At 42.1% G+C, this 144179-nt stretch overlaps 1 protein-coding gene across 1 annotated transcript; it reads left to right on the top strand.

Moving 5' to 3' along the window:
• Positions 1-40648: 40648 nt before the first annotated feature.
• On the top strand, positions 40649-131521 carry LOC132822075 (caM kinase-like vesicle-associated protein). Its single transcript, XM_060835091.1, has 10 exons — positions 40649-40743; positions 51344-51475; positions 62060-62134; positions 100757-100895; positions 103030-103150; positions 115593-115668; positions 121529-121665; positions 124798-124876; positions 126830-126917; positions 131261-131521. Exons 1-10 carry the CDS (start codon positions 40649-40651, stop codon positions 131519-131521), a joined length of 1203 nt encoding a protein of 400 aa, XP_060691074.1.
• The last annotated feature ends 12658 nt before the right edge of the window (positions 131522-144179 follow it).

Here is a 144179-nt window from a genome sequence, read left to right as displayed (position 1 = left end):
CCCAACCCTTTAATCTCTTTTAGTGCTGTTCTAAATTTAATATAGAGTCTGAGGGGGCTAAAGCTTCACAACTTCAAATATATGGAAAGAAAGCCTCAATTTCTCTATTCCCCATTTTACTCCAGAGAGGGAGAATCAGGACACTTTCCCTATCGCACAGAAAACACATTTATAACAATGAAGAAGAAATTAGGTATTAACGTAAAGAACTTCCTTGGTGTCCACATCTCATCAACTGTCTAGATACAGGGTTACATCTGAAGATGGTAACATTGGGTGACATGTAAAGGCCAGTGGTGCAGCAGTAGTGTCCCTATACCCTGGACCAGGAGGCCCGATTACAAGTCCCACCTACTCCGGAGATGTGTAATTAAATCCCTGAACAGGTTGATTAGAAAATAAATTAAAATAAAAAATAAGGTCAGTAGTGCAGTGGTAGTATTCCTACCTCTGGATTAAAAAGTGAGGTCTGCAGATGCTGGAGATCAGAGCTGAAAATGTGTTGCTGGTCAAAGCACAGCAGGTCAGGCAGCACCCGAGGAACAGGAAATTCGAAGTCTCGGGCCAGAGCCCTTCATCAGGCTACCTCTGGATTAGGCAGCCTGGGTTCAACTCTCATCTGCTCTAGAGGTGTGAAGTAAAATGTCTGAACATGCTGATTAAATAAAATCTATAAAAGCCAATGGCATGGTGGTAGTGTCCCTATTTCTAGGTAAGAAGATCCAGGTTTAAATCTCACCTGCTCCAGGGTGCTTAATAACATCACTGAACAGATTGCCTTCATATAGATGTTTTCTAATCAACATGAAGAAAATTCTTACATTAACACAGCATCTTTTGCTTCTTCATGACAGCCTGAAATACTTTACAATCAATTAAGTGCTTTCTAAGTCGTTGCCACTGTTGTAATATTAGTTGGAACCAAATTGTGCACAGCAAACTTGCACAGCCAAAACTAAAGTGTGACAATGACCAGATAATGGTTTGTTTTGGTATTGGTTGACGGACTAATATTGATCAAGGCAACAGGGACAACTCCCCTGCTTCCTATTGTGCAAAAGAACTTTATACTTCTACCTGAGAGAATGGATTTGGTTTTACAACATATCAGAGAAATAGTATTTTCTGCAATCGTACAGCAGTACAGCAGTGCTGCATCAGTGTTTGCCTGAATTCTGTCTGTCCTCAGGTCTATGGAATGGAAATTGAATATACAGTCTTCAGAATCAGAGCAGCTGGGTGAGCACATGCCAAACCATAATGCAGAAAATCAATTCATTGCTGAACTCACAAGCAAATGAATGGGGTAGAGCAGTTTAACTCTGCTTTTATGTTTTTACATCCTAATTCTCCTGATTAGACAATGATTTAATCCTTAATTATTTTTGTATATAACCATTGGTTGGCTCTGTATATCTTTTATTGGATGACTAATTCAGCGCATACAAAGAGGAACTTACTAACACAGGAATGGATATACCCCTGCAATGTTTCACTCTGTGAATGAATCTACTTCATGAAAATAAAACTGGCCCCTTCATCTATCATTTCACTTTTATATGTTATAAAATTAAGAACTTTTTCAATTAACATAACTTGTGGGGATTTGGGTAACGCAATAGACTGGACGGTGTTTTTTAAATCCAGCCTTCTATTCACTTGGTCTGTGATAATGAGCTTTCTTTCTCCTCTCTGAAAGATTATTTTGTGTAGTTTCAGCCTATGATTTATGGCAAAACTGAGTTACCAAGAGTGGAATCTGATGCAGAAAACTAAGGAAAAGAAAATGTTGAGTCATTGAGACAAGTATATTACTTGAAGTGTTCATGGAGTTTAATTTTATATGTAAAATCGCACTGTACCTAACATGGGTGTGCAAGCTCTAAAGCTGGGGCAAAAATATGAGAACATTATGTACTCAACAAACCAGCATTGAGGACCTTCTCAATGTAAGCAAACTATTGTTAACCTTTTACAGATGGATATTCCGTCAGATGTAACGTAATACATTTACTCATCATATTGGCGCTTAACTGACTTACTGTCAGGTACAGAACAAGACGAGAATGATAATGCGTGCATGAATTCTTCTTGAAGATCAGTGACAGATCCTGAGGGAATACAATTGACTACAGATCTATTCTTTTTTAAATGATTGCAGCAAGCCTCATAAAAAAAATCAGCTGAGTTGTGTAATATTGTGATAAGCAATAAATCTGTTCCATTAATCATCAAGACTGAGCTGAATAGGATGTAAAATTGCCGTACAATTCTGGATTAGCTATTTAAATTCACAAACTGCTGCTGATTCTGGCATGGAGTTACATTAAAGGAATCAAACATGATTTTGGCTGATATGTCACATTCACTATGTATGACAGTAAAAGCAAATCCCAACTAGAATGACCTGATTATAATTGGTTACGATGATGTGACTATCAGCTTTGATCTGTGTTAGCGTTTGAATGTGAGGAATCTGTAACTAAGATCCCATTCCAAGACTGGAACACACAATCTAAGTTGGCAATATGTTGCGCATGATGTCAGGTGTTCTCTTTCAGATGGAATATTAAAGCCAAACTCTCTCTGCCTATTCAGTTGGACATTAAGGATCTTTTTGAAAATCAAGGAAGTTCTTCCAATGCCTAGGCATCATCCAACACATGCCCATTCTCTTAAGGCCCTTTCTACTTTTTATAATCTTGTTAGTGAAGGAGGAAACCAGGGCCAGTTTTAATTTTATGAAATGGGTTCACTCAGAGTGAAACTTTGCAGGCATATGTCTCCTGACTCCTGTGTTAGTAAGTTGCTTTTTATATGTCAGAAAGAAATGTGGATGTTGTAAATCAGAGACAAAAATAGAAATTGCTGGAAAAAGTCAGCAGGTCTGGCAGCATCTGTGAAGAGAAATCAGAGTTAATGTTTAGGGTCTGAGGAAGGGTCATTCCACCCAAAACATTCACCCTGATTTCTCTCCACAGATGCTGCCAGTCCTGCTGAGCTTTTCCAGCAATTTTTCTTTATGTCTCCTCTTTATATGTGCTTAACTAACCATCCAAACAATGCCTTCCACCAATATGTATTTAATTTCAATGAATATAATTAACACCACCCTGGTGGGAGAAAGTTCTGAAAGCCTCTATTTTAAATGTATTGTCCTGAACTCACCATTTATAGTGGCCCATCGTTCTACTTTTTCTGTTATGAATGAAATGAAGGCAGAAACTGGTAGAAATGTTTGGCAGGATAGCTGGAACTTGTGGAGAGACAAAACAGATTCTGACATTCTGGTGTAACTAGAGAAGATGGGCACAGAAATGTAATCATTTACATTTTCTCTTGTCAGATAATCTCATGGCTAATAATTCCTTCAAGTCCGCAAAAATGTACTGAATATGTATTCCTCAGGATATGTCGAAAGTTCTCAGCCATCTGATTAAATATTATATCAAATGATTCTCAAGGCAATTGTCCAGTACACAATGTCTGTTGAATTATGGAAATGTATTGGGTTATAATGTTCTTCTCTAAATAGTTGTAGGTCTTTGGAACTCCTTACCATAGAGAGCTATAGGGCAGAGTCCTTGTGTATACTTAAGGGATCGATAGGATAGATAGTTAGTTAGATAACTCAGGATTTATGGGGAAAGAGTAGGCAAGTGGTTGCAAGGAATGCTGGATTAGCCATGATCCTATTGAATGGTGGTGCAGGCTTGAGGATCTGAATAGTCTACTCCTATTCCTAATTCTTATAAATGCATTCAACCTTAATAAACCATCTCTGCTCAATGTCACATTTGAAAACCAGTGGATTACTTGCAGTGCTTTGCAACACAAGAGCAATACAGTCGGTGTTGAGTACCAAAGTTCTCGGCCAGTGTTGGCATTTTAATCAGAATATCCCAAAATTAAATAATATCTGGGAAAAGTCGCGTGTCATAGAATCAGTCTCAAATTAGCATAATCGACGGAATTTTTCACAATGAAGTCTACCAGAATGCCAGGCTGATGACATAACATAGCCTATGAGATAGCATGAGAATAGAATCACTGGTGAACACAGTTCAGCCACACAATGTTAGGGTAACATCAGATGGGAAAAGGTTAATTGAGAGCGCAATTGAAGAGGGTGAGTAGTCAGACAGAGAGAGCAGTCAACAGAGAGAGAGATACAAAGGGCATCAATATTGACAGAGAGATGCAGTGGCATAAATAATTCATAAGCAAAAAGGTATGAGTGTCCAGAACATATAATGAGAGAAACTGAGAGTTGAAGTTGTTTTAACGGTCTGAACCACTGCCTGTGCGTTTATCTTTGTCTCGTCCTCAGTCTGTTTTGGAGGAAGTTCCTTTCCCTTATTACAGAATAACGAAATAAACTAATGTGGTCATTTACTGAAGAAGGGTCACTGGACCTGAAACATTATCTCTACACAGATGCTGCCAAACCTGCTGAGATTTTCCAGCAATTTCTGTTTCTGATGTAACAGAATCATTATTCACTGAGGATAATTCATTACTGAAAATCAGTGTTTTGATATCCATGTCTCTGCTGAATTCAATAATGAGGGAAGGGTCACTGGACCTGAAATGTTAACTCTAATTTCTCTTCACAGATGCTTCCAGGCTTGCTGAGCTTTTCCAACAACTTCTTCTGTTCCTGTGTCAATAAAGAGTAAGGCTGATTTCACCAACAGTTTTAAATTCTCCTCATTGGCAATGACATAATAGTAAATGTTAAATTAAAGGGATATTGTTGACCAAAGGTAAAGGTATCTAGAGTGTAGTGCTGGAAAAGTGCAGCAAGTGCAGCAAGTATCCGAGGGGCAGGAGAATCGACGTTTTGGGCATAAACTCTTCATCAGGAATGAGGCTTAGGGGTCGGGGCTGAGAGATAAATGGGAGGGAGGGTGGGGTTTGCGGGGGAAGGTAGCTGGGAAAGTGATAGGTGGATGAAGGTGAAGAAGAAGGTGATAGGTCAGAGGGGGCAGTGATGGACATGTCTGGAGGGCGGTGCCAAGTTGGAGGCTTGGGTCTAGGATAATGTAGGGGTAGGGAAATGAGGAAGCTGTTGAAATCCACATTTATCATGTGTAGTTTCGGGGTCCCAAGGTGTAATATGAGGCGATCCTCCTCCAGGCATCGGATGGTAACAGTTTGGCGGTGGAGGAGGCCCAGGACCTGCATATTCTTGACGGAGTGGAAGGGGGAGTTGAAGTGTTCAGCCACGGGGCAGTGGGGTTGGTGGGTGCAGGTGTCCCAGAGATGTTCTCTGAAACAATCCGCAAGAAGGTGTCCTATCTCCCTGAGGTAGAGAAGACCACACCAGGTGTAACAGATGCAGGAGATGACATTGGTGAAGGTACAGGTAGATCTCTGACAGACGTGGAAGGATCCCTCAGGGCCTTGGACGGATGTGAGGGGAGTGGTGTGGGTGCAGGTTTTGCGCTTCCTGCGGTGGCAGGGGAAGGTGCCAGGAGTGGAGTGTGGGCTGGCTAGAGGTGTGAACCTGACTAGGGAGTCGCGTAGGAAATGGTCTTTTCAGAATTCTGATAGGGGTAGGGAGGAAAATATACATCTGGTGGTGGGGTCCATTTGGAGGTGGGGAATGTGGTAGATGATGCATTGTATGCAGAAGTTGTTGGGCTGGAAGGTGAGGACCTGGGGGTTCTGTCCTTGTTGCGTTGGGAGTGGTGGGGTTCAAGGGCGGTGGTGCGTGAAGTAGAGGAGAGGCACTGGACGGCATCGTCAACCATGTGGGATCGTGGAAGAAGGAGGCCATCTGGGACTTTCTGAGGTGGAATTGGTCATTCCTGGGAACAGGTGCAGTGGAGGTGGAGGAATTGGGAACAAGAGATGGTGTTTTTTCCAGAGATGTAGTTTCAGTAACTGTGGGAGTCGGTGGGATTTTAGTATGTGTCTGTGGTTAGTCGGTCAGCAGTCCAGTCAGTGGTGGAGAGGTCCAGGAAGGGGAAGGAGGTGTCCAAGATAGTCCGGGTGTATTTGAGGTCGTGGTGGAAAGTGTTGGTAAAATTGATGAACTGTTCAACCACCTCATGGGAGCACAAGACGGTGCAGAAACAGTCATTGATGTAGTGGAGGAACAGATGGGGGTTGGTACCAGTGTAACTGCAGAAGATGGACTGTTCCACATATCCAACAAACAGACAGGCATAGCTAGATCCCATGCAGGTGCCTCTGGCTACCCCTTTGGTTGGAGAAAGTGGGAGGATTGGGAAAGGTTGTTGAGGGTGAGGACCAGTTCAGCCAGGCAGATGAGGGTGTCGGTGGAAGGGTACCAGTTGGGACAGTGTGAGATGAAGATCTTGGAGACCTTCATCATGGCAGATTGATGTGTACAGGGCCTGGATGTCCACAGTGAAGATGGGGCATTGGGGGCTGTGGAAACGAAAATATTGGAGAAGGCGAAGGGCTTGGGTAGTGTCCCGAATGTAGTTGGGGTGTTCCTGGACTAAGGGGGACGGGACAGTGTTGAGGTAGGAAGGGAAGAGTTCAGTGGGACAGGCGCAGACTGAGACAATGGGTCGACTGGGACAGTCAGGCATGTGAATCTTCGGCAGGAGATAGAATCAGGCAATACGGGGTTCAAGGACAATGAGGTTGGAGGCTATAAATGGGAAATCCCCAGAGGTGATGAGGTTGTGGATGGTCTGAGAGATGATGGTTTGATGATGGGAGGTGAGGTCATAATCAAGGGGGCAGTGGTGTAGAGTTGGCTGCTCCTTCCATGACCACTAAGGCAATCAATGATGTCACTTCCGTCCCACCACCACTGCACAGCCCGCAGGCACTGTCGACCACACCTCCTCCATGATCACCATTCACCCAACCACCTCAACAACTGTCGAGAAGACTACCATCGCAGGATCCACCAGCGCCGCTCAATCACCAGCACCGACACGATACCTACCTTGCACATCGCTCCCGCTCCCGTAGTTGCTGCTACGGCAGCCACTTCCACCCAGCTGGAACATTCTATCGTCGACGTCAGTTTTGCTGCCAACTGGATGAAGTGGGAAAGCTAGCAGTGCTGAAAGAAGGTCAATGATCTTCTACTTTCCACAAGGAAATATGCTACTATCTTCTCTCTGCTACCTCATACTTAGTGTACCTCTGTGCCTGTTCACACATCTCACCAAGGATCATAGGCTAAAGTCTTAAAATTGTGGGCCTCATTTCTGCTCAAGCACTTTCACCCACCTCATCCTCCCAAATTCATAACCTTCCCTGTCCTTTGTGCTTCCTACACACTTACCTCTCCTTCTCCTGCTCCTAAATCACCACGAGCCACTCAACAATCCTTTCCATTAGTCAATTGCTCCTTTTGTCTCATTACATACAAAATTGGAATGCAACTCTGTCAAGAGGATCAAGTGGCACAGCAGCTCAGTGGTTAGCACTGCTGCCTCACAGCACCAAGGACCTGGGTTCAATTCCAGCTTCGGGTGACTGTCTGTGTGGAGTTTGCACATTCTCCCTGTGACTGCGGGAGTTTCCTCCAAATGCTTTGGTTTCCTCCCAAGTCAAAGATGTACAGGTCAGGTGAATTAGCCATGCTATACTGCCCACAGTGTTAGGGGCATTAGTCAGAGGGAAATGGGTCTGGGTGGATTAGTCTTCAGAGGGTTGGTGTGGACCTAGAACATAGAAAAGTACAGCTCAGAACAGGCCCTTTGGCCCACAATGTTGTGCCAAGATTTAATCCTAATGTAAAATATAGTAACTTAACCTACGCAGCCCTCAACTCACTGCTATCCATGCGCATGTCCAGCTGTCGCTTAAATGTCCGCAATGACTCTGCTTCCACCACCACCGCTGGCAATGCATTCCATGCAGTCACAACTCTCTGTGTAAAGAACCTACCTCTAACGTCCCCTTTATACCTTCCTCCTAATATCTTCAAACTATGACTTCTTGTACCAGTCAATCCTGCCCTGGGGAAAAGTCTCTGACTATTGACTCTATCTATTCCTCTTATTATTGTGTACACCTCGATCAGGTCTCCTTTCTTCTTCCTTCTCTCCAGAGAGAAAAGTCCGAGCTTATTCAATCTTTCTTCATAAGGCAAGCCCTCCAGTCCTGTCTTTAATCCTACATTCAGCATTCGAGTTCGACCTTCCAAAATGCATCACTTCACATTTATCCTGGTTGAACTCCATCTGCCATTTCTCAGCCCAGCTCTGCAAAAGATTCTCTTGCACTATCAAAGCGTCTGCTCTAATGTAATCCTTGCTGTCAAAGCTGGTTAAGTTATACCCACATGAGAAATCAGACATTTTAGATGGCCCAGGGATGAAAGAAGTCCCAAATTCTAATTGTAGTTCTGCATAAAGTGAGCCAAATCCAACAACTGACTAGTACTAAATCTCAAAGGGATAAAGCCATCGGGTATAAGAGACAAAATGTCACTTTCACAAGCTGCAGCCTGCAGTAGCCCTCTATACTATCGATGACACCTCCAACCTTTGTGTCATCTGCAAATTTACTAACCCACCCCTCAACCTCCTCATCCAAGTCATTTATAAAAACCACAAAGAGCAGAGACCCAAGAACAGAACCCTCCTGGACCCCACTCAACACTGTCCTCCAGGCAGAATACTTTCAATCTACAACCACTCTCTGCCTTCTGTCAGACAGCCAATTCTGAATCCAGATAGCCAAATCTCCCTGTATCCCATAATTCCTGACTTTATGAATGAGCATACCATGGGGAACCCTGTCAAGTGCCTTGCTGAAGTCCATATACACCATATCCACTGCTCGACCGTTGTTGACCTGTCTTGACACCTCCTCAAAGAACTCAGTAAGATTTGTGAGGCATGACCTGCCCCTTACAAAGCCATGCTGACTGCCTTTAATCACACTATGCTTTGCCAAATAGTCATAAATCCTATCCCTCAGAATTCTTTCCAAAACTTTGCTGACCACAGACGTAAGACTGGTCTGTAATTGCCAGGGATTTCCCTATTACCCTTCTTGAAAAGAGGAACAACATTCATCTCCTTCCAATCTTCCGGTACGACTCCTGTGAAGAGTGAGGAGGCAAATATCCTCGCAACCTCCTTTCTCGCTTCCCGGAGCAGCCTAGGATAAATCTGGTCTGGCCCTGGAGGCTTATCAATTTTAACGTTTTTCAAACTTTCCAGCACATCAACATCATCAATCTTGATCTGGTCAAGACTGTATCCCAGCTCTTCTAAGTTTTCATTTACAACAAGAAGACCCGTTGGGCTAAATGACCTGTTTCCACACTGTACGGCGTCTGATCTAAGACTCGGTGGTGGGGGGTAGGCATATAGCAAATATCAGCCTCTACACTCTCTCTGATGAAAAACTAGCCAGTAAAGAATACAGCTGCTTGTGTGTCTCCATGGACAGTTTGGTGACTACCTTGAAGACCCAGATCTGTAACGCTGTGTATCTGCTGGGTATGCTTTGGGACCCGCACTCCATTGCTTTAACCATAGTTGATGACCATCAATGTCAGGCCTCTCTCCTCAGTTCAGGTCCAAAGATACTAGGGAATGACTCCACATCCTCCACACCAAAAGGACCAACCACATGATGGGCTCCTTCCAACCTTGCTACACTTGGACCTATGGAGAGACAGAGGGAGAAGAAAACTTACTGAGGGTGCCGAGGAGACATGGGTGGAACATGGTTGGAAATAATCTTTCCCTTTTTGTAGCAAAAGGTTCTCTTGCACTATCAAAGCATCTGCTCTAATGTAATCCTTGCTGTCAAAGCTGGCTAAGTTATACCCACATGAGAAATCAGACATTTTAGATGGCCCAGGGATGAAAGAAGTCCCAAATTCTAATTGTAGTTCTGCATAAAGTGAGCCAAATCCAACAACTGACTAGTACTAAATCTCAAAGGGATAAAGCCATCGGGTATAAGAGACAAAATGTCACTTTCACACTCAGAAATAACTTTCTATTCACTCACAGGATGTGGTTTCTTTGGCTAGGTCAGCATTTATTACCCATCCCTAATTGCCCAGGGTGCAGTTAAGAGTCAACCACAATGCTGTGGGTCTGCAGTCACAAATATCCAGACTCAGTAAGGATGACAGATTTCCTTCCCTAAATGACATTTGTGAACCAGATAGGTTATTCCCAACAATTGACAACGGTTTCATGGTCATCAGTAGATTCTAAATTCCAGATTTTTTTCTTGGATTTAAATTCCAGCAATTGCCATGGTGGGATTTGAACTCAGGTCCCCAGAACTTACATGGGTCTCTGGATTAATAGAGTAGCAATAAGACCACTAGACTGTCCTGTGGGGAGTTTCGATGCAAAGTGCTCGACTGTTTGGTAATAGCGATTTATTTTCATCGCTTTATAAAGGGATTTGCTGAGTATCTCTCCTGAAATTCTTTAGCATGGTCTTGATGGATCAAAAGGCCTCCTTCTGTGCCCCAGTGACTCTGCTTCAATACTACCAACTTTAAATATTCTTATATTCTGAACTTCGAAAAACAGAGGAGAACCATCTATACAACATATTCAAGAAGAACGGATATTCAAAAACTACAGTCTGCAGATTCCTCAAGAATAAACCACGACAAGCAGACCAAACACAGCCAGAAACCCTAACCACCTTACCATACATCAAAGAAGTTTCAGAAATGACAGCCAGACTACTAAGCCCCCTCAGAATCCTAATAGCACACAAACCCACTAACGCTCTCAAACAAAAACTAACAAACTTAAAAGATCCAGTGCAACCCATGGACAAAACCAATGTCATCTACAAATTTCCATGCAAGGACTGCCACAAACACTACGTAGGACAAACAGGAAGAAAGTTAGCCACCAGGATACATGAACACCAGCTAGCCACAGAAAGACACAACCCTCTCTCCCTCGTAGCCCTACACACGGAGGAAAAAAAACACCATTTCGACTGGGACAACACATCTATCCTGGGACAGGCTAAGCAAAGACATGCCAGAGAATTCCTAGAGGCCTGGCACTCCAACCACAACGCCATAAACAAACACATAGATCTAGATACCATCTATCAACCCCTCAGAAAATGAACAGGAAATGACATCACAAACCCCAGGAACCCCATCCAGGACAAACATATAAATAGAAAGCAGGAGATAACAGCTTCGCTTCACGTGGAGGTCGCCACTGATGATGTTACCTAGCCAGGTAATGAAACGTCTGGATATCAAACCTACAGCTCAGCGAGCAAACCTACACCCTATTCTTTTCTCTCAACTGGCATCCAGAACAAGGTTAGAGTGGTGCTGGAAAAGCACAACAGGTCAGGCAGCATCCAAGGAGCAGGAAAATCGACATTTCGGGCAAAAGGCCTTCATCAGGAATGGCATCCAGAACAGTTGAGTGGCACTGGCCACACCAGCAAAGAAGAATGGCTTAGAGAGGCAATAGGTATTTGGTTTATTGAAAAGAAATCCAACAGTGATGTTCATGACAATACAAATAAAACAAGCAACTATAATTCATAACCTAGTTGTAGATGATTATGAAAATAAAATACAGTATAACACAAAGGAACAAATGCACAATTATGATCATTTCAGTATTCAAATATGTTACAAAATGCAGGTCTTACAAAATAAAATGCAAGGTCTCTTGCACTGTATGTTTTGCATTCACTGCATTTAGTGTCATAGAGATGTACAGCACGGAAACAGGCTCTTCAGTCCAACTCATCCAGGCTGACCAGATATCCTACATATATCTAGTCCCACTTGCCAGCATTTGACCCATATCCTTCGAAACCCTTCCTTGTCATACACCCATCCAGACGCTTTTTACAAGATGTAATTGTACCAGCCTCCACAACTTCCTTGGGCAACTCATTCTATACACACCCTCTGTGTGAAACAGTTGCCCCTTAGGTCCCTTTTAAATCTTTCCCCTCTCACCTTAATCTATGCCCTATAGTTTTGGGCTCCCAAACCCTGTGGAAAAGACCTTCGCTATTCACCCTATCCATGCCCCTCATGATTTTATAAACTTCTATAAAGTCACCCCTCATCCTTTGACATTCCAGATTGTTTTGCAAAGGATTGTAACAGCAAGACAGACTGATTGGGCTCGGCTTACAGTTCCCTTGCTATAGCATATTTAGCTCGAAGTGCTCTGATGCAGACCCATTGCTGTTACCAGCGGTTGACCTAGCAACCCACATCTTGTGCTTCCTGGTAGCATTCTCTGAGCCAGCAGTTAGACATTTCAAAGTAATGATCCCCCATGGAATTGCCTGGGGATTCTGCAGTACTATGTCTACCAGAAATTGAACCATGCTTCTTCGGGCCAGTAATTTCTAAAAAGCCAATGCTGAGCTACTCTCTTTGAGTAAGTGGTCTCAACAGACTTTGTAAAGTCAATTAAAGGCTAATTATTGACTGAAACCTCATGTTAATCCTGTTACTCGGGATGAAGCCAGTTAGTGGACTCAGAAAACCAGCAGGTCTGCTCTTTTGTCTTAACGGAGTTTTGACACTGGAGTGTATTGGATGTTCCTTATTATAGGGAGACAGGCAGACAAAAAGAATTGAATGATTGTGTTTGGTTTCCTGATCTAAGTTTGAATTGTCTGTCACAGTATGACTAGTTTTATTGTCAATTTGTTCGGAAGAAGAAGCTGTTCTTGACATTGTAATGCTGGAGAAGAGGTTCTGTGGTATCAGCTAACAGAGCAGGGGTCTGTACCGAGATACACACAGCACTGTGACACTTATATATGTCTGATAATGCCTTGTGTGGGGAAAGAAAGAACAGAAATAATTCACAAAATAAAAATGTTTCTCTGTCAGCTTCCAGCTACGGTTGATAAGTGCACCTTTGGACACGATGTTAGGAAGAAATTTCTGATGTCTGCAGATGGTTTTCTTTCAGACACGCACAACAGGCAAAAGCGTTCATGGTTAGAGTTTTATTCAACAAAATTAACAATCTTTTAGTGAAAAAAGACCCTACAGCCGGAAATGATTGATTTAGAATAGGACGGAGCACTGGTGGAGGTTGAGCATTGTACATAAGGTCTGTCTCATTAACTTGGTGTGTATGTCAGCAAGTAATGAAGGGAAAGTCATCCAGTTTTCTTCAGCACCGTTCATAAATAGTGACATTTGCATTTTATAGCAGCACCATCAGGAATACAGTCAGAAATCAGGCAGACAAGATAAAGCAAAATATTACAAAAAAAAATCTGAAATAAAAACAAAGTGCTGAAAAGTCTCAGCAGGTCTGGCAGCACCTGTGGAGAAAGAAACAAGGTTAATGTTTCAAGTCAAAAATGACTCTTTCGACTTGATATGTTAACTCGGTTTCTCTCCCCCAACAGATACTGCCAGACCTGCTGAGTTTCTCCAGCATTTTCCGTTTTTAGTTTCATGAAGAATGATTTTCACTTCCTGTTGTAAACTTTGTTTCTCAAATGATTTATTCTCAAACTGAACTTGCTCGAAAGAATCACAATACATTGTGCAGCACAGATACAGTCAGCTCCTCATTATATAGCCCCAGTAAGTTGACATTTGGACAATCATGGCTGGAAGCTAAAAAAGAAAATTCCCATTTTGTGAACTATTTGAACACAAGATAACAATATCCTCTGACACCCTTACATGTAAAAAGGCAGGGGGGGGGGGAAAGTATGATAAATAATCACCTGATGCCTGTCTATATTAGAGTCATTGAATCATTGAAATGTACAGCATGGAAACAGACCCTTCAGTCCAACTCATCCATGTGACCAGATATCCCAACTCAAGCTAGTCCCATGTGCCACCACCTGGCCCATATCCCTCCAAACCCTTCCTATTCATATACCCATCCAGATGCCTTTTAAATGTTGCAATTGTACCAGGCTCCACCATTCCCTCGGGCAGCTCATTCCGTACACGTACCACCTTCTGAGTAAAAAAGTTGCCTTTTAGGTCTCTTTTATATTTTCCCCTCTCACCTTAAACCTATGCCCTCTACTTCTGGATTCCCCCACCCCAGGGAAAAGACTTTGTCTACTTATCCTATCCATGCCTCTCAAACCTCCATAAGGTCACCTCTCAGCCTCTGACGCTCCAGGGAAAACAAACCCAGTCTATTCAACCTCTCCCTATAGCTCAAATCCTCCAACCCTGGCAACAACTTTTCTGAACCTTTCAAGTTTCACAACATCCTTCCGATAGGAAGGAGACCAGAATTGCACACAATATTCCAACAGTGGCCTAGTCAGTGTCTTGTATATCTTAGTGGAGAATGGGAAGATCAGAATAGAAAAGTAATTGTCTCTATTTTTGATGTGGAGGTGCTGGTGTTGGACTGGTCAAAAGTCACATGACACCTAATTATAGTTCAATCAGTTTATTTGAAATTACAAGCTTTGGGAGTGCTGTCCCTCCATCGAGTGAAGTGAAGATAACATCCAGGGACAGACTTCATAATCAGAAAGATCAAAAGATTATACAAATGATATGAATGGAGTATCAATAGGCTGAATAACAGATCTTTGCAGGTGATCAAGAGTGTCAGACAGTGTGAGTAAAGTGTCAACAGCTTAATAACAAGCAAAGCGATGACCTATACTCTGATTAATTGGGGCAGAGAGATAATTACAAAAAAAATTAAAAATAAGGTTGTGCTGGAGACAAGCTAAATGACTGGAAAAATGTAATAAGAATAAGAATCTCGTGCTGAGGGTCTAACTAAAGTAACAAGTAATCCAAAACTGTACAAACTAATTAAGGCAGAGAGTTCATAACAAGTTATCAAAGTGACAGTGTCAAAACAGAACAGTCAGGTAGATTTTACAGAACAGTGCAGTGGGGTCACATGTAGCACGACATGAACCCAAGATCACAGTTGAGGCCATCTTCATGGATGCATTACAAATATAGAGTATATGGTCTGAAGAATGTGCCCCAGTATTATGGGATGTTTGCTATCTTGTGACCTCACCAGACTCTGTAAGTCACTGATTATCACACTAATATCCTGCAGGGTTCTGATACCAACTGAGGCTAGACAATAGGCAATAGGTGCAGGCATAGGCCATTCAGCCCTTCGGGCCAGCACCACCATTCATTATGATCATGGCTGATCATCTACAATCAGTATCTTTTTCCTGCCTTATCCCCATAACCCTTGATTCCACTATCTCTAAGAGCTATATCCATCTCTTTCTTGAAAGTATCCAGAGACTTGGCCTCTACTGCATTCTGGGGCAGAGCATTCCATATATCCACCACTGTCTGGGTGAAGAAGTTTCTCCTCAACTCTGTTCTAAATATCCTTCTCAGAATATTCTGAAATATTCTTCTCAGATATGGGTAGCCATGTCATGCACAATACTATTATTGCCCCAACTCTGTGCCCCAAACGCACTGCATTTCCTGCAGGAAGGACCTCAGCTACACTACTTGTTCATTTAAGAGAACTTTCTTTTTATCAGAGGCAGAACCTGCTGGCCACCTTTCCGAACGTAGCCCACCAGTTAGGGCACTTCAATGAGAATTAACCATGGAGCTGTCACTTGAAGACCAGTGACATCTGAGCAGCCATTTTGTACAGGAAGCAAAGTGCTTATCAAAGCCTCATTAGGGAAGATGGGTAAAAACCATGAAAACCACAGTGTAACTTTGAATCATCACAAGACAGAGAAAGTTGGGACATGGTTTGGAAAGATTGCTACAGGCCGCTCCAAAAGTATTTCAAAGGAAAGGATTGGTGATGGCAGACTCACCAATCTAGACTGTTTCCTCCTGCCAACAAAGCTTTAAGTTATCTCAGGCTTCTTTGTAGAGTCACCAGATCCTCAAACCCCTCTGATCAGTGATTCGCTCCAAACCCACAAGCAGTTCACCGGCAGAATTTCTTTTTCTTTGCTCATTTATGGGATGAGGGCATCGTTAGCTAGGCCAGCATTCATTGCCCACCCCTAATTGCCCAAAGGGCAGTTAAGAGTCAACCATATTGCTGTGGGCCTGGAATCACATGTAGGCCTGACCAGGTAAGGATGGCAGTTTCCTTCCTTAAAGGATATTAATGAACCAGATGAGTTTTTGAAACAATTGGCCGTGGATTCATTGGCATCATTAGACTCTTCATTCGATGTAGGTACAGTTGCAACATTTAAAAGACATTCGGATAAATAGATGAGTGGGAAAGGTTTGGAGGGATATGGGCCAAGCGCAGACTGGTGGGACAAGTTTGCTTTGGGATTATGGTCGGCATAGACTGGTCGGACCGAAGGGTCTGTTTCCGTGTTGCGTAACTCTAAGTGACCACTTCCCCCTTGTCCTTTCCAAGATGTCTAATATGTCCTCAATTCTTCATCATCCTGAGATTGAAGGGAGATAATAATGTACTAACATACAGTATGTTCAGTTTCAGTGTGGGGGTGTTAATCAGTTTGACATATATGTGTTAATACCTTTCCCTAAACACTGGAGGGAGAAGTTTCAGGAAATTAAATTCAAGAACCCATTTGCTCATATCTTATAGCATAATATTAAAAACATTTTAGCATCAGTTTGAGCTCACATATTTCTGTTGCTGTGATTTTGAACAAGTTAATGCAGGATGCCTTCTGCACTTTATTCTTAACTGGAGCACAACACCTACTTTGGCATGTGTGATTGTTATTCTGATTTCTAAGCACTATGTTCCTGTCGATTTTAGATGACTCTTCTTTAAGAGAGTGTAATACTACCTGAAAGTGACTGACACATCTCGATCACCACCTTTTCAAAATACACATATCATAATAATCCCAACGTTAATGATTGAGATATGAAGAGGTCAGGAGTGGAAATGGTCCACAGAGGGTTATACAGCTCCATTTTTAACGTCGCAAAAAATACGCAGAACATGCAAAAAAAGCTGGCTAACTCCCAGATCCGAAAGTAGCAAGTAACTTTTACCTAGCACAAGTGCCAGGCAATGACCATCTCCCTCATGATAGAATCTAACCAACCCACTCTCACATTGAACAATGTTACCATCGATGAATCAACCACGATTAATATTATAATCACTAACCAAAACATGAACTGGACTGGCTGCAGAAATATTATGGTAATGAGGGCAGGATAGTGGTTGTGTATTCTGTGCTGAATAATTCACCTAAATGCCCAAAAGCTTCTCAATCACATACAAAGCACAATTCAGGAATGTAATGGAAATTCTGTGCCTACCTGAATGAGTGCAGCTCTGAGAGCACTCAAGAACCTCAATAATAACCAGAACAATTCATTGGCATCTCTCACACCACCAATGTACAGTGGTAGCAGTGTGTACCATCTGCATGATGCATTGTAGCAATTCACCTAGGCTTCATAGGCAACATGTTCCGAACCCACAGTCTCTTAAAATGCAAAAGGAAAAGAGTAGCAAATGAACAGGAACACCACCACCTGCAAGTGTCTGTTTAAATGATCAGAATCACTCTGACTTGGAACAATACCGCAGTTTCTTCATTATCACTGGGTCAAGATCCTGGAACGCCCTCTCAAATAGCACTGCATGGATACCTAGACCACAGAAACAGCGAGAGTCTGAGAATACAGTTCACCAGCCTCTTCTTACAGACAATTAGCATTGGGCACTAAATGCTGGCGTAGTCAGTGAGACCCACTGATAAACAATATTTTTTTTAAATGGCCCGCAAAGTAGATCAGTCAGCACAGTCTTGTTTAAGGGAAAACTACTCAGGACCATTAAAAATCTTAATACTGGCTAGCATTTGTTCTGACCATGACTGATAGAGAATTAAATTATAAAGCATTTAAGTTCTGTCACAGTTCGGTGTACCTCATTACAGAAAGGATACAGAAACCATGGGACATGTTGGATATAAATTCACTGGGAAGCGAAGGAAGTGATTGCTGAGCCTCTTACTAAGATATTTGTATCATCGATAGTCACAGATGAGGTGCTGGAAGACTGGAGGTTGGCAAACATGGTGCCACTGTTTATGGAAGGTGGACATCTACAGACCAGTGAGCCTGATGCTGGTTGTGGGCAAGTTATTGGAGGGAATCCTAAGGGACAGGATGTACATGTATTTGGAAAGGCAAGGACTGATTAGGGATAGTCAACATGGCTTAGTTTGTTGGAAATCATGTCTCACAAACTTGATTGAGTTTTTTGAAGAAATAACAAAGAGGATTGATGAGGGCAGAATGGTGGACGTGATCTATATGGACTTCAGTAAGGCATTCAGCAAGGTTCCCATAGGAGACTGGTTAGCAAGGTTAGATCTCATGGAATACTGGGAGAACTAGCCATTTGGATAGAGAACTGGCTCAAAGGTAGAAGACAGAGGGTGGTGGTGGAGGGCTGTTTTTCAGACTGAGGCCTGTGACCAGTGGAGTGCCAAAAGGATCAGTGCTGGGTCCATTACTTTCCATCATTTATATAAATGGTTTGGATGTGAGCATAAGAGGTATAGTTAGTAAGTTTGCAGATGATATCAAAATTGGAGGTGTCGTGGACAGCAAAGAAGGTTATCTCAGATTACAACAGGATCTTGATCAGATGGACCAATGGGCTGAGAAGTGGCAGATGGAGTTTAATTTAGATAAATGCAAGGTGCTGCATTTTGGGAATGCAAATCTTAGCAGGACTTATACACTTAATGGTAAGATCCTAGGGTGTGTTGCTGAACAAAGTGCAGGTTCATAACTCCTTGAAAGTGGAGTCGCAGCTAGATAGGATAGTGAAGAAGGCATTTAGTATGCTTTCCTTATTGGCCAGAGTATTGAGTATAGGAGTTGGGAGGTCATTTTGCAGCTGTACAGGACATTGGTTAGGCCACTGTTGGAATATTGCGTGCAATTCAGGTCTCATTCCTATCGGAAAGATGTTGTGAAACTTGAAATGGTTCAGAAAAGATTTACAAGGATGTTGCCAAGGATTGAGGATTTGAGCTATAGGGATTGGTTGAATAGGCTAGGGCTGTTTTCCCTGGAACGTCGGAAGCTGAGGCGTGACCTTATAGAGGTTTACAATCATGAGGGGCATTGATAGGATAAATAGACAAAATCTTTTCCCTGCTGTGGGGGAGTCCAGAACTAGAGGGTGTAGGTTTAGGGTGAGAGGGGAAAAATATAAAAGAGACCTAAGAGGCAACTTTTTCACGCAGAGGGTGTTGCATGTATGGAATGAGCTGCCAGAAGAAGTGGTGGAGGCTGGTACAATTGCAACATTTAAAAGGCATCTGGGTGGGCATATGAATAGGAAGGGTTTGGAGGGCTACGGGCCAGGTGCTGGCAGATGGGACTAGATTTGGTTGGGATATCACTTGGACGAGTTGGACTGAAGGGTCTGTTTCCGTGCTGTACATCTCTATGATCCTATGACATCATGTGAACATGAGAGGCAATCATTTTTTTACACAGCAAGTGGTTCATGTGTGGATTGAATTACCAGAAGAAGGTGGTGGATGCAGGTGAAGGTACAATGTTTAAAAGATACTTGGATAAGTACAGATTTGGAGGGATATGGACCAAATGCATTAAGGTGAGAAACTTGAAAACATAGGACCGTAATAACTAAAGCAGGCTAATGGGAGCATTCAGTGAAAACATGTAAATGTTGGAGATTATATCAGATGAAAAATTATTTCCATGATCAGGAAGTCAGGATCAGGGAACTATATATTTGGGATTCGTACAAAAGTAGAAATAGCTAGGTTTGAAAGCTTTTTTGTACAAAATGCATTTGCTGCTTGGAATACATTATTGTGAATGGCTCTTAAGGGAAAGTGAAAATAAATTTGTAAAGGACTGAAGTAAATACTTGAAGTAAGATGTTAAAGGGTACTTGTAAAGAACAGGAAATGGGATTAGTATACGCAAGTCCATTATGTCATGATATGTTACTGTGTTGAAGTCTTCATAATTTTAATGCAACAGTTTTACACAAGTGCAACCCTGACGATGAGCCCAACTGGGGGCTCATCACTGGTGTAAACCCCAAGTGAGATGCAGCAATGTGATGGTTATGTTAGTAGATTGGTGACCACAAAAGACCAAGCTTAAACTCTCTACTACAGTCGGGGCGTTTAAATTCAGTTAATTATTGACTCCTGAATATAATACTTGTTGCAGTAATGGTGACTATGAAATTAATGGACGGCTGTAAAAATCTATCCGCTTAATTTATGTCCTTTAGGGAAGGGCATCTGCTGTTCGTAAGGCAAAAGAGAGTCACAAAGATCCTGCTCATCTCTATGTTTAATGGGAGGCCACCTCCTTTTAGAACATAGAACATAGAACATAGAAAAATACAGTGCAGTACAGGCACTTCGGCCCTCGATGTTGCACCGATCCAAGCCCACCTAACCTACACTAGCCCACTATCCTCCATATGCCTATCCAATGCCCGTTTAAATGCCCATAAAGAGGGAGAGTCCACCACTGCTCCTGGCAGGGCATTCCATGAACTCACGACTCGCTGAGTAAAGAATCTACCCCCAACATCTGTCCTATACCTACCTCCCCTTAATTTAAAGCTATGCCCCCTCGTAATAGCTGACCTAAACTTTCTGTCCTCGTGTTAAATTCCCCTACAAGAGGAAGCATCCTTCCAGCATCTACTCTACCAAGCCCCCTCAAAGCGTTTTAAGATCACTTCCCATTTTAATGATCTCCAGTAGCTATTCTAACAGGCCTAACCTGCTCGACCTTTTCTTATTAAACAGCTCCTCCATTCCAGGAATCAGTCAGGTGAACCTTCTCTGAATTGCTTTCAATACAGTCTGGCCTCTTTAAGGGAGACAAAGGCCTAGTCATATTATCACCAGCCATTACCACAGATGGCCAGATAAGCTTCAGGGGACCAGGGTTCAAATCCTGCTGTGGCTGCTCATGGAATTTCAATTCAATGTAATTAAGAGGCTGGAAATTAAATCTGGAATTAAGAGGCTAATTATGACCATGACGTTGTTGTCTATTGTTGTGGAGAAAACCCGTCTGTTTCACTAATGTCCTTTAGGGAAGGAAACTGCCAACCTTACCTGGTCTGGCCTATGTGTGACTCCAGACCCACAGTCATGGAGTTAACCCTTAACTGTTCTCTGGGCAATTAGGGATGGGCACAAAAACACTCGTAATGCCCACATTTCATAGATGAGTTTTAAAAAAAGATGAGACTAAATGCAGGTATAGTCTCACCAATGCCCTATCTAGCTGTAACTTCCCCACTTTAATACTCCAAACCATTTCAATAAATTAATTATTCCTGCTTATTGTACATTCTAAAATTACCTGTTCCCTGGTTACTTCTAAGATATATTCTTCCAACAAACTGTCCTGAATACTTTCTTTGAACTCACCTTGCCAGCTACTTTCCCCAAATTCATTCATCCAATACCTGAATATTGCAATACCTTTTCATACAGATCCCCACTATTTTGTGATTTACTTTCATTCCTACAATGTAGCTAATGTCTTGCCACCAACGGATTCCCCTGACCAGTGACTTCCTTCTTTTGATATTTTTTATATCCACACACACTTACACCACATTTTGATTCCCCAATACAATGGCATTTCTCATGACGGTTTTCATTTTATCTTTAATTAACAGAGCTTTTGCCTTTCTTCCTGATTTTCTTAACAGCCTTGAATATGTAACATATAAATTATGAAGGGAATGGATAAGATAGAAGCAGGGAGGTTGTTTCCACCGGTGGGTGAAACTAGAACTAGGGACATAGCCTCAAAATAAGGGGGAGCAGATTTAGGACTGAGTTGAGAAGGAACTTCTTCACCCAAAGGGTTGTGAATCTGTGGAATTCCTTGCCCGGGGAAACAGTTGAGGTTATCTTGCTGATTTTTTTTAAGGCAAACATGGATTTTTAACCAGTAAAGGAATTAAGGGTTATGGTGAGTGGGCAGGTGAGTGGAGCTGAGTCCATGAAAAGATCAGCCATGATCTTATTGAATGGCGGGGCAGGCTAGAGGGGCCAGATGGCCTACTCCTGTTCCTAGTTTTTGTGTTTTTATGTTCCAAACCAGCTGAGATCACTTTGCAACCATTTCTGACCACCAGTTTGGCACACTTGTGACCCAGTTTCATAGCAATGTAGTGCCTCTTAACTCCCCTCAAGCACATCACACAGTATGGGGAATAAATGCTAGCGTTTCCTGTGCTGTGATTGACTAGACAAAATGTTCTTTGGCTGTTAACTGTCAAAGAACGTGCACCACAGCTTCATGCTGTAGGAGTTGCTTATGGCTTTTAAAATTTAAAGTGAACAACCGTGGGCACTACAGCCTTATACCAAGTCCTTAATCTTACAAATTTTTACTTCCCATTGGAAGCAAATTTCTCAAACATTTGCCCACCTCTGTATGAAATGATAGAGATACGTTCTTGCATTTGCTTGTCTGAGCAAAAAGAGTGGACCTGAATATAAAGTCAGGAGCATTGTTTTGTAAGTGTATTTTGTTTTGCCAATGTTAATGAGAATCAGTATTTGGAAGCACAGACTATTTTTATTCTTTCACCAGGATTCGGTGTTGCCCATCCCTAAGTACCCTTGAGGTGAAGGGCAGTGAAGAGTCGCCCACATTGTCGTGGATCTGGAGTCACTTATAAGCCAGACTAAGTAAGGATGGCAGATTTATTTCCCAAAAGCACATTAGTGAAGCAGTTGGCTGTTTGACAAGATAGTCACATGTCACCATTACTGACGTTCTATTGCAGATTTTCATTGGCTTTCAATTCCAATTTTTCGTGAATATTTCTAACCCTCCCATTTGAAACTAGATCTCTAGTACAGAAGCAGGAATACTACCACTGCATCACAAAATACCAGATTTTATTAATTCCAATCAGATGCCATTTGAGCCCTTGTCTTCAGAGCATTTGCCTGGTTCCCTGATTATTAGTCTATTAACATTATTGCTCTGCTACGATGGCTGATACTTCACTAGCACACTGTTTTCATAGCAACAATAATGAGGAGAAGACATTTTTAGCCACCTCCCTGTCAGTGATTCTTTGTTGGAATTGGTTCAGCTGCTCTGCACTTGTCAATATTCTTGTGTGTATTTTTGAAAAACTTTGATCACACAGAAAAATTTGTCGAGGCTACAGATCTTACTAAACCCTTCAGTTTTTTCCAAGAAAAGTCCTAATTTAACCTCTCTAAATAAAAACCAGATTGTTTTCCAGCAGGGTGCTGGCTTGCCAAGCCAACTTGACTTTAAATAGAATTTCCAAGAATGTTACCTCTGGTCGTCGACACCCCAGTACCATATACAATAATTCCCCATATCCACCACCACTAAATGAGTAAAGTTAATTCCTTGAGCGTTGCAAGTCAGAGGTTTGCTAAATCCAAATTGCAATTTCTTCTGAATTAGTTTCTCCTGGAGGCTGCTGAGATTTGATTATTGACTGCATTGTGCTGGAGCCAGTGAGGGAGAAATTCACTATCCTAATTTCACACAGCAAGTGGTTCAGATATGGAATTTATTTGCCTGGAAGTGTAATGGAGACAGGTTCAGTTGGGACACTCAAGAGGACATTGGGTGTTTTGCATTGTAATTGTGAGTGGACATATGGGGAAAAGGCAGGAGATTGGCACTAGATAATAAAGTCAAGATTAGAGTGGTGCTGGAAAAGCATAGCAGGTCAGGCAGCACTGAGGAGCAGGAAAATCAATGTTTTGGGCAGGAGCCCTTCATCACCATTTCTAATGAAGGGTTCTTGCCCGAAACATCAATTTGCCTGCTCTTCAGATGCTCCTGACCTGCTGTGCATTTTCAGCACCACTCTAATCTTGACTTTAATCTCAAGCGTCTGCAGTACCCACTTTTACCTATTAGATAACAAAGCCAGATTAGGTAATAAAGCTGAACTATTACCTAGTACAGTCATGATGGGCCAAATGGCTTCCTGTTGCACCATAATAATTCTGTTACTCTGTGATTCTAATTGTCCAGTAACCTTTGCTAGAAAGGTCATGAAAACATATGACATAACACAAAGGGAACCTACATTCACTCACTATTTAAACTCAAAGTGAATTACATAATTTGGCTGCTTTCTTCGAGAAGTGTAAGTGCAGCCGTTGCTCCTGTGTCATATTGGGGAGATTAAAAATAGCATTTCTCTTTTCCTTGCCAATAAACAAAAGGATTGACCTGTATATATGGGCAGGTAGTGTACTAATAAAATTAGTGATTAGCCTGTTCAGAGATGCGCTTCTGGCTCAGGTAGGACTTGAACCTAGGTCTCATGGGTCAGAGGTAGGGACTCTACCGCTGCACCAAAAGGTATTTAATACTGTGGCTAGAATCCTTTGATGTGTTGGGAACCACTGATTCTACTTGTAGATATTTTTAATCAACTTCTTCAGATAGTTTCTGATTCACCTCAAGAGATTTGACCCTGGGCTTTCTGGTGCAGAGGTAGGAACACTACCCACTATGCCACAAGGCACCCCCTACCCCACCTCACCTCCCAACCACCCCCCCCCCCCACCCCATGCAGGTTGTAATATTACCACAGAGAATAGTACTGTTAATAACATTGAGTGTGAGTCGTCCGCTCTAATTCAGATTGAAGTGAACCACATCACTAATTACAGGCTGTTCGCAATCCTTTTTCCTGGAACTATGGGTGGGATGGTGGCTCAGTGGTTAGCACTGCTGCCCCACAGCACCAGGGTCCCAGGTTCAATTCTAGCCTTGGCCAACTGTCTGTGTGGTGTTTGCACATTCTCCGCGTGTCTGTGTGGGTTTCCTCGGGTGCTCTGGTTTCTTCCCACAGTCCAAAGATGTGCAAGTCAGGTGAATTGGCCATGCTAAATTGCCCATAGAGTTAGATGAAGGGGAATGGGTCTGGGTGGGTTACTCTTCAGAGGGTTGGTGTGGGCTGAATGGCCTGTTTCCACACTGTAGGGAATCTAATCTTTAGTAATAAGGAATTTAATTTTGTGCTCATCAGGATAAAAATGTATTCAAAAGGAGCATTTTCTATTTTTGCATCCTTGATCTGTTTGGATTTTAAAATAGTTTTTCACGTTCAAAATAATTTTGTACACTATGTCCTGCACGATACATATGATCTCTGCTGTTAGAATATGTTAGGTCTTTGGGTAATAGCCATTTTACAGGTACAGTCAACACCACCAGGTAAAATGTGGTGCCTGTTAGCTCCATTCTCTGTCATGTTCTCTCACTGTTTCTCTGTTTATAAGGATATTGCTGGGAATTGGGGCTTTGAGTTACAAGGAGAGGCTGGATAGGCTGGGACTTTATTCACTAGAGTGTAGTAGGTGAGAGATGAGTTTTATAAAAGCATGAGGGGTATAGATAAGGTGAATGCCAGGTGTCTTTTCCCTAGTGTGGGGAACTTTCAAGACTAGGGAGCATATTTTTTTAAGGTGAGACAGGAAAGAATTAAAAAGGACATGACGGCGAATAGTTTTGCACAGAGTGGTTCGTATGAAGAATGACCTTTCTGAGGAAGTGGTGGATGCAGGTACAGTTACAACATTCAAAAGACATTTGGATAAATACATGAATAAGAAATGTTTGGAAGGATTTGGGCCAAGCGCAGACAGCTGGGACTAGTTTAGTTTGGGACTGATTGGACTGAAGGGTCTGTTTCTGTGCTGTATGACTCTTCAAACTATGGGTGTATATCTTTTGGATAATCAGAAACATATTCACACTTGATTTTTTTTAACATTAACGCCATGTTATTAATTTTCGAAAGGCTCCTAGACAATTTTGAAAATAGCATGTCAGAGTGGACCTGCATCTGGTAATCTTTATTTGCAACTTAATCTGAAACATTGCAAGCATACACAATGCCACTCAGCAAAAGGTAATATGGCTCTGCCTTCAATATTTTTCAATAAACTTAAAGCAAAGCACAGAGTTGTGCTGGAAAAGCACAGCAGGTCAGGCAGCATCCGAGGAGCAGGAAAATCAATGTTTCGGGCAAAAACCCTTCATCAGGAATGAAGGGACTTCACCAGTTTTCTCATTTCCCCTCCACGCCCCCCCCATCCTACGCCAGTTCCAACCTTCCAGCTCAGCACCATCCTCATGACCTGTCCTACCTACCAATCTTCCTTCCCACCTCTCCCCTCCACCCTCCTCTCTGGCCTATCACTTCATCCCCACCTTCATCTACCATCCCCCCCCCCCAGCCCACAACCTCCCATCTAACTCTCCACCCCAGAGGCTTATTGCCTTCATTCCTGATGAAGGGCTTTTGTCCAAAACGTCAATTTTCCTGCTCCTCGGATGCTGTGCTTTTCCAGCACCACTCTAATCTAGACTCTGATCTCCAGCATCTGCAGTCTTCACTTTTGACTAGTTGATTTTAAAGCCAAACACTGAAAAGGTTGTGAATTTGAAAGAAAAATGAAAAGAAATATTGGGAAATATTCAGCAGATCAGACAACATCTCTGGAGAGCAAAACTGGGCTAATGTTTCAGGTTGTTGCCCTTTGATACAGGTCTGAGGAAAACATCATTTGTCTACCTTAGATTTTTTCTTTACAGGAGTTGCCTGACCTACTGAAAGTTCAGAGTAAAAAGTGAGGTCTGCAGGCGCTGGAGATCAGAGCTGAAAATGTGTTGCTGGTTAAAGCACAGCAGGTCAGGCAGCATCCAAGGAACAGGAAATTCGACGTTTCGGGCCAGAGCCTTTCTGATGAAGGGCTCTGGCCCGAAACGTCGAATTTCCTGTTCCTTGGATGCTGCCTGACCTGCTGTGCTTTAACCAGCAACACATTTTCAGCTACTGAAAGTTCAGCATGTTCTTATTCCAGTATTTAATGTTATAATCATTTGGTCATACAGAACCTGAATATTGCTGATAAAACATGTATTTTATCAAAGCTTTTCATTTTGCACTGATCAGGCTAATTCACAAAAATCTCAATGTAAATGGGAACAACATCCTTACACTGTGAACCAAACATGCTGATTGGTTTAAGACTTGAGGTTGATAGATTCATGATCAACCCACCCAGACCCATATTCACTCCTGACTAATGCATCTAACACTATGGGAAATTTAGTACCGTAGGAACTGCTTTGGGCAATTCACCTGACCTACACAACTTTGGATTGTGGGAGGAAACCCACGCAGACACAGGAAAAATGTGCAAAATCCACACAGAGAATGTGCAAACTTCTGCCCGAGGCAGGAATCAAATCTGGGTCCTTGGTGCTGTGAGGCAGCAGTGCTAACCACTGAGCTACCAGATAATTCCCTGTTGAGGACTTCGGCACAAAACAGCACATGGATTTCCAAATTTGAACTGAAATGAGGAGTTTTTTAAATTAAATCTCATGAGTTGTTCGTCTATTGAATTCTCTTCGCCAGTGAGCAGTGAAGGCTGGTCCAAAATAGATGTGTTAAAGGCCCAGTTGCATATATTTTGAATGTCAGGGAGGTTCAAGGATTGTGGAGAGTGACAGGCTGGAAAGAGGAATTGAGGCCACAACCAGAGGTGCCATGATCTTTTCAAATGGTGTGTTAAACTCAAGGGGCTGAATGGCCTCCAGCTCCTACTGTTTCTTGTGTGTTCCTACATTCAGGACTGCTGAATAGAGGGCTCAAAAACATCTTCAAAATAGAGGGTTACCAAGAAATCACCTATAGAGCTCTGGTTTAATTTGTCAAATGGTTATGAAAGTATTTGACTTGTTGTGATTTCCATCTCTAACCTTCATCCCAGATCAAGGCCAAGGCTGTGTCCTAATTTATCCATGAGTAAAATAATCTCTCTAGAATATTGGAAATCAACTAACTCTAGAGTTGTATTTTAGGTTTGAGTATAAAGACCAGCATTCATTTTAATCTGAAGCTCATCTATAAAATAGTACACACATCCTGTGCACTTCTTCTGCTATAACTTCCTGTCTCCACAATTATAATGGACACTGGTTAGATATAATTGACACCCTATGGTTTCAACATCCTTCCAGTGCCATGCCAATACTGGTAGGAAGCCATTATTTTTTAAACAGTCAATTGCCATTCTGTTTTCTTTTATCCTTTCATAGATTGTGAATGTCTCCAGCTTTTCTTTTTCACTTGTGGGTGTCACTGACCGGCCTGCATTTATTGCCCATCCCTGGCTGCCATTGAACTGAGTGGCTTGTTAGTCTTGAACTGATTGGCTGGTTAGGCTTGAACTGAGTGACTTGTTTCAGAATTAACCCCACTGGCAGGAGTCTGGAGTCACATGTAGGCCAGATCAGATGAGAATGAGTTCCCTTCTCTGAAAGACATTAATGAACCAGAAGAGCTTGTCTGACAATCAACAATGGATTCATGGTCATCATTAAACTCTTAAATTCAGATTATAATTTAATTCAAAATTCACCATCTGCCATGCAGGATTCAAACCTCAGAATGTTCGCTGAGTTTCTGGATTGATAGTCTAGTGATAATACCAGTAGGCCATCACTTCCTAGTATCATTGGCTGATTACCCATCCTTAATGACTTTGAGAAGGTGGTAGTGGGACACCTTCTTGAACTGCTGCATGTGAAATGTAAGTGGATGGAGTTAATGCCCAGAGTATTTTTCAGGTGAGGAGTTCCAGGATTTCGACCCATTGAGATTGTGGTCCCAAACTTACCAACTATCTTCGAAACAGTGGTCTTGGAGAGCTGAGTATTTAAGAATATTTTATTTCTAACCTCATCTTGTGACCCTTCGGATTGGCTTTGGTCAGAGTTAAAAGTGGATTCAATTATCTGCATCAAAGTATGAATAATTATTCCTCCATTTGGAGAATATTTTAGAAACAGGTGAGGTCAGTTGATAATTATTGCAGGCAATATGGATGTCATTCATACATTCTGTATAATTTGTTTCCTCAGTTACTTTACCCATATATGTGTAGATATATCCACAAGAAAACCAAATAAATATGGATATCTACTGTCCACTGTACTCTCAAGCATCAGCAAAATGATGAAAGGCAACTTTGATTAGTGTTATACATATACATTTGTAAGTGTATTTTGCTAACCAATATTGAGCTCACCATGTCTCCAGGATCGCTCGCCCCCTGACCTCATTATCGTCTTGGTCTAAACATGTGCATGAATTCCTGAGAACTGGTGAGAGTGACATCAAGACAGCAGCACTTCAACAAGAAAGCAGCAAAGAGCCCCCATAGAACCGAACTCAATGGAAATCAGGGAGAAACCCTCCACGGGCTGGAGTCATGACTAACACAAAACACAACGGTTTCAAATGTTGGAGGTCAATTAGCTCAACCACTGGACTGTGCTGTGGTCCATGATTCACTATCGTCGGGTGGTACAACTGACCTTTCCCCTCCTCCCATCAAGAGATCAGAAGTGGTGGTTGCATTATATTCAGGTCTGTTTGCAACTCCTCGGGTACTGAAGTAGCGCAAGCTCACATGAAGCATGACCTGGAGAAAATTCCGTCTGGGTGATAAATGGTGAGTAACATTCATGCCATTTCATGCCAGGCAGGAAAGAATTTAATCATCACCTCTTGACATTCAATGGATTTGGGAAGGCGATGGCACAATGGTATTATTGCTGGACTGCTATTCTAAAGACCCAGGGAATGTTCTGGGGACTCTGGTTAAAATTCTCCCATTGTAGGTGGTGAAATTGAGATCCAGTAAAAATTTGGAGTTTTGAGTTTAATGATGACCATGAATCCATTGTTGATTATCTTCAAAATGGTTCACAAATGTCCTTTAGGGAAGGAAACTGCCTTACCTGGTCTAGTCCACATGTGACTCCAGGTCCACAGCTATGTGGTAAAGATGGGCAATAAATTCTAGCCTAGCCACATTCTTGTGAATGAATTAAAAAAATCCATCAATGCATCCTCCTTCACCTTTGTCTGGGGATCGCAACTGGCCATAAGTTTCACTTGATCAGCCACATAAATACTGGGACAGGTCAGTACCTAGCTATTCTGCAGTTAGTTGCTCACTTCCTGGCTCTCTGAAGCCCTTCCATGGTCATGAGTACATTGGAATTTGGCACACCTACACTGTCTCTGACATTGGTTCTGTATCACGGCTGCACAGTAGCAAATCACAAAGGCTTCTTTGCCAGCACTATTCAAGCCCATGACTATGATAGGTTAGAAGGACAAGGAATGCCATGACCTCAAAGACCCAAACTGCCTGTTTTATAATCAAATTGCTGCACCTTCATCACTACTTGTTCAAAGCACTACTCACCATCAATCCTCCTAGGCACCACTATGGGAGCATCTTCATTGATGGCAACAACTCATGAAGTCAATTCAGTGCCATCACCTGCTCAAGGGCAATTAGGGATTGGCAATAAATCCAAGTCTTGTCAGTGATGCCCACATCTTGTAAATGAAATTTTTTAAAAATCACCTCATGGATTAAATCCAAACTCAAGTGAGACAGATCAGAGTGCAAATTTCCACATTTCCTACATATCAACAATGCTATAATCAGGACCCGCTTATTTCAGGATGCACATTAAAAACATTCGTGAATCAAAGAATGGTTACAGCACAAATGGTGAGCATTCAGCTCATCATGTCTCATCGAATTATACAGAACAGAAGAAGCCCTTTGGCCCATCAAGTCTGTGTCACTATATCTACACTAGTCCCACTAGGCTCAAAGTCATCAACACCATATCTGTGCTGGTGCAAATCACCTAGGGCCATGACCCTGCCTTTTCCCTGAGTTTATTTGAAGAAGACCAGTTTCATTCCTGCTATATTCAGATTACTCTAAAGAGCCTCTAGTCAGTTATTTAGATTGCCTAGTTCCTTGCACCGTGAGACACTCCGTGAATAGATTAGCATTTGTCGTAAGAATTGGATGTTGATCTAAGAACTGTGAACTCATCAGAGAATTGGGAGATTAGTGTTGGCTTTTGGAATAAAAAAATGTACATCCAGGAGGTGGAATTGCAGAACACATTTTCAAAGAATAAATTGAGCCATCAACAACAAAAAAAATGCTAAAAGTACCACATTTGGGAATAGACCTGCTAAATGTTGAGACTGAGGTATTATCTCAAAGTAAACCTGCATCTGTTTGGAACATGCCTGACATATCAATGCAGCAGACAACAAGGAGTTTGCAGATTTAATTTGTGGGAGACAGGTTCACAGACTGTTACTCATAATTTTAATTGCTTCTGAAGATTATTAAACCCCAACGGAATTATACTGTTGGAAACATTTCTTTTTGTTCTGGATTTGGTGTCAATTTCCCTATTATTTGTAGTAAATTGAGTGCAAGTCACCTTTCTAAGTGTAAGACGTGTTATTTAACTATTTTAGCTGGTGTTTAAAGTGTTTCCAATGTGTACTGTGGCAGACCCATTCAAAGTGATAGTGAACATGCACACCTGAGGCCATTGTATTGGAGGTATTGACTCCTGCTCTGCATCTTGTATGGACATAGCAAATGGCCAAAAGGTTTATAAGCCCTGGGGTCCTTGATTTAACATCTTGTCTGATAAATGGCACCTCTAAAAAATGCAGCTTGTCTTTAGGACTCCACAAAATGAGTTGGGCCAAAGGACCTGTTTCTGTACTGTCTGACTCTATGACTAAGGTCTGATCAGGCTGAACATGGAGTGATTTAACTTGTTGTATTGCTCCAGCTGTGCAAATACTAGTGAATTGATCCAGATAATGGTTTTGACAGGAGTTTAGGTTTTTCATAAAATAATTTAATAATGTAGACCTTCCAGTCTGTAGATAGTTGCAAACCAGATGTATGACACAAGATGTAAGCAGGATCCCACAGAATTCCCAATGCACTCACTCCATGAGGATTGCCTGGGATGTTTGGGCATCCAATGGGCAATTGCCTTGCTCCTTGAGACCCTCCAAAAAATCTTCTAAGTCTGAATTAAAGTCAGACCATTCTGACTTATTTATCTGGTCGTTACATGTTGTCTAAGGTAATGGATCTAACAGGGTTAATGGTGGAGATTGCACCATCCAATGTGATGATGTGAAAAGGAATTGAGTTGGGAAAGGAAGAATAACTTAAGATAACAAACAGCACCCAGTAAATCCCACTCAACACCTCCCCCCCCCCCCACCCCCGACTCGACTCTGACTTCTGACTGCACTTGTATCCTTCGACCATCCATTCCTGGTCCCCTCCATCTCACCCACTCTTTGTAGGATACAATTAACCTCAATGTGACAATTCCTCCCAACCTAAACAGATTACGCACCTGCCCTCAAGCACACTTGTCACCTACCCACTTAACTCACCCACCTCAACCTCCTCCTTCCACACCGACCTGGCTTTTCGAAATTGCGCCAGAGGACTTTTTAAATCTGTCTGAGGCCGAGGGTGAGGATTTTGGTTATCATCTCAATCCAAGCACCTCGAACAGGGCGGCACATCCTCAGTACATCACTGGTGTATCAGTTTTGGATTTTGGGTTCAGTCGATGGAGTGGGACTTGAGTATGAAAATTTATGTTTCTGAGGCAAGAGCATTACCAACTAAGTCATGACTGACACTCAGAAGAAAAGTTTTTTTTAGATTAGATTACTTACAGTGTGGAAACAGGCCCTTCGGCCCAACAAGTCCACACCGACCCGCCGAAGCGCAACCCACCCATACCCCTACATTTACCCCTTACCTAACACTACGGGCAATTTAGCATGGCCAATTCACCTGATCCGCACATCTTTGGACTGTGGGAGGAAACCGGAGCACCCGGAGGAAACCCACGCAGACACGGGGAGAACGTGCAAACTCCACACAGTCAGTCGCCTGAGTCGGGAATTGAACCCGGGTCTCAGGCGCTGTGAGGCAGCAGTGCTAACCACTGTGCCACAGTGCTGCCCACTATTTTCTGATACTTCAGTGCGAGGCTCTGATAAAGCACTTCAGTATTAATAATGGCCTGAAACATAGTGAACTTCAAGTCAACCTTCTTACACTGACTGACTAAAACACTTAGAATTCTGCTTCAGGTAAGAACTGGTTGAACCCCCTTTAAAAATGTTGTTATGAAAGAAAGAGCTTGTTAATGCCCTTTGATGAGTATACCTTTGTGCAGCACTGAAAAGGTGCTGCACCCTCAGATTGTCGATCTTTTGCAAGTGTTCGCCCTCTCAGCTGGACAATAGGGCCTGTTTAAAAAGGGGCTGTGGACTTCTCACAGTGCCACGGGTGATATTTATCCCTCAATCAATATCTAAAACATCAAGTGGCCATTCACTTCATTGCTGTTTGTGGGACAATGAAAATTGGATGCAGCGTTTGGAAGGGACTACACAAGCAATGCTTCCTGGTGGCCATACAACCTCCCCGAGGGACCGTGAATGCCAATCAATGTGCTAACACATTGTCTTCTGGTTTCAAAAGCATTGGAGGTCCATACAGAAGAGAAAAAAATTAGTTGACAAGGCATTTAATTGGCTGCAAATAAATTTACTATATCCTACAGCTCACATGATAAAATTGCAAGGTCTGTAGAGCTTTTTTGATGAGAAGCTTCAAATTCCATTTTCCCCAGAAGTATGTCCTGGACAGGTTGATTAAAGTAACTATAAATGTAAGATCGTATGTTTTCTGTCATTCATGGGATGTTTTGAAAAACAAATTCCTGTTAAGTAATTACTTACAAATTAGTATAACGTGTATTTCTTCAACACAAATTGGCTATTGTGAATTGAAGAATTTAGACCATTATTTATAGAAAGCAAGCTTCCCTTACCTGGTTAAAAATCACGCGACACCAGGTTATAGTCCAACAGATTTATTTGAAAGCACTAGCTTTCGAAGCGCTGCTCCTTCATCAGGAGCAGCGCTCCAAAAGCAAGTGCTTGCAAATAAACCTGTTAGACTATAACCTGGTGTTGTGTGATTTTTTTTAAACTTTGTACACCCCAGTCCAACACCGGCACCTCCAAACCGCGATTCCCTTACATGTATTGACTATAACACGATTCCAGTCCCATCAGTTTAAATTGTGCTGCTTTTACACAATTTTCTTATAAGGCAGGGTCGCACGGGAATGGAACTATCGCGTTATATCAGAACCGACTGCAATGAAAAATGGGAGGTGTCCTTTAAAATATATTCAATCCTGAGGGGGGATAGTGGGAGGAAGTGTCTTCTTCTGGGGACGCTAGAACTGGGAGATGTAATTGAAGAAAAAGAGATGTGTTTTTTCTAAGTTCAAGGATTTTTTTTTCTCTCTGTCAGTTGTTGGTTTCTGGAATTGCCTTGCCCTGAAAACAGTAGAGTCTGAATCAGTGAAATTATTTGATACAGAATTAGTAGATTTTTGACAGAGCGGAGTTTAGGTTATGGGAGGTAGGAACTCAGGCAAGAAAGTGGGGCTAAAGCCACAGCCTTAGAGTCATAGAGATGTACAGCACGGAAACAGACCCTTCAGCCCAACTCTTCCATGCTGACCAGATATTATAAATTAATATAGTCCCATTTGCCAGCATTTGGCCCATATACCTCTAAACCCTTCCTAATCATTTACTCATCCAAATGCTTTTAACTGTTGTAATTGTACCAGCCTCCACCACTTCCTCTGGCAGCTCATTCCATACACGCACCACCCTCTGTGTGAAAAAGTTGACCCTCAGGCCCCTTTTAAATCTTTTCCCTCTCACCTTGACCCTATGCCTAGTTTTGGACACCCCTACCCTGAGGAAAAGACCATGGCTATTCTCCCTATCCATGCCCCTCATGATTTTATAGAGCTCTGTAAGGTCACCCCTCAGCCTTTGACGCTCTAAGGAAAACAGCTCCAGCCTATTCAGCCTCTCCCTATAGCTCAAACACTCCAGCCCAGCAACATCCCTGGAAGTCTTTTCTGCACCCTTTCAAGTTTAAGTTCCTATAGCAGGGAGACCAGAATTTAAAAAAAGATTAACCGAGGATATTCCAAAAGTGGCCTAACCAATGGCCGTTATAGCTGCAATACAACATCCCAACTCCTATATTTAATGTATTGACTAATAAAGGCAAGTGTAGCCAATTCTTTTTGAATGGTGGAGCAAGCTTGAAGGGCTAAATGGCTGAAAGCTCCTCCTAAATCGTAAGTTACTCTGTTCCTATGTGTACCTCCCACACCTGTGAGCATTCTGAGCTCAACTCGTGATCCGCTAAGAATTTGGAAATGAAAGACAAGCCAAACTCCATCCATCTACTTTAATTCACTAATATGTAATACAAACTGCAACATTGTGATTTGTCATGCATAATTTATAAGGGTACACTGCTCTTCTTTTAGAGCTTGGCATGAAAATGTAGAAGATATACACAGGACAGAGTTGCAGGATATGTCATTTGTTCCTGAAGTCAAAAAAGGATGATGTGATTTATGAGTTTAAATCTGCGAGGTTCTCCCCTTGAATACTTAGCAGATCTCTGTCCTCTTTATACAAGCAATATTTAAAACAAATTTCCAACATTGTGTATACAATATACCAGACTAATGTTTAGATACTCAGCCTGGCTTGAAATTTATTGCAGTACAAGTATAATTATAACGATGCAGTCAGATCCCCCAATTATGGTCTGTTTGTTAATTTGGCTTAATCCAGTCATGGCTATTATGGCGCAGTGATAGTGTCCTAAACCAAGGGTCCTGGGTTTGAGTCCCATCTACTCTAGAGGAGCATGATATCATGCCTGAATCAATTAATTAGAAAATATTGACAAAAGAATGTGACTGCTGCAGTTCATCAACATACTGCCCTTTGACCTTTGCCATTGCCAGAGTGGGACATGGGATGAATGTTTTCATGGTTTTAAAATGAATCTGAAATAGCTATCTCAAACTAATCCCAACAATACTAAGTGGACAAACTTCTCACAAAGATCATTGAATCATGCAACACAGCAAGGAGACCAGTCAGCCTATCAACTCTCTACTAGTCTATTAAGGAGCTCCAATTAGTCCAATTCCTCTGCTCTTTCTCTATGGCTCTGTACAGGTAGTTTTCATATAAAGTGTGTTTTTGGCAGTGTGATTTGGCTATAACATGGCTAAAGAATTAAGGAATGGTACTTTAGAGAATACTTACCTCTGTTCGCAATAGTGCGATTCTAGTGGTGATCATTTCACATACTTCGCTCTGTACATGTGCTAATGTCAGCTGCCATTGGAATATGAGAGGTACAGAACTATACATTAAGCAGCTTCTTCTCAAAAAACAAACAAATTAATGTTCATTGCTTTCCCTCTGAGTCAAGAATATTCTTGTATAAACTCCGAATAATTCCTGCAGGACTGCATTACTCTTATAATTGAAAAGTACAGCAGGTCAGGCAGCATCCGAAGAGCAGGCGAGTTGACGTTTTGGGCATAAGCCCTTCATCTGGAATGTGGGCGTGGGGGAGGAGGCTGAGAGATAAATAGGAGGTAGGGGGTGTGTGGAGCTGGGGACAAGGTAGCTGGGAAGGCAATAGGTAGATGCAGGTAGGGGGAGTGATTGTGATAGATTGGTTGGTAGGGTGCAGTGGATAGGTGGGAAGGAAGATGGACAGGTAGGACAGGTCAAGAGGATGGTGCTGCATTGGAGGGTTGGATCTGGGATAAGGTGGAGGCAGTGGAATGAGGAAACTGGTGAAGTGACATTGATACCATGGGGTTGGAGGGTCCCATGGCGGAAGGTGAGGTGTTTTTCCTCCAGTTGTTGGATGGCTTGGATTTGGCAATGGAGAAGGACCAGACCTTGCATGTCTTTGGTGGAGTGGGATGGGGAGTTGAAGTGGTTGGCCACATGGCATTGGGTTATTGGGTGCATGAGTCCCAGAGATGTTCACTGACACGCTCCGTGAGTTGGCATTCTGTCTCTCCAATGTAGAGGAGATGACTCTTAAATGTTCCATTTGTCTTTTTAATTTGTTCTTGTACCTGCATATCACACAATCTAAACCAACCTCTAAGAAACAGTCAGAAGACAATCAACCACAGCCATCCATTTCTGCAACCATAACTGCACCTGAAGGTGGTGATGAAGATGACCCTCTGCCACTGCGTTAACAATATTTTTTCAATGTAATGTGTTAAATTTACTATTGTTTCATTAATAAATATGATTTAAACCTTCATTCAGGCTGTGCTATACTTTGTGGTAGGCTTTTGGGTGGTTTTTGAACAATTGTGAGTAACATTTGTTGCCGGTCTGCCCTGGCCCCATTTCTCCCAATGGCCCCATTTTTCTATGAAGCGATTTTCTATTAAGTGAAGTTTCGCTGGAATGTCACTATGGCATGAGAGGAGACCTACCTGTACTTTTTATTATTCTTTTTAAACAGATATGTAATTCCATTTTGAAATTTATTAATTAATCCATTTCCATCACCCATATAGGCAATGTATCCAGATCATAATAACCCACTGTAAAACAAATCCCCTGATTAGCCCCACATCCAAGCATTATCACCAATTGCTTTAACCATGTGCCCTCTGGATATTGTCTCTCCTGGTAATACAAATAGTTTCTTCAAAGCAGCCAGAGGTGAGTGAGTGGGAGGGTGGGGGGCATTGTTGCCTTTCAGGGGCACGAAAAATGTCAATCAGAATGCTCCTTTCCCATGGCTACAGCACCAACTCGTTGGAGCAGTGCAGTGTAAACTTTACCCATTCATCAGCTTATGTATACCTTAGCTGAAAGTTCTTCACAATGCCAGTGCACACCCAAAATTGGGAAGGCTTTCATTCCCTAGCATAATCATGCCTTGGTTTTATAGCACCAGTTGTCAATCTGGGATTGTCTTGTTTCATGACTCCAAAACCAGCTTGAGTTGTCCTCAAATTGCAGGACATGCAATGTGCTTATGAAATGTTATCTTTCTGTCACAAATGTAATTTACAAATCCTCCATTAACATACAGTGTAGGTGGCAAAGTTAGATGTGTCATTTTATATTTACATAGAAAATGGAGCAGAAGTAAGCCATTCAGCCCTTTGCTCCTGCTCTGCTATTCAATATTTCATGCGATTGGGCGGCACAGTGGCTCAGTGGTTAGCACTGCTGCCTCACAGTGCCAGGGACACTAGTTTGATTTCCACCCCACTGTCTGTGTGGAGTTTGCATGTTCTCTGCGTGGGTTTCTTCTGAATGCTTTGGTTTCCTCCTACAGTCCAAAGATGTGCAGACTAGGTGGGTTAGCCAGGGCAAATGTAGGGTTACAGAATGTGGTGGGTCTGGGTGAGATGCTGTTTGGAAGGTCGGTGTAGATTCAATGGACTGAATGGCCTGCATCCACGCTGTAGGTATTCTATGAAAGTCAACAAAGTTGACTCAGATGGGACTGAGAAGAGGGATGATGATACAAGCGCACCATGACAGTCAGGCAAGTTGCACTCATCACATGGCCAAGCAAGTCAATTTTCCGTCTGTAAATGCTTCCAACATGGCAAGAGGACAGTGTGGGTGAGATTCCTGGCCCACAATCCTGCAGAAGGCAATAGCAAACCACTGCATTACTTTGGCCAAAAGTGTGCACCAACCCAATGGAAGTCTACCCTGGAAAATAGGACAGGAGCAAAGATAAATGGACAAACATTTTAGGAGGTGCTCAGCCCAGTTTTAACTCTGAATAATTGAAAAGGTTTCAAATGAGTTTAACATCTCACACCATGAGGTAGCCAATAGGTTACTGTCCAAGATCAGTGACCTTGTCATTAAAACATGATTCATTGAAAATTATTACCATATGATTATAAGCATATGTCTGAAGTCAGTTAAGGGGAATAGTGAAATTTTAGTTGAGTTGATATTTCACTTGTCTTGAAGCCGCATGGATTTCAGTTGGACATCCTATGTGCCTTATGCAAAAGGCAATGTTAGCACAGTAGGGAGCCTTGGATTTCCTGTCATATTTATTCTGCTATATTGCAAGATATATTTTTGTTACAATATTGATTTAAGTATAAAATCAAAAATTAAAAATATGCACAAAAATTCAAACTGCAACATGTCAAAGGTTTTGTAAGCTTCTTCTATTTTTCGTCAGTTAATTAACAACTAGGAAGCCAATTAAAAAATAGAAAATAAAATTCCAATTTTATCGATATCTTTTTATTGTCATACTACTGTCTCCACTGGGCAGGGCCCTCATACAGTACTCCTGGGAACTGAAATCATTTAACATGTTCACAAAGGAAGATTGAATATTATGAGAGGTTTGATAGGGTAGATCAGGAGGGTCAGTAATCAAGGAAGGTAGATATTTAGGAGCAAATTACTGCAGATGCTGAAATCTGTACTGAAAACAAAAAAATGCTAGAGATCACAGTGGGTCAGGCAGCATCCATGGAGAGAGCAAGCTAACGTTTCGAGTCCAAATGACTCTTCATCATAGCAGGCATCAAGTGTGGAGGGGGCAGCATTTATGCAATAGGGGAGGGCATGGTGTGGAGTGCTGGGGGAGAAAAGGTGCTCATACTGCACATTAACTGATCAGATATGTGTTGAAAGGAAAACGTGCAGCACTGAAAGAAAAGCAGAGGGGAGTGAGGCTGGTTAGATTGCTCGTTCAAATATCTAGTATAAATTCCATGAGTTGAATGCTCTCCTGTGTTGTATCAGTCAAAGGCTAGTTAGCAATGCTTTGCCCCTGGCCAGTTTGAGTCCCTTCAGGTGCTCTTGTACAAAGACAGCAGCCTTTCACTCATACTGGAACTTATTATCTTACCAGCATTTTTCAGCAAGTGAAAGGATCGTGCTATGATTTTCCATATTCTGTTGGATTGGTTACCACTGTAGCAATACAACCATATTTGGCAACAGAAAGAACTTCTGAACAGACTGCTGGCCATAGAATTGATGTTGTGTTCTGGCCACGTTTTGACCCATCGAGAAAAGGTGTTTCGTAAGAACGCAAAGTTAATTTCCAGATGATTGAGCTAAAATGGGTAAAATTACCATGATGTATCTGCATAGACCTTGCAAAGATAATTTGTTGATCCAATAGCTTTACATGCAATACATGTTATGGACCAGACCAAGCCCCCTCAAAATATATTAAGAAGGTCCTCTATGTTTTCTTATTTTAAAGGCAAATGCAAAGTGTTGCATTCCAGATGCAATTTGATTGATCAGACGACCAGGCTTGAAGCAAAACACACTTTATTCAAACATTATAGTTAAAATACAACAAAAGGAAGAAGAAATTTGAACAACTCTCTCATAAAATTTAACAGATTAATAGATTGTTTAATTACTAACCAGTAACTATTCCATAAACACACCTTTGGCAAAGGCAAATTCAATAAAACAGTTGTTTCATATGCAATTCTAGCAGCAGCAAGAGAACCTCCAGCTCTTCGCTGTAACAGAGAGAGAAGAAACAGCTTCCACATCCAGCTTCAAGAACCCAGCAGCAACTGCTACTGAAAAACTAAAACTAAAAATCCTGACTCTAGGGGAGTTTGACCCAACCCATTCAGGCTGCTTCTATGTTTAAAAAAACTCCAAGGCCTCATAAGCTGTTTACTCTATTGGATTCAAATAGAACAGCTCAGTACCTCTACCTTAAAACCTCTCTTCAGAAAAGTAAAGGATAAAATACACCTCTTAAAGCCATCAAATCATCGCATACACTTTCTCGCTAATTGTTTCGGTTTTGTTTTTTTTACAGACTAACAACAGCAATGCCTTTTGGCTGTATAACGCTTGGTGACAAAAAGGATTATAATAACCCTTCGGACGTCACAGACAAATATGATCTGGGACAAACAGTCAAAACGTAAGTATACACCAAAATCCCTGAGGGATCATATGTTGAGATTATAATTTCTGCCTCCCTTTCACTTATGTACAGAAAAATATGCAACTAAAGAGTAAGTTAGAAAACTTGACAGTTGGAGATAGGAAGCAGATGGATGTGAACAATATTTGGTACTGGAGCTTTAACCAGACCTAATGTGATTTTACAGAATAGTAAATCTAAAGATGAGCCACAGGGATAATGCAGGGAGATGTAGTGAATTTGGAACTTGCCCTTTGATTTCTGGGCCTTGCAATAGAATCCAATTCATTAAAATGGGAATTTCTGGGTTTTTTTGTCACGAGTAAACAGGTTTTGGGTAATTATAATTTCAGCAATTATTAGAATTAAGAACATGATTACAGAAGTACCTAGTAAGAAAAGATCATTGTTCACCAACCAGTATAGAGGGAAATAAGGTATTGGATTACTAAGGGGAAAGAGTAGCATTGAAATCTAAACATGGTTGATAGGTTGCTGCCTGTAGATTCCATGATGTTTTGGTTGCATATGGACAGGCAGAAAGTTATTTCTCTTGAGGGTTTAGGGCAACAAATTAGTTGATTCCAGGTATTATGAACATAGGTTTTGAGGGAAAGTTACGGAAAATTTGTTTTCATTGGATAAATGATTCCAATGTGACCCATTTAAAGATTTCAAGATTCAGAAGGGATCCAACAGCTTTGCACCACTGAAACTTTCATGAGATAATAATACAGCAAAGTACACAGGCTTGATCCTATATTCACAAAATATAGAGCATAACAGAACATTCAACCCAACTGAGGGCAGCACAGTGGCTTAGTGGTTAGCACTGGAACCAGTTTCAATCCCAGCCTTGGGTGACTGTCTGTATTGAGGTTGCACTTTCTTCCTGTGTCTGTGTTGGTTCCCTCCCACACTCCAGAGATGTGTAGGTTAGGTGGATTGGCCATGCTAATTTGTCCATAGTGTACAATGATGTAAAGACTAGATGGATTAGCCATGGGAAATGCAGAGCTATGGGGATAGGATAGGGGGCTGGGTTTTGATGCCCTTCGGAGGGCTGGTGTGGACTCAGTGGGCCAAATGGCCTCTTTCCACAGTGTCAGGATTCTATGCTTGTAGTCTATGTTTGTACTTATACCTGAGACATACCTTCTTCAGCTGCACCTGCCTCTCAGCCTATTTAATCTCTGTAACATAACAGTCTAATTTACTTTTTGGAAGCAATTTGCCCATGGGTGGTTCACTAGCAAGTTCCACATTGTACAGTGGTGCCTCAGAATCCGACTTTAATTCGTTCCAGGAGGCTGTTCGGATTGCAAAAAGTTTGCATTCCGAAACTGTTTTCCCCGTAAGAAATAATGGAAAGTGAATTAATCCACTTCTGGACCCAAAAATAAATTTTCAAAACACTTTTAACTGCAAATACACATGGTTAAGGTAAAATAAGATGAGTAAATGACCTAAGTATCAAGTAGTAATAATAAAAGCAAGAAATAAATGTACTAACATGAAAATAACTTCATTTGCCTTAGTGAGGAGTGCTAATGGTGAATGCACTTATTTGCTTCACTGCTCTTCTTGGGTGCCATGGTGAATTCACAAGGGTGATAATTAAAATAAAACAGCACAAATCAAGGTGAAAACACGAGGTAAACTAGTGATGGACACATGAGAGATGCTTTCACGACTACTTCCCAGGACGAACTGAACAAACAATGTGCGACCTGAACGGTACATGGTGTTTGGATTCTGAAAATGTGTTCAGATTTTAGGGCAAAATTTTCTCAAAATAATTGTTCGGATTCCAATTTGTTCGAACAATAGGGCGTTCGGATTCCGGGGTCACCACTGTAATTGTTCTTTGAATAAGGAACTTACTCCTTACTAATTATTAAAACTAATGAGGAAATTTTACATATTCTTAACATTGACTCCAGTCATTGTGAAATCTCACGGCATCAGGTCAAAGGCGGGCAAGAGGACCTCTTGCTGATTACCACCTAGTGCCCACTGCCCCTCTTCAGCTGATAAATCCATCGTTCTCCACATTGAACACAAATTGGAAGAAGCACTGAGTATTCTCTGGTTGGCAGATTTCAATGCCCATCCCCAAGAATGACCCAGTAGCACCACTTCTAATGAATGGGTTGAGTCCTAAATGACAGAACTGCTAGACTAGATGTGCATCAGTTGAGGGAAGTAACAGAGGGAACAAACTTACTTCACATTGTCCTCACTGATCACAGATGAAAGTACCCATGACAATATCAGCAGGAGTGACATTCTTGTGGAGATAATGTTCAATCTTCACATTGAAGATACCTTCCATTGTGGATAGATTTTGAATTTGTCTAGCAACTTAAAACTGGGCACCCATGAGGCACTGTGAGCCATCAGAAGCACTGAAGTGACCAGTATATCCCTCACTCTGTCATTAGTATCAAGCCAGGAGAATCAACCATGGCTCAATGGAAAGTGCAGGAGGGCATGCCAGGAGCAGCATCAAGCACACCTAAACATGAGGTGTCAACCTGGTGAAGCTTATTACAACTTATGTTCCAGTCTAGCTTGAGACCAGTAGACAATGTGGACAAAGTTTGAGACCCCAGGTACTTATGAAGAGAATAGAACCACCATATTCCACAGTTTTGATCAAATGACAGTAAAATTTGCAATACAAATTTAGAATTCTAATACAATCTAGAACATATGCAACTCATTCTAACATCAGATTTAACCTATGGGTAACAGACAAACTGTGGTTGAACACCCCACAGAGGACAAGAAATAGCAAATGCAGACAAGACAGATACCTCTTCTCAGTAGCCCCTCAGATGTTAATGACACCATGGTTCATTGAATCTCATTAAAACATTTTTATTTCTCTTCTAGCTTGCAAACTGCCTGTCATGTCAATCCAGCTGCTCACATTCTAGAAACTCACCCTCCTTTCCTGAGACGACACTGCCATGAATATTTTAAACTGTGCTACAGTGCCTACTCACAGACATAACTCCAACCTTTCACAGACTGCTCGCTTCACCAAGCCAGTACTGTTGGAGATTGTTTTCTGAACTCTACCCTTGCACCAAACAAATTTTCATCCCCCACTCTCTGCTGTGCTGAAGTATTAGTTGCTTGCTGGCTTCTTCTGAGCTACTCGCAGCTCCGGAACATTCCTGACCCTTGCTTCCAAAACTTAGCTATATCTACTGGCTCCACTGAGTTCTAGCTGCACAGAACCATCTGACCATCTTGGGACTTCTCCCTGAACCCCACTATAGAGAGCCAGGGGCCTTCTCAGCAGCACTCGTCTGCTTGGAGACTGCCAGTGACTCTAATTGACTGTAACCTTTGAATTGCTTTTCAGTGACCCATGAACTGTTTTAAGTGACCTGTTGAAAACCTTATAACCTCCTCCAATGTTGACTATAACTATTTATTTTGGAATAGTTAAATGCAGCGATCCCTTGGAAGTCTGTTACTTGAGTGTTCCACCTTCTGCCAGTTGTTGGCTTTTGCAGTTCTAATGGTTGCAGAAGTCAAGGATTCTACCTCGTGCAACAACACATGCGTGGTAAACATTGAGATTAAGCAATCCCAAAACCACTGAATCTGATCTAAACTCTTTCAACCCTCCGACATCTAGCTGTGAATGCTAGTGGATTATTGAATAACTAACTGGAGGAGGATCCTCCAATTCTCAAAGATGGGAGAGACCAACACATCAGTACAAAAGTCAAGGCTGAAGCATTGCAGGTACCTTCAAACAGGAGTGCTGAGCAGATGGAGATCGCCAATGCCACAATCACCAGTCGCCAGCCTGCTCCTTTCACTCCATGTAATATCAAAAATTGCCTAAAGGCACTGGACACTGCAAAGGCTCTGGGCTCTGATAGCATTTCAGTGAAGTACTTGCATTCCCAAACCTGCTGTGCCCATAGTCAAACCATTCCAGTATAGACACTATTCCAGAGTCCACCCAGAAATTATTCACAAAGATCAGCACAAACCCAACCTAGCCAAATACCACTCCATCAGTTTTAATCTCAATCATCAGTGATGCGATGGAAGGCATTGTTGACAGTACTATCAAGCAGTACTTGCTCAGCAGTGACCTGCTCACTGGCACCCTGTTTGGGTTTCACCACTGACACTTCACTACTGACCACATTACAGCCTTCGCACAGACATGGATAAAAGAGCTGAATTCCGGTTTCTGTCCCTTGACATCAAAGTGCCATTTGACCAACAAGTGTATCAACAATCCAAGCAAAACTGGAGTTAATGGGAAAGAGGGGCAAAGGAAGGTAAATGCATTGGTGAAAGTCAATCTTTCAGTTCCAACAAATTTCCTCAATAATTCCTCAGACTAATGTTCTAGCCTCAATCAGATGATCTTCCCTCCATCATACTGCCAGAAATTGGTAATGACTGCACAATATTCAGCACTATTTACAACTCCTCAGAGACTGAAGCACTCCGTCTCTAAACACAGCAAGAGTTGGATGATATACAAGCTTGGGCTAACAAGTAGTAAGTGACGAGTGTTAGACAAAGACCACCCTCAACAAGAGAGAACCTAATCTTTTTCTCTTGATGCTCAATGATATTATCATCACTGAATTTTCAATAACCATCATGCTGAGAGTAACCGTTGACCAGAAACTGAACTGGACTAACCATTTAAATATAAGGTCAGATGCTAAGAATTCAGCAGTGAGTCATTCATCTCCAAACTCCCCAAAGCCTACCACCATCAATTTGAGCTACAGGGAGAGGCTGGAGAGGCTGAATAGGCTGGAGCTGTTTTCAACAGAGCATCAGAGGCTAAGAGGTGACCTTATGGACATTTATAAAATTATAACAGGGTTGGGTAGGAAAAATAGATGAGATCTTTTAGCTGGGGTGAGGAAGTCCAGAACTAGAGGTCATAGGTTTGGGTGAGAGGTACAAGAGTTAAAAGGGACTTAAGGGGCAACTTTTTTCATGCTGTGTGTATAGAATGAGCTGCCAGAGGAAGTGGTGGAGGCTGGTACAATTGCAACATTTAAAAGGCATCTGAATGGGTATATGAATAGGAAGGTTTAGAGTGATATGGGCCAAGTCTTGGCAAATGGGACTAGATTAATTTAGGATATCTGGTCAGCATGAACGAGTTGGACTGAAGGCTCTGTTTCCGTGTAGTACATCTCTATGACTCTAATTCAGGAGTGTGATGGAATACTCCCCATTTGCCTAGATGAGTGCAGCTCCAACAACATTCAAGATGTTCAACACCATCCAGAACAAGGCTACCTTTTGGTTGGCATCTCATTCACCACCTTCAACAATTCACTCCCTCCACCACTGACTCACAGAAGCACCAAATGTATCACCTACAACTCATTAAGGTTCCGTCAACAATACCTCCCAAACCCGTGACCTCTACCATCTAGAAGAAGAAGGACAACAAATACATGGAGAAACTACCTACCTGCATGTTCCCCTCTGAGCCTCTCATGCCATCCTGACTTGGAGCGATGCCATCATTCATTCACTGGGTCAAAATGCTGGGATTTCCTTCCTAACAGCAGTATGGGCTTGAATACTACACAAAGACTGCAGCACTAGAGGAAGACAGCTCAGTATCACATTCTCAAAGGAAGTTAGGAATGTCCTAGCTAGCAATGCCCACATCCACCATTGTTATATTCTCTTCCAACCTCTCCCATCAGACAGAAGTAACACGCTTAAACACATTCCAACATATTCAAGAACAGTTTCTTCTATGCTGTTATTAGACTTCTGAATGGACCTCTCAAATTTTAAATTTAATGTTGCTCTCACTCTTTGTGCGTCTTCTTTGCACGAGTAAATTGTATTGTGCATTATATTCGATTATCCTACTTTGTATGGTATGGTCTGCCCATACTGCAAGCAAAACCAGACTTTTCACTGTACATAAGTACATGTAAATAAATCAAATCTAATCAAACATCCCCTGAGTGAACAAATTAAAAATGATAATGTTCCATTTGTCCAAACACCTCTATTACCAGAAGGTGGGGAAGTGAGGAGGAAACAGTTTTGGGCTCCAGGAACAACTTCCCTCACTAAATTTAACAGTAGAATCCATTTATCATTTTGTTTGTCCCCATTTCCTGGCTGTAGCCAATCAGATTGTCAGACTGACAGGAATTGCAGGTTTGGAATGGGATGGAGATTGATAAAGCCAGGAGCAGAGTTCAGAAGGAGTTCAGGTAGCCATGTGGTACAGGGCGGTGGGAGGGGATCTGACTGGGGAGGAAGTGGCCAGGAAGGTAAACTTCAAGTGGGAGTGGAGTGTGTGAGGGGAAACACTCCTGCACTTCCTGACCCACAACCAGTGCTGGGAAATCACATAGGCAAAAGTGAGGACTTTTCCTGCTCCTCGGATGCTGTTTGACCTGCTGTGCTTTTCCAGCACCACTCTAAGCTAAACTCTGGGAAATCACATGCCTGGTTATTCAGCATTCCTCACCTCCTTTCACGAGTCAAATTTCCCCAATGGCCAAAAAAACCCTGTCATTCAGAATTTAACCAAAAATAGAGAAAATAAAATGCAACGTGCAGCCTCATTAAAATAGTCAAATGATCCACATGCCCCTGGGGAGTGGGTTGGTAATCCATCCTCCACTGCCTAAAATCGGAAGTCAGCAGGTTGCCTCAGGTTGAAGATTTGTAACATTTTAAATTCCAAAGAATCCTTCCCAATTGTTGTAATCTCTCCATTTTAGAAACATCTTATAATTTTTTTTTGTCTGTGATGTGGAGTCCATTGGAGAGGCCAGAAGCGAGCAGAGTACTCAGAAATGCAGCCTGACCAGGGTCCTATATAAATTTATCTTCAGTATTTTTGAATGTTGTGCCGCAAGAAACAAGCATTTGTTATTTATTAGGAAATTTAATTGCTTTGGCGATCTACACTTCTGCTTTTAATGATTTGTTTACTTGTATCCCTGGATGCCTTTGCCTTTCTACCACATACATTTTCTTATTATCTTGAGGGACTGCATTAAATTCAGGGCAACACTCTCAACAAGGGTCAGATCTACAGAGCCAAGCTGACTGAAATCTAATGGGAGTTTAACCCAAACAAGACATATGGTCTTTCCTATGTTGTGGATCAGGCCAGCAATCCTCCCCCCCACCCACCCCCCCACCCCCAACCTTTTAAGAAGTTAGCCTAGACCCGAACATTTTCTTGTTTTAAAGGCAGATGTGAAGTGGGTGTTCCAGGTGTGATGCAGCTGGTCAAACCCACTCGACTTTAAGCAACACAGAATTTATTTAAACACTGCAGTCGAAACAAATAAAAGAAACCAGAATTTACAATAACTTAACTATTTGAAAATTCAACAGACTTGATGCTGCAGCTTAGTTAAGGAGCTGTTCCAATTCCAGTAGCATCCCATAAACACGTCCCTTGGCAAAAGATAAATTCAAACACAGGTTCTTACAGGCAACAACTTCCAAAGAGATTTCGGAGACAAAGCCAATCAGGAACCAACTGCTGAAACTGCAAATCTTTCTGCACTGCAGCAGCTTCTCACTGTTACAGCTAAACTAAACTAGAAAAAAACCTGATCTCGGGGACCTGGCCACTCCTCCACCATTGTTAAAGGAGACAATTCGGTACCTCTGCTTTTACAAACTCTCTTGAAAAAAAGATCATGGATAAAGTAACCTTCTTAAAGGGGCAGCAGCATCACATCTCTGACAATCCACTGTATTCTGCCAGTCGTTTCACCCTTATCTCTTATTCCAGGAAAACCAAGATTTGCCATTTATACAATTATTCTAATTTAGGATCATGGAATCTTACAATGCAAAGAAAGGCCATTTGGCCCATCATAGCGTACTGGCTGTTGAAAAAAGCTTGCCAAATGATCTTGCAAACAGAATTTTGCTTTATCAGTATGCAAATTTATTCTCTTCAATTGCATGCCCTTTGGATGGCCCTTTTGGATTTGACAACTTTTTCAGGAAGGGCCAGATCTTAACACGGACCTTATGAATCTGTCCATTTTTTTCCTTCAGGTCGTTGACCAATTATCTTATAGCAACAACCTCCAATCACTGTGATGAAGCAGTACTTTCTATCTATTTTATGAATATCTTTGCTGTGGGTCTAACTACGTTGTTGATATAATTTCTTTAACCTTGGCTATAGTTTTGTCTCAAATATACAAATGATTGCTTGGCAGTACAGAACTTAGATATTGTAAAAAGGAGACAAAAAGTTGAAGCTTTCTTGTTTTTCAATCCCATTGAATACAGGATGAGAATTTTTGACTCTGTCTCTTTTTCAGCAATACATAATTTTTGTACTTCCAAGCAATAATTTCTCAAAATCTCTCCCTCAATGTTCTCTCCTTCCAGAATTATCCCAACTCTCCAACCACAGCACATTTCTGAAGTACTTTAAACCAGGTATCACACTTGTAAACCACCTCTGAACACTCTACAAGGCCTTAACACTCTTCCTTAAGTGTGGTAAGGGAAATGGTATGGTTATGAGGAATACTGCCAAACAAATAGACTTTGGAGTGCAGGTGCATAGTTCCTTGAAAGTGAGTTGCAAGTCGATAGGATAGTGAAGAAGGTGTTTGGTATGCGTGCCTTTATTGGTCATTGCATTGAGTATAGGAATTGGGAAGTCATGTTATGGCTGTACAGGACATTGGTTAGGACACTTTTAGAATACTGCTTTCAATTCTGGTCTGCATGCTGCAGGAACAATGTTGTTAAGCTTGAAAGGGTCCAGCAAAGATTTACAAGGATGCTGTCAGGGTTAGAGAGTTTGAGCTATAGGGAAAGGCTGAATACACTGGGGCTGTTTTCCCTGCACATTGGAGGTTTGGGGTGACTTTACAGATGTTTATAAAATCATGTGGGGCATGTATAGGGTGAATAGCTGAGGTCTTTTCCCCAGGGTAGAGGAGTCCAAAACTAGAGGGCACAGGTTTAAGCTGAGAGGGGAAAGATTTAAAAGGAACTTAAGGATCAACTTTTTCACGCAGAAGATGGTGCGTGTATGGAATAGACTGTCATGATGAAATGGTGGAGGCTGGAACAATTACAACATTTAAAAGGCATCTGGATGGGGATATGAATAGTAAAGATTTAGAGGGATAATGGCCAAATGCTGGCAAATGGGACTAGATTAATTTAAGATATCTGGTTGACATGGGCAAGTTGGACTGAAAGGTCTGTTTCCGCATTATACATCTCTCTGACTATATGGTGCCTAGAATTATGCATATCGCTCCAATAGAAGCCTAACTAATGATTTGGAAAGGTTCACCATAACTATCTTGTTTTTGTATTCAATGTCCATCTTTACAGCCCAGACATATTTTTTAAATTCATTCAGGGGATGTGGTCTAAATTGGCTGAGTCAACATTTATTTCCCATCCCTCACTACCCTTGAGAAGATGATAATCTGCCTCATCGAGCCACAGAAAGACAGCTCACCACTACCTGCACAAGGTCAGTTAGAGATGGGCAATAAATGCTGATCCCGCATTTCCGTAACTGCTACCCAACCTAGCCACGTGCAAAAATTATGAATATTGTCCCCCCGATCCTCTGTTCTTACACTTTGCCATGATATAGTACCAAGTCGACCTTAGTACATAGAACATAGAAAAGTACAGCACAGAACAGGCCTTTCGGCCTACGATGTTGTGCTGAGGATTAATCCTAATGTAAAATAAAATAACATAGCCTATGCACCTCTCAATTCACTGCTGTCCATGTGCATGCCCAGCAGTCACTTAAATGTCACTAATGACTCGGCTTCCACCATCACCGCTGGCAACGCATTCCATTCATTCACAACTCTCTGCATAAAGAACCTACCTCTGATGTCTCCTCTATACCTTCCTCCTAACATTGTAAAACCATGACCTCTTATGCCAGTCAATCTTGCCATGGGGAAAGGTCTCTGGCTATTGACTCTATCCGTGCCTCTTATTTAATGCATGTATATCTACTTTTTTGCCAAGTTTACTTCACATTAGTTCACAACTGCATCTGCCAGTTGTCTGCCCACTTCACCAGCTTGTCTATGTCCTCCTGGGTTGAAAATGTGTTGCTGGTTAAAGCACAGCAGGTCAGGCAGCATCCAAGGAATAGGAAATTCGACGTTTCGGGCATAAGCCCTTCATCAGGAATTATTCCTGATGAAGGGCTTATGCCCGAAACGTCGAATTTCCTATTCCTTGGATGCTGCCTGACCTGCTGTGCTTTAACCAGCAACACATTTTCAACTGTGATCTCCAGCATCTGCAGACCTCATTTTTTACCCGAAGATTATGTCCTCCTGGGTCTGCTGCTATCCAACTTATTACTTTCCATATTGCCAAGTATTGTATTTTACCCAAACTTTGAAATTTGATTTTTTTTATGGCAACAGAAGACAATTGAGTGCATAGTTTCCACAGTGGATCCAATGAGATATATTTGTTTCACAAAGCCTATTCTCTCACATTATTGCAGCATGAAATTGAACAATAATGGTCTATGGAATCTCAATTATTTTCTCTCTTTCTCCACTGAAAACAGGGAGGAATTCTGCGAAATATTCCGAGCAAAAGAAAAATCTACTGGCAAAATGTACACTTGCAAGAAGTTTTTAAAGAAAGATGGAAGAAAAGTTCGGAAGGCTGCAAAGAATGAAATCATGATTTTAAACATGTAAGTCCCCAGAACTACACTTAGGCTCTGTGGTGGGCACACTTAAACCTCATTAAAACTATGTCTGTCTCTTACATTGAATCCTTTGTCAGCCAAAAACTCAACCCTAGAAATAAGAATTGCCAACATTTCGTTCTTTTCCTTGCAGTTGCTGCAGGCAGTGACCAAGAACATATACCTTTTTGTTAAAAATCGATAGAGTGAAGACTGAAGCCATTAAAAGCAATGTTTTATTCTCTTTTTATTCACAGTCTTGACCTGACATTGAGTGGTTGGAAAATAATAAAACGTGGTTGATGTGCCAATGCATATCTTCCTGTCCTGTCTTCTCCCAGAGTTGCTGGTTCTCTGTGTGAGGCCAGTACTGTGTACCCTAGGAGGTAACTGTTAGCGCAACACTAAGCTTAGCATCAAGGAAATGCCATCAGGATTGTTTTAGAACGATCATTCTTTAGATCCACTCATAACGCTCCTCACTTTGACAGTATAATCAGTCAAAATTAAAGTACGTTTTTAACGAGGTAACTGTGCAGAGATGATTTTACCAGAACTTTTGGATTAATGATTTTGCTCAAATCTTACCCTCCCTTCCCCCTCCATATTCATATATATATTTTTTTTCATATATATATATATTCATAAAATCCCCACAGCGTGGAAGAAGCCATTCAGAACATCGAGTCTGAGCCAATCCTCTGAAGAGCAGCCCACCCTGTTCCAGTATGTCCCATGACTAATCCACACATCAGGGACAACTTAGCACGGCCAGTCCACCTCACCTGCACATCTTTGGACTGTGGTAGGAAACCGGAGCACCCGGAGGAAACCCACACAATCATGGGGAGAACACGCAAACTGGAATCGAACCTGGGTCCTTGGTGCAGTGAGGCAGCAGTGCTTACCACTGAGCCACCATGCTGCCCAGGATTCTAGGAATCTCATCCCCACATTCCTCCATCATCATTGGCAGCTGTGCTTTCAGTTGTTGAGGCCATAAGCTCTGATAGTCTCTCCTTCAATCTCTACTCCCTTAAGCTGTACCTTTAATTTGCCTCTCAAGGCAAGTTTACAATCATCTGTTCTCATACCGCCTCCTTTGGCTTGACATCACCTTTTTAACTATGTAGAAGGCATTATATAAATGCAATAGACAATAGACAATAGGTGCAGGAGTAGGCCATTCTGCCCTTCGAGCCTGCATCATCATGGCTGATCATCCTCAATCAGTATCCCGTTCCTGCCTTATCTCCATAACCCTTGATTCCACTATCCTTGAGAGCTCTATCCAACTCTTTCTTAAACGAATCCAGAGACTGTGCTTCCACTGCCTTCTAGGGCAGAGCATTCCACACACCCACCACTCTCTGGGTGAAGAAGTTTCTCCTCATCTCTGTCCTAAATGGCCTACCCCTTATTTTTAAACTGTGTCCTCTGGTTTGGGACTCACCCATCAGCGGAAACATGTTTCCTGCCTCCAGAGTGTCCAATCCTTTAATAATCTTATACGTCTCAATCAGATCCCCTGTCAGTCTTCTAAACTCAAGGGTATACAAGCCCAGTCGCTCCAATCTTTCAACATAAGATAGTCCCGCCATTCCAGGAATTGACCTCGTGAACCTACACTGCACTCCCTCAATAGCCAGAATGTCTTTCCTCAAATTTGAAGACCAGAACTGCACACAATATTCCAGGTCCAGTCTCACCAGGGCCCTGTCATCTGCAGAACAACCTCTTTGCTTCTATACTCAATCCCTCTTGTTATGAAGGGCAGCATGCTATTAGCTTTCTTCACTACCTGTTGTACCTGCATGCTTACCTTCATTGACTGGTGTACAAAAACACCCAGACCTCTTTGTACTGCCCCTTTACCTAACTTGACTCCATTGAGGTAGTAATCTGCCTTCCTGTTCTTGCCACCTAAGTGGATAACCATACATTTATCCACATTAAACTGCATCTGCCATGCATTTGTCAACTCACCTAACCTGTCCAGGTCACCCTGTAATTTCCTAACATCCTCCTCACATTTCACCCTGCCACCCAGCTTTGTATCATCAACAAATTTGGTAATGTTACTATTAATACCATCTTCTATATCATTAACATATATTGTAAAAAGCTGCGGTCCCAGTACTGATCCCTGTGGTACCCCACTGGTCACCGCCTGCCATTCCGAAAGGGAGCCGTTTATCACTACTCTTTGTTTCCTGTCAGTCAACCAATTTTCAATCTAAGTCAGTACTTTGCCCCCAATACCATGCGCCCTTATTTTGCTCACTAACCTCCTATGTGGGACTTTATCAAAGGCTTTCTGAAAGTCCAGGTACACTACATCCACTGGATCTCCCTTGTCCACCTTCAGAGTTACATCCTCAAAAGATTCCAGAAGATTAGTCAAGCATGATTTCCCCTTCATAAATCCATGCTGACTCTGACCTATCCTGTTACTGCTATCCAGATGTGTCGTACTTTCATCCTTTATAATAGACTCCAGCATCTTTCCCACCACTGAGGTCAGACTAACTGGTCTTTAATTTCCTGTTTTCTCTCTCGCTCCTTTCTTAAAAAGTGGTACAACATTAGCCACTCTCCAATCCTCAGGAACCGACCCTGAATCTATCGAAGGCTGGAAAATAATCACCAACGCATCCAAGATTTCTCGAGCCACCTCCTTCAGCACTCTGGGATATAGACCATCAGGCCCCGGAGAATTATCAGCACGCAGACCTAACAGTCTCTCCAACACCCAATTCCTGGCAAATATAAATTTCCTTCATTTCAGGTCCTTCAGCCACTGTTACCTCTGGGAGATTGCTTGTGTCTTCCCCAGTGAACACAGATCTGAAGTACCAATTCAACTCTTCTGCCATTTCTTTGTCCCCCGTAATATATTCCCCTGTTTCTGTCTTTAAGGGCCCAAGTTTAGTTTTAACCATTTTTTTCCCTTTCACATACCTAAAAAAGCTTTTACTATCCTCCTTTATATTTTTGGCCTGTTTACCTTCGTATCTCATTTTTTTCTCTGCGTATTTCCTTCTTAGTAATCCTCTGTTGTTCTTTAAAAGCTTCCCAGTCCTCCATTTTCCCACTCATCTTTGCTATGTTATGCTTTTTTCCTTTTGACTTTATATGCTTCTTAACTTCCCTCGTCAGCCACGGCCACCCATGCCTCCTCCTAGGATCTTTCTTCCTTTTTGGAATGAACTGATCCTGCATCTTCTGCATTATACACAGACGTATCTGCCATTGTTCCTCCACTGTCATCCCTGCTAAGGTATTGCACCATTGAACTTTGGCCAGCTCCTCCCTCATAGGTCCATAGTTCCCTATATTCAACTGAAATATAATTGCACCTTTGAGCAGAAGTGATTCTTGGTAGTTATCCTTTAAAACAATGCAGCGGCTTTATATTCAACACAGTGAAAAACTATGATTGTGGTTTTTTCTAGATGCTTTACTGATGTCTTCGTCCTGACAGAAGTGTTCAAGCTCTGTATATGTGTACCCAATGTCTAAAATACACTCTCATTCTAATGTGCTTATGTTTTATTCAAAACCTGGAATACAAGCTAGCTGCTGGAGGATCACGTTTGGAAGCCTTGGGGAGAAGGGTTCTGAAAGGAATCTGGTGAAGAAGTAAAATTATCAGTGAAGCAAATTTAATGGTGGTTCAATAAAGCATCTAGAAAAAACCACAATCGTAGTTTTTCACTGTGTTGAATACAAAGTGGCTGCATTGTTTTAAAGGATAACTACCAAGAATCACTTCTGCTCGAAGGTGCAATTATTATTATCTTAATCATTTTGCTTTCCAGAGATAGCTGCCTTTATTTTCAAAAGTGTCGCAATGAACTAACCCATGAGAGAATGATTCCAAGACCTCTTGGATGTCCACTGCTCTGTTCTCTCACGGATCAGTGAGAATCAGTAGGAAATGGCTTTGTGATAGTGGCATGCAGAGTGGCACAGATTTGCACACAGTCAGGTCTGGCTCACAATGATGAGGTTATTGACCCATTGAACTCCTTTTGGCAGTGGTGTTGAATGGAGAATACTGACCATGACACCAGTGGTATTCTGATTTTTGTTTTGAACAATGACCCTTTTCATCGTGAACCGTGGTAATGATGAGGTGTGACTTTGATTTAATAGTTCACTTTAAAGATAGCATTTTTGATAATACAATACATTCCTTTTTGCTGCACTGGAGATCAGTTTAATTTTGTGTGCTTGAATGCTAGTGGAGGAGTTGAACCCAAGGCTCCCTCATTCTTAGCCAATAGTGTTCAGACTGGCACAGACAGATCTGAGCAGGCCTATGGATACCAAGCACCCTACATAATGGTGAAAAGACAGACAATCAGGTTTGAGGCTGCAAATTATTCTGGGTCATGCTCACCAGACCTTTGGAATAGTGTTTAAGAGCAGAAGCACATAAGATGTAGGAGTGAAGGTAGGCACTGGGCCCTTCAAATCTGTTCTGCCATTCCATACAATCATGGCTGATCATCAGCTTCAACTACACCTTCCTGTTCTGCTTCCCATACCTTTGACTCCCTGGCTGGACACAAGCCTGTCAGCTTCAACCTTAAGTATGTAGCACCTACAATCTTGTCAGGTGGAAAATTCCAAAGATTCACCACGAGTCAAGTTCAGAAATTTCTCCTCATCCCTGAGCCTTATCCTGCAATGTCCCTGCCTTCTTCAACATTTCTCAGTGAGGGAAAACAGTCTCTCAGTGTTGACTCTGTCAAGTCTCCTCAAATGCTTTCAAGGAGATCACCTGTCATTCTTCTGAGAACTCCAGAAGGTATTGGCCCAGTTTACTAAGATTCTTATCACAGGAAACCTTCCAACACAAAGCACAGTCTCTTCCTTAAATTCTCTAACATTCTTCCTTAAATATGGAAATCACAGTATTTCAGATGTGATCTCATCAAATCTCTATCCAGTTGTAGCAAGACTCCCCTATTCTTGTACTCCTAATTTCCTGCCACTAAGGCTAATATGTTCAGATCATTCTGGGGCGTTGGGGCTCAATATGTCTCTAAATACTTCAGGATTCATTGAGTCCATTCTCAAGTCTCAGATCTTCAAGTCTTGAAGATATTGGTCAAAGCAGTGACTGTATATCCAAAGCAAACTTGCACTAGCTCATTATTTAAACTACCTATTGTGGCTGAATTGCACTGTTCGGTATAGTTTAATTTTCATTCATGGGATGTAGAAGTCACTGGTTAGGCCAGCGTTTATTACCCATCCCTAGTTGCTGCCAGAGGGCGTTTAAGAAGCAACCACATTGAGTCTGGAATCACATATAGACCAGACCATGTGAGGATAGGAGTGATCCTCCCTAAAGTGAACCAGATGGTTTTGATGACAATTGCTAACAGTTACATAATCACCAGTAGACTAGCTTTTTAATTTCAGATTTTTGCTGAATTCAAATTTCACCATTCCAATTTCACCAGTGGGATTTGAACATTGCTGTGGAATACTGGATTACTAGCACAGGGACATTACCATTATGCAATCACCTCCCCGTTGAATGTGCTGCTCCATGATTCATTCTTTGAGAGTGGATAAGGCTGGACTGGCCATGTACAACTTCCAAAAGTAATTGGCTTCTCTCTTGACAGATGATTGTTGAAAGCAACATGAAGTTAGTGTTTCTGTAACAAAATTGTTCACAGTGCCTCAAAAAAGTGGATGTCTCATTTGTAAAACAACACAATTCCAATTGTTTCAGTTGTGTAAACAACTTTATAATCATTTTGATTTGGAGATGCCAGTGTTGGACTGGGGTGTACAAAGTTAAAAATCACACAACACCAGGTTATAGTCCAATAGGTTTAAATGGAAACACTAGCTTTTGGAGTGCCGCTCCTTCATCAGGTAGTTGTGGAATACACAATTGTAGGACGCAGAATTACAATCGTGTACTCCACAACCACCTGATGAAGGAGCGTCGCTCCGAAAGCTAGTGCTTCCAATTAAATCTGTTGGACTATAACCTGGTGTTCTGTGATTTTTAACTATATAATACTTTATAAGAGTGATTAGCCTTCCAGAATGAAATAATTTCTGTTGCAGCTAACGGCATAGTAAATTAAACTCCATATTAGCCAAATTACTCCCTTTTTTCAACTATTCCTGGATGGCGCTTTATTAATATATTTTGGAGAACAGATGGATTTAAAAGTATGATTATATGTACAAAGAAATTGCAGACTATAACTTGTCCTTTGATACCTCAGTATAACATCAGTCTCCAAAAACAAATTGATTTTGGACAAATTGTATTGTCTCATATGGATATGTTGTGTTTGTGTATATATCTGTACTTTTCCCAACTGCACGGTACTTTGGTGGAGCAATCTGTCCAAAATACAACCAGTCCACATGGTAACTCAGCTCGGCTGATTTTAGTAAGCTCTGCGCCAACTTCAAATGCAGGCTGCCATTACAAATATTTCAACTTGGTAAGAAGAGTTTGCCATTGCAAACTCAGTTATAAAAATTCCCAATTATTAAGCAGTGCATAATCCTTGAATTCACGCAAACATTCTCCTTTGCTTTGCAGCTCCCCCAAACATCATTCGCCATGTCTGCAAAGCAGGGTCCAGAGGGAACTTCTCGTTTTTAATGAATATGTAAATAATGCGCTGCTTTTTAAAGAACAAACTAATTATGCTGTGACGTTTTGACAGTCTTCTGTAGTAAAAAGATTGCTTCTTTTTGAAACTGAAAACACATTGATCTGAAAAAGCATTTTTTGATGTCTAATGTGAAGGTACTTGCCTGTAGATGTAATTTGGGTTGTACTGTGTATATTTCACTGGCATATAGATAGCTTACAATTTTATACCATATTCATTTCTTTTCCTAAAGGAAGGAAATCAACCTGATGAGTCGTTTAACAAGAACTGTTACATTTATCTTCAGTTTCTGATCCTAATGATTTTATTTGTATGCTCTTAAGAGTCAACTGTCACTTTCCATAGGAATTTAGAAACAGTACCAGGTCATTCAGCTTTATCACCATTCAGTGAGATCACGGCTGACCTGGATGTGAGCTCCATTTACCCACCTCAATACCCTAATGCACTGGTGGAATTTAAATTTGATTAACAAAACCCAGAATTGAAGTCTTGTCTCAGCAATGGCAACCATGAAACAATCACTGGCCGTCGTGCAAAAACCATCTGGCTCACTAACGTCATCCAATTTAATCTGCTGGCAGCACGAACAACAGGTTTTATAATATTACATAACATTAGATTTGTATGCATGGAAGGCCATGAAACAGGATTCTTTATTCACTGGCATTCATGTCTTTACAAAAACAAAGGAAAATTCAGGTTAAGCAAGGAAGTACTTACAGTAGTCACTTGAAATGAGGTCTGTGGTTCACATTGGTTTGAGAGATCTTACAACTATCTGCACCTTCTTCCAATGTGGCCTCTTTTGCATCAAAGATACCCTTTTGTCTAGAGACACTTGGTTCAACTGTTCCCACACCCCTCCAGTGCCATCACTGCCTGCTGCCAGAGCTCGGTTGTAATTAATAGCAACAGAAATGTCTGTGTTGAAACAGTGTCCCATCATAATGTCACGGCACTGCATGCAGGAACAACTTGGAGAAAGTGATGACTGTGGATGCTGGGGAGTCAGAATCGAAAAGTGTGGCACTGGAAAAGCACAGCAGATCAGGCAGCATCCGAGGAGCAGGAGAGTTGACGTTACAGGCATAAGCCCTTCATCTGGAATGTGGAGAGGGAAAGGGGTGGGGCTAGGGGCAAGGTAGGTGGGAAGGCGATAGGGTTAGAGTTGCAGTATATCCGGAGATTAGTGGGGTAGAAGGTGAGGACCAGGGGTGGGGTTTCTATCCTTGTTGCGACTGGAGGGGTGGGGTTCGAGGGCAGAGGTTCAGAAAATGGAGGAGATCCGCTGCAAGGCATTGCTGATCACGTGGGAGGGGAAATTGTTGTCCCTGAAATAGGAGGTCACCTGGGATGCCCTGGAGTAGAATTGCTCCTTCTGAGAGCAGATATGGCAGAGACAGAGGAATTGGCATTAAGGGATCGCGATTTTACAGGACGGGGCGTTGGGAGGAGGTGTAGCGAAGGTAGCTGTGGGAGTCACTGGGTTTGAAGTAGATGTCCGTGTTGAGTCGGTCGCTGAAGATGGAGACGGAGAGGTCCAGGGAAGGGGAAGAAGGTGTCGGAGGTGGTGCAGAAGGTCTGGGTTTAAGTCCTATCTGCTGCAGAGGTGTGTAATAATATCTCTGAAGTGGTTAATTAAAGAACTTACAATCTGATCTACTTTAATTCAGTGATGTCCTTATCATGAAAAATTGCCCTGCAAAGTTGCACCTTCCCAATCCCCAGGAGTGGTGGCGTGACTTTTCCAATGAATCAAAATTTATGCATCAAGTTGTCTGGGTTACTTCCAAAAAGTCAAATCTCCTGCATAGTCCCAAGGTTCTCCCTTCTATCCTTTTACATTAACCTGCAGGAAGAAAATGTCACCTCTTCTTCCAGACTCCTTCTTTAAACCTAACCGAAAGATTATGTTTACACTTTCCTTGAACAATACCCAGCCCAGCTGCTCCCTTCCAGCCTGTGTTTGCACTTTGGAGTGTTGCCGGATACCCAGGGAATCAGATGCAATTCTGATACATTGGCCAACATCCAACTCTGCCTTTTCTTATACGCCTCTATACTCATGTTCAAGAGCAGGCTTACTCTCAGCAGGATTGGTTACTCTCTGTATGGTCACCTAGCAAGAGGTCAAGTTGGTCATCCTTCATGGACAGAGTTCCTATGGACTGTTTCAAAATGCCCCTTTTGACTGTTTAAAGATCCCTAAACATCCTTCATTTATGTTAAGTGTCACTCAGATGTATTCTTCACGCAGTTTCAAGGTTCCTTGCATCCTGATGTCAACAATAACCATGAGATCAGAAGAAGCTTCAAGACTCCCTTAATGATGGTCATCCTGCTGGTATTTTGACAATCAGGAACATTGGCTCTAATGGACGGATTGTAATAAGAACCAAACTCATAACTGACCTCTTATAGTTCCAGGCTCTGATCTTTTAATTACCTCTATCCTAACTTAAGAAGGCAAATGAATTTACCAGGCTTTCCTGACAATATTTCGCTCCCTTAACTCTTGTGTTCCCACAAAGATCAAACTAGAAAATTGAACAACAGGCAATTTAATGTACCGTTCCTTTTATGCATTCTCATAACAATCATTCGTGGTAAGCTGAAAATTGCTTTGCCTTTCAATTTTTATGACACTAGCTTCATGACACCTCGAAATAAGTTTACAATTCTTTTGCTTTAAATTCATTGAATTTAATTTCCTACCAGCCACCACGGTGAGATTTGAACACAGAATTAGCCAGAGTATTAGCAACAGCATCGTGGGGTTGGTTAGCTCAGTTGTTTGGACAGCTGGCTTATGATGCCAATAGTGTAGATACAGTTCCTGCTCCAGCTCTCAGTCTCACCCCTCACCTAAGGCATTGTGACCCTTAGGTTAAGCTGTGTCCAGTTCTGGTCACCCAGTTGTTGGAAGGATATTATTAAGCTGAGGACGATTCAGAAGAGATTTACCAGGATATTGCTGGGTATGGAAGATTTGAGTTATAAAGAAAGACTGGGACTTTCTTCACTGGAGCATAGGAGGTTGAGAGATGATCTTATAAAATATAATAAAATAATGAGGGGTACAGATAGAGTTAATTGCAGTTGTCTTTTCCCTAGGATGGGGATTTCAAGACTAGGGCACATTTTTTAAGGTGAGAGGAGAGAGGTTTAAAAAAGTCTAGGGGGCATCTTTATTATGCAGAGGGTGGTTTGAGTGTGGAATGAACTTCCTCAGGAAGTGGTGGATATGGGTACAGTTACAATGTTAAAAAGACATTTAGATAAGTGCATGAATAGAAATGGTTTGGAGGGATATGGGCCAGGAGCAGCCAGGCGGGAGTGGTTTAGTGTGGGATTATGTTCGGCATGGTTGGACTGAAGAGTCTGTTTCCTTGCTGTATGACTCTGACTCTATGATTAATCATTTCTCTCTCTATGGTTCACTGGGATGATGGTGACTGTATCTTTAGTAATATCATCACTGCATCACAGTCTCTGCTTCTAACAAACTTGTGCTTAATAAAGCTGCAGTAGTTTATTTTCAGCACATTGAGGTCAAGAAACAGCCCAGCCAATTAATGTTGTTTAAATGTTATGGAGTTAAATTTTCCACATAGCAGTGGCGTGGGCAGTTTGAAATTTGCACTCCATTGGTATACATTCAAAGACACGGACATATACTTGAAGATTACCTCTTTTGAACCATCTTTTAGTAAAAACTTAAATAAATGAATGTGACAATGCAAATGAGTCTCCTAAACTAGGAGAGCGCATTTAGCTAAATTGCATTTTGAAATGTTGCTAGATTTCTCAGAGATTCGCTGATCTCACCGTTATTGGTATGTCTTGGTCTCTTTGAGTATTCTGGGAGAAGAAGCTTTTTGTTTCTACAGCCAATGCTGAAATGTCTTGTTTTCTCTCACAGGGTGAAGCATCCAAACATATTACAGCTGGTGGATGTCTTTGAAACACGCAAGGAATATTTCATTTTCCTGGAACTGTAAGTTAACATGCAACACAAAAGAATGCAAAGGTTAGGGAGGGAGAAGGGTCGACAGCTGTTTGACCAAAATGACTATATATTTCCACTGTTAAAAATCAGTTTGCAACTTCAATACTCAATTTTAGTTTTGGTCCTTGATGATTGGGGAATTTTCGACTGAGTTATGGTCTGAACCCTACTCCAGCCAACTGCACTCTTAAATAGAAACCAAAAGAATTGTGGATGCCGTAAATCAGAAACAAAAAGCAGAAATTGCTGAAAAAGCTCAGCAGGTCTGACAGCATCTGTGAAGAGAAACCAGAGTTAGTGTTTTGGGTTGAGTGACCCTTCCTCAATTCTAGGATTGGATGTTGACATCAGAACTTTTGATCATGATCAACATCACTGGGATCCTTTGAGATTCCACGCTCACTAAAAGCTGATTTGATCAGCTGGTTACAGTTTTGTTTTGACTTGGCATTATCTTTCTGGGATATATGACAGAAACATTGTCACACTGGAATCCATAATGTGCCTACAAATCTTGTAAAATGCTTCCAACAATCAGTAATCTTCTGTTCATAGACAACACATCGGAAACTCCTTCCCAAAGTTTGGCTCATTTAGCCTTAAGAGGGGTGACTTGTCTGTAGATGTTACACTTGCTTGTCGCTATTTTTGAACTATTCTGATATCCATCTGTTAATACATAATTCAACTGCTATATTAGCTGGCAAGAAGGTAGCTTACAGGTATTTTCTCAAAGCCAAGCCCCATTCCAACTCTCCCACTCGCTTTGAAGATTCTTGAAAGTTTTCCCTTTAACGTGATCAGCAGCTCCTTAAAAGTTTCTAGGGTGTGTGGTGTAAAGGACTAACTGCATGTTTACTCTAAAAATAACTCCTAAACCTGTGCAAGAGAAAATGTGTCATGCAGAAATAAGACCACATCAAACTGACCCAAGTCTGGAGGCTTTCAGAGATGTAGCCTTACCATCCCTTGTATATATTTATGCTCCATCAACCCTCAATAGTGAAAGATGGCAGAGCTGTGATTTGCAGAGGTATTTAGTGTGTAAAAGATTAGTATGCAGGGACAGCAAAGTCCGTAGAAGGTTATCATTTATTGTGCGGAGACTAAATTCAATAGCAGGGATGTTATGCATCAGATATACAGGATGTGGAGGTGCTATTGTTGGACTTGGGTGGACAAAGTCAGAAGTCACACAGCATAAGGTTATAGTCCAACAAGTTTAGTTGAAATCACAAGCTTTCGGAGCATTGCTCCTTTGTCAGTTGAAGTGGTCAGTTATGCAGGAGCACTGCTGAGAGCACGTCTTGAGTAGTGTGTACAGTATCGATTACCTTACTGAAGGAAGGATGTTAATGTGTCGGAAGCAGTTCAGAGAAGGTATAGAAGCTTAATGCCATGTTGGGTGTCTTATGAGAGAACATTGGGCAGGAAAGGCTTGTATCAGCAGGAATTTGGTAGAATAATGGATAGCTTGTTTGAAACAGATAAGATCCTGAGGGGTCTCGACGTGGTAGACGTGATGTTTCCTCTTGTGGGAGAATCTAGGGGTCACTATTTAACAGAAGAGGTCAGTATTTAAAAATAATAGAGGTTGTGTTTTTTTTTGTCCCTGTGGGTCCACGAGGCTTTGGAACTCTCTTCCTGGAAAGATGATGGAAACAGAATCTCTGAACATTTTTAAAGCAGAGATGGATAGATTCTTGGTGCGCAAGAGGGTGAAGAGTTATCTCGGGTTGGTGGGATTGTGGATTTGAAGTTAAGTCAGATCAGCCATAGAATCACAGAACGGAATCCCTACAGTGTGGAAACAGGCCCTTTAGCCCAATAAGTCCACACCAACCCTCTGAAGAGTAACCCACCCAGTCCCATTCCCCTTGCCCTACTACTGTAAATTTTTACCCCTGACTAATGCATCTAACCTACACATCCCTGAACACTATAGGCAGTTTAGCATGGCCAATTTACCTAACCTGCACATCTTTGGATTGTGGGAGGAAACTGGAGCACGTGGAGGAAACCCACTCAGACGCTGGGAGAATGTGCAAACTCCATACAGACTGTCACCTGTGTTCAAACTCAGATCCCTGGTGCAGTGAGGCAGCATTGGGAACCACAGAGCCACCATGCTGCCCATGACCTTGTTAAATGGTAGGTGAGGCTTGAGGGGGCAAATTGCCTACTTCTGCTTCATGATTGTGCTTGATATGTTGCACCACGTATCTTGTCTGCCCTAGTTCCTCATGCAGTATCTGTCCTAATGGTTAAGGAAACAGTTTTTGGTCAGTGGTCAGTTCAGTTGGATGCTGTATTCACATGGCACTTGAAAGGCAGAGGTCCTATACAAAAGCAAATCACATTATAGGAAATATTGATGATAGCGACCTTGGTCAGATATAGCTCGTATACAAAGAACAAAAAAAAATCAGAATGGATTTCAATCCTAAAGAAGGAAAGAGCATCTTGAATTTACTTAGTATCTTTCACAAAAGTCATACAGTCACCTAGGGGAAAAAAAATTAAACTTGTGAATGACATGTACTGAGTAGAACTTGTTTTGTATATCTCAGAACAGTGCTCCAGTACAATCAATAGGTTCATTTCAAAGAATTACTGTTTATTCTCCCTTAATGACCTGATTTTGGAATCTAATCATTGTGTAGCATGGTAGGAAATAGAGAGCGCAAACTCACATAAACAGGAAAAAAATAAATTGTTGATTCAGACTTAAATAAAAATCAAGACAGCGTTCAAAAGTCACCTGCACTCCTTCATACTGTCATGAGATCTTTCATTTCCAGCTGAGACAACAGAGAGAGCTTTAAACTAACACCTCTGAGAAGCAACATATCTGACAATGCCTCGTCTCAAGGTCACACGACACCAGGTTATAGTGCAACAGGTCTGTTTGAAATCACAAGTTTTTGGAGCTCTGCTCTTTCATCAGGTGAAGTCCTGAAGCTTATGATTTCAAATAAACCTGTTGGACTATAACCTGGTGTCGTATGACTTCTGATTGCACCCCCATCCCAAGTCCAAAACATAATGCCCAGTCAGCATAAATTATTGGATGCAATCTCCAAAGTAGGACATGACCCTATCAAGAACTGGCTGATGCGACTTCTGTCCTTTGTTGCTCTTTTAGCTGCCCAGACTTAACCTTATTCACTCAGTGTCTCACAAACATCCATCAAGTTGAAACATGTGTTGATCACAGCTAAGTTCCTTCCAGTGTTGGAAACAGCCCAAAAAATCCATACCAAAATCAGTGTGTCAAGATGAGAGCTAAGTCTGCTGTGCCTTGTAGTTTGTTGTTTGTTGTGTAGCTCTGTACAGACACACACTGGATGGAAATTCAGTCCCAACAATATCAAACCCCTCAGTGGGATCAGTGGCCATACAAGGTTGTGGGAAATGTTTGAAGTAATGTGTTTACTGCAGGAATCTGAAGGCAGCTTTATGTGACAAATTCTTGATGTATGATTCATTGCAGGTTCAAAGTGCCTCTGATTCAACATTTTCTGCCACTGTTTCCTCTTTTTGTTTAAGAAAACCCTTGGTTTTGAAAAAACTTTGAACGTTTACAATTCTGGAAGCATCATGTTTGTTTCTTCCCCAACTTCATTCTATGGCATCATTAACTCTTGTAAAAAATGAGTGCTTTTTTTTTGCCCCCACCAACCCTTGTAATATTCACATCACACAATTGCCATCTCCAATAAGAGACAATCTAACCACCACTCCTTGACATTCAATGGTGTTACCATCACTGAATCTCTCCACTGTCAACACCCTGGGGCTATCATTGACCAGAAACTCAACTCTACTTGCTGCAGTGGCTATAAGAGCAGGTCAGAGGCTCAGAATACTGCGGCGAATAACTCAATTGCTGACTCCCCAAAGCCTGTCCACAATCTAAAACGCACAAGCCAGGAGTATGATGAAATGCTCCCCACTTACCTGGACGGGTGCAGCTCCAAGAAGCCTGACACCATTCAGGACAAAATAACTCACTTGATTGGCACCAAATCCACTCCCTCCACACCGATGCTCAGTAGCAACAGTGTGTACTATCTACAAGATGCACTGCAACAATTCACCCAAGATCCTTCGACAGCACTTTCCAAATCCACAACCATTTCCATCTAGAAGGGCGAGGGAAGTAGATGCCTGGGAACAACACCATCTGCAAGTTCCCCTCTAACCCATTTGTGATGCTAACTTGGAAATACATCTCCGTTCCTTCAGTGTTACTTGGTCAAAATCCTGGAATTCCCTCCCTAAGAGCATTGTGGGTCAATCTACTGCACATCGACTGCAGCGATGCACATCGGGGAAGTATGGACGGGCAGTAAATGCTGGCACAACCAGTGATGCCCACATCCCAAGACAGAAGTTTTCAAATCAAAACAAAACCCGCTGCCATAATCTGTTTTTATTTTAATCCTTATTAGCATCAATTCTGGAACTACGTATGGAAAAATATTTCAGAATGGTGAGGTTTGCTGGAATTTGTGTTGCTTTTGTGATTTCTCAGGACCTCCTCGACACGTTAGAGATCGCAGGTTTTAACACCTAGAAGACCAAGGGCAGCAGGCATGTAGAAACTTCACTCTCTGTAAGTTTTCCTCCAAGTCACACGCCATCCTGACTTGGAAATAATGTCACTGTTCCCTCACTGCTGCTGGATCAGAATCCTGGAATCCTCTCCATACCTGCACTATGACTATCCCTGCATCATGCAAACCGCTATGATTCAACAAGTTAAAAAATCGCACAAAACCAGGTTATAGACCACCAGGTTTATTTGGAAGTACTAGTTTTCAGAGCACAGCTCCTTCATCAGGTAGCTAGTCATGGTTCAAGAAGACAGCTCCCTACTGCTTTATATGTCAGAATTATCAATGCAGGTCCCTTTAAATGTCAAGCAGAACAGTTCTGAATTGATTGAGATTACATAACACTCACTGGACTTCATATTTAAGCACTGGGGACTTGTTCCCTCCTCCACTCCCTCGTCTCTGATGGTTTGTATTTTGCTAAATGATCTTTGCATGTAAATTATTCAGTTGGAAACATGGGTGATTTACCAGTGGTTTAAGAAGATTTGTAGCTCAGGTTGAGGTTTTGGATGTAGGTTTGCTCGCTGAACTAGAAGGTTCATTTCCAAATGTTTCATCACCCTACTAGGTAACAGCTTCAGTGGACCTCGGGAGAAGCACTGCTGAAAATTCCTGCTTTTTATTTATATAAAGAACCAAGAAACCCAAACATATAAATACTCAGGAGAGCTCTGAGGCAGTGCTTTGTCTGAGGCCCACTGAAGAAGAAGGGCTCATGCCCGAAACGTCGATTCTCCTGCTCCTTGGATGCTGCCTCACCTGCTGCGCTTTTCCAGCAACACATTTTCACCACTGAAGATGTTTCCTAGTAGGGTGGCGAAACGTCTAGAAATGAACCTTCAAGCTCAGTGAGCAAATCTACATCCATTGCCAGTGGTTAATAGACAAAAAATACCATGGGTGGAAGAGTACTCCTGGATCTAAAAGAAAAGATGTGCAGGTCAGGTGAATTGGCCATGATAAATTGCTCATAGTGTTAGGTGCATTAGTCAGTGGTAAATATAGGGTAGGGGAGTGCATCTGGGTGATTCGGAGTGTGTGTGTGTGTGTGTGTGTGTGTGTGTGTGTGTGTAAAGAAAAGAAAGGATCTTTTAGTGATTGAGTGAAAAAAAAGACCATCCAATTGTGCCTCAGAGCTCTCCTGAGTATCGAGAAAAAGCATATGCTGGGGAGATTGGTGGTGGCTAACGGATGAAAGTTACCATGGGTGGTTTGTGGCCATTTGATTGTGTGATAACACTTCCAGATCTGACCAAAAACCAGAACTGGAGAGACCTGGCATCAAGTTCCCATATTTCAGAGGTATTTTGTATCATGACTGATATGGTTGATTTTAAAAAATATAATAATTAAAAGACTCACTATCCCAGACGGGCTGTAGGGATAGATGCTGAGAGCATGTTTCGCTGATCTGGGAGTCTAGAAGCAGAGGGCATAGTCTCAGAATAAAGAGGCACCAATTTAAGACTCAGATGAGGAGGAATTGTGTGAGTCTTTGGAAGTCCTTGCCACATTGAGCTGTGGGGGGTGGGGCAGAGTCCTTGTGTACATTTAATGCTGAGATAGATTCACAATCAGGAAAATGGGCAGGAAAGTGGACGTGAGGAATGCCAGATCAGTTATGATCCTGTTGAATGATGGAGCAGGTTCAAGGGGTTGAATGGCCTACACCTCTTCCTAGTCCTCGTGGGCTCACAGTATTTTAGTTAGAAACAAGGGCGGCACGGTGGCACAGTGGTTAGCACTGCTGCCTCACAGCGCCAGGGACCTGGGTTCAATTCCCGCCTCAGGCGACTGACTGTGTGGAGTTTGCACGTTCTCCCCGTGTCTGCGTGAGTTTCCTCCGGGTGCTCCGGTTTCCTCCCACAGTCACAAAGATGTGCGGGTCAGGTGAATTGGCCATGCTAAATTGCCCCTAGTGTTAGGTAAGGGGTAAATGTAGGGGTATGGGTGGGTTTCGCTTCGGCGGGTCGGTGTGGACTTGTTGGGCCGAAGGGCCTGTTTCCACACTGTAAGTAATCTAATCTAAAAAAAAAGGGGGGGGATTTGCAGGTGGTAAGAAAACGTTCAGAGGTGTGTAATAACATTTCTGGATAGAAATAAAAAGAAGAAAGAAAGACCTATGTTCAAGTCCTACCTTGCTCCAGAGGTGTTTCATAACATTCCTGAACAGGCTGATTAAAAATACACAGTTAGGATTTGGAATGCATCACCTGATAATGCAATGATTTATTTGTGCCTTTCAAAACAAATATCAGCAAGCATTTGAAAGAGAAAAATTTTAAGGAAATGGGAAAAGAGCAAAGGATTGGGACCAATTGCATAGCTGTTTTTAAGAGAAAGAGCTGTATTCTGAGGGAGCATAGAGTGTCTAGCAGTACACTCAATGCTTTGAGAGCGAGATGGACAGCACAAGAGCTGCAGTGCATTATCTCCTCCTCCATGATTGAGTTTTTGATTGAGTTCCCTCCCTTCTGACCCCACCTTTTCATTTTTGTTTCACTTGAGTCCAGTGTATGTTATTTGTTCATTGCTAATTAAGTAATTGGTTAACTTGGTGGTGGGTGTTCAATTTTTTTTGTTTAAAGCAAGATGGGTTCTTCCCAATGGACAGCACTTGTAATTTAGACTCATTGTACAGCACAGAAGCAGTACCCTTCAGTCCAACTCATCCATGCTGACCTGATATCCGAAATTAATCTAGTCCCATTTGCTAGCATTTGGCCCATATCCGTCAAAACCTTTCCTAATCATATACCTACCCAGATGCCTTTTAAATATAAAGCCTCCACCACCTCCTCAGGTAGCTCATTCCACACGCACACACACCATCCCTCTGTGTGAAAACGTTGCCTCTTTTAAGTCTTGTCCATCTCACCTTAAACCTATGTCCTCCACTTTTGGATTCCCCAGTCCTCGGAAAACAATTTTGGCTGTTCACCCTATCCATGCCCCTCATGATTTTATAAACCTCTATAAAGGTCACCTGGATGCTTGAATAATTGGAAAATGGTGGTGAGTTTCTAAAATAAAACAAAAACTGTTGAGTTGCCTTCTGGACAGGGAAAGGGTGCTGAAGGGAAAGGTGGAAACAGTTGCTTGTGCTAAACTATAGATTTACAATTAAACTCCTGTAAATTTCTGAAAGTCTTTTGCTGCTTAATTCAGCATTTGGATATGGGCCTGTGAAATATTACCCACAGACATTACAAATATGTTCCTCCTCACCCAACCACTTCTCTATTGTTTGTTATAAGCCACTAGTGAATCCCTGGATAAAGCTCTCTCTCTACATATAATTAAATACAAGTATATTTATGGGTGGTAGGTATAGGACTGATGTTAGGAGTAGATTCTTTACTCAGCGAGTCGTGAGTTCATGTAATGCCCTGCCAGTAACAGTGGTGGACTCTCCCTCTTTATGGGCATTTAAACGGGCATTGGATAGGCATATGGAGGAAAGTGGGCTAGTGTAGGTTAGGTGGGCTTGGATCGGCGCAACATCGAGGGCCAAAGGGCCTGTACTGCGCTGTATTTTTCTATGTTCTATGTTCTATATACATTTAACAACCACCTTCTCAAGGATTGTTAGAGATGGGTAATAAATGGTAAGAGTGTTACTAACATCATCTCATGAATAAATAAAAAATCCCTGTCTTAGATTAATCCCACTTCCCCATTACACCAAACCATGTAGACCCACAGTGGTCTTGTCCACCAGTGTCCAGTTCAAACTCATCGTCCTCAGCATTGAACAAACCGTGATTTGGCTTCATCCAAAATTATGTTTCATCCAACCGAGAATTCAATTTTGTGAATTCGAAGCTTATTTTAGAGCAAGCAGTTGCACTCTGACCCCCCTGAACCTGAAGGTGTTGTGTTCAAATCCTACTCTAGAGCCTTGTACACAAGATAGGCTTCAGATTGGTTCCACAAGTCAGTGCAACTTTGAGGGCTGAAGGGCCTGTACTGCACTGTAATGTTCTATGTTCTAAGATCTAGGCTCAACACATCAGCTGAGTACCAATGGAGAGGGGCACAGCTGGAGATGCTGAATTTTGGAGAGGGCATTAGAGCATAAGTATATGAGAGCTCCACATTCTGCCAAGGATGACGTACCAGAGCCGGGATCAAGCTACAGCATTGTCATAATGCAGCTAAGCAATAGAGAGCTGTCAACTGTTCCAACACATCTCACCTGTCTGGGCAATAGTGCACCAGAAAACTAGAAATTGACCATAAGCCTGCTCTGTTGTTCAATAAGATTGTGGCTGATATATTTGCTTTTCAAATTCCACATTCCCATCTACCCCAATAGCTTTGGTTCCTTTCCCTAACCAGAATACTTCAGGCAAAGTGTTCTAAAGCTGTACAAGTCTCTGAGAGGAAAGAATTCTCCTCATCTTTCTGTCCTCAAACAAAACTGATCACGGTGCTTGTCTTGCAATCCTTAACTCGACCAGAAAACCTACAGGGGACATTATCATTTGTGATGACAGAGATATCCCGAAGCATAGATCCAAGCTCCCCTACCGTGACAATCTAATTGCAAGGCCATAGGGCCAGATTCAGGCTGGTAGCTGGTTGCAAGAGGAGACTGTTCAGCTTAAAACAGCACGTGCCTCCCAGCAGGACTCCCAGTTGCTGCAAATGTGACTTCACACACCTCACTGTAGGACTGTGCCTCTTAAAGCAGCAATGTGCTAAAATTGGCTTCGATGAATCATACAGCTGTACAGCACAGAAACAACACAGTTTGACTTGCTCCCTTGCTCTTTTCCCAGATCCCTGCAATTTTTCCTCGATTAAGCATTTATTTAATTCCCCATGAAATATTACTGTTTGTTTTTTTCACACAGCGAATAGGGCCTGCAATGCACTTGCCTGAAAGATTGTGGAGGAGGCTGGTTTGATCAGAGCCAGGATTTGGTCCAACAGTTCTATTTAAAATCGCAAGCATTTGGAGCACTGTCCCATTGTCAGCTGAAGTTTGGAAGGTGACAAAGGAGCAATGCTCTGAAAGCTTGTGATTTCAAATAAACCTGTTGGATCGTAATCTGGTGTCGTGTGACTTCTGACTTTGTCCACCCTAGTCCAACACTGGCACCTTCACATCATGGTTTGATTAAGGCACTCAAAAAGGAGTTAGACTGTTATCTGAAAATGAAAAAATGTGTGCAGGATCATGAGGGAGAAGGAAGGAGAGTGGATCAACGTGGATGTTTATTGGAAGAGCTAGCACAGACACCATGGGTAAAATGGCCTCCTACTACATTATAGCAATTTGTAATTCTCTAAGTCTGTATCCACCACCTTATTAGGCAGGACATTCCAAATCCTAATTGTTCATTGCATAATTAAATCCTGTTTTTTCTCTTGTTACCCTCTGCCTCATTTGTTAATCGAATTAATTCTCCGTACACTGATTCTCCAAACAATGGAAGTAGTTTCTGCACATTCACTCCATCCAAAAGAAGACGTACACCACTATGTTTCAGTAATGCAGGATATTTGCTGGGTTTTTTTTTGACTAAAAACGTTTGTATCACCATCGTTATAAAAGCTAAAATGAATGAGTCATATCCTTGTTCAGCCTACCTCCCGCCTTCCCAGCACAGCCCTTTCTCACAGCACATGAGCAGTAGCCACTTTATTAGTCTATTTATGCTACTCATGTCCTTATCTTCACAAAACGTCTTCCACATTCTTCAGGGAAGAAGGTTTTATTGGACCTTCCTTCTTATTCTCAACTTATTATTTTTTTAAAACTCAAAAAGCATAAAATTCAGAACGTCAAAATTCTGAATTGGTGCAAACAAGTGCAGCAGAGGATCTGATGATGTTTGCCACGTAGGTGAGAGCACAAGTGAGTGGAACCAGGGAAATACTGCTTCTGATTTACTCAGGAATAGAAGTCTATTTTGTGTGAAAATAGGATCAGATCTGATATGGTTTAGTTACTCTATTTTCTTTGAATGTAGTCCCAGCAAAAAACAAGATGCCAACATTCTGTGACAAAAAGCCATTTGAATAGATGAGAGAAACCACACTGTCTTCCTTGGCAAGAAGATGGTTAAGAGGGGATTCGATTCAGGTGTTCAAAATCCTAAGGGGTGTGGGCAGAGTAGCTGGGGAGCTGGTAAGATAAAGAGCAAGCAGGCGTTTAGTTAAGGGCTATCTGCAAAAGGGCAACACGAGGAAAGAATATTTTTACGTGACGAGTTGTTAGGACCTATAACGCGCTAACTGAGAATATGTTGGAGGCAGAGACAAAGACAGCCTTCTCAAGAGAGTTGAGAAATTATCTGAAGAGAAACAGTTAGCAGAGCCACTGGGAAAATGCAGGAGAGTGGAATGAGTTGAGTTGCTTTTTCAGACAGCCAGCATGGACACGATGTATACCAGCACCCTGCACCTCTTCACATGTGCAAGGAGTTTAGAACAATTGTTGCAGTTGACAACTAATTACCCTTAGCTGTCAGAAGCCTGAGAAGTTCATACATGTGTAGTGAGACATCAGCTCTGGGAAGGTTATGAGAGGGAACCCCAACTGGACATACTGCTGGGGATTTTACCATATGCCAATGTTCCTCTATCCAACCTCCATATTATATTTGTCAAATGTGTTTCTCCTTGGGCAGGTAGCCTTCCTAAGTCAAATAAGAAACAGGCAAGTGCATGACTGATTCACAATCACCCCTTATTTCTATCTCCTATTTTTAAATAACGAGTTGGCCAGAGGTATTGCAAGACATTTCCATAACACATTTTTTTTAAAACCTTGAGATGATTTTGTGCTAGCTTGCAAAAGTAGCTAGAAATCAAACTTCAAAACTCACATACTATCCTGAGGGATAGCAACTCCAGTGGGATTGGAAGAAATAGTCAAACCTTTTACAAGTAGCAGTAACGTTTGGCTCTTCTCCATAATATCACCCACCTTCATCCCTGTCTCAGCACATGTGCTGCTGAAACCCTTATTCATGTCTTCATTATTCTAGAGCTGATCATTCCAGCGCATGTCTGGCTGGCATCCATGCCCTTGACCTTCCATGAACTATGTTCTTACTCAAAGCAAACCCCACTCCCTTATCACCCTTCTACTTACTGCCAAGCAAAGCACCAATTATAAAAGTCTCATATAATAGGAAAACACAAAGTGCTGGAAAAACTCAGCAGGCCTGGCAACATCTATAAAGAGAGAAACAGAGTTAACACTTCAAATCTTGACTCTTCCTTTGGAATTCTTCTTTGGGTTCTAAAGTAGAGTAATGTTGGTCAGAATGCAATGACCACCTGCTGTTAAAAAAATACACACATCAACCCAGCTCCTCAAGATGAAGAGCACCTCAAGACGCACAACTCCATAGTAGAAGAAAATCATCATTAGTCTCAAGAAACTGCTTAAGAAGGAGAAGTAAGGTATTGTACCAGAGCAAGTTCACAAAATATACATAGGATGGTAGAAGACAGGAACAGGAGTAGGCAATTCGACCCCTCAAGCTTCACCTTTCAAAATGGCTGATTATTGAGCTCAATATTGTAATCCCACCCTCCTCACCCATATTCCTTGATTCCTTTAAGCATAAGGCCTATATCTACAACAAAAACAGAAGTTGCTGGAAAATCTCAGCAGGTCTGCCAGTGACTGTGAAGAGAAATCAAACACGTTTCAGGTCCGGTGACCCTTCCTCAGAACCTTCTTCCTCCATCTACCTCCATCTTGAAAACACATAACTGTTTGGCTTTAATTACTTTCTGCCTTAGTGAATTCCACAGGCTCACCATTCTCTGAGTGACGAAGTTTCTCCTCATCTCAGTCCTAAAAGGTTTACCCTCTGTAGTTAAACTATGACCCCTACTCAGCACACACCCACCATTAGGAGCATCTTTCCAGCATCTAATTTGTCTAGTCCTGTTGAAATTTTATAGATTTGAGATTCCCTCTCATTCTTCTAAACTCTAATGAATACAATCCCAACTGACACAACCTCTCCACTTACATCAGCCCTGTCATCCCTGGAATTAATCTGTAAACTTTCACTGCACTCTCTCCATCGTAACAATATCCTTCCTAAGGGGACCAAACTGCACACAATATTCTAGGTGTGTCCTCACCAATTCCCTGTACAATTGCAGTAAGATCTCAATGTTCCTGTACTTGAATCCTCTCGTTATCAAGGCCATTATACTGTTTGTCTTCCTTCCTGCCTGCTGTACCCAGACACATACTTTCAGCAATTGGTGCACAAGGACACCCAGGTCTCGTTAAATATTCTCCTCTCTCAATTTACAGCCATTCAAATAATGATCTGCCTTCCTGTGTTTGTCACCAAAATGGATAACCTCACAGTTATCCACATTATACAGCATCAGCCATGCATTTTCCCACTTAATCTTCCTGTGCCCATCACACAGCAACATCCCTGCATCGTCCTCGCAGCTCGCTTTCCAACCAGCTGTGTGTCATCTGCAAACTTAGAGATGTTACCTTTAGTTCCCTCATCTAAATCATTAACATTTATTGTGGATAGTAATGATCCCTACAGTACCTGTTTAGTCCCTGCCTGCCATTCAGTTGACCGTATTGTTATTCTCTATCAGAAGTCTCCATGTAGTTTGACTCCAGAGAAAGATGTCACTTTGCACTCAGCACCAGAAATCCATGTGTTATCCTGATGTACAGTCTCCCAAGTCTCATTCTACAAAGGACTTAACATCGAATTCAGATTACAGCTAGAGAAAACCTCTTGGATTTAAACACATACAGTCAAGTAATAAGTCTTCTGAATATTAACCAATACCAGGACATAACTTTGAGACAGCGTGGTGGCTTAGTGTATAGCACTGCTATCTCACAGTGTCAGGGACCTGGGTTCAGTCCCAGCCTCGGGCGACTGTCTGTGTGGAGTTTGCACATTCTCCCCGAGTCTGTATGGATTTCCCCCAGGTGCTATGGTTTCCTCCCACAGTCTAAAGATGTGCAGGTCAGGTGAATTGGCCATGTTAAATTGCCCATAGTGTTCAGGGATGTGCAGGTTAGGTGCATTAGTCAGGGGTAAATGTAAAGTAATAGGATAGGACAATAGGTCTGGGTGGGTTACTCTTCAGAGGGTTAGTGTGGACTTGTTGGGCCAAATGGCCTGTTTCCACACTGTAGGGATTCTAAGATTAACATTAAGAGCCAAGCACTTCTAAAAATGAAATTCTAATTCTCATGTATCATCAGCTGTCCAATTTAATCAATATACTCAAGCTTCTGGTATTTCTTTGAATCCAAGGCCATGCCACATTGTAAAAGACTCAGCATTTTATCTTTCAGAAATTTGTGATGATGAAAGGGGATACATTTAAAGAATTGAACTGTTTTCTTCTCAAGTCATTTTGCCTCTGAGAGATCGACAAGGTTAGATCTCAGGATGGGGGCTGACAAGTCAGGCTAATATTCCTTATCCATTTCTGGTCGTTGTGACAGATGTCAGGGGTCGCCTTCCTCTTTTAATTATCAATTGTTTGTGAAGCTCAGTTGTTTGTTTTAAAATTTCCTGACTGTATGTCAAGATAACAAATGGAATTCTGGTGCTGAGTGCAAAGTGACATCTTACTCTGGAATCAAACTACAAGGAGGCTTCTGATGGAGAATAACAATAAAGTCAACTGAATGGCAGGCAGTGACTAATGGGGCACCATAGGGACGGACCATTACTCGGATCCAACTATCCACAATAAATGTTAATATTTTTCTTTGGTCGTGGACATTACTTTCCATCCCTAATTGTCCTTGGGTAGATGTTGGAAAGCTGCCTGTGTGAACCATTGCAGTCTTAATGGTTTAAGCACACCCACAGTGCAGTTATAAACAGAGTTCCGGGGTTTTCTTTTAGTCACAGTGAAGAAAGGGATGGTCCTGTTGTGAGGTGATGTGCATGTACCTTTAAGGGGGCATATCTTAAACTGCTGTCCATCCCTATCCTCCGCAAGACCGGATATGGTGGATAACCCCAAGACTCAGCAGAAGGAGTATAACAACAGTCCTGCAAGTCAGATAGGTCCACCAAGCTTCCCATTTAACATTATTTGAAGGTAAGATTATATGCATGCAAAGAATTCCTAAAGTTTGTTGTGACTAGTACATGTAACATAAAGAGAAAACTGCAAGAATTTCAAGTCAAGATCAAGTACCTCTCTCTTCTCTCTCTAAAGGAGATGAAAGATTATAGGGGGCATGCGGGAATTTGGAGTTGAGGTTAACTTCAGATCAGCCACGTTCTTCTTAAATGGCACAAAGTCAAAGTGGCTGACACTTGACTCTTGTTCACATGTTCATATGTTTGACAATCCTAAGACTGATGACTATCACCTGCTACATTTTCGAGATCTTTCATAGGTGCAAAGCAAAACCCATTCCTACGGGCACTGGCTGAAATGATTCTACTTGGTGTAATGGGAGTGATTTGGGTGGAATTCCTGAAGTACCCCGAGGCTGACCCAGACACATTTCCAACTCGTTGTCCTTCTCAGCAGGGCACTGATGCTGTAGAGATGATGTCACCAGATTGGTGATGTCAACTATGTGTAGTCATGAGTTCCAATCCCTTTGAAGTAACTCCACTGAATTAACAAATGTGATCGATAAAGCTAGCCTCAGTAATTCTTACCATGAAACTTGTTATTTTTTAAAATTAATTTGGGATTTTAAAATTGTTTAAATTAATAATGGGATTTGGTCGTTGCTGGCTGGCCAGCATTTATTGACCATCCCTACATGCCCTCGAGAAGGTGGTGGGGGGCTGCCTTTTTGAACCACTGCCATTGATCTGTTATGGGTTGACCCACAATGCCATTAGGGAGGGAATTCCTGGATTTTGACCCAGCAACAGTGAAGAAATGGTGATGTAATTCCAAGTTGGGATGGTGAGTGGCGTGGAGGTGATCTTGAAGGGGGTGGTATTCCTATGTATTTGCTGCCCTTGTCTTTCTAGATGGAAGTGGTCATGGGTTTGGAAGGTGCAGTATGAGGATCTTCAGTGAATTTCTGCAAGGCGTCTTTGAGATAGTACACACTGCTTCTACTGAGCATTGGTGGTGGAGGGAGTGGATTCTTGTAGTGCCAATCAAGCAGGCTGATTTGTCCAAGATGAGGTCAAGTTAGCTGAGTGTTGTTGGAAACACACGCATCCAAGTAAGCAGGGAATATTTCATCACATTCCTGACTTGTGCCTTAGATGGAGGACAGGCTTGGGGGATTCAGGAGGTGAGTTACCTGCTGCAATATGCCTGGACTCTGACATGCCCTTGTAGCCACTGCATTTATATGGTGAGTCCAGTTGAGTTTCTGGTCAATGTTAATTCCCAGGATATTGAAAGTGTAACATTCAGCGATGGTATCACCATTGAATGTCAGTGGGTTGTGGTTAGATTGTGTCTTATTGGTGATGGTCATTGCCTGGCATTTATGTGGCACAAATGTTATTTGCCATTTGTCGGTCCAAGCTTGGATATTGTCCTGGATATTGCATTTGAATATGGAATACTTCAGCATCTGAGGCATCACAAATGGAGCTGAACGTTGTGCAATCGTCAAAAAGCATCCCCATTTCTGACCTTAAAATGGAGGGAAAATCATTGTTGAAGAAGCTGAAGATGGTTGGGCCTGGGATACCACCTTGAGGAACTCCAGCAGAGATGTCCTGGAGCTGAGATGACTGACCTCCAACAACCACGACCATGTTGCAATGTGCTAGGTATAACTCCAACCAATGGAGAGTTGCCCTCGATACTCATTGATTCCAGTTTTGCTCGGGCTCCTTGATGCCACATTCAATCAAATGCAGCCAGGATGTCAAGGGCTATCACTCTCACTTCACCTCTGGAATTCAGCTCATTTGAACCGAGGCAGTATTACGGTCAGGAGGCAGAACCCAAACTGGATGGCAGTGAGCAGGTCATTGTTGAGCAGGTGCTGCTTAATAACACAGTTGATGACACCTTCTATCACTTTGCTGATAATCGAGAGTAGACTGATGGGGCAGTTATTGACCGGGTTGGATTTGTCCTGCTTTTTATGTAGGGGACATATCTGGGCAATTTTCCACATTGTCAGGTTGATGCCACTGTTGTAACTGTACTGGAAGAGCTTGGCAAGGAGAGTGGCAAGTTCTGAAGTGCAAGTCTTCAGTATTATTACTGGATTGCTGTCAGGGCCCATAGCATCTGCGATATCAATTTTCTCCAACCATTTCTTGATATCATGTGGACTGAATCAAACTCACTGAAGAGTGTTATTTGTAATGCTAGGGACCACTGGAGGGGGCTGAGATGGATGATCCACACTGCAATTCTGATTGAAGACTACCCTGAATGCTATAGGCTTACTTTTGCACTGATGTGTTGGGCTCTTCTATCACTGTGGATGGGAGTATTTGCGGATTCTCCTTCTCCACTGAGTTGTTTAATTGTCCACCACCATCCATGACTAGATGTGGCAGAACTACAGGGCTTAGATATGAGCTGGTTGTGGGAACACTTAGCTCTGACTAACACTTGCTGCTTATGCTGTTTGGCATGCAAGCAGCCCTGTTTGGTGGATCCAACAGGTTGACACTGTATTTGCAGGTATGCCTAGTGCTGCTCCTGGCATGGCCTCCTGCACTCTCCATTGAACCAGGTTTTGATCCCCTGGTTTGATGGTAATGGTTGAGTGGGGTATATGCCGGGCCATGATGTTACAGATTGTGCTGGAGTACTGTTGATTGTTGTAAAAGTAAAACTGGTTCACTAATTTATTTTAGAGAAAGAAATCTTCCAGCCTTACACAGTCTGGCCTACGTAAAATTCCACACCCGCAGCAATGTGAATGACTTTTAACTCCTCTCTGAAATGGCCTAGCAAGCCAATCTGGGGTACTCTGCGCAATATTGGGCACCTTACTCAAGGAAGGATATAAATGTGTCAGAAGCAGTTTAGAGATTGTTTAGTGGTCTATTGACTGGGATGAGTCGTGGCCTTATGAGGAGACCTTGGACAGGCTGCTGGAGTTTAGAAGAGCAAAAAGCAACATGATTGAAACATATATGATCCTAAGAGGCTTTGACAAGGTGATTGCAGAGTAGACATTTCTTTTAATGGGACAATCTAGAACTTGCGGTCACTGTTTAAGAATCAAGGGCCACACATTTAAAAGAGAGATTAGATGATTTTTGTTTCTCTAAGAGTGTCAGCTATCAATCTTTGGAACTTGAAACGGTGATGGAAGCAGAGTCCTTGAATATTTTTAAAGACAAAGATCGAAGGCAAGGGGTTGAGAGATTATCAGCAATAGGCAGGAATGAGGATTGAGGTTCTGACCAATGAATGACCTGCCGCTGCTGCTGATCCGTATGTTCACACATACACTTGCCAGTGATATCCTACCCGTGCAAGAATAAAACAATAAACATTAGGGCGGCTCAGTGGTTAGCACTGCTGCCTCACAACGCCAGGGACCTGGGTTTGATTCCAGCCTTGGGTGACTGTGTGGAGTTTGCACATACTCCCCTGGTGCTCTGGTTTCCTCCCACAGTCCAAAGATGTGCAGGTCAGGTGAATTGGCCATGCTAAATTGCCCATAGTGTTGGGTGCATTAGTCAGAGGGAAATGGATCTGGGTGGGTTACTCTTCAGAGGGTCGGCATGGACTTGTTGGGCCAAAGGGCCTGTCTCCACACTGTCGGGCATCTAATCTAATCAGAATCTAATCAAAACAGGTGCCAGTCTGTTTCTCCAAATGGGGATTTCAGAAGTAGGGCAAATGAAGGAATGTGGAAATATCTGAGTTCCATCCTAAATTTCTGGGCCCAAAAACAAAGCTCCAATTATATCCTCCCCAACCCACGAATTTCAGGCCGAAAGTTTCTCTAAGTATTAAAATGAATATCATATTGATGGATCAGAAAGACTGTTATATATTGTGACTCAATCTTTAATGAGATCCTTATCCTAAAGACAAAGTACAAAAGTAATATTGGACAGGATATTATAACAAATGTGGTGTGGTTGGGAGGAAAAGTAGCCTTGGGCTTTGCAACATTACAGCTCAGCTACTTCTGGAGTAGTCTAATTGATAGAGATTAATTTTGCTGTTTTATTCGGTGAATGTGGCATCACTGACAAGGCTAGGATTTATTTCCCATGCCTAACTGCTTTGAGGAAGTGAGGACTGCAGATGCTGGTGATCAGAGTTTTCCAGCACCACACTCTTCAACCCTAACTGCTTTGAGTCAAGATTAGAGTGGGGCTGGAAAAGCACAGCACGTCAGGCAGCATCCGAGAAGTAGGAGAATCAATGTTTCGGGCAAATGGCAAGGCCTTTTCAGAGAAGATCACAGTGGGTTTGGAGGCACACGTCAGCTATTTAAGGACAGCAGCTTTCATTCCTTCAAGGACATTAGTGAACCAGATGGATTTTTACAACAGTTGACAATGGTCACCGATAGGCTAGCTTTACTTCTCAGAATTTCCTTTATTAATTTCAAGTTTCACCAGCTACCACAGTGAGATTTGAACCATGTCCTCAGAGTGCAGCATAGGGTTCTGGTTTACTAGGCCAGTGACATTACAATTACACCATTACCTCCCCTTGATCACTTATGATTACTATGATAAGGTAGCACCTCAGTGTACCAGATCATATGTCTAACAGCATAGTAGAAGAAGAACTAAATGGACTATGGTTTATTTATCTAGGAGTCCTCATATTATATAAAAAAGATGCTTCCCTTTCCTTTTCTGTGATATACCTGAATCAAGTTCAAAATCTGCAGTTGCAAACCCAATGTCCAACATTGGTCACCAGTACAGAGTGGGATCCATACTGAGATATCACTTTCTGTCCTTTCTGGATATGGACAGTGGCGGCATCCCTTCTCTTACACTGGCTGAGATGCATTTCTTCAACAAAGACCCAAGTCTGAAACAAGAATAGTGCTAATGTACAGAAAAAAAGCTAGCAAGTCCACAGCTATTCCACTGGAGAAGAGTCTTATTTCTGATACTTTGAACAGTGTGCAGCTTGCAAGAGACTCTGTTACTTTGAGTAAATGAACTATCAATAATCATTGCTGAGTTAAGTCCATTCACACTTGCACAGTAGCTCGGAATGTGCTATGACTTACTGCCAGTAGGATGTTATAGATACACTCCATAACTGCTGACTGAACTAAATGATTTCTTTATAGGCAGTCACTGGTCGCAGCAGTATGCTCATCCAACCATCTGTAACTAAGTGAACACTGAATTTATGTGGCACACTGTGACCTTTTAAATCAATTACATTTGATGAATAGAACGGTCATAAATTAGAAGAGGAAAGGTCAAAATGTCCACTTACAGTGTGATTATAACCGTATTGTTCAGAGAGTATTCTCATGATCCTATTTCAACGTTCAAGTCAATTTCTCCTTTGTAATTTATGCACACAGTTTAGGCACAGTCTGTGCCAAGCAGACTGGTTATGAAGCACTCGAAACATTTGGTATCAATCCACGGGCGTGTGGAGCATATGCTCTGCTTGTAAATAGCCTTTTAAATGCTTCTGAATATAGAAAGATTATTTGTAATAATGCGTTTACATGAAACCAGCTACTTTACAAGAATATGTTCCTGGATATGACAATATATTATTACAAACAAGTATCATAATTATAACACGAATGCAGGTTAAGAGGAATGATTCTGAATTTGCGATCAGTGTCTGAGTGAAAACAAAAGTGATTGGGAGAATCAATCTGTTCCTTCAACAGGAAAAGCAGTTGGAAAAGGCTTTCTAAAACTGAAGAGGTAACGGTCATGGTCAGGCAAACAGAAGCTTTGTGGGTTGCCAGTGGGAACACATGGGGAGATTTGTCTATTAGATTCCTTCCCCATAGATAAAGAAACAAAGCAATGGCAGCATTGTCTTTGAATTTTGCACTGTATCCAGTTGAGCAACTTTAACTATCCCAGCATGCACTGCCATTTGGCAAAGATTTCCAAATTTTCAACTTCCCATCTGTGTGCTTCCTGATCTCATTTCCGAGTGGCCTAGCTCTATGTTTAAAATTATGTTCTTCATTCTCTCACCAAAGGGAACAGCTTTTTTTTTAAAAAAAACTGATGTGGATAGTGCCAACATTTATTGTCTATTCCTGATTGCCCTTGAGAAGGAGACTGTGAGTCACTATAGTCCATGTAGTGAAGGTAATCTCACGGTGCTGTTGAGATAGGAAGGGACTTAGTGGAGGTCGTTGAAAATTTACATGTTTCCATCCAAGCTAATGTGTGACTTGGAAAGGACGTTGCAGGCAATGGTGGATCAACCTCCCCATCTTGTGTGTGAGGTATGACTCCAATCAGGAGAGAGTTTTCCCCATGGTTTCTGATACCTTCAATTTTCCAGGACTCTCTGATAACACATTTGGTCAAATCCTGCTTTGAGGATAATCACTCTCTTCTCATCTCTGGAATTCAGTTCTTTTTTCCAAGTTTTACTCTCAGTTGAAATGATGTCTGAATTTAGTGGTCCTGCGAGAACCTAAGTGGAGATTAGTGAACGTCATATTGCTAACTAAGTGTTGCTCTTTAACACTGTCCAGGAGAGTGTACAGGGGGTAGCCTAATTGTATTATCGCTAGACTAATCCAGAGTCCCAGCTCAAGTTCTAGGGACCTAGGTTTGAATCCCACCAATGGCAGATGGTGAAATTTGATTTCAATATAAATCTGGAATTAAGAATCTAATGATGACCATTGCCGATTGTTGGAAAGACCCGTCTGGCTCGCTAATGGCATTTAGGGAAGAAAACTCTTATCCTCACTAGTCTGGTCTATAGTGACTCCAGACCCACAACAAAGTGGTTAACTCTTAACTGCCCTCTGGGCAATTAGGGATGGGCAATAAATGCTGGCTTAGCCAGCAATACCCACATTCTGTGAATGATTTTTTTTTAAATCACCTTCCATTACATTTGCTGGCATGAATCCCAAGGGCAATTAGGGATTGTCAATAAATACGGTCTTCCCAAAGACACCCATGCTCCATCAATATTTTTCAAAATAGCTTGTCAGGGCAATGTATGAATTGCCTTGGATTTGTCCTGCTTTTCATATGCAAGATATGGATAACTGGGCAATTCTTTCCAATTGGACAACTTTTCCACTTTGTTGGATAGATGCCAGTATTGCAGTTGTACTGGACCAGCTCAATCAGAGGCACGGCTAGTTCTAGAACACGATTCGTCACTATTATTCAATGAGGCCTTTCATCCTTATTGCATCAAATGCACTAAACAATTACTTACTGTCGTGCAGCATGAAATGAATTGGCTAAATACTGGCATCTGTGATGTTGGTCACCTCAGGAGGAGGCCGAGGTGAATCATGGACTCAACAACTTCTGGCTGAAAATGACTGCAATTACTCCAGTCTTAATTCTCACTCATACGCTGGGTGTAGAAGTTGGGTACGTTCACCCGACAGATTCCTTCACCTGTTGGTTGTTTAGCTGACCACTCCGACTCAGGATTAGACGACAGAGTCATGATCTGACCACAGGAGTAAAAAAAAGGAGCAGGGGTAGGTTATTCAGCCCCTGCATTACCATTCAATAAAATCATAGCTAACCCCCTAACCTAGCTACAGTCTATCACTGTCTTCCTGTCCACACTGATTTCCTCAGTATTCAGAAATCTGGCAGCCTCTGTTTAGACAAGTGTGGATGGTCAGATGTTGAACATCTTCAAAGTGAAGAATTCCAAATATCTGCAACTCACCGCATGAAGTTTTCCCTATCCCGGTTCTCAAAGTTCGATCTTGAAATCCGAGATTGTGACATTTACTTTCAGACTCCTTATCAAATCCATTTCAATGAATTCACCTCTCATTCTTCTAAGTTCTAGGGAATGTAAATCTACTCTGCATGGTCTTGTGGCACAGTGGTAGTGTCCTGAACTCTGAACCTGAAGTTCCAGATTTGAGGCACACTGCAGAACTGATAGTCAAGGAAGATGCATTTGTTATGATCTAGTGAACCCCAGATGTTATGGGGTGATACCCTGTCAATATTCGTACCAGACATCAGGCTTGGGTCATTTAATTTACCAGAGTAACCTTTTAGACAAACGTAACCATGCAATATGACAATCTTTGTTGCAACAATAAAACCAAACATAAGTTCATTAAAAACTGAAATGAAGATAAACAAGGAAAAAAACACTTTATTCTCTCAGAGCACAGATTCAAAGATTTTAAAACACAATGTAGAAATAAAACAAAGAAGTTTTATAGCTTGAACAGAAACAACAGTTCTGTATTAAATGAATACAATGCAATGGTAACTAACATTGTGGAAATTCTAAGAAAGTCCAGTGGTATACCTTTCACAAGACCTAGCTCTTTTCCAAGGCAGAGAGACCTTTTTCAACAACTTGATGACTTGAAATAATTAAGATTCCAATTCATATTCTGGAAATGTAGACAGCTCTTCTTTAATTGTTATCGTGGTCTGACTTAGCTTCCTTCCAGTATTGTACTAACCCCAATGCTGCAGTTCCTTTTCTTCTTTCCCATTTAAAAAGAAACTTCAAAAACTTCAGTTATTTTCCACTAATTGTATCCCAACACTGCAGTCTGGGAATAATAACAACTTCTTATTCTAAGATATTTCATTGTTTCACACTCCTTAAGATCATTGCTTACCATGTATTATTGATTGGAAAACTTCTTGGCTTCTCTTTGAAACTTCACTCTTGAACAACTTAGAGTTATCGTCATAGAGATGTATAGCATGGAAATAGACCTGTCACTCCAACTCGTTCATGCTGACCAGATATCTGAAATTAATGTAGTCCTATTTGCCAGCATTTGGCTCATATCCCTCTTAACCCTGCCTATTTATATACCCATCCAGATGACTTTTAAACGTTGAAATTGTACCAGCCTCCACCACTTCCTCTGGCAGCTCATTTCTTGCAGGCATCACCCTTGCCCCTTAGCTCACTTCTTAATATTTCTCCACTCATCTTAAACCGATACCCTCTAGGATCATAGAATCCCTACACTGTGGAAACAGGCCCTTCAGCCCAACAAGTCCACATTGAACCTCTGAAGAGTAACCCATCCAGACCCATTCCCCTACATTTACCCCTGATGAATGCACCCAACCCACACATCCCTGAACACCATGAGCAATTTAACATGTCCAATTCACCTAACATGTAGAACTTTGGACTGTGGGAGGAAACAGGAGCACATAGAGGAAACCCACACAGACACAGAGAGAACGTGCAAACTCCACACAGACAGTCATCTGACATTGGAATCGAACCTGGGACCCTGGTGCTGTGAGGCAGCAGTGCTAACCATTACACCACCGTGCTGCCTCCAGTTTTGATCTCCCCTATCCTGGGAAAAAGACCTTGGCTATTCACACTATCAATGTCACTCATGATTTTACAAACCTCACTCCTCAGCATCCAACTCTCCAGGAAAAACAGCCCCAGCCTATTCAGCCTCTCCCTATAGCTCAAACCCTCCAACCCTGGCAACATTATTGTCAACTTTTTTTCTGAACTCTTTCAAGTTTAATAATATCTGTGCTATAACTTCCTAACACCAACTAAAAAAAGAAAGTCAGAGTCTTAAAGTTGACCCCTAACCCCTCTGTGTAGTTCGCCAGGAACTCTGGGTAACTTCCTCTCGCTTAGAATAATGAGTACTTTTTAAGAATTAATTGTTAACTCCAAACACATAGACAAATGCATTTGTTCAACTTGGAAATTCAAGAACCCAAATTTGCAGTAAACTATATTAAAATACATATACAAAAATCTTACAGTTTCATCACACATTGCTGCATAAAAAAAATCTGAAAGAGATGTTGTGGTTCTATTCGCCGAGCTGGGAATTTGTGTTGCAGACGTTTCATCCCCTGTCTAGGTGACATCCTCAGTGCTTGGGGGCCTCCTGTGAAGTGCTTCTGTGATGTTTCCTCCGGCATTTATAGTGGTTTGTCTCTGCCGATTGTCAGTTCCAGCTGTCCGCTGCAGTGGTCGGTATATAGGGTCCAGGTCGATGTGCTTATTGATTGAATCTGTGGAAGAGTGCCATGCCTCTAGGAATTTCCTGGCTGTTCTCTGTTTGGCTTGTCCTGTAATAGTAGTGTTGTCCCAGTCGAACTCATGTTGCTTGTCATCTGCGTATGTGGCTACTAAGGATAGCTTAACCTCTGTTAACCTCTATCAACAAAACCCTAGCCAGAGAAACAATAGCCAACTTGCTGGACATACAGAACAGACAACAGGACATTGAACCTATCAACAAAGACGGCATACTCAAATTACTGGACCTGTGCCTCACATCACACTTCACATTCATCAACCAAATATATGAACAAATCAACGGCACACCCATGGGCTCACCCATCTCTGGATTTATAGCAGAAGCGGTAATGCAAAGATTAGAACAAACAGTCTTACCGCAAATTCAACCCAAACTCTGGGTCAGAAATGTGGATGACACCTTTGTAATCATTAAAAACACAGAAATAGAGAACACGCACCGGATCATCAATGCTACACTCACAGGAATCCGATTCACTAGAGAGGAAGAAAAGGACAACCAACTCCCATTCCTAGACGTGATGGTACAGAGAACACCGAACGGAGAATTCACCACAAAGGTATACAGGAAAGCCACACACACTGACCAAGTCCTAAACTACGAAAGCAACCACCCCAACACACACAAAAGACGTTGCATCATGACACTATTCAAAAGGGCCACAACACACTGCAGCACACCAGAACTGCAAAAAGAGGAAGAAGAACACCTCTACAATGTATTCGCCAAAAACAGATACCCGCACAATTTCATCAACAGATGCTTAAGGGAAAGACAATGGAATGAGGACATGCTGCAACCCAAAACACTAGCCATGTTACCATACATCAAGAGTATTTCCGAACTGACAGCCAGACTACTGTGACAACTAGGGCTCATAACAGCACACAAACCATCAGCCACTCTCAGACAACAACTCACCAGGACAAAGGACCCAATACCCAGTATGAGCAAAACCAATGTAGTGTACAAAATCCCATGCAAGGACTGCACAAAACACTACATAGGACAAACAGGAGGACAGCTAACGATCCGCATCCATGAACACCAACTAGCCACGAAATGACACGACCAGTTATCCTTAATAGCCACACACGCGGATGACAAGCAACATGAATTCGACTGAGACAACACTACTATTATAGGACAAGCCAAACAGAGAACAGCCACGGAATTCCTAGAGGCTTGGCACTCATCCACAGATTCAATCAATAAGCACATCGACCTGGACCCAATATACCGATCATTGCAGCGGACAGCTGGAACTGACAACCGGTAGCGGCAGATTCAAACCACTACAAATGCTGAAGGAAGGATCACAGAAGCACTTCACAGGAGGCTTCCAAGCACTGAGGATGTCACCTAGACAGGGGACAAAACGTCTGCAACACAAATTCCCAACTCGGCGAACAAAACCACAACAACGAGCACCTGAGCTACAAATCTTCTCACAAACTTTGAATCTGAAAGAGAGATTTTCATTACACATCAAAGTTACCTTACCACACATATTAATGTTATACTGACACTAATAACTTGCTAACTTCAAATATCCACTAGGACGTACAGCAATCATTGTTATACTTTACATAGTCTCTTGACCACATAACCAAAAGAGAAAATGCTGGAAAATCTCAGCATGTCCGGTAGCATCTGTAAGGAGAGAAAAGAGCTGATGTTTCGAGTCTGACCCTTTGTCAAAGCAGTTTTGACAAAGGGTCAATTAGACTCAAAATGTCAGCTGTTTTCTCTCCTTACAGATGCTGCTAAACCTGCTGAGATTTTCCAGCATTTTCTCTTTTGGTTTCAGATTCCAGCATCCGCAGTAATCTGCTTTTATCCAGCTCTTGACCACATATCTGTATTTTCCAGGCATATGAAAATTGTTCAAAATATAGGGTTGGAATATTAAACTCCAGTGGAATAATCATACGTTTTTGCCCTGAAATCTTACTGAGAAATTCAAGGGATTGTCGTTTCTTCTATGTTGTTATTAATGGCAACTTCAAAATGATGTAGAGCAAACACAAGACCCAATGTCTGTTTTTCCATATGTTCAGTTTCTTTGAAAATTATCCAGTAGGACATTCAATTGCCATCTTGTCATTTTACAGTAAAACATTGCTGCCATCAACAGCCAGTTCTAATGGTTTTGTATAATGCAGCACAGCTAACACTGGTGCTGTGGTAGGTACAGCTTTCAAATTCTGCAAGGCAATTTGATACTTATGTGTCTGTTCAAGTCTATTATTTTATTTCAACAAGTTTGTTAAAAATGCAGTAACCGAACCGTACTGTATGGCACTGAAAGTCAGAACTTGTGATAGAATCCATTCATGACAGCAGAATGTAAAATTCCATGTTTGGTTTTAGGAATGGGAATATAACCCACACTTTGCTTCTCTCAGTATCATTTGGTTTTGACCCATGACATGGCCCAATTTAGACAGCTTGGCCTTGGCAAATACATTCTCAACCAATTTCTTAACAAAATTAGGTTTTTGTAGTTGATTAAACAGTTGAGTCACATGATGTAAATGCTCTCTCAAGTTTGGCTAAAAGCCACCAAATCGTTGATATAAACAGTACAATAATTAAATCCTTCAATTGCTACATTGGTCAACCATTGAAATGTTGCTGGTACATTTTTTCATTCCAATTCATCTTACTTTGTACTGATAGCAACCATCTGGTGTCACAGAAGCCAATATTCCTTTGACTCATTCTGTTAAAGGAACATGCCAAAACAGCTTAAGTCAATTTTTGTGACCAACCAAGCATATCCAATTTATACTTTGTACAATAATCAATATAAAATTCCAGTGACCCATTTGGTTTTGGCATCATCATGATAGGTGAGCTTTCGCTACTTTGATTTGGTTCACCAATGTAAACATTTCTCCCTCATCAAAGCTAATCCCTTTGGATTGAGTCAGTATGGGTGTTTCTTTACAGGTAATGCATTACCTACATGAGCATCATGAACAGCAAAAACAGTTTTCCTTGGTCTAGTCCCAAAAATATATTTATAGTTCTGTAAAAGCCTTGGAAATCACTTGGATAATTTTCTGGAAAATAAGACATGACACGATCCAATCTTTTAAACATCTCTGAGTTTTCTGAGCCAATCGTTGGAGGGTTAACTTTTGAAATTTCCATTTCAGATTCACTCTCCAATTGTAAGAACAAATTACTGCAGGTGCAGGAATCTGTGCTGGAAACAAAAAATGCTGGAAATCACAGTGGGTCAGGCTGTATCTGTCAGAGAAACCAAGCTAGCACTGAGTCTAGATGATTCTTCATCAGAGCATCTAGACTCAAAACATTGGCTTTCTCCCTCTCCGTGGATGCTGCCTGACCTGCTGTGATCTCCTGCTTTTTGTTTTGTTTTCTGTCATTCTCCAAGTGCTCTGGTACCTCTATTTCATTTCTAATTTCCTTCACTTATGCTTTGTAAGCATTCAGATGTTGTTTTTGAGTAAGCTGTAGGGTATAAATCATTTTGTTCAAAATCTGCCTGTTGCATTTCCCCTGGAGAAGCCTGGATAAATATCTCAGCCTCATTTTCTTTTCCTTCTTCCTTTTTAGGTAAATATTCAAACCTTTATCCAATAACTGAACTTCCAAATTGACTCCCTTTTCTTCCTGTTTAGCTTTATGGGCTTTCGATGTGGCTACCATAAAATTAGGAAATAATTCAGGATGTTTTCTTTTAAACATTTCAGTCTCTTTTATCTCCAATGGTTGTTCCCTCAGTGAAGCTAGTATTTTTGAACCTGGCAGATAATTTCCCCAAACTAAATTTGACTCCTTCAATCAGAATTGCTTTCAATGCTTCCACCACAACTTCTCCGTTCATCAAGTCACACTTTAATCCCACTCTGTATATTGGTTTGTAACCTCCCTGTACACCTCCGATTAACGGCTTCTCATTCATTCATGGCTCTGCAAGACAAATAGCATCCATCCCCCAGCGTCAATGGCTAACTTGCTCTAGAGCCTCTCAATTACTTTGTTGGGTTACTCTTTGATTCAAAGCATAAAGAAATACAGAATAGGAGTTTAAAAACTCAGAACCTCCAGTAGTTTGCTTTCTCTTGTCAATCTCTGAAATGTAATTTTTATAACTTTCCTGTACCATCCACCTCATATAGAGTCATAAGTCAGAAAGCACAGAAACAGACTCTTCGGTCCAACTCATCTGCGCTGACCAGACATCCCAATCTGACCTGGTCCCGTCTGCTAGCATTTGGCCCTTGTCTCTCTAAACCCTACCTATTCATAAACCCAACAAATATTGTAATTGTCTCAGCCCCCATCACTTTCTCTAGCAGCTCTTTGCATTCGTGCATCACCCCCTACGTGAACAAGTTACCCCTCAGGTCCTTTTTATATCTTTCCCCTCTCAGCTTAAACCTGTGCCCTCTAGTTTTGAACTCCCCCGCCCGAGGGAAAAAGTTCTAGGAAACAGGGAGTCAATTTGTAAATTCAGTTATTGGGTAAAATTATTCACCCTATCCAAGCCCCTCAAAGTTTTATAAACCTCTATAAGGTCACCCCTCCGTCTCTGATGCTCCAAGGAAAAAAAGCCCAGGATACCTCTCCCTATAATTTAAGCCCTCCGATCCCAACCACATGCTTGTAAACCTTTCAAGTTTAACAACATCCTTCCTATAGAAGGGTGACCAGAATTGCAGACAATATTCCAAAAGTGGCCTCACTCTTAGCACATTCTAAGGAAATGTTTTTGATTCTGTTTCTCAGGGAATTAAAGAAGCTTTGTTTTGGAATTAAAAGATTTCTATCAATCTGTATGTTGCATTTCCACTGAAGAAAATGAGCTAAACATTTCAGGTTCATTCTCTTTGCCTTTTTAGCACCTACTTCCTTTTCCTGACAAGCCCTATTACTGCAATTGATTTCCCATTTAATTTCCAGCAATCTTCAGCTAGATGTGCTGAGTGCATGCATCTCAATCTTCTCCGGAAATCCCCAGTACCACAGAGACCACTTTTTAGCTAATTTGATTCATGCTAGACCATGTTAATTTATGTTTTAAGAGAGCTAATTTAACATGGTTTTCTTGAGTTAACAAAAGAGTGAGTTTATCAGTTACAAAATGTGAGAAGAAATAAAAATGCAATAAATACAGATACACGTTAGAAAATAGAAGTGAGTCCAAAGTAATGTAAAAGTAAAAAACAGATATACAGTTGAGTATTGGTTATTTGTCAAGAGTGTGTGGTCCTGGAAAAGCACAGCAGGTCATGCAGCATCCGAGGAGCAGGAGAATCCTGATGAAGGGCTCCTGCCTGAAACGTCGACTCTCCTGCTCCTCAAATGCTGCCTGACCTGCTGTGCTTTTCCAGCTCCACACTCTCAACTCTGATCTCCAGCATCTGCAGTTCTCACTTTCTCCTATTGATTATTCGTGAAGCATAGGTAGTAGCATATTGATGACTGAACAGTACATTTTGTGACTTTGTGGGCAGGCTTTGCAGGTCAGTTAGAGTCCCACAGCGTGGAGACAGGCCCTTCGGCCAAAACTGGCCCATGCCGACCAAAATATCCATCCATGCTAACCTCATTTCCCTGCACTTGGTCCATATCCTTCTAAACCTTTCCTATCCATGTATTTGTCCAAATGCCATTCAAATATTGTTAATGTACCCACTTCAACCACTTCCGCTGGCAGCTCATTCCATATGCGTACCACCCTCTGTGTAAAAAAATTGTCCCTCAGATCCCTGTTATTCTTTCCCTCTAACCTTAAACTGATGCCCTCTAGTCCTCAATTCCCCAACCCTGGGAAAAAGACTGAGTCTATTCACCCTAACGATGCCTCTCATGATCTTACACACCTCTATCAAGTACCCTCCCCTCTGTCTCCTACGCTCTAAAGAAAAATATTCTAGTTTGTCCAACCTCTCCTTGTAACTCAGACTGTTGAGTGCCAAGAACATCTTTGTAAATGTCTTCTGCACTCTTTCCAGTTTAATAACATCCTTCCTATAGCAGGGTGACCAAAACTAAACACAATACTCCAAGTACAGTCTTACCAACATTCTATATAACTGCAACGTAACTTCCCAACTTCAATGTCCCGACTGATGAAGGCCACTGTACCAAACGCCTTTACTGCCCTGTCAACCTGTGACTTGACTTTCAGAGAACTATGCACCTGAAGTCCAAGGTCCCTCTATTCCACCACACTCCTTAAGGCCCTACCATTCACCATGAAACTCCTAACTTGATTTGATTTTCCAAAATGGAAGACCTCACACTTATTTATATTAAACTCCATTTGCCAATTCTTGGTCCACTAACTTCCCCATGTTCCCAAGTCTTCATGTCTTTCTCAACTGTAAACACAGAGAAGAAGTCTTTATTGAGGACCTCATCCATCTCCTGCATTTCTACACATACATGTCCACTTTGGTCCTTGAGGGGTCCTATTCTCTCTAGTTTTGTTTTTCCTTTAATATACTTAAAGAACCTCTTTGGATTCATCAACCAATCTTCTCAGCTAAGGTTTTCTCATGACCCATTTTGCCCTCCTGATTTCCTTCTTCAGTAAACTCCTGTATCCCGATATACCTCCAGGGATTCCCTTGATCCCAGCTGCCTGTACCTGAGCCATACCTCCCTTTTTCTGGTCAAAGCATTGATATCTCTTGTCATCCAGGGTTCCCCTATTCCTGTCATCCTTACCCTTCTCCCTCACAAATACATAAAGACCTTGAACTCTAGCTATCACACTTTTAAAGGCCTCCCACTTGCTGGACGTCTCTTTGCTTGCAAACACACTAATCCAATCAACCCCTGCAAGCTCCTGTCTAATTCCATCAAAATTCGCCTTGCCCCAATTTAGAATTTGAACCTGTGGACCAGTTTTGTCTCTCTCCATAATTATTTTAAAATTAATAGAACTATAGTCACTAGTCCAAAAGTGTCATAGAGTCATAGAGATAGACAGCATGGAAACAGACCCTGCAGTCCAACCTCTCCACGCCAACCAGACATCCCAACCCAATCTAGTCCCACCTGCCAGCACCCGGCCCATATCCCTCCAAACCCTTCCTATTCATATACCCATCCAAATGCCTCTTAAATGTTGCAGTGGTCCCCCACTGTCACATCGTTCACCTGTCCTGCCCTATTTTCTAAGTTGAGTTTTGAGTTTAGTTGAGTTTTGCCCCTTCCCGAGTAGGACCCTCTTATATACTGCTTGAGGAAACTTTCCTGAATGCACTTAACAAGTTAGTTGAAATTCTTTTGTCCTGTTTCCATATGTGGTGACTTCTGGCCAGCTGGCGTCTGGCATTCAGAGCAAGAGACAAATGCACCTGCAATACAGGGGCAACTATTGGGTAGTTATTTGACTGTGACCTCCATTGCTGACCTGTGCTCGAACCCAAGCAAACGCACAAGTGTACTTCAGCTCACTGACACACACGTGTACCTCCGCTCACTAGTGAACATTTATCCACAGGCACACACAGACCAGGATTGAACTGGCTTGGTAAGCCTTGTTAAGTCTCCTCACTCTTCTGCACCCAGGTCAGCAAAATAGCAAATTTAGGTTTGCTGGTATTTCAGCTTTCATAAGCCAGTTAATGGGAGGTCCATTCTAGGTCTCACTCACTTCTCCTTCCAATTCATCCCCTCTGATGGCCCCGTCCTCTAGCATTATAGAATCCCTGCAGTGTGGAAGCAAACCATTTGGCCCATTGAATCTACACTGAACTTCCAAAGAGTTTCCCCCCCAGACCGAGCCCTGTAACCCCCACATTAACCATGGCTAATCCACCTAGCCTGCGCACTGCAGGCAATTTAGCATGGCCAATCCACCTAACCTTAATATTTTTGGACTGAGGGAGGAACCCAGAGGAAACGCATGCAGACACGGGGAGAATCTGCAAACTCCACACAGTTGCCCGAGGCTGGAATCTAACCCAGATCCTTGGTGCTGTGAGGCAGCAGTGCTAACTACTGAGCCACCATGCCATCTTAGGCCAGTAGTAATGGGGCGGAATGTTTTCTGCTCGTCCCCTTCTTGAAGTACAATTTTCTTTTTATGCTGAAATGATGCAAGTGATGATATGGAATTTTTGACAGTATGCCTAAGGACGAATTGATACGTACTTAAGCTCGTATTTGTAATGCCTTGAATCAGTGGCAATCCCTCAGGTAAGAGGGAGTCAACCTCATGTGCTTTGCCTGAAAGCATGCCCTGCTGTAATAAGGAGCAAGTTAGACGAAAAAGAACAAAGAACTGCACTTGCTGGAAATCTGATGCAAAAAGCGAACATTCTGGAGAAACCCAGCGTCTGGCTGTGTTTGTGGAGAGTTAATGTTTCAAGTCAAAAAGGTCACTGGATCCTGGTAGCATTCCAGCAACAATACTAAAGATGTGCGCTCCAGAACTACCACATGGTAAGTTGAATCCAAAATTGGCTTAGTGACAGGGGACAGAGGATTGTGGTAAAGGCTGTTTGTGTGACTGGAGTCCAGTCTGTACTGGCATACCACAGCGCTCAGTGCTGGGTACCTTATTGCTTGTGATATTCATAAATGATATGGATGAGAATGTGGGGAGGATGATAAGTAAGTTTGCAGGTGACACAAAGATTGGCCAGGTGGTTGACAGTGAGGAGGAAGGTATTAGGTTACAGATAAACAGATTGGTCAGATGGACAGATCAGTGGCAGATGGAATTTAACCCTGATAAATGTGATGCATTTTGGAAGTAGGAACAAAAAAAAGGAGTATTCAACGAATAGCAGGACACTAGGAAGCTCAGAGGAACACAGGAATAGAACATAGAACATAACAGCGCAGTACAGGCCCTTCAGCCCTCAATGTTGTGCCAACCTGTGGAACCAATCTGAAGCTCCATCTAACCTATACTATTCCACTTTCATCCATATGCTTATCCAATGACCATTTAAATGCCCTTAAAGTTGGCGAGTCAACTACTATTGCAGGCAGTGTATTCCATGCCCCTTCTACTCTGAGTAAAGAACCTACCTCTGACATCTGTCTGATATCTTTCACCCTCAATTTAAAGCTATGTCCCCTTATGCTAGCCATCACCATCCAAGGAAAAAGGCTCTCACCATCCACTCAATCTAACCCTCTGATTTTCTTATGCATTTCAATTAAGTCAACTCTCAACCTTCTCTCTAATGAAAACAAACCTCAAGTCCCTCAGCTTTTCCTCATAAGACCTTCTCTCGACCTTCTCTCAACCTTCTCTCTAATGAAAACAACCTCATGTCCCTCAGCTTTTCCTCATAAGACCTTCTGTCCACACCAGGCAACATCCTAGTAAATCACCTCTGCAACTTTTCCAAAGCTTACACACAATGTGGGGTGCTTGTCCCTCGATCTCTGAAGGTGGCAGGACAGGTTAATGTGGCAGTTAAGAAGGCAGATAGGATGCTTGCTTTTATCAGAGTCGTGATTATCAGAGCAGGAAGGTCCTGTTCCAGCCGTACAAAACTTAGGCTCGTCCAGGGCTGAAATCATGCATGCAGTTCTAGTCACCACAATACGGGAAGAATGTGATTGCACTGGAAAAGGTGCAAAGGAGGTTCACCAGGATGATACCTGGAATTGAGCAATTTAGCTACGAAGAGAAGCTGGATGAGCTTGGGCAGTTTTCTTTGGAGAAGAGGAAGTTGGAGGAGGGAACCTGATGGAGGTGTACAAGATTATGAGGGGTGTGGAGAGGGTGAACAAAAATCAGCTGTTCCCCTTTGTTGAAGAGTCAATATCAAGGGAATCTAATTTTAAAACGGCAGGCAAGAGGGAATTTAAAGAAAAACTTTTTCATTCACTGGGTAGTGGGATTCTGAAACACACTGCCTGGGAGGTAGAAACCCTCACAACTTTTAAAGTGCATTTGAGTGAGCATTTGAAGTATCATATTTTTCAAGGCAGTGGGACTAGTGTAAATTGTTGTACATTTTTGCCAGTACAGACTCAATGGGCCGAAGGGCCTCTTCAGTACTATTTGATTCAATGATTTTACCCCTGTCCAAGTTGTTCCAGCACAGCGTTACCACAGGCATTTGCCCTGCAGTATGGAAAATGGTTCTGCACTAAAAAACAGTACAAATTCAATCCACCAATTACCATCCATGAGTCTGTTCTCTACCATCAGCCAAAGAACGGAGGGAATCATCAACAGTGCTATCTAGCAGCACTTACTTAGCAATAACCTGCTCACCATCAAGGGTTCCATCAGGGTCACTCAACTCCAGACTTCTTTACAGCATTGGTTCAAACATAAACAGAACAGCTGAACTACAGAGGTGAAGTGTAAAGTACCTGTCCATGAAAGCAAAGCAGCATTTGTATATGTTTGGCATTGAGGAGCTCTTGGAAAACTGAACTGGATGAGAATCAGGGGAAAGGCTGTACTCTGGCAGTACTCATACATAGCACAAAGAAAGATGGTTGTGGTTTTTTTAGAAGTCAATTATCTTAGTCGTGGGACACTACAGTAGGAGTTCCTCAGGTTGTCTCGCAGGTCCTAACATTTTCAACTGCTTCGTCAGTTAGCTTTCCTTCATCACAAGGTCAGGAGGTGAGGATGTTTGCTAATGATTGTACAATGGTTGGCAGCCCAGATACTGAAGCAGTCCTTGTCCAAATACAGCATGACCTGGACAATATCCAGGCTTAGACTGACAAGTGACAAGTAACATTTGTGCCGCACGAGTGGCAAACAGTGACCAAATTAACAACATTAACAAAAGATAATCTAACTATTGCTATTGACATTAAATGCCATAACCATCACTGAATCCCCCACCATCAACATCCTGAAGGCTACCAGGAACAAACCAGGAATACCCACTTAAATATTGTGGCTACAAAAGCAGGTCAGTGGCCAAGAATCCTGCAGTGAGGAACTCATCTCCTGACTCCCCAAATCCTACTCGCATCTACAAGGCTCAAGTAAGGTGTGTGATGGAATATATCCTACTTGGCTGGATGAGTGTGGCTCATAAAGCACTCAAGAAGCTTGACATTATCAAAGATAAAGCAGACAGTTGGATTAGCACCACATCCACAAACATTCACCTCCTTCACCCCTAAAGCATAATGGCAGTAGTGTATACCAACTACAAGATGCACTGCAAGAAATGACGAGGGTTCCTCCGAAAGCATCATCTAAACCTACATCCTCAAATACCTACAAGGCTTAGAACAGCAAATGCAAGCCGCCTTCTAAATCACACAGACCTGATTTGGAACTGTGTCGTTTTTCCTTCACAAAAGCTAGGTCTGAGTTCTGGAACTCTCTTTCCAAAAGCAGAGTGGTGAATGTGCACCCCCCAAGAACTGCAGAGATGGAAGAAGGAAGCTCACCACTACCTTTTCCCAGGGCAGTGAGGGATGGGCAATAAATGTTAGTCTAGCCAGTGACAGCTGTATTTCATGAACGATTACAAACGAAAGTCTGAATAAGGATGGCAGATTGCCTTCCCTAAATGTTGTTAATGTACCAATTGGGTTTTTTACCATAGAACATTAGTTTCATGATCATCATTGCTCATCTTTGCATTTTATTCCAAATTTGTTTAATGAATTAATTGAATTTAAATTCCCCAGCTGCCTTGATGGGATTTGATTTCTCCACATCATTATTCCTGGCCTTTGCATTACGAGCTCAGTTAAAAAAAAGTTATTCAACTTCTGCCCAACTCTTGACAGGTTGTCCTCATAATTTAACCCTCTAATCCCCAATATCATTCGCATGGTCTGCACTGTATCCTGTACAATTGGTCAGACCTTTGAGTATAAGAGTTGGGACATTTCTTTGAGGTTGTACAGGACATTGGTAAGGCCACTACTGGAGGCCAGTGTGCAGTTCCGGTTGCCCTGTTACAGAAAGGATATTATTAAACTGGAGCGGGTTCAGAAAAGATTTACCAAGATGTTGCAAGGAATGGAGGGTTTGAGATCTAAAAATAGGCTGGAAAGGCTGGGACTTTTGTCATTGGAACGTAGGATGACCTTACTGGGGTTTTCTAAAATCAAGAAGGGTATACATAAGGTGAATGATAAGGGTCTTTTCTGTAGGGTGGGCGAGTTAAAAACTAAGGGACATATTTTTAAGGTGAGAGGAGAAAGATTTAAAAAGGGCCTGTGGGCAACTTTTTTACACAGAGAGTGGTTCGCGTGTGGAATGAACTGTCAGAGGAAGTGGTGGATGCAGGTACAGTTAAAAGGCATTTGGATGTGTTCATGAATAGGAAGGATTTACAGGGATATGGGCTAAGCACAGGGTAGGTGGGACTAGTTTAGTTTAGGAACATGGTTGGCATGGACTGGTTGGACTGAAGGACGTTTTCAAATTGTATGTCTCTATGAGTCTACAAAGTCAACTTATTCTTTCTGAGCTGTGATGTCCAAAACAGATTACGATACTTCAAATCGGGTCTCAGGGAGATTCTACACAATTCCAAAGAGTGACAAGTATTAGAAGAAATCGGCAGACCAAAAATATGACCCAGCCTTGTAAAACAAATGCTGCCACTCTCAACTTTGTGGTTATGTACTCTCTGACCAAATTAAAAATAGGACTAGGCCCTTTGGCCCCTCAAATCTGCTCCCCCATTCAATAAGATCAGGGCTGATCTGATTATTCTACATTGCCCCACAATGGGAGACGATGGCAATCTAGAGCAAAAGCCCATTGGTTTAGGCTAAGGAGTGGCAGATGTAAAACAGGGATGAGGAGGAATTATTTCTCTCAAAGAGTCATGAATCTGTGGAATTCACTATTCCCGAGTGCAGAGATACTGAATAAATTCTGTCTGAGGAGATAGATAGAATTTTAACCAATAATGGGTTGAAGGGCTATGAAAGGTGGGAAGGAAAGTGGGTTGAGGCTGAGATGAGATCAGGCATGATCTTATTTAATGGAAGAGGGGCTGAATATCCTATTCCTGATGAGATTAGATTCCCTACAGTGTGGAAACAGGCCCTTCGGCCCAAAAAGTCCACACCGACCCTCTGAAGAGTAACCCACCCAGACCCATTTCCCTCTGACTAATGCACCAAACACTATGGGCAATTTAGCATGGCCAATTCACCAGGCCTGCACATCTTTGGAGTGTGGGAGGAAACCGGTGCACCCGGAGCAAACCCACGCAGATACAGGGAGAATGTGCAGACACAGACAGTCGTCTGAGGCTGGAATCAAACCTGGGACCCTGGTGCTGTGAGGCAGCAGTGCTAACCACTGGGCCACCATGCCGCCCTTCCTGTTCCTACATAGGATCCCTACAGTTCAGAAACAGGCCATTTAGCCCAACAAATTAACACCAACCCTCTGAATCCCCCCAGACCCATTCCACAACTCTATTACTCTACAATTTTCCTGACTAATGCACCTAACCTACATATCCTCCTGAACACTATGGGCAATTTAGCATGGCCAATTCACCTAACCCATACTTCTTTGGACTGTGGGAGGAAGCCAGAGCACCCAAAGGAAATCCACACAGACACAGGGAGAATGTGCAAACTCCACACAGTTGCCCGTGGCTGGAATTGAACCTGGGTCACTGGAGCTGCGAGGCAGCAATGCTAACCACTGAGCCACCATGTAACTCCAAGTGTTCTTGTCCTTATGTTCTCCCCCCATAACCTTGTGTTCCTTCGCTCATTAAGAATCTATGTACCTCCGCCTTAAAAATATTCAGTGACTGCTTCCACTATACTTTAGGGAGTGCGTTCCATCGACTCACATCTGTCTATGCCAAACGTTTCTTAAATGGACAGTGGCTTATTTTTAAACTGCAAAGATCCATTAGTAATGCTCCTGATTTATTCTAGTGCCACAGGCCGAGAGGTGTTCGACTGGATCCTGGACCAAGGTTACTATTCTGAGAGAGACACCAGCAACGTGATCAGACAAGTATTGGAGGCTGTGGCCTATCTACATTCCCTCAAAATCGTGCACAGAAATCTTAAGGTAAAAGATGTTTAAACTAACAGTTGCCTCACACAATATTCTACAAAATTGTTATCAAGAAAAATTCAGCCGTGTCCTGCAGAAAAAAAAGGAGTAATAAGCCAGAAGAGAATGCTCTGTTCTATTACCCTAATATGCTTGAGAATGATAGAATTCCCTGCAGTAAGGAAGCAGGCCATTCGGCCCATTGAGCTCACACTGATCCTATTTCTGCACCCCTGCATTTCCCACGGCTAGCCCTCACGTACCTGGACACTATGGGCAATTTAGCATGGCCAATTCACCTAACCTGCACATCTTTGGACTGTGGGAGAAAGCCAGAACACCCAGCAGATACCCATGCAGATACAGTGATGATGTGCTAACCCCACACAGACAGTCACCCGAGGGTGGGATCAAACCCAGATTTTGTTTTGCATGCAGTACAGGTGGATCATAACATACATGGGACAGCACAGTGGCTCAGCGGTTAGCATTGCTGCCTCATAGCACCAAGGACTTTTCACTGTACCAAGGTACATAATAAATCGAATTTTAAAAATCATGTGTACCTTCAAGAGAAATGTCCACTTGAGTACTTCTTTAAGGAAATTGTCAACACCAGCACCCCTCTAAACCCACTGTTCCCATCGAGTCTATATGTAGATTTTCTTTAAAATATTTTTATCTTAATAGTAGGTGATGATGGAACAGTTGCCATTCCTGCAGTTACCTGGAGGTTGACGCTATCGGCGATGATGATTAAACACAAAATACAAGCAAAATGTTGACTTTTCAGCCATTTTTTGTTTGTTTTTTTTTAACCATCAGCTGCTTAGATCTCTTCCCATGCAATCTGCCAATGATGTCACCAGCACTCATGATTTAAACAAAAGCGTTCAAAATATACCCCTGTTCAACAAACAGGTGCTCCATATGGCTGCACAACAAGCTCTATGACTAGCTCTTTAATTCTCGCTCTGCTGCATAAACAGGTGCTCCATATGTTTCACACAGAGATAGTCAGTGGTGCCTTAACCTTTGCCTTGCTGCTCAAGAAGCATTGTGGAGATGCAGACGTTGATAGAGCAGGGAATTGCACACCCTGTCCCATTTGTCAGATCTCTGAACTTGCAACATATTTACTGCGGTCTATCAATGAGATTTAACAACAGACAAATCATCAGAGGAGCGATGGAGAGGGAAGTTAGAGTCAGATTAGATACAGACCGAGGTAAATAGAGAATAAAGGATTTGATAAAAGCAGAGAGGAACAAAAAAGACAAAATATTATTTTTCAAAAGATTTTGTTCTGCAATGTTAAAAGAAAAATGTACTAACTGCAGGAGTGCAATACCATGGTTTCAGTTAATGCTGTTGTCAGGTGAAATGTTATTTTAAGAAATCTTGTCACTTAAAGGGTCCTCTCCATATTAAGTATCAGTTTTAATTTTCTGCAGAGGGCTCCTTTCTTTTAGTATCCCTACATGGAATCCCTATAGTGTGGAAGCAGGCCATTCGGCCCATTAAGTCCACACCAACCCTCTGAACAGCATCTCACACAGCCCCCCACCCCAATGCTATCCCTGTAATGTTACATTTCCCATGGCCAATCCACCTAACCTCCACATCCCTGGAGCTTACGGGCAATTTAGCTTGGCCAATTCAAAGCGCTAATGCAACAAATTAAAGACACTCAATCTAAAAGTAGAAACTTCAATCACGTGCAGCTTGTTTTGGGATCAGAGGATGCCCGAAGCTTGTATCAATCCAGGATGTTCATGGGACTGAGTACGGCAAGTAGTGAGGTGAGTGGCACAGATCTTCCAGCAGTTTCTTGCAATTCACAACTCCCACACTTTGCCAGATAGTTAATGCACTGGTGACAAGCCTTTAGCTTAGTGTCATTTTTGCAGCAAGGTCTGGGCCACCATAATTGCTGCCTCCAGGGTTTGCATTCAAATTAATATCTATTTCTTGTATTTCTGTGCTTCTGACTTTAACTTGGCAATCCGGCATTTTGCCATGGACTGTCAGCTCTCGCTGAAGGGAAACTGATAATATGTGTGACAATCTGCAAATGCTAATAATAACTATGTTCTTTCTCTCTGTCATTCCTTAATCTGTGTTTCTCTTTTGACTATTTCGCTGTCAGCTGGAGAACTTAGTTTACTTCAATCGTCTAAAAAATTCCAAGATTGTCATAAGCGATTTTCACCTGGCCAAACTGGAAAATGGGCTGATTAAGGAACCTTGTGGAACGCCAGAGTATCTTGGTAAGCCCACGTGGATGCAAGCACGAGAAATCTCCAATGTCATTTTGCGTAAAACACCCAATCACTTTCACAATACATTTTCCAAAAGGGGTAGATTCATTTTCAAAAGCGATCATTGCCCAAGACCAAGGCAAAATGAGCCTTGTGTTGACAAAAGATGACATGGAGTAAATTTGACTCTGATAATCGCACAAAATGGACAAAATTGAATTATTTTACACCCAGCACCATATGTTTTTCCATTAACCTCAGATGCATGTGTAAGGGGATTTCATTGGCCATTTTGCACCTCCTCCTACAAGGAGTTGCATTTTAACTCAGTGGATTTTGTGTATTTTTTTAAGGAATCTCTTTATATTGAGAGTTTATTCCTGGGTGAGGGGGAGGTGGGATTATAATGGTAATATCAGTGAATGGGTAATCAAGAATTTCAAGCTAATATTCTGGGAATATAAGTTCAAATCCCACCATAGCTGATGGTGAAATTTGAATTCAGTAAAAATCTTGAATTAAAAAGTTAGCTCAAAGGTGATCATGTGATCATTGTCATAAAAACAAAATGTCTTTAGGGAAAGAATTCTGCCAAATTAACAAGTCTAACTGACGTGACTCCAGATCCACTAAAAGATGGTTGCTTCTTAACTATTGTGGGGATAATTTACACTAGTCTAGCCGTTGGCAGCCACATTTCATAAATGACTGGAAAAAAAAATCTAGGTCTTTATATTATTAACTTTAAAATCTTTTCTTTATGACTTGAATCAAAATGTTAGACCAGGTTATACAAAGTCACAATCTTAGCAAAGGTCTTCATGCATTATATCTGGATTTCACTTCCTGTGGCTAACAGGTTCCACCTGATTTTCCCATCAATTTAAGTCACTGTTCAAATCATAGAGGTGTACAGCACAGATACAGATCCTTTGGTCCAACTTGTCCATGCCGACCAGATATCTTACGTTAATCTAGTGCCATTTGCCAGCATTTTGCACATATCCCTCTAAACTCTTCCTATTCATATACCCATCCAGATGCCTTTTAAATGTTGTAATCGTATCCACCCCACCACTTCCTCTGGCAGCTCATTCCATATGCACACCATCCTCTGCGTGAAAAAGTTGCCCCTTACGTCCATTTTATATCTCACCCCCCTCACTTTAAAACTATGCCCTCTGGTTTTGGACTCCTCTACCATGGGAAAAGAACTTGGCTATTCATCCAATCCATGCCCCTCATGATTTTATAAACCTCCATAAGGTCACCCTCAGCCTCTGACACTCCAGGAAAAATAGCCCCAGCCCATTCAGCTTCTCCCTACAGTTTGCAAGACACATGGACTATTGGAGCTGAGATGAGGAGATGTACTTGGAATATTGAAGTTCCACCATGAGTTTTGTGGCTCTGATTGACTAACAAGCCCTTTCCAAAATGATCAGCAGAAATTGCAAAGACACAAGCAAATACCTTTGAATATAATCTGGGTTCAGATTGGTGCCAGAGGATTGGACGATTGCAAACATTGCACTCTTCCTCAAAATGTATTGTCACCTCAACTTCAATGATTGGAAAACATCTGGAAAGAAATATCCAGAATAACATTAATAATCATATGGAAAAATGTGGATAGATTTGGAAAGGTCAACATGGATTTGTTCAGGAAAAATCATGTCTAAGTTTCAGTAATTTTTTTGAAGAGATAATATTAATAAGGGGCACAAGCACTTCCAAAAGACATTCGATACAGTGGCACAGCAGATTTGTGAGGAAGGTTATAGGTCATGGAGTAAAAGGGACAGCAGAAATCTGAATACAAAATTTTCTGAGGGAAAGGAAACAGAGAGTAATGGTTAAGGTGTATGCTGGGCTGAATCGTGAACCATGTATAGAATCCCAGTCTTCTCTGTTAATTTTTAAAAATTACTATTAGACGTTAATTGTAGAAGGAAACATTAGAAAGAGTGGACAGGGTTATAACAGCATTGGAAAGTACGCAGATGTTTACAAGAAAGGTCGGAGATATTTATAGGATTTGTACTCAGTGACATGCAGCTGTATGTCACCATCACACGGTTGCTCCAGGGTCCTGAAGCCATTACACAATACACTCATCTAACATTGAAGGAGAAGGCTGAGAGAAAATTTGATGAAAGTTTTCATAATCATGAGGGGTCTAGACAGATTAGGCAGGAGAAATTGTTCCCACTTATAACTGAATTGCGAATCAGAGGCCACAGTTTTAAAGTGTTTTGCATAAGAGCAAGTGTAAGGTGAGATGAAAAACCTTTTCACTCAGTGAGTAGTTAGGATATGTAATGTACTGCTTGGACTTGTGGTGAGGATGAGTTCAATCAAGGCATTCAAAAGAGCATTACTTGAGTATTTAAATAGAAACAATGAAGAAAAGGCAGGAAATTGGCACGAAGTTAAAATGTACAGCATTCCAGTACAGGCATGATGGGATGATGAGATGAATAGCATCCTTCTGCAGGGTAACAATTTTGTGATTCTGTGAATGACCAAAATGAATAGCCACTCCCTCCTTTTTCATCACGTGATTTGACACCTCGCCATGAATTTCCGTTCTTTAAGAGATTGGTCAAGGAGGAAGCAAGGTCAAGGACTATTCTCACGCTTAGACTTCAAAATATGTATTGTATACTAATACTAAATACTGCTGTACACAGTAATCAAACCAGGCTCTGGTCACATTGATACATTAAAGAAGGACTATTTGGTCTTCTTCTTGTATCATATTCATGTGCCCTTAAAACTCTCTAAAGTTCTCATCTGTTGTTGTATTGCACTGCATAGTTTGGTGTAGTGATCTACTGTAGTGTGGTCATTCTAACTCTGCCCACACTGTGGTGTTTGTACACAGTGATGTGCATCTCCATATCATCATCGCAAGATTGCTCCAGGGTCCTGAAGCCTTTACACCATACCCTCTCCTAGCTTTTCTTTATCTGTCATAAACATTGATTAACAGTTACATGGATTCTAAAATAATTTGCAATACTCCCTCTTTTAAAACATTTACAGTACATTTTTCCTTATCTCTCCTATCCTTCCTCAAGTCTTTGACTTAATTCATCTGTGTCAGAAGTGGGTATGGCAAACTGGTGACAAGATATAGACATACTAGAGGTAAAGTTGGTGATTTTGCATTTTCTCTGCTGGCTTCTAATAGATCAGAGATTAAGAAGATCTGGCTGAAGGAACAACAGGAGTGTATGAAAATTTCAATGTGGTCTTACCACTTCTACTCCATTATTAGCCTCAGATACTGTTGCTAGCTTCCATAGGAAGACACAAAATGGTACATCCATGTCTTACCATTCTTCAGGTGAAGCTTATCCTCTTGCAGTACTGACTTGTTCTTCAAGGATCTGTTCCAAGGCATGAATGTACATGTTGTGTTGAGAACAATTTAAATTGTTGCTTGGAATGTTCCTCAGTCTGTAGTGCATCTTTGAGAAATGACCTATTTTGCTACAATAAGTACATTGCTGGTGCAAAGCCAGTCAGTTTTGTCTTCACTGATATGGGGTATTAGAACCACAATGCCCATAGTTTTATGCTGTTGTTGCCATATGCAGTATATTGTTCACGTAAGAGATCAGTCATGGGATGAGTCCTTTGCTAGCCAGGCCAGCATTTATTGGCCATCCTGAATTGCCCTGCCGTCCATCTGGTGGAGGTAGACCCCAATGGCCTTCGGGAGGTAGTGGCAGGATCTTGGCCCAGTGACTCTGAAGATTTACGTTGCTTTACGTAGTCAATACACTGTGCAGAAGGTGTTCCATTAAATGCAACCTATGTTGTATAATGCTTCTTGAAGAGTTACCTGAACGGTTATCTGCTGCAATCTGGTTTGCTCATTCTACAGCTCAGCCCTTTTTGATCGAACAGTCAATGACTGATTTATTCAGCAGATAATTCCATTGCAAAGTAGCTCTTGTTGTTAATTTTCACAGTGGCATAGTTCCGATAGTTTCATTAATGAACTGTATGCACAATTACAGATTCCCTTTGGTGTGGATACCAGTGATTGGAGTACAACGTTGTTAGTGTTCTGTTTGTCCTTGAAATAAAATATTGATCGACAGCTGTTAGGCAATTGTCAAACATAATTTGTTTCTCATAAATCTGCTGTCTATAAAACACACAATCTGATGTGCCTTCCATTTAGTGGAAAAGTGTGCTGAGCTGTTCAGCATTTGATTTGGTGTCCAATCCAGAAGATTTGAAATCCTACGAATTGTGCTTTCCATATCTGCCAGTTCACTGATCTGTTAAATGGATATGAAAGCTTAAATCTTGTGGTTTTGTACCATGAATTTTGTTGCATTGTTTGATCGTTGACAGGCACTTGAATTTGCTTTTTTTTCCCAATATGGTAGGATGTTATTAGGATTTAGTACTCGTTGTCGTGTTGATTTTGACGTTTTACTATTGCAAGATCGTTGAGGTTCTAAATCTGAAAAATGTTTCTGCTGATTGCAAAGCTGTTTTCAATGTAAAGTCAGATTTCCTTTACCAGTATGGTGGCTTCATAGAGATGAATGAAGATATTCCTTTGACAAGATGGCGGAAGGATTTCCGAAGAAGCAGTGGGTAGCAAACCAATAAGATTCAATTAGGTTTTTGACTGTATTAAAGATATTTGCAATCATGCTGGGTTTTTTTCAGTGTCCAAGACAGTTTTATGACAAATTTGACACAACATGATTAAATCCGTGCTCTTTTTCTTGACACAACTTTTTATATTTGTACTAACTAAATTGACAAAACTTCCTAGGGGTCAACTAAAAATTGGAATTTATCATTGAAACTGCCAAAATAATAAAGACTGCATTAGGGCTCTGATATTTCAAATAGATTCTTACTTCCAACCTTTGTTCCTTTTCTCAAATTGATGTTCCTTAAGCCAAAGCTGAAGAATTATACTAACTTGTTGTTGTTAATTTGCCATTGAGCAAATAGTTAAAAAAATTGTCAAATCATTGTTATAAGTCTTAACTCTACTCCTCAGTCCAGCTTTGTCCCTTTTTTTGCCCCTTCTTTCATTAAAGGAACTGAATCTGCTTTGGATATCCACTAATTGGTTCCTTTTTACAGCATACTCCATTCAGATTTCTTCCTTTAGCTGCTAGTGAACTTTAACTTTTCTCCATTGTTTTTTAAAAGCTTGTTTCTCCTATAATGCATTTCTGAGACTTCAAATATTCTTGTGGCTTTGCTGAAAGAGTAATCGGTTCAGAGATGTTTCCTTCTCAGTGGCTGTTCAGATCTGTGGTTTGGCTGGCTGCTAGCTGACATTAAAGCTGTAGCAGTGATTACTTGAAAAAATTATTTTTGAATTCTCCTCTTCTCCAGACAGTCTCAGGTCTGACTCTAGATCTTTTCTACTGCCACAATTTTTTAAGCAGTCATTGTCATCATTTCTTGTCATGTGATTTAATACCACATGATGAATTCAGACACGATGAAGGGCTTATGCCCGAAACGTCGAATTTCCTGTTCCTTGGATGCTGCTTCACCTGCTGCGCTTTTCCAGCAACACATTTTCAGCTCTGATCTCCGGCATCTGCAGACTTCACTTTTTCCTCGATGAATTCAGACAGCCTATTTAAGGAATGGGCATGGTTTAGACTTCAAAGTAATACTATATGTTATACATTGATGCTCATACTGTTATACATGGTAATCATTGATATACCATGTTTTGATCTTATTAGGTGAGGACTACACAATCTTCTTCGTTCATGTTTGTGTGTCCTTAAGACTCTCTGAAGGTCTAGCCTATTGTAGTGTAGTGTGATGTAGTTTTCTAGTGTGATTAGATTAGATTACCTACAGTGTGGAAACAGGCCCTTCGGCCCAACAAGTCCACACCGACTCTCCAAAGAGGAACCCACCCATTCCCCTACATTTACCCATGAATAATCCCCCTAACACTATGGACAATTTAGCATGGCCAATTCACCTGACCTGCACATCTTTGGACTGTGGGAGGAAACCGGAGCACCTGGAGGAAACCCACACAGACAGGGGGAGAATGTGCAAACTCATTCAGACGGTCGCCCGAGGCAGGAATCGAACCCGGGTCCCTGGTGCTGTGAGGCAACAGTGCTAATCACTGAGCCACCATGCCGCCCCAAGTGATCTGTGACATCATTGCAATGTTGCTCCAGGGTCCTGAAACCTTTATACAACTCTTCCGAATGTAAATCTATAGTCTCAGAAAAACTACCAGTCAGTATTTTAATCCTCTTCTAATGGATGCCACTAAGCTGTAAAAATGGATTACCCTTTAATTCCAAAAGCTCTAATAGCTACCACTTAGAAGTTGGAATGTTCAGTGTCTTCCTTTCTCCCCCTCTCTGTCTTTCTGTCTCTCCATGATTCATAAGGTAATTATCAGTCCAGGAACGTGCCAAATACAGGGCTCAGGAGACAAACAAGAATGCATACTAGACAAACAAACCAGAGACATTGAGCCAAATACCACAAGGAATACTAAGAATTTCTAGCGAGTAATATTTAAGCTACCCTTTAAGTTCGCTAATGTGTTTTAAGAAAGAGAAGCTGCCATCCCTACCTTGCCTAGACAATACGTGCAACTGCAATAAAACATACACGAGAGATATGAATGAAGAGAAGGCCATTCTTGAATCTGCCCCGCCATTTGATGAGGTCGTGACTCATCTGATTGTGGCCAATGCGCCACAATGTGACCTACTCCCAATAACCTCTGAATCCCTTATTAGTCAAGATTATGTCTCCCTCTGCCTTAAGTGTTGGCGTTTTGACAGAGCAAATAATGAGAAACTATTTTCAATGGCTGAGTGATCACTGACGACAGTGCAGAGATTTGAGGTGATTGACTTGAAAAACATGATGCAAACCTTTCCTTTGAACACAACAAGCAGTTGGAATACACTGCCTGACAGGGTGTGGAAAAAAGATTCAATTGTGATCTACAAAAGGGGGGAAAGATTGCAGGGATCTTGGGCAAGAGCTATCTCATGGGACTAATTGGATTGCACGTTGGAGGAGGCAGCACAGTTTTGATGGAACAAATGGTCTCATTTTGTGCTGTACTATTCTGTAATTCTTTGAGTCAGAATCACCTTAGCACAAGCAAGGATGAAGAATAAGTGGCAGGGTTGTTCACATCCAATGAATATTTTTCCTAAAGTGAGAAGGATTATGGTAAATGAGACAATTTAACTGTTATGTCTTGAATTTTTATCACTGTGCTCATTATATCAGTGACAAACATCCATTCCTGGAATTCAAATGGCAGCCTAATGATCAACAATCACTGTACAAACAATTAGGACTGAAGTGTTCCACCTACAGTTTAATTTATGATGGTGAATTGCACAAAACACATGTTTTTCACATCACTGCATTTTGCTTACTGTGAGGTATCTATTAATTGATTTTTTTAAAAATCAGAATTGAAGGAGAAAAGGCATTTTATAGTGGGTTTGCCCAATTTTGTTTTCTCTTTTCAGCGCTGATTACAGAAAAAAAACACAATCTGGCACAATAACTGAGACATTCCAGCCTAGTTTAAATATAGTTTAGTGAGAGTTCAATTGTCACATACAACACTAATGATGCGAAGGGATAGCAGAGTAGGATTAAAGGAACATCTACCTTAGAGAAAGCATTTGGCTCTCTCCCAGGCAAATTATTTCAGTGTTTTAACATTGCAAACACATAACAGTTGTTTGCTTTGACGATGTGTAAGTTTCTGTTATGTCTGCAGTTCCATCAACTATCTACGCAATTTACCTCATTATGCATGCATTGCACTTTTCACCTACCGTGTGCTCAACAATGGTGATTTACTCACCACTGCAAGGACTTCCTAGGATTCCCAATGCCATACTTAAAGCCCAGCCATGTGCCAAGTCAAGCACTGCCAGCCAAAAGCTGCCCTTTGCAGTGCACGTAGTGGGAAGGGAATGATAAAGAATGCTTCTGAGGACACATAGATGGCACAAGTGACACTTCATGACAAATACAAGCTGACATTCTTGAATATGTTGCTATTTTACATCATTTCTAGTCAAATTGACTGTCATTATAACTGCGGAAACAAGAATCAAGAGGCACAGGCCACCTATTCTTAGCACGATGCCATGTCAGAACACTGTACATGGCACCATATCATGCAGAACACTGTACATGGCACCATACCATGTCAGAACCCTATCCCTAGCACCATACCATGTCAGAACCTTGTCCTTAGCACCATACCATGTCAGAACCCTATCCTTAGTACCATACCATGTCAGAACTCTGTACTTGGCACCATACCATGTCAGAACCCTATCCTTAGCACCATACCATGTCAGAACCCTATCCTTAGTACCATACCATGTCAGAACTCTGTACTTGGCACCATACCATGTCAGAACCCTATCCTTAGCACCATACCATGTCAGAACCCTGTCCTTAGCACCATACTATGTCAGAACCCTGTCCTTAGCACCATACCTTGCCAGAGCACTTTCCATAGCACCATACCATATCAGAAGCCTATCTTTAGCACCATACCATGCCAGAGCACTTTCCATAGCACCATACCATGTCAGATCCCTATCCTTAGCATTATACCATGTCAGATCCCTATCCTGAGCACTATACCATATTGGAACCCTGTTCTTGGCACGGTACCATGTCAGAACATTGTCCTTGGCACCATACCGTGTTGGAACCTTATCCTTAACACCATATCATGTCAGAGCCCTGTCTTTGGTACCAGATCATGTCAGAACCCTGTTCTTCCATCATACTGTGTCAGAACACTGTCGATGGCACCATACCATGTCAGAACCCTGTCCATGGAACCTTACCATGTTAGAACATTGTCCACAACACTATACCATGTCGAAACCCTGTCCTTGGCACCATACTGTGTCAGAACCCTGTGTTTGGCACCATACCATGTCGAAGCCCTGTTCTTGGCACCTTACCAAGTCAGTGCATTGTCTGAGGGTGTGCTTCCTCTTTCCCTGATCGTGGGGTCATGATATACTGGAAAGCCTTCAAATGGTTGAAAACATTCACTTCTATTCAGCAAAAGCAAAAAGACAAAAAAAAAGGCTGCATTCGCTTCAGGGAACAAACAAGGACTGCTTGCCTTTTGAGCAACACACAAGTCATGCTTAATGTATGACCACTGCACCCGGTTTACATCTGTCAGAAACAGGTGCAGGTGAAGTCCTATCTGGCTTATTGCATCTGATACACCACTATAACATACTGAAAGTAATGTTCCTCCTGCTCAGTGTCTTCATTATTCTTCTCAGAAAACTGCTGCTGTTCCCCCAGCTCATCAGCATTCATCACATCCTCTCTTTGTCAGTTCCTGTTGTGCCTGGTGCATCATGTCAGGATTATTTGGCCCACTCCATCAGGATTGTTTTTTACCCAGACCCCAAATTGATCCCAGCAGCAGCACCTCATCTTCAGGAGGACCATTGTCTACTCCACGATAGTCCTGATCAAAGAATGGACTGCACTGAATCTACACTTGGCCTCAGTCAAGGGTGTGTGCAGCACAGTCATTAGCCATGGTAGCTGTAGGTAGTCATATCTCCCATAAACCCATCCTTATAAGGCATCTGGCCGTTCCAACATGTGAGTTCAGGGATATAGGCACATGGTACTTTCCAATCCAAGGTGTGGTACCAATGATCATAGATGACTTGCACATTGATGGAATGGAACACGTTTCTATTGATTCAGTCTGCTATATTATAATATGGTGTGTTCAATATGATGTGCATTCAGTCTATCACAGCCTGCACCTTTGGGGTAAAGCCAGCTATGTTGGCAAAACCTCCTGCCTGGGCTCCAGCTCTGAGCTTATCACAGCCTGACAAGATGAACTGGTACTATCTGACACAAATTCTGTTTGCAACAGCCTTGATACTCTTCTAGGCTGAGGACTGAGAGATCTCACACAGGCTCCCAGTGGATCCATTGGAAACAACCTGATACCTAAACATTCAGCACGACTATCGGCTTGAAGACCATCGAGAAGAAAATGGCCATTCACTCCTTCAGGCCACAAGCAATTGGCATAGTTCTGTGCCAGTGTCCCAGGACATTCTAAGTCTGGGGTTTGCAAAGCATCTCACTCATCTGGGGGAGATGCCATCAAGGACGTTAGATTTTGGGCATCCTGTACCACCACCTCATCCTGAGGGGACGTTCGGCTGTGATTTCTTCATGTGGAGGCTGTTTAGCAGCCACTGGAGGTTGCTGCTGCTCCTGGGTTTTCTGGCACATCTCCTTCTCCTCCATATCTTTGTGCCTTCATAGCAACAGCAATGATGACCCCTGCTGTGACTGGTTTCATTGGTTACAGTTCCAATGAACTCGTGTAGACAAAATCAGAAATAGAACTGCCATTTGGTCAAAGCACATACAGTGTGTTCGCCACAGAAGTTGCCGGCACATGGTGGGGGTGTGAGATTGTTGTAGCACAGTGATGTTCAGCATCATGTCCACTCCCTTGACTGGTCACTGCTGACAACCATGACTAGTGCCTGTCCGATGCCGACATCTGATTGTGTTGGCGTGGGAGTGGGAGCTGTGGTTGCAGACAGTCACTATTCTTGGAGCATAACCTGAGATGTTAGGGATTATTGTCCAAGATGGTGGCCGGGAGGATCGAGAATTCAAGCAGAGCTGCCAGGTATACCATTCTGATTTTTACATTAGTTTCTCTCTGACATGTGGGAGAATAGGAAACTGCACATCAATGAGATGAGATTGACGTGTAAACTAATCCAAATGAGCCACTTGCCACTCACTGGTGAGAATCTTACACTGTTCAAACCTTGGTTGCATTTTTTTCATGACATTAAGAACTTCATTTCTCTGAACGCACCTTATATTCCCAACTGAATTGCCACCTCACTCAGAGGCTGGGAAAGTTCAACCCTTAATTTCTCTTCTCTCTTCGATCTTCATTCAAATATGTAAGAACATGTTTGGTTTATCAACACAGCCAATATACCATGAATATTTTCCCTCATTACTGGCAGGAGGTAAACGGAACCGGTAATTAAAGCACATAAAAGCTGTTGTGAGTTTGTCATGCAAACACCTATTTTGGATTTAGCTCTGGTGGGTTTTGCAAGGACATGAGAAGAAGGGAGGGAAGCAACTCTTGAGAGGTGGGTCACTATATATAAATGAGGTTGCATGTCTCAGGTTTTAGCTCATTAATCAACCGCAGACTGGATTTCCCAGAGCTTGGGATATCCCGCAACTAAAGAGAGACCAGAACTGTTGGCCTCCAGTAAGTTTTCCTGCACTGCTTGTGAGTTAGAAGAAGCAGACTTCCCTCCCTCCACTCAATCTGCCCCCAGCCAGGGTCTCTTAACCAATACCCTCTTGGATTTTAATCAGGGTCTCACTCCTCAAGATTCAAGTCATCAAGGCCCCCACAACAGTCTGTCAATCTGCTTCTGCAATTTCTGTTTCCCAATAATCTCCACCTCTGTAATTTATCCCCTACCAGCATATCTTCTCCTCTGCTTCCACCCTTCCTCTATCTCTCCCTCCTCTCTAGCCTTCAGCTGTAACCATGTACCATAGGCCTTGCTGACAGACAGTCTCTCGACCTGCTTGGCTATCGAGCAAGAAATGGAGAAAGCATTAATATCTTAGGTTAGTTCACCAGGAACTGATTCCAGGTAGTATATCGTGGTCTCTCAAGATCACCCCATTGCCTCCACCATGAACACTGGGGCCTATATACAGTGTGAATTAACTTCAGTCCATTCCCCCCCCCCGCCCCCGTCTTACCCCATAACCCTTATACCTTTTCCCTTCTCTTGTGAATGTTATTATTTTGGGCAACACAGACACAAAAGATTTCCAAGACAAAAAAAATGCCCTCAGTCTCATCAGTTGGTTTACGAATTGTCTGAAATCCATGTCCTCGGTTTACTAAAGGTGGAATTTTTATAGCTTCAGAGAGAGACAACCTGTGGCAGTTTAAACTGAGGGTCACCGCACTTCAGATGAGCTTGAGAAACTGAGATTTTGGTGGTGAGCTCTACCACTTTGGGAATTGAATGTTGTTGGCATCACTCTTTATTAGAAACTAGCCATCCAGCAAACTAAGCTGACTGACCTCTTACTAACACCCTTTGTTCTTATTCACTCTTTCAAAACCATTCATAATTTTGATGGATACATTTGTTTTAAGAGTGTCCAGAATTAATTACAGCATTATTTTAGGGACACAGTAAAGTCATTAAACAAAGGACCGCATACTCTTAGGTATATAAATATACATAAACAATAATAACAAAATAAATATGAACTAGACACTAATGGAGAGAGTGAAGGCTGTCTCGAAATTGCTCTGTTTTACAATTGTCATTTTCTTGTATATTTTCAGCTCCAGAGGTGGTTGGACGACAGAAATATGGACGACCAGTTGACTGCTGGGCCATTGGAGTGATCATGTATATACTGTACGTATTAATTCTTCTGGGTTCAGGATTATAGGAGTGTTGGGGAATCAGTTTTTAACATTCTGCTTACTTTCAAGTATATGAAAACATATTCCATAATAGCCCATGTATTAACATTTAACCGTCGGTATCACCAATTACATCTTATCTCCTTCGCAATCTTTAATGGGTCACACCAATTTTATTAAAATAGCATTCAGCATGTTAATCTAGATAGAGTTGTATAGATGGAATCCTCCCTACAGAACAGGGGAGAGTCAAGTTAAATTGTTCCTGTTAGAATATACACAGCAATACATTGCTTCATTTATTAAACATATATTTACATATTTTTTTTAAAAGGCAGGGACAGAAAACAGACAAGTGGTTCTCCTTTTTCCTAACCCAGATCAGATGCTGTAGCATACAAAATCTGACAATGTGATAAATTACAATGAGTATTACGCAAGATTTTAAAAGAACATATAAGCACAGCAGCAAGAGTATATAGATATTAGCAGTACAGCTCCAGTGCACGGAAATAGAAAGTAATACATTTCCAAAATGCAATGCCTTAGATTGAAATAGGTTGTTCACAGATATTGGGCAAGAGTAACCACATAATAACCATATGCAATAGATGTAAGTGCTGAAGGAACCATTGCCTAGTAAAAAGAGTTAGCTTCTTCACATGAGGAATGAACAAAATTGGGGACAAACTAAAAGAAGCTTCCTTTAATTCACAGAGTATCATCCCAATAAGACTCTGATAGAGAGGTTGGAGGCTAAAAGGAGAGAAGATTTTTTTTACTAAAGAAGGCAGTGGCGTAGTGGTCATGTCACTGAATTAGTATCTAAAGGCCCAGTTAATGTTCTAGGGGGTTTGAAATCTGCAATTAAAATCTAGTTTAGTGGTGATGATGTAACCACTATCAATAAAAAAAAAACCCAACAGGTTCACTAATATCCCTTAGGGAAGGACATCTTCCGTCCTTACCTGGTCTGGGCCCATTTGTCAATCCAGACCCACAGCAGTGTGGTTGGATCTTAACTTCTCCCTAAGATGGCCAAACGAACCAATCGTTCAAGGGCATTGACAGATGGGCAACAAATGCTGGCTTTGCCGGTGATGCCAACATCCCATCAAATATAAAACAAAATCTTGATTTATGAGCATATGAATTAGGAGCAGGAGTAGGCCAATTAGCCCCACAAACCCACTCCACCATTTAATAAGAACTGATCTGATTGTGGTCTCTCAAACTCCATTTTCCTGTGAATACCTGACAAACTTTGAATCCATTGCTGCTTTTAAAGTATTTAATGATGCTGCTTCCACTGTTTTCTGGGGAAGAGAGTTTCTTAAATTCAAGACGCTCTGAAAGGGTGTGAGAGATTTCGGAACAATGTTTACATTTTTGGCTGTTTAATGCTTTACCATTGCTCCAAGAGAATCAAGCCTAGATGTTTCAGTTATTAAAATGCAAGAGAGATGCCAGTTATAGAGTCATAGAGATGTACAGCATGGAAACAGACCCTTTGATCCAACCTATCCATGCCAACCAGATATCCCAACCCAATCTAGTCCCACCTGCCAGCACCCGGCCCATATCCCTCCAAATCCTTCCTATTCATATACATATTCAAATGCCTCTTAAATGTTGCAATTGTACCAGCCTCCACCAGTTCCTCTGGCAGCTCAATCCATACACTACCACCCTCTGCGTGAAAAAGTTGCCCCTTAGGTCTCTTTTATATCTTTCCCCCTCACCCTAAACCTATGCCCTCTAGTTCTAGACTCCCCGACCCCAGGGAAAAGACTTTGTCACCTCTATAACGTCACCCCTCAGCCTCCGACACTCCAGGGAAGACAGCCCCAGCCTGTTCAGCTTCTCCCTATAGCTCAAATCCTCCAACCCTGGCAACATCCTTGTAAATCTTTTCTGAACCCTTTCAAGTTTCACAACATCTTTCCAATAGGAAGCAGACCTGAATTGCACGCAGTTTTCCAACTGTGGCCTAATCAATGTCCTGTGCAGCCGCAACATGACCTCCCAGTTCCTGTACTCAATACCCTGACCAATAAATGAAAGCATACCAAACACCTTCTTCACTATCCTATCTACCTGCGACTCCACTTTCAAGGAGCAATGAACCTGCACTCCAAGGTCTCTTTGTTCAGCAAGACTCCCTTGGACCTTACCATTAAGTGTATAAGTGCTGCTAAGATTTGCTTTCCCAAAATGCAGCACCTCACATTTATCTGAATTAAACTCCATCTGCCACTTCTCCACCCATTGGCCCATCTCATCAAGATCCTGTTGTAATCTGAGGTAACCCTCTTCGCTGTCCATTACACCTCCAATTTTGGTATCATCTGCAAACTTACTAACTGTACCTCTTATGCTCACATCCAAATCATTTGTGTAAATGACAAAAAGTAGAGGACCCAGCACGGATCCTTATGGTACTCCACTGGTCACAGGCCTCCAGTCTGAAAAACAACCCTCCACCCTCTGTCTTCTACCTTTGAGCCAGTTCTGTATCCAAATAGCTAGTTTTCCCGGTATTCCATGAGATCTAACCTTGCTAATCAGTCTCCCATGAGGAACCTTGTTGAACGCCTTACTGAAGTCCATATAGATCACATCTACTGCTCTGCCCTCATCAATCTTCTTTGTTACTTCTTCAAAAAACTCAATCAAGCTTGTGAGACATGATTTCCCATGCACAAAGTCATGTTGACTATCCCTAATCAGTCCTTGCCTTTCCAAATACATGTACATCCTGTCCCTCAGGATTCCCTCCAACAACTTGCCCACCACCGAGGTCAGGCTCACCGGTTTATAGTTCCCTGGCTTGTCTTTACCGCCCTTCTTAAACAGTGGCACCACGTTTGCCAATCTCCAGTCTTCCGGCACCTCACCTGTGACTATCGATGGTACAAATATCTCAGCAAGAGGCCTAGCAATCACTTCTTTAGCTTCCCACAGAGTTCCCACAGAGTTGCACTCATTAAAGCAGGTAAGGAGATTCTTCAATGGAATCACAGCAATATAGACAATGAAGAAGTCAGTGATAACAAAAAGGAACAGTGTCAGGAGTAGACAAGCATCCTGAAAAATTCCAGAAGTTGGAATATCCGCTGGACAGCCCAGAAGTGCCATTGCATGATCGGAAAGGATAGGATCCTGGTTTGATTTACTGCTTATCTGGTCATGTATTACATCAAGGAAACTGGTAACCGAGAAAAATAAGCAGCATCTATTAAAACAGAGCTCAGCATTAATGTAATCAACAAAGCAGTTTGTTTGAAAAATTCAAATTAGACATTCCCTTAGTAACAAATCAGCAACACTTTTTTGTCAATTCCTATTTGGATGTTCAACAAAGCACCAGTTGACAGTTTATTTCCAAAAGATGGCAAGAACTGCATTCCGTGATAGTCTGTTCCAAGCGGGTTGGCAGCCAGCATGCTAGTTTCAGATCACAACCTGTTCCAATCAGATCCATGTTCACTGTCTCAGGTGGCAGCTAACAGCTCTGAGTGTCAAGAACTTTGTCTTCAGATGCACTTACTCACACTCAGCTCTTGAAAGTCGAGCTGTTCCTGGAGCATCATTTTTAACTCAGTAATTTACTGATCTCTCATGAATTCAGCTCTCCCCGGGTAATGCTGGGAGGAACCGCAAGGTTTGCAACAGACTCAATTTTTGGGATTTGTCACGCAGCTCACGGGGTACAGCAGTGTTGCCAAGTAACCAAATGTCTGTATTTACCAGAAAGAAGGAGACATAACAAACGTAGAAAATAGAACAATCCTTTGAGCTTGCTGTGTCGTTCAAATGATCATGGCTGATCACCGAACACAGGATGCTGTTCCCACTATCACCTCCAGCCTTCAATCCCTACAGCCTGAAGAGCTATACCTAACCTCTCCTTGAAAACATTCAATGTGTTGACCTCAATAGCTTTCTGTGACAAAGAATTCCACAGGCTTATCAATCTCTGGCTGAAAAAATTCCTCTTCATCTTAGTCCTAAATAGCCTTCCCTCATGTCCTTAGTTTGAAACCCCTGGTTCTGGACTCCCTAGTCATCAGGAACATCCTTCCTGTGTTCTGTTAGAATTTTATAGGTTTTTTATAGAATATAGTCCTAACCAATTCAGTCTAACGTCATTCATCAGTTCTACCATCCCAAGAAGCAGTCTGCTAAATATTTGCTGCACTCCCTCCATAGCCAGAACATCTTTCCCAAATAAGGAAAACAATGTTGAATGCAATATTCCAGGCATCTCATCATGGTCCTGTACAACTGCAGTAAGACATCTCTGCTCCTGTACTCAAATCCTCTTGCTAGGGTGGCCAACATACCACTTGTCTTCTCCGCCTGCACGCTTATTTTCAACTTGTGTATAACGACACTCTGGTCTCATTGCACCTCCCCCTTTCCCAGTCTACCACCATGCGTGGTGCCAAGGCTTTATCCTGTTTGGAGTTGAGGTAGCATAGGCAGCATGATCAGAGGAGAGCACAAACCATTCAGTTTAAAATCTAGACTGAATGCAGCATGGATTGATGGAGTGAAATGCTTCTCTCTATCTTTCTGTCAATTTGTAAGGATCTCAGCTGAAATAAGGACTGAGCAAATCCAATGCAGTTTCCTGCTAAGGAAGGCAAAAATGACTGCCATTAATAAACTGAGCATCTCACTCATGCAATTCATATGGATGGCCCATGTAGAAAGAGAAACCATGGTTTTTCCAAGTCTGATGTTAAGATTCATTGTTCATTCTCACATGGTTCTAGGTGTTATCTGCTGTCTAAGCAAACATTGTTGACAAAATAGTACAGAAGTAGAATCAACAAGTTTCTGTCATGAACATTAATCTGGATAGCAAAGGCAGTGTTGCATACCATCTAAATATGCAGCACAGCAGCTCAGCAAGGCTCTTAGGACAGCGCTTTCTAAACTTGCAACCTCGACCATCTAGAAGGATACGGGCTGGATATAAATTGGAACACTGCTTCCTGCAAATTTTCCCTTCACATACCAATACTGAGTTGGAACTAGCCACAGTCCTTTCACTGTCGCTGGTTCAAAACCCGGAATTTCCTTCCTGTTGTCACTGTGGGTGTCCGACACCAAATGCCCTCTTGAATATCTTTGGGCAGTGCTTTCTAGATTCATAGCACTTGTTCTGTAGAAAAGATCCTCACCTCAGTTTTGCTACTTTTGCAAATCACTTTAAATCTGTGTCCTCTCATTCTCAATCCTTTTATGAACGGGAACAGCTTCTCCCCATATAATTTCTCCAAATCCATCATGCTGCCTCATCTTAGTTTGTGGGCTAAATGTTGGTCAGGTCACTGGGGAGAAGTTCCCTGCAGCTCTTTGAAGACTTTGAAGGTCACGGGATCTCTTTTGTTCATCTAAAGAACAGGATCAGTTTAAAATCCCATCCGAAGGCTGGTACCACAACCTTGTAACATGTCCTCGCTATTGCACTGCTTACTGTACTCAGGCTTGCTGTTGAATCCAACTAATGGAAACTGCTGCCTCACACCACTAGGCACCTAGTTTTGATTCCAGCCTTGGGCGACTGTCTGTGGAGTTTGTACATTCTCCCTGCATCTGTATGGGTTTCCATCAGGTGTTCCGGTTTCCTCCTAGAGTCCAGGTTAGGTGGATTGGCCATGCTAAATTGTCCCATAGTGTCCAGGGATGTGTAGGTTAGGTTGGTTAACCATGGAAAATGCCAGATTATAGGGTAGTAAGTAGGTCTGGATGAGATGCTCTTCAGCCAGTGGGTGTGGACGCTTCCACACTGTAGGGATTCTAAGAATCTTTTAGAATCAAGGTTGTTCTTTTTCTGTCAGGTTATCAGGGAACCCACCTTTTTATGATGAAAATGATGATGAAGATTATGAAAACCATGACAAGAACTTATTCCGAAAAATTCTAGCTGGGGACTATGAATTTGATTCTCCATACTGGGATGACATTTCAGAAGCTGGTAAGCATTGAACTGGTGCTTTACAACATTGAAACATGAGTAGGCCATTCAGACCCATTTACTCTCCTCATCTTCTGTATCCCTTGAAATCCTCGCCAAATAGAAACCTTATTGATGTCAGCCTCAAAGTGCTAATTATCCCCCATTAGGATCTTTTGATGATGAGGACTCCAGATTTCTACTACTCTTTAAGTGTTTAATATTTTCAGTGTGCAACCAAACTTTTCAAACCTTTTGGTAAAGTTAGATTCTTTCCCTTAAGATTTAAAGAAATACCAGTAAATCTCAGAATTGAAATTACCTCATGTAAGAATTGTTCTCAGATTTCAATCAGTGAAGACAGTGTTGCTACTGGGAGGGAAGTTGTCATTGGATCTAATAATCGAGAATCCAAGTTTGAGGTTCCGAAGACATGGGTTCAGATCTCTTAACGACAGAAGGTGAATTCAATAAAAACCTTGAACAACAAAAACATAGAATCAATTCTTGTAAAAGCCCATCTGGTCCATTAATGTCCTTCAGGGAAGGAAATCTGCTGTCCTTGACCAGCCTACATGTGACTCCAGACCTGTAGCGATGTGCTGACAGTTAAGTGTCCTATGGGCAGTAAGTGCTGGTTGAACTCACATCCAATGTACAAAAAGAAAAATACTGGATTTGGCTGAAAATTAAATGCCATCCAGAGATGTCATATTTTGATAGTACCTTTCAAATCTCAAAGGTGCCAATGTACTCAACAGCCTTTTGAAACGTAGTCATTGTTGTTATGAGGCCAAACATGACATTCAGTTCATCTACAACAGTAAGAACCCATGACCGGCCGACTACTCAGTTAATCCGGTTCTGGTTGAGAATTACTGTGGTAAATTATGCTGGTGAAGGGCATTTATGGGTTAATCCTTGATGAAAAGGCTTCAAAGCCATGTGTGTACCTGGGAGAACAGTATCAGTGGGCAGGCAGGCAGTATACTGTACTGTGGACAACACTACAGAAGGTGGCTGTTGGAAATCTAAAAGACTTAGTGGTTGCTATACAGTTGGTTACTGACTCGTTCAAGGAATCAGTAGTATTGATTGATTGAGAATGAGGGTATTTTTCCATACATTTTGTCCATTTAAGAGAATCATCAAGAATAGAGCCACACAGAGACTCTGTTGAAAAAAGTATTATTTCCTTTCATTAATCGAAATCTTGCTTTTGAGTCTGAGTCTGATCGGCTACCTTCAGTATAATATTAAAGTTCAATCACCAAATCTTGATTTCCAGCCCCCTCTATTGGAAATTCTAAACACTGAATGAATATTCAACCTTTTTTTTATGGAAGGTCATGACATGAGAAGGAATGTCTTTGAAGTTGCTCCCATTTAACCACTGTAACTTCTCTGGAAGTTCAGAAGAAACCTTAAGTACACGGAAAAATGCACAATTCTACCAAAGATGTGGAGGTGCCGGTAGAAAATCAAAAGGTTATAGTCCAACAGGTTTATTTGAAATTGCAACCTGTCGGATTCGCCTGAGGAAGGAGTGGATCTCTGCAATTTCAAATAAACCTGTTGAACTGTAACCTGGCGTCAATTAATTTTTGATTTCTAACTAATTTAGGTCAAAGGAGGGAGAGTAGATCTGAAGAAATTTCTGGCCCAACTTCATACAATTGAAAATCCAAAGGCCAACAATTTTGGAGTAATTGTCAAGTTTTTTTTTAACTTAAGCAGTAACATTGTTTTTTTCAAACACAATCATCATTCTTTGTCATGATTTGGAGATGTCGGTGTTGGACTGGGGTGTACAAAGTTAAAAATCACACAACACCAGGTTATAGTCCAACAGGTTTAATTGGAAGCACACTAGCTTTCTGAGCAACGCTCCTTCATCAGGTGATTGTCCGAAAGCTAGTGTGCTTCCAATTAAACCTGTTGGACTCTCACCTGGTGTTGTGTGATTTTTAACATCATTCTTTGTGTTATTCGTTTGTGACTCATTAACTCTACATAATCAATCCCACACATTGTCGATAAACACTACATTAGTGAAATTAATCTGAAGCTGTTTCATTAATTCTAGTCTCTGGTGGCAGTTAAATGGCCCAAACAAAGTGCTGTCAACAAGTGAATCAGGGTTAAAAGGCAAGTAATTAGATTATGGTGCATAAATGCGATTAAACCACCAGGTCTGTAGAGAGAGAAATGGAGTTAACATTTCAGGTCTGTGACCACTCATTTGGAACTGAGAAAAGTTAAAAATGTGATGCAACTTGAGAAAGTGAAAGAGAAAAAAAAGATAAGGTCTGTGATAGAGTGAAGGACACAAGAGATTCACAATGGTAGGGTCCTGAATAGTTTATATCTGGAAGCGAGGGGAAAAAAGAATGAGAGAGAGAAAACAAAACTGGCAACAAAGGTTATAATCTAGAATTGTTGAAGTCTATAAGGCTGCAAAGTTCCCAAAGAAAGGTGAACTGCTGTTCCTTGAGTTTGCACTGAATTGCACTGAAATATTATCACGGACCAAGGACAGAAAAGTCAGAGTGCAAGCAACAGGCACTTTTAACAATGTCACAGGCAAGTAGAACAAATAAATCATATTTTCAGCTGGATAGCATACTGGACCTCAATATTTGGGAACAGAGAAATAAAGAAGCAATTGCATGGCTTTAAGAAAGACCTAGGAGTTTTCTCTGGAGAGGTGCTGTGACGAGGGGAATGTTGATTGAGACCAAGGACAGAATGGAATGGAGGGAACTGTCCTCTTGAAGTGTCAAGGAGAGGTCAGTATGGCGGAAGATGAGAACAAAGAAAGCCTTATCGTACTTCTGCGAGGGATGGAAAGGGGTAAGAGCAAACTTCATTAAATAGAGGTTGGGAGTTCTACGATGGGAGGGAATCTTTGGTTGAGGAAAAAGGAAGGTATATTCATTAATATGGAAAGTTGCATCACCTGAATAATTGGAGAAGCCGAGAGAATGGAGAATTCTCACCTGAAGCATGTTGTAAGGAAGTCAATCAATGTGATTGTCAATGATGAATTTTAAATCTGGAAACTGATAATGAGGACAGTCTTGTCAACAAAGTTGACAACAGGAAGGATGGCTTTGCCATGTCAATTTTTAAATATGTTGTATTTCTAATCAGCAAAAGATCTGGTGAGTCGCTTGATGGAGGTTGACCAGGACACAAGGATAACAGCTCAAGAAGCCATAAACCATGAATGGTAAGCTGGAACTAAGACTTGATCAGCAAGAGGAAAATCATGCAGATGCTGAAAATCGGAAACTAAAACTGCTGGAAATACTCAGCAACCGAGCTATCGTTTCAAGCTGAAATGATCTGCTGAAAGGACATTTTGATATGAAACATTGAACAGAATCTTCTCTCACTGGGAATGAGCTCAAGAGCAGAATGGTTTAGACGGGATGGTAATGTACCTGAATCCCAACCAATTTTGCCAGAAATTACTTTCTAGGTTGGAAATGTCCATGGTTGACCTTGCCGCCCCGCCATCAAATTAACCTATTGTGGCCAATATTAGACCAGTTAAGGGCCTTATATTGAATCCAACTGTAAACAAGCCTGTCACCACCTGGTGTGTGGTCAAACTATGTGGCCACTTGTTACCTCAAATTTTAGGATGGAGGGGATGTTGGTGGCCCCTTGATCAAAAGCAATGAGTGCAACATTGGGAAGAGGGTGGCACTGCTTAGAGACACTCCCCTTGCCCTTGGGACACAATTCCCTCTTCTGCCCCTTTCCATGCAACATGAACTCCTGAAACTAGACCCGTTTGGCCTGGGTGCATTATGACTCTGGGACTTGGCGGAGGGGGTGGGGTGTCGTTCTTACAGCAGTCTTCTCTTCTTTTCCTTTACACCAAGAAATGCTATCACACAGAACTGAGTGACATTCCCAACGCCAATTCACCATGACTTTTTTCTAACTACCAATCATCACCAGCCAATTAAATATTTACAGGCAAAGCCCATTATGGGCAATGCGAACCATCAAATGTGAAAGGGGGAGAGGGCGGGAGAGCGGGAAGAGGCTAAATCAAATGGGGAGGGGGAAATAAAGCACTGTATCACCAGTGATGCCCACTTCTCTTTAAAGGCATGTAGAGCACTGGTAGGTACTATATGCTCCTTCAGAGAAAGTGAGGACTGCAGATGCTGGAGATCAGAGTCAACACATCAGCGGCACGGTGGCACAGTGGTTAGCACTGCTGCCTCACAGCGCCAGAGACCTGGGTTCAATTCCCACCTCAGGTGACTGACTGTGTGGAGTTTGCACATTCTCCCCGTGTCTGCGTGGGTTTCCTCCGGGTGCTCCGGTTTCCTCCCACAGTCCAAAGATGTGCGAGTCAGGTGAATTGGCCATGCTAAATTGCCCGTAGTGTTAGGTAAAGGGGTAAATGTAGGGGTATGGGTGGGTTGCGCTTCGGTGGGTCGGTGTGGACTTGTTGGGCTGAAGGGCCTGTTTCCACACTGTAAGTAATCTAAAAAAAAAATGTGGAGCTAGAAAAGTACAGCAGCTCAGGCAGCATCCGAGAAGCAGGAGAATTGATGTTTTGGCCATAAGCCCTTCGTCAGGAATGTTCCCTCTGCACTGTATGCTCCCTTTCCAATGAGGTAAAAACAATGACTGCAGATGCTGGAAACCAGATTCTGGATCAATGGTGCTGGAAGAGCACAGCAGTTCAGGCAGCATCCAACGAGCAGCGAAATCGCCCGAAACGTCGATTTCACTGCTCGTTGGATGCTGCCTGAACTGCTGTGCTCTTCCAGCACCACTGATCCAGAATCCCTTTCCAATGACACAGGGCAGTAGTCTTGTCAGTGGTGCTTCTGAGCACCTCTCAGCCTCTGATTGCCCATTAGCTCCCGTGAGAAAGGACCTGAGTTCTTGAAGCCATGGAAAGCTCTGCTGGTGACCTCACCACTGCCTTTTCAGCATGCCCTCCCAGAGAGGCACCATGGGCCTCTCACCAACTCCCCAGCCAGCAGGTGAGACTCCTCGAGGCCTCAGTAAGAATCTGCCCGTTAGTTCTGTATTGCTCCATAATTACTGCCTAAGCTGTTGAGTATTTGCAAATTTTCTTTTTGTTTGGATAAGCAAAGTCTGTCAGAATACTCAAACTTGTTTTCAAGTGTCTCCTTTCTTGCCCACACAGGATTTCAGGAAATGCAGCTTCAGACAAGAACATCAAGGATGGTGTCTGTGCTCAAATTGAAAAAAATTTTGCCAAAGCGAAATGGAAGGTACTTGAAGTAAATACCATTTTTCCTGGCTTTAATCGTTGTTTTGTGATCACATCGTTGTTGTTGTTGGTGTTTGTGTCTGCAGTGGAGTATGTTCTCATCTTCTACATTCCATCCACTTGATTTGTATATCACTTTCAATCCGACAGCCGCAGATAAGCAAGATAGTGACTCAAACAATACCAGCCACTTGAACCGGACAATTAGAGTGGGACTCATAAAATGGAGAACATATGATGGTTTAGTCTCATATTGTAGTTCATTACTGAAGGTGTACTGCATTAGAGGCAATTTACCATCATTCGGTTAAACCAGAAATGTATTTATTAGGATTTTATTTTCATTTATTCAATTGGCGTTGGTGTCCAAAAATCAACATTAGCCAACCTGTTCAACCATTTTAATGATTTAAGAATCAACCACACTGCTGTTGGTCTGGAGTCACAGATAGAATCACTACAGTGTGGAAGTAGGCCATTTGGCCCATCAAGTCCACACTGACCCTCCGAAGAGTACCCCACCCAGACTCACCCTACCCTATAACCTTGTGTTTCCCATGGCTAATCCACCAGCAGCTCCCTGACTACTGTGGGCAATTTCGCACGGCCAGCCAACCCACCTAGCCCTAGCCTGCACATCTTTGAACTGTGGGAGGAAATTAGAGCACCAGAGGAAACCCACACAGAATGTGAAAACTCTATACAGTCACTCATCTCAGGGTGGAATCGAACACAAGTCCCTGGCATTGTGAGGTAGCATTGCTAATCACTGAGCCATCATGCCACTGTAATGATGTTAATGAACCATGAGTCTGCCAAGTAAATCTTAGAGTTAGATTTTCACACAGAGTTAGATTACTTACAGTGTGGAAACAGGCCCTTCGGCCCAACAAGTCCACACCGACCCGCCGAAGCGCAACCCACCCAAACCCCTACATTTACCCCTTACCTAACACTACGGCCAATTTAGCATGGCCAATTCACCTGACCCGCACATCTTTGTGACTGTGGGAGGAAACCGGAGCACCCGGAGGAAACCCACGCAGACACGGGGAGAACGTGCAAACTCCACACAGACAGTCGCCCGAGGCGAGAATTGAACCCGGGTCCCTGGTGCTGTGAGGCAGCAGTGCTAACCACTGTGCCACCGTGCCGCCCCTAATTAGTATCATGATTACCAGTATGATGTTAGTTTTGTTTTAATTCCAGATGTATTTGTTTAATGGAGTTTAAATTTCACAGTTGCCAATGGTGGGTTTTGAACACGTGTCTCCAAATCATTAGTCTAGTCCTCTGAATTACTAGCCCAGTAACATAGATATTAAGTTACTTAACTCTAAATAATCCAATGTTGAAAATCCCATGGTAGAAATGCAGGGATCCTCCTTATATTCTAACCAATGTTCTCTCTTCACCTGTACCATCAGAAATAATCTTCCACTGATATTCATTTGAAATTGGACTGGACATTCATTTAATTGTTTTCTTGTCCTGCTAGTCATCCCAAAAGCACCACCTCACCTTTTGCAAGATTAAATTCCATTTGCCACTGTACAAACCATCCATATTGTCCTGTAGTCCTGGCAGCAGGAGGTTATTGAAAGACACCCACATGCTTTGCCTGTCAAATGGCCCTCAACACTGCAAATACCGTTCCACAAACTGCATCCTGCCTTTACTCACCTGCATCCCGGAATCCAGCCAATGATCCCTGAAGCACTACCAGCAGTAGCTACTGCTCTTGGTGGCTGGTAGCTCTCAGCAAACAGAGTTTCCGCCACCAGTATCTTTAAACCCAAGGGAGGCCTGCACTGTTAATTTGTGCAGGTCTCTGAAATAACTGTACAGAGGTTGGTATCCTATCACCATGTCACCCTTTATTTACTTGTGTACAGTATGCTAGCTGTGAGTCAGTCCCTTAAGCGAAGAGATTCTGAATCCCAGGGTTAACAACCCCAGTCAAGAATCTCATAGTCAATAAGATCCACCTGGTTCCAATCACTACAGTCTGCCATGGAAATGACTCATGTTTCCTACTGACTCTTGAATCAGTGATCAGGCCTTGCTTAGGTAACACTGAGCTGAAAATGTGTTGCTGGAAAAGTGCAGCAGGTCAGGCAGCATCCAAACAACCCAACCACCCCGTGGCTCAACACTTCAACTCCCCCTCCCACTCCACCAAGGACATGCAGGTCCTTAGACTCCTCCATCGCCAGACCATAGCAACACGACGGCTGGAGGAAGAGTGCCTCATAATCCGCATAGGAACCCTCCAACCACAAAGGATGAACTCAGATTTCTCCAGTTTCCACATTTCCCCTCCCCCCACCTTGTCTCAGTCCCAACCCTCGAACTCAGCACCGCCCTCCTAACCTGCAATCTTCTTCCTGACCTCTCCGCCCTCACCCCCATTCCGGCCTATCACCCTCACCTTAACCTCCTTCCACCTATTGCATTTCCAACGCCCCTCCCCCAAGTCCCTTCTCCCTACCTTTTATCTTAGCCTGTTGGACACACTTTCCTCATTCCTGAAGAAGGGCTCATCCTCGAAACGTCGATTCTCCTGCTCCGCTTTTCCAGCATCACATTTTCAGCTCTGATCTCCAGCATCTTCAGTCCTCACTTTCTCCTTAGCTAACACTGAAGCCTACCCATTGAGTTATCTGCTGAGCATGTGATACATTGTGCAAAGATATTTTGACAGAATAAGGAGCAGATTGTAGATATGAAATTCACTCATCTGTGTTCTCTGATGGCCAGGAATATATTCATTATTCATATATTCATGCGGTAATAATAGGAGTACATGAGAGCACTAAATTGCACAAAATAGTAATAGCACAGTCAGAAGAGAATGAAAACACATTGATACATTTTGCTGATGTTGTGTTAGTTTTCTGATGTATGTATCTATGTACTATGTACTGTTGATGTACTGTGTTTTAGTACTGGCATAATTGGAATGAAGGATGCACTGGTAGAATTAGTATAAAGAGCTCAGGTGAGACTCTGTATGATATCAGAACCTTGACAAAAATCATGAGGGGCATAGATAAAGTGAATTGCGAATTCCCAGGGTAGGCGAAACTAGAGGGCATAGGTTTAAGGTGACAGGGGTAAGATTTAAAAAGGGGTATTTTTTTCACACGGAGGGTGGTGCATACATGGAATGAACTGCCAGAGGAAGTGTTAGATGCAGGTACAATTATGACATCTAATTTAAAAATCATTTGGTCAGGTACATGAATAGGAAAGGTTTAGAGAGATATGGGCCATTCGCAGGCAAGTGGGAAAACTGGTCAGCATGGATGAGTTGGAACAAAGGGTCTGTTTCTATGCTGTCTGATTCTATGACTCTATGGTTAAATCAGTCAGAATAAATCTGAAGCCACGTGAAGCCAAGAATTTGGTATGTCCATAAGGACCATCACCAATTTTTACAGATGCACCACTGAAAGCATACTGTCTGGGTGCATAACAGCCTGGTATGGCAGTTTCTCTGCCTAGGACTGTAAGAAACTACAGAAGGCTGTGTGCACACAGCCCAGGCCATCACAGAAGTCAACCTTCCATCAATGGATTCCATTAACACACCTCGTTGCCGCGGAAAGGCTGCCAACATCATCAAAGAGCCCTCCCACCCCGGTAGTGCTCTCCTATAACATCTTCCATCCGGCAAAAGATACAGAAGCGTGAACACACGCATCAACAGGTTCAGGAACAGCTTCTTCCCTGATTTTATTAGATTGATGAATGGACTCTCCAACTTCAAATAATGTTGATCTTGCTAATGTTGATCTTGCCTCGCGCATGTCCTGTGCAATGTAACCTGTATGCCTCACTCTGTCCAAGTTTTTCTCACCCTATGATCTGTATGTCCTTGTTTGCCATGATCTGCCTGTACTGCTCACAAAGCTCTTCGCTGTATTTAGATAAATAAATCAAATCAATCAATCAATCAACAAAATGTGAGTCCACAAACTGGGTTATAAAGGGTGACCATATGATGTAGGAGCAGAAGGAGGCCATTCAGCCCTTTGAGTCTGGTCCACCATTCAATGACATCATGGCTGATCAGACAATCCTCAACAGCATTTTCTTGCCTTTTCTCCACAACCTTTGATTCCTTTACTGATTAGGAATAACTATCTCAAGTCCACTGAAGCTTAGATAACTGTTGTGCGTTCATTCTGTCATCTAAAGTAATGAAGTGAATTAAAATAAGAAAGCGATCCAACCTGTGGATATTTTACCAGTCAATCAATCCATCATTCATTCACCCATGATGTCCATGCCTCTTGCCTTTTCCCTTTTTACTTTGTTTTCTCTCTCTCTGACATGCAGAAAGCAGTGAGAGTAACGACAATAATGAAACGCCTGCGGGCGCCTGAGCAAAGTGAGACCGCCAACAAATCACCGACAGCGGTGCCCACTCCATCAGGCGAAGCCGAGAACAAGTCAGCGAGTGACAGCGCGGCTTCACCCAGCCAGACGGACAACTCTGCAAAGGTCGGCGTGACAGCTGAGGCCTCCCCCCGGTGTAACGGAGAGGCGGTCAGCCCCCACAAACCCGCCGCCGAAGCATGGGAAGGACAAAATGGCTGAAACCGTCACCACCCGCAGAGAGAACTTATTGTACAGAATTTTAAAAAAAAAGTTTCACATTTTTAAAAGTTATAGAAGTGGCAGGCATGATCAAATGGATCATACACATAAACAAGAAAATTAAATAAATTGAAGCATTATTCAGATACGATAATTGCCGTAGTTAGTTCCAGCGAGGCATGTGTTAAAAAGTGAGGTTTTGAAGCAATAATTGGCATGTGTGAATACTGTCTTTACTAAAGTGAATCTAGGATGAGCAACTTGGAGGGAGTGCTGTAGCCAAAGCTTAAATTTGCCTGACATCTTTTATTTTCCCACAGTGTATCCACATAGTACACATCTAGGCTATTATTCTTTTCAATCATTTCACTTAGGGGGAAAAAAAAACTATTTTAATTCGAGTTTTTGTTTAAAACCACAGATTTTACTTTTGCTTCCCCCTATTGTGGCCCTGCTCTGAACTGTCTATGGGTAGACCCAGTTAGAATGTTTAATATCAGGCTGCCCCCTTTTTTTTAGTGGAGCTGACACCCTAAGCTCTTGGAACTGAATTTCCAGTTTCTCACAGAATCACATTATTGTTACGGTGCAGAAGGAGGACATTTGGCCCATCATGGATGAGGTTGTCCTTCTGACCCAGAGCCGTTGTGATTTTCAGTTCAGTGGAATTGTGTGCCAGGGATGCTCATGACTCCCCAACCTCCCCGATCAGTCAGCCATTGATGCACTTGGCCAGTATCACAACAGCAGGGTCGCCAATGTGTTCAGTGTGGAGACCACGCTGTTGGACATGTCAGCCCTAGACATCCTTTCTGGCAAAGCCGTGAACCTAATTCCAACAGGTTAACGCCTCTGCTAAATCAACGAAGCATTCCAAACCCCACATCTTAGAAGGGTCTTTGAAAATGAAACTCTTCATTGTACAATACAGCACATTCAAGTGAGCTCTTATGACACAATGGTACTATCCATAGATTGTGAGGTAAAAGGCCTGGATTTAAGTCCCATGTCATCACACATCTGAACAGGTTGATCAGAAATATCTACACATTCTACAGCTCCCCCATCTAGCAGAATTGTTGCAGCTCTTAGTGTGTTCCCCATTGTATTGCAAAGTTTAGTTAACTTACAATACATCTCCATTCTCAGCAAATGAATCAATACATTTCTGTTGTTAATTATACTTTCCTTCATTTTATACTCAATGTATTCAATTTAAGTCAAAAATGTGGGGGTCCTTAGTTATCTGGTAGGTTTTCTAATTATATCTAGTATTGGAGTTGCAAGGTAACATTTAATCGGCCATTTTACGGTCCATGTGTCTCTTTAAGTCAGGTCCTGCATTTCAGATTTTGCAGAAAAAAATTGTTGACAGAAACTCTATGATATAAAATGTATGTATTTTGAAAGCTTTGGGGTGCAGATGAAGGGCATTCAGTGTTTCATGGTGTGAACTTCGTAGGCTGGTAATGGTAAAGCATTATTTTAAGCAAAGCTTTTGTGTATAAATTTCTACACAGCTTCTTTGGAAATATTCCAAAAACTGCCTGTCTGTTGGTGCCCTGGCACAGATTCATCACACACAAATTAGAAGCTGTTTGGAATTATGTATATAGCCAGGTGACAAACTGCAGAAACTTTCAAACAACAAAAAAGTTTAAATAGTTTAAAAAAGGCTAAATTTGTAACAATGTGTATGTATTTGGAAATATATTTGTTAAGAGATTAAAATATTTGTGGCAGAAATATGCAGAGTCTTCTGTGCTGTGAAGAAAATAGGATGCACAGAGGAAGGCTGTTGCATGTGGGCGACTTGTAATATGTACATGTAGTTGCATGCTCGTAGTTCTCACGCTTATATTTTGTCACACGAAACACGGTGGGGTTAACATGGTGTAATTTCTTGTGCTGTAATATGTAAAATAATCAAGTCAGTTTAAAAAGATGGTTTGAAAATTGGTGAAGATGTTTCAAACTGGTCAGTTACACAACTACAGTTTAAAGAAAAGGTTTTTGACTCTTAAGAAAATAAAGAAAATCTTAAAACGTGTCTTTTCTTCCCCTGCTGGATTTTAGCCACCCTTCTTCCAGATCCATGCTTTCTTCACCTTTCCTTGCTTCTAATACATCCTTGGTCAAAATGAACTCCAGAAGTTGACGCTAATGAAAGACCAAGAAAAATGCCATCTCGGCCTTCAAGTAGACCATTAATAGGCATTTACAATCAGGCACTTGTAAAACACCCCGCTCCTCACTCCCATTACAATACTTTACCAGAATATTTTGCAGCCTCTGTAGTTACGCAGAAATTGCGACACAAAATCACCATTACCACCATCTGCTTTTGTGCACATTTTAGGAGGTCAAAGAGTTAGATGGCAGCTCCAGGGAATTTCTCAGTGTCCACACTTAGAGACTACATCTCTCACCACAAAGTATGGAATATTGCGACTTCTGTGCATTGTTTCTTAAAACCTTTTTAAAATGTAACTTACGTCCCTCAATATTGCTGTTTCTGCTGGTAGTGACCCATGGATGTGGTGCCATTCCATTGGAGCTGTCTTCTTGTAAATGTTCTTCCCTGTGTGATTCCAGGCAGTGATGGACAATAGGCAATGTAGTTATGAGATCAATGAAGTTGGACTCAACATTGCCATCATCTGTCATCTGGATAGGTTAGGCAAAAGTGAGGACTGCAGATGCTGGAAACCAGAGTTTAGATCAGAGTGGTGCTGGAAAAGCACAGCAGGTCAGGTGGCTTCCGGAGAGCAGAAAAATCGACGTTTCGGGCAAAAGCCCTTCATCAGGATAGGTTGTCTCTTGATCATCAGTGGGAACCCAGGATCCTATTTATGTTCTCTCCTCTGGTTCAGGGGACTAACTGTTGCAATCTCAATGGGACTTTGACTGAGATTATTGAACCCGTGACAGACTTGGTGAATGCATCAACAGCTCTACTTAATAACTCCTATCATTTATTAAAAATAAAGTGGTCATAATATGAAGGAGAATGGGTGCAGTCTAGGAAGGTTTATGGATCATTCTCAGAAGATCTGTCCTGGATTAACATATATCAGTCAAATTAGCAGTAAGAGTTCAACAATTCAAAAACAAAGATTTGTAAACATGAATCAGCTGACTTGTTTTACTTTGTATAAGTTTTTTTGTATGTGCTTGGGGTGGGTAGGGAGGGTTATGACTGCCAGTTTATTTCATGATACTGAACATGAATTGAAGTATCAGAGTCCTCAACCTTCCTGAACAAATGCAACCAGCGCTGACATCAGGATACAATTCCCAGTGCAATGGATGAGAAACATGCAACTTTGAACAGTTCCGTAAATTTATAACATATTTTCTGATCAACCTGTTCATTCTGGAGCAGGTGGGTCTTGAATCCATGCCACCTTATTCAGAATAGCCTTAAGTTAATCATCTAGGCAAAAGTGAAGACTGCAGATGCTGGAAACCAGAGTTTAGATCAGAGTGGTGCTGGAAAAGCACAGCAGGTCAGGCAGCATCTGAGGAGCAGGAAAATCGATGTTTCGGGCAAAAGGCCTTCATCAGGAATAGAGGCTGGAAGCCTCCAGGGTGGAGAGATAAATGGTGGGGGGAGGGAGGTGAGGAGAAGGTAGCAAAGAGTACAATAGGTGAATGGGGGTAGGGATGGAGGTGATAGGTCAGAGGGGAGGGTGGGGGAAGGTAGCAAAGAGTACAATAGGTGAATGGGGTGGGGATGGAGGTGATAGGTCAGAGAGGAGGGTGGGGGAAGGTAGCAAAGAGTACAATAGGTGAATGGGGGCGGGGTTGGTGGTGATACGTCAGAGAGGAGGGTGGGGGAAGATAGCAAAGAGTACAATAGGTGAATGGGGCGGGGATGGAGGTGATAGGTCAGAGGGGAGGGTGGAGAGAATAGAAGGGAAGGGAGATTGGCAGGTAGGACAGGTCAGGAGGACAGTGCTGAGCAGTGCTAAGTTAAGCATCTATCAGTCTGCATATGAGAATTTTGAAATGTTTCCTTAACATGAGGAAGAGTTGTATTAATGTTGCAGTTCTGTAGTTAACAAGACTCATTGAGTCAATTTACAAAACCGAGTTTGAAGTGAGCTTGAGTGTTGCTTGTGTTACTTTAAATCCTAACACTGGTTTTCTTTTCATTTGCCATTGAGAATTTTAAACTAATGTCTGAGCAGTCCTGGGATGAAAGCTTCAGTGATTGCATTGGTGGGAGATTTGCAATATTTCTATCAGCGAGAGGAGTGAAATCTTGTGTGTAGGGGACTAAAGATCTCGATGTTGAGAACAGACATTTTGAGAACGTTTACAGGGCTCCTTCTGGGGTGCTGAAGAGTTTTGTCTGTGCTCAAATAGCTATATCACCAACTGAAATTCTGACAGACACAGCAAAGGGAACTATAACAATATCACAAGCTCCAGCAAGCTTTGCAAATATCCTACTGCAGTGAACCAAGTCCAACTGTGTTACCACACTACGAGACGATCTAATAATCATGTCTCTATGCAGACAAAAGGCAAGACTAATTTTTACTTTACATTTTAATGTAAGTCAAGTTAATTTAAATAAGACTAGAGACACAAAGCAGACGGGGGCCATTTGATTAATCAAATCTGCTCCACCACTGAGATCATGGCTGACCTGATAACGCTCCATTTTCCTGCCTTTTCCCCATAATCCTTGATACTCTAATCAGAAATCCATTTGTCTCAGCCTCAACTATACTAGATTACCCAGCCTCCACAGCCCTCTGCAGTAAGGGATTACATAGATTCACAATCCTCAGAGAAAGAATTCCTCATTTCTGTCTTAAATGGGCAACTCCTGACAGTGAGGGTACACTCTCTGGTTCGAGCCTCTCCCATAAGGGGAAATAACCTTTCTGCATCTGTTCTGTTGAACCTCTGAAGAATCTTAGATGTTTCCATAAGGTCAGCTCTCATCCTTCTGAATTTCAATGAGTACAGGCTCAAATCTACTCAACCTCCCTCTGGAAAATCCCTACATACCCAGAATCAACCTAGTGAACCTTCACTGGACTGCCTCCAATGATGGCATATTGGTTCCTTAGATAAGGGGCTCAAAACTCATAAACATTGTTCTAGGTGTCATCTATCTAGGCACTTGTATAGTTTCAGCAAGGCTTCCTTATTTTAAAATTCCATTTATTTTGAAATAAAGGTCAATGATTCATATTCCTTCCCTACTATCCACTGAACTTGGATAAATTGCAATTTGCAATTTATGTGCAAGGATTCACAAAACTCTCAGTGCTAGTTTTCTGCAAAATTTCTCCACTTAAGAAAAACATTCAGCTCCTGTATTATTCCTGCAAAGTGCATAACCTTACATTTACCTACACTATACTCCATCTGCTAATATTTTGCTCGCTCAATTAACTGTCTATATCCCTCTGTTCTTTTGTCTCTCTGTATTCTCAACATTTGCCTTCCAACTTATTTATTTTTGTGTCACCAGTAAACCTGGCAATTGTACATTCACTTCCCTCAAAGAAGTCATTAATACATATTGTAAATAATTGTGAATGAATTAGATCAATGTATGAATGTGAAAAGAGGCTGCTCTCCAACATTGGAGGTGCATCAATGTAAAAAGTAGGGCTGGGAGATAGCTGTAGAGGGAGGATCGTTAATTCCTAAGGAGAGAGGAGCCGCTTTGAGGACAAGACTCTGGATATAAAACTAGAAAGAAGTAGTTTCAGGCTGTGAGGCTTTCAATCTGCTACACTTCATTACGTCACTAGAAGACATTACCGAGACTGTCAATTTATGATTGTTAGGGTAAAATGAACATCATCAGAGAATGGGCTCCCCAATACTGGACCAATATCCTGAATTAACATGGGGTCATAGAGTCATGGAGATGTACAGCATGGAAACAGATCCTTCAGCTCAACTTGCCCATGCCGACCAGATATCGCAACCCAATCTGGTCCCACCTGCCAGCACCCGGCCCATATCCCTCCAAACCCTTCCTATTCAAATACTCATCCAAATGCCTTTTAAATGTTGCAATTGTACCAGCCTCCACCACTTCCTCTGGCAGCTCATTTTATACACTTACCACCCTCTGCATGAAAAAGTTGCCCCTTAGGTCTCTTTTATATCTTTCCCCTTTCACCCTAAACCTAAGCCCTCTAGTTTTAGACTCTCCGACCCCAGGGAAAACACTTTGCCTATTTAGCCTATCCATGCCTCTCATAATTTTGTAAACCTCTATGACATCAGCCCTCAGCCTCCAACGTTCCTGGGAAAACAGCCCCATTCTGTTCAGCCTCTCCCTATATTCAAATCCTCCAACCCTGGCAACACCCTTGTAAATCTTTTCTGAGCCTTTTCAAGTTTCAGAACATCTTTCTGATATGAAGGAGACCAAAATTGCACACAATATTCCAAGAGTGGCCTAACCTACCAATGGGTTTCTCCAATCCGTCAGTATGATGTTAGAAGAAAATGATTTGCGTTTATAGTGTTTCTTATCACCACCAGACAAATATTCAAAGTGCTTTTTGAAGCCAAGAAAGGACAACAGGCAACGTGTGCACAGCAATCATGCACAAGCAGCAGTGATAATTTTTTATCTCGTTGACTGAGGGAAAAATACGGGTCAGGACATTGAGGATAACTCTCACCTTCAAAAGGTACATCTTAACCCACCTGAGCAGGCAGGTAAGACCTGCCTCATCCAAAATGTTGACAGCACTGACAGTGAAGCACTCACTCAATACTGCACTGGAGTATCAGCTTTAATTGGAGCACTCAAGCCCTGCCTGGAGTGCATACCGCAACAAAAACCTTGTAATTCAGATGCAAAAAGGCTATTGGTCATAGAAAGGGATAGGTGTATATCACTGGGCAAGAGTTACAGCTGGGGGAAATTTAGATTAGACTTACAGTGTGGAAACAGGCCCTTCAGCCCAACAAGTCCACACCGACCCGCCGAAGCGCAACCCATCCATACCCCTACATTTACCCCTTACCTAACACTACGGGCAATTTAGCATGGCCAATTCACCTGACCCGCACATCTTTGGACTGTGGGAGGAAACCGGAGCACCCGGAGGAAACCCACGCAGACACGGGGAGAATGTGCAAACTCCACACAGTCAGTCGCCTGAGTCGGGAATTGAACCCGGATCTCAGGCGCTGTGAGGCAGCAGTGCTAACCACTGTGCCACCGTGCCACCCACTACCACCGTGCCGCCCACTACCACCGTGCCGCCCACAATTACGAAAGGCAATTACGATGCGATTAGGCAAGATTTAGGAAGTATAGGATAGGGAAGGAAACTGCATTAAAAATGTGGAGCTTATTCAAGGAAAAGCTCCTGAGTGTCCTAGATAAGTATGTACCTATCAGGCAGGGAGAAAGCTGTAGAGCGCGGGGGTCGTAATTTACAAAGGAAGTGGAATCTCTGGTCAAGAGGAAGAAGAAGGCTTATGTTAGGATGAGACATGAAGGCTCAGTTAGGGGGCTTGAGGATTACAAGGTAGCCAGGAAAGACCGAAAGAGAGAGCTCAGAAGAGCCAGGAGGAGACTTGAGAAGTTGTTGGCGGATAGGATCAGGGTAAACCCTAAGGCTTTCTATAGGTATTCAAGGAATAAAAGAATGAGAAGAGTAAAATTTGGGCCAATCAAGGATAGTAGTGGGAAGTTGTGTGTGGAGTCAGAGGAAATAGGGGAAGCACTAAATGAATATTTTTCAACAGTATTCACTCTAGAAAACGACAATGTTGTCGAGGAGAATACTGAGATACAGGCTACTAGACTAGGTGGAATTGAGGTTCACAAGGAAGAGGTATTAGAAATCCTGCAGAGTGTGAAAATAGATAAGTCCCCTGGACCAGATGGAATTTATCTTAGGATCCTCTGGGAAGCCAGGGAGGAGATTGCCGAGCCTTTGGCATTGATCTTTAAATCGTCATTGTCTGCAGGAATAGTGCCAGAAGACTGGAGGATAGCAAATGTGGTTCCCCTGTTCAAGAAGGGGAGTAGAGACAATTCTGGTAATTATAGACCAGTGAGCCTTACTTCAGTTGTTGGTAAAGTGTTGGAAAAGGTTATAAGAGATAGGATTTATAATCATCTAGAAAAGAATAATTTGGTTAGAGATAGTCAGCACTGTTTTGTGAAGGGTAGGTCGTGCCTCACAAACCTTATCGAGTTCTTTGTGAAGGTGACCAAACAGTTAGATGAGAGTAAACCGGTTGAGGTGGTGTATATGGATTTCAGCAAGGCGTTCATTCAATAAGTTTCCTCACAGTAGGCTATTGTACAAAATGCGGAAGAATGGGATTGTGAGAGATATAGCAGTTTGGATCAAGGATTGGCTTGCTGAAAGAAGACAGAGGGTAGTGGTTGATGGGAAATGTTCATCTTGGAGCCCAGTTACTAGTGGTGTACCACAAGGGTTGGTGTTGGGTCCACTGCTGTTCGTCATTTTTATAAACGACCTGGATGAGGGCGTAGAAAGGTGGGTTAGTAAATTTGCAGACAACACAAAGGTCAGTGGAGTTGTGGATAGTGATGAATGATGTTGTAGGTTACAGAGAGACATAGATAAGCTGCAGGGCTGGGCTGATAGGTGGCAAATGGAGTTTAATGCGGACAAGTGTGAGGTGATTCACTTTGGTCGGAGTAATCGGAATGCAAAGTACTGGGCTAATGGTAAGATTCTTGGTAGTGTAGATGAGCAGAGATGAACACAGATCCTTGAAAGTTGCCACCCAGGTTGACAGGGTTGTTAAGAAGGCATACAGTGTTTAGCTTTTATTAATAGAGGGATCAAGTTCCGGAACCACGAGGTTATGCTACAGCTGTACAAAACTCTGGTGCGGCTGCACTTGGAGTATTGTGTACAGTTCTGGTCATCGCATTATAAGAAGGATGTGGAAGCTTTGGAAAGGGTGCAGAGGAGATTTACTAGGATGTTGCCTGGTATGGAGGGTAGGTCTTACGAGGAAAGGCTGAGGGACTTGAGGCTATTTTCGTTAGAGAGAAGGCTGAGAAGTGACTTAATAGAGACATATAAGATAATCAGAGGGTTAGATAGGGAGGACAGGGAGAGCCTTTTTCCAAGTATGGTGACGGTGAGCATGAGGGGGTATAGATTTAAAATGAGCGGTGATAGATATAGGACAGATGTCAGAGGTAGTTTCTTTACTCGGAGAGTAGTAAGGGTATGGAATGCTTTGCCTGCAACGATAGTAGATTCACCAACTTTAAGTACATTTAAGTCGTCATTGGACAAGCATATGAACGTACATGGAATAGTGTAGGTTAGATGGGTTTCAGATTGGTATGACAGGTCGGCGCAACATCGAGGGCCGAAGGGCCTGTATTGCGCTGTAATGTTCTATGTTCAACCAAGACATTTCTACAAATAAAGAGAGCTTCTATCTGTGGTGCAAAACTACTGAAGGAAAAAAAAAGGAAAATCCAAGAGTGAATTTTATACGTAGAATTTAGTCATCAGCAACAAGCAGTTCTACTGAAAGGCTATTGGTACAGTGTAGTGATTGGTCCGAAGGCCATGTAGATTTCATTGAGCATGTGATCCCTGATTGGCCCAGGTTAACAGCCCCAATCAAGGAGCTCTGCCTGACAGATATAAACAGGAGTCACACCCGGTGTGGGGGGGGGGGAGGTGAGAGGTCAGAGGACCTCCTTGTGGGCCTGGCCAAACTGGCCATAAATAGGTGTGGGCCGTGGGTCGTGGAGGGAGTCGTTATGGCTGATTGCCTGTCCCTCTTCCGTGGTTACATTTGAGCCTGGGTATCTCTGGAGAAGGAGCACGCGATGTCCACCAACACCCTTGAGCTGTTCACAGAGTGATGGGCTCCACAGGGAATGAAGTATATCATTTCCCCGTCCAACTCTATTTTGATTTCGTCCCTGACCTCCCCTTCACTGTTTATTTACGCAGCATTGCCATTTGAGGAGGGCACTGCTCATCACTGGCCACTTGGGTGTTTCCTTTCTTCCTGGTGGTGGAATAGAGATTTATACACCTGTTGTTCTTCCCTGTGTCCGACACCTGCACACACGACATGGGTGTTGGGGAAAAATAAGCACGACTGCAGTTAGGCGGTAGTGTGAGGAAAAAAAGAGAAAATAAAACAGGAGTCTCAGGGGTTCTGCTCACTCCGAGAACTGACTCTGAGGGAGCTGGATCAGTGTCGCTGATTTCCCACAAAAACAAAATAAACAGGAGTCTGACAGAGTCCCCTCATTCTAGGGACTGGCTCTAAGCTATCTAGTCAGAGTTAATGTACTGTGCACATGTAAAGAAAAGATGACTTGGTGATGAGATACCTGCCTCCTTGGAGTTATTTCAAACAGAATAAGTGGGATAATGATTCTAAAATCACATTTATCTTAGTAAGCTAGAGATGAAGACAGATTCTTTGGGGATGGAGAGACGTTCATAATGTAAACAAGTTATAAATTATCAGGATTATCATGGAGGCTCCAGGGGTTCTATGAGCAAAACAAATGAAAAGTCAACGTGACATTTTGTTTTCTTTGAATATGATGATTAATCAGTTATAAGATCATTAGGGTTGGGAATTAAATGGTTCATTGCCTGGTCGGATCACTTTGAGGCTGGAGGTCCCATGTTGAAATGTCCAGGAATATACCCAACCAGGAGGTGGGAAGCTTATCAAGCTACCCCTCCTTTCTTCTCTCAGAGTTGTAATCTTCTCAGAGACTAGTGAATCTGTAGAGTTCTTGACCACAGATCACTGGGTAATTAAGTGTATGCAAAACTGAGGGAACCTTGCAAACAGACTCAACTAATAAAACACAACAATTTGCAAGGTTATGGAGAATAGGCAGTCAAGTGGAGTGGAGGATTATCAGATCAAACACGATCTCAATGAATGGCAGAGAAGACTCAATGGCCTATTTCTGTCTCTATGTCTTATGGTCTTATCTTTCTCCTACTCTGTCATGATGCTGTTTAAACAAATCTCGTTATCCTGGTCATGTTGCTGCTTAAAACTAATCTCATTATCCTGGTCAGAATTCCTGACTCTTCTCCTATCCATTGCTTGGTCTCCAAGTACTTTCGCTCATTGCTACGAAGCACTTCAGGGCATTTTATTACATAAACAGCACAATAAATAGTCATGTTATCGCAGAAATAGCAGAGTTGAATTATTCATGTATTATCCAACAGAATGTGGTGTATACGCTGAAATCTAGCCTTAGAAACAACATGCCCATAGCAACTAAAAAAAACATAATACCCAAGAGTGATGATGATTCAGTGGTTGGCATGGTTACAAGTTACTATATTTTTAATCTTTTCAGTACAGTCGTAATTCACCTCTCTGATGCATACTGCAAAGCTGTTCAGATATTGTATACAAAACTATAATTCCTGACCATTTCCAAATTACTTAATGAATTCTAAAGTGAAGCCATTTTCATTTAAAACTTTCAGCATCCTGAATGCAAAGCACAGTCCAAACAAAAAGAAAACTTGTGATTTTTTTTATTGACAGTGCAGACTTAAGCTGTGACTAGAATGTTGGTTTGCTTAAAGCTAGGTGACAATCTCAGGATGGATGATGGGCTTCTGCCCAAAACATCAATTTTCCTGCTGCTCGGATGCTGCCTGACCTGCTGTGCTTTTCCAGCACCACTCTAATCTTGACTCTGATCTCCAGCATTTGCGGTCCTCACTTTCGCCTAACCTCAGGATGGAGCTGAGGCTAATATCTACTTAGACATAGACAGTCTCTCTAACTCAGGAAAATATCTCAACACCACACAACTACTATCAAGAAATGTTTTTGGCATTGAGCCTTGGCAGAAGGTATCAACATTAGTGACTGAAGAGTTGTTTAAATATGTTGGTTTTAAGGTGTACCTTCAAGATGGAAAGCAAGCTAAAGAGGTGCAGATGTTTAAGAGAGGAAATCCAGAGCTTAGGGCATTGGTGGCATAAAGCACATTCAGATATTGCAATCAGAAATCTTACAACTGGGAGTGTGAAGAGATTTCTAATGCTTGTCGATCTGGAGATGACAGAGATGGGGACGGTGATGCAATAGAGAGATAAGAATACAAAGATGGTCATATTAAATTGAGAGGTTGCAGCCCATGCGGGTAAGCAAGATCAGCACAGTGCTGTGCCAACTTTGAGGAGAGTGTATGGGGCAATAATTACAGGAGTGAGAAAAGGATATCAGTTGACCACTGGGTCAATGTGAAATTGATATTGGTTGCCATCGGAGGTTCAGATGACAAAGTGAACAAAAGGCTTATATCTTCTAAGACAGAACCCTGGAGCCTGTACTTTGCAGAGTCAATACAGGAAGAGTTGTGTTGATCTATTTACTACCTCCCAGCCCCATTACCTGACTTCCAACTCTTGTTAATTTTTTAAAATTCATTTGTGGGCTGTGGGTGTCACTGGCTGGGCCCAGCATTTATTGCCCGTCCCTAGTTGCTCCTTGAGAAGGTGGTGGTGAGCTGCCTTCTCAATCTGCTTGGGTCCACCTTCAGTGGGTTGACCCACAATGCCATTAGGGAGGGAAGTCCAAGACACTCAGCAACAGTGAAGAAACAGTGATATATTTCCATGTCAGGATGGCTTGGAGGGGAATTTGG

The sequence above is a fragment of the Hemiscyllium ocellatum genome, chromosome 14, assembly GCF_020745735.1.
Source record: "Hemiscyllium ocellatum isolate sHemOce1 chromosome 14, sHemOce1.pat.X.cur, whole genome shotgun sequence".
NCBI classification, from domain to species: domain Eukaryota; kingdom Metazoa; phylum Chordata; class Chondrichthyes; order Orectolobiformes; family Hemiscylliidae; genus Hemiscyllium; species Hemiscyllium ocellatum.
This window is presented reverse-complemented; position numbering and strand designations above follow the sequence as displayed.

Coding starts and splice junctions, on each gene's coding strand:
- LOC132822075 (XM_060835091.1), top strand. CDS start 40,649: ATGCCTTTTGGCTGTATAACGCTTGGTGACAAAAAGGATTATAATAAC. Junction 103,151..115,592: donor TGGAACGCCAGAGTATCTTG/GTAAGCCCACGT, acceptor GTATATTTTCAG/CTCCAGAGGTGGTTGGACGA. Junction 126,918..131,260: donor TTGCCAAAGCGAAATGGAAG/GTACTTGAAGTA, acceptor TCTGACATGCAG/AAAGCAGTGAGAGTAACGAC.